This window comes from Triturus cristatus, chromosome 11 (genome assembly GCF_964204655.1).
Source record: "Triturus cristatus chromosome 11, aTriCri1.1, whole genome shotgun sequence".
Taxonomy (NCBI): domain Eukaryota; kingdom Metazoa; phylum Chordata; class Amphibia; order Caudata; family Salamandridae; genus Triturus; species Triturus cristatus.
The window spans coordinates 422,753,324-422,897,502 of record NC_140594.1 but is presented as its reverse complement, the minus strand read 5'-3'; positions in this window follow the sequence as shown (position 1 = coordinate 422,897,502).

The window sequence follows — 144,179 nt, the reverse complement described above, 5'->3', positions numbered from 1 at the left end:
GGTGGTGGTGGTATCGGTATTGGTGGTGGTGGTATTGGTGGTGGTGGTATTGGTAGTATTAGTGGTGGTGGTATTGGTGGTGGTGGTGGTATAGGCGGTGGCATTGGTATTGGTGTCGGTGGTGGTATTGGTGGTGGTGGTATTGGTGGTGGTGGTATTGGTGGTGATGGTGGTATTGGTGGTGATGGTACTAGTGGTGGTGATATTGGTGGTGGTGATATTGGTGGGATTGGTGGTGGTATTGGTTGTGCTGGTATTGGTGGTGGTATTGGTGGTGGTGGTATTGGTGGTGCTGGTGGTGGTGGTATTGGTGGTGGTGGTATTTGTGATGGTATTGGTGGTGGTGGTGGTACCGGTGGTTGTATTGGTGGTGTGTATTGGTGGTGGTATTGGAGGTGGTGGTATTGGTATTGGTGGTGGTGGAATTGCTATTGGTGGTATTGGTGGTGGTATTGGTGGTATTGGTATTGGTGTTGGTATTGGTGGTGGTGGTATTGGTGGTGGTATATGTATTGGTGGTGGTGGTAGTATTGGTGGTATTGGTGCTGATTGTGGTGGTATTGGTGGTGGTGATGTTGGTGGTGGTGATTTTGGTGGTATTGGTGGTGGTGGTGGTGGTGGTGGTATTGGTGCTGCTATTGGTGGTGATATTGGTAGTGGTGTTGGTGGTGGTATTGGTGGTGGTGGTATTGGTATTGGTGGTATTGGTGGTGGTGGTATTGGTGGTGGTGGTATTGATGGTATTGGTGGTGGTGGTATTGGTATTGTGGTGGTGGTGATGGTATTGGCATTGGCAGTGATTGTATTGGTGGTATTGGTGGTGGTATTGGTGGTGGTGGTATTGGTGGTGGTGGTATCGGTATTGGTGGTGGTGGTATTGGTGGTGGTGGTGGTATTGGTAGTATTAGTGGTGGTGGTATTGGTGGTGGTGGTATTGGTGGTGATGGTATTGGTGGTGGTGGTGGTATTGGTGGTGGTGGTATTGGTATTGTGGTGGTGGTGGTGGTATTGGCGGTGGTTGTATTGGTGGTATTGGTGGTGGTGGTATTGGTGGTGGTGGTATCGGTATTGGTGGTGGTGGTATTGGTGGTCGTGGTATTGGTAGTATTAGTGGTGGTGGTATTGGGTGGTGGTGGTATTGGTGGTGATGGTATTGGTGGTGGTGGTGGTATTGGTGGTGGTGGTATTGGTAGTGGTGTTTTGAAAACAACCAGTCAGGTGGCTTTAGTGCAGATGACATGTTACACAGATGTGCTGTTGTCAGCTTCAGCCCATTAGCACACAATTATGTGCTACCTGTAATTCACATGACTTAATTTGCTAATCATTTCTAAATCCATTTTACTTGGGGGGTTGAAACAGACACAAGATAATGCTGGGTTAAAGTGATTGAAAGTGGACACCTGTGTTACGGGGGCGGCTGTGCTGCTTAAAAAAACATAAGCAGTTTCAGCTGAAGCAGTGCATGTCTGGCCTGCAGTAAAAGAAACTCAATAAAGTAAATAGTGCTTACAGACTAAATAACAGGTCCTGTGTAACAACCGAAGTAAAGGGGCCAGTCGCCATGGGAGGTTACTAATGAAGACAAGGCCGTACTAAGGAGGGACTAACAAGCTGATTAATGAATCCGAAGGCAGCATTTACGAAAGACAATGACACAAGCCAATGAAAAATATGGCTGGGGGAGTGGACGCCGCTTGTTTCCCATACCATACTACAGCAGTCTAGCAGAGCGAGTAGCGTACGCGTGCTGCCGCTATGCTCGACCTAAAAAGGGAGATCAATCAAACCCAGCTTGTTATAGGCCAATTTCTTTACTTGATTCCCTGGTGAAGATTGTAGGTCATATTATTTTAAATAGATTGCAAGATTGGGCAGATACACATAACATCCTTTCAGATCTACAGTATGGATTTCGTTCTTGGGTTGGAACAATAGAGCAGAGTCTCAACTTAAGAACGCTACTTGGGAAGTATGTCGAAATTAAAGAGGGGAACATGTTCTTAGCCTTTGTTGACCTCTCTTCATCTTTTGACTGTGTTATACATGCCAATCTGTGGACAATTATGAAAGATCTGGGGGTAGAGACACTGATTATTCGTTTTCTGAAAGATCTATACTCTGGATGTAAAGTAAGGGTCATATAGGGCACTGGAGGGGAATGTACTGAAGCCTTTAGGGTGGAGAGGGCGGTGAGACAGGGCGGTGTCCTGGCCCCCTTACCGGTATCCCTATATATAAATAGTGTGGGCGTGGTACTTAGTGCATCTTCTAAAGATCTCCCGCAAGTAGGAACTCGCCCTATACTGTCCCTCCTCTATACCGACGATGCTGTCCCTATGGCACGTACTCCACTTGCCTTTCAGAACCTGCTTAAAAACTTTGTTGAATATATACAGGACCTTGGTCTTTTAGTAAATCAATCAAAAAACATTGTTATGAAATGCGGAAGGAACACCGTTAATTGTCGAGATCTAAACATACATGGCACAACTATAGGTTTAACAATACTTTTTCCTATTTGGGGATTTTATTTGATAAAGAGTGCTTATGGAATGAAACCATTTCCAACAGGAACCTACAATTTGGTAAAGCCTGTATGGCACTCAGAGGGTTTGCCAGACAACTAGGTTCTAATCCACCAGAGTTGATGATGTCAATTTATAAAGTCAAATGTCTTAGTGTTGTACTCTATGGGGCGGGTGTGTGGGGACACAAGGAATGTAGTTTCATACAATTGACAGAGAACAAGTTTTTCAGGTATCTTCTTGCTATCCCTAAAATTGCTCCAGTACATGTATGCCATGCTGAACTTGGAGCCTCAATCATTATAGACCTGATCATGCTACAGCCCATCCTACTTTGGCATAAAGTATGGACTTCTGAACATACCGACTTAAATCCAGTTGTAAACAGGGATTGCCTCAAATCAAGTTTATACCAGTGTATACCGTGGCTTGTTTACATTCAACATTTTTGTAATGATTTGGGCCACCTGAGTATTTTGAGAAGCCTGAATCATTAGACCTCACCAGTAGGGATTCTTTAAAAAATTAATCCATGACACATCTGGAGAATCTTAGACTTACATCTGAAAATGTTAAACCCAGTGTTTTGAAAAATCAAATGGTTCTAACCACTTTTGATATGCAACCCTATCTTAAAGCAGTTTTAAACGCAAGACATAGGTTTGTCTTGACTCATCTAAGATTGGGCACCTTACACAGATTGGTCAGCTTTCCAAATATGAATGACTGGTCTACAATTTTAACTAACTGCCCTTGTAATGATACGATGACCCAAAACACCATGCATGTGGTGTTTTTCTGTAAATGTTATAATTATCAAAGGAAGCGCTTTATTGTACCAATTATAAGACATGTACACTTTACGCAATGTCGATCTGTATATTTATACCTACAATCTCTGCCTGCCTTGGAGATTTGCTGCAGTATGGTTTCCTTCTTGATGGCTGTTCTTTACGCAAGAAAGAACATTTCTTTAGCTCTTCCAGATTAATGAGACACAGTGTGAAATTTTGTATGGTGTTATGCTGGGTGATAATATACGTTTTAAGTGCACATTATCTATTGTATTCTTATGCTCCTATAATTCAAGAGATGTAAGCATGCTTGCTAGGGTAGGTGGGGAGCACATGTCGGACCCAATATGAGGTTTGTGTCCTCCTCCTTTGCTCTAGTTCCCCTGTATTTCAGCCAATTATGCTTCAGGAGGTATGCGCGAATGCAGCGAAATAATTCTCCTACATATGATTGTACTTTTTTTCCCTATTTTTAACTATTAACTGTTGCACACCTGTCCTTTTATTATTGATATACTGTAGTATTGTGATTTGATTTTAAACTTCCTTTTACTACTGTGTTTTTATTGTATAATTAGGCATATACTCTGAACCGGTCCTATGAATTGTATTTTTTAAGGGAAATCAACAGAAAGAGTGCCCCACCAGACCATAAAATAGGCCCACAAACTGCCCAAATAGGACTACGCAATGACTTGTGAGACCAGTGACTGTCAGATTGCCCCATAGGCCAGTCCGCCCATTGTAGAAGATGATATCACAAATTTCAAAACAGAGCACAGACCCACAGTCAAACTAACTGTGCCCCTACTCTCCCCACCTTCGCAACACGCTACCGCAACTCTCTCTGAACTATATCATCCAAAATGTTCTACTGTCTATCGTATACTTCTTGTTTATACTGTTACTATGCATTTGTATTTACTCCATGTATTTGTGTTAACTCCATATGTAACTCATGTAACTGCTGCTTTTCCAACTCTGTAAAGCGCTCTGATACCTTCGGGTCAGGTTTGCGCTAAATAAATAAATAAATAATGGGGCATATTATCAAGGACGGAGTTAAAATTATTGCCGGTTTAGCGGCAGAAAACTGCCGCCAAAGCGGCGATAATGGGCTTGATAATATGCCGCAGAGAATTCCAATAGAAGCCCATGTTCACACCAGAACATGGACTTCTATTGGAATTCTCAAGGGCATATTATCAAGCCCATTATTGCCGCTTTAGCGGCAGTTTTCTGCCACTAAACCGGCGATAATTTTTAATGCCGTCCTTGATAATATGCCCCAATGTTGTTTTCTATAGTATTCAAACTAGACCCGAGTTCTTAACTGTTATATCAGCCGCAACCATTACTCAAAATATAACTCATTTTTTCAGCCCAAGAATTATGAGAAGTTGAGTGGGCTCTGCTAGGTTTACCACTTTTGACCTGACCTGCGGGTTATGCACTGACCTTTGCACCAGGCAGGTAATGCCACTGAGCTATCTTGCCTTCCATATCAGTAAGCGGTAAGAGTAAAGTCAGTGGTCATGCTACAACTAGGACAGAAAAGCGCTGGATTTTTATCTCTACTAAAAAAGGATGATTATCAGTAGCTACAAAAAAAAACGGCGAGACCAGTGATCTGTAGTGGAGAGAAATAACAGAACAGAATGTAGGGCAAAAAAAAAGTGATGATATAAGACATATTTAGTAAATTCCTCACCAGACAGCCATATGTTCTCAACACTCGTACAATATCCTGTGCTGTTTATCCACCTTGAATTCCAGGGAAAATCAAACATGAATACAGTATGTGAACACAGACGCTGAGTATAATAATATAAACACAAGCGCAGATAAAAGTGTGAAAACAAATATAACTGAAATATACCAAAAACAAAAAGAAACACAAAAGTGTATGCAAATTATCCTTACGTAGATTGCAGAAAACAAAGCTTTTAATGACTATGGGCCATATTATCAAGGAACGGCGATACCTGGGCTTCTATGGGAATTCACAAGGGTGTATTATCAACCCCATGTTAACGCCGTTCCTTGATAATATGGCCCTACGGGGCATATTATCAAGCACGGCGTTAAAATTATCGCCACTTTAGCGGCAGAAAACTGCCGCTAAAGCGGCGATAATGGGCTTGATAATATGCCCGTGAGAATTCCAATAGAAGCCCATGTTGACACCAGAACATGGGCTTCTATTGGAATTCTCAAGGGCATATTATCAAGCCCATTATCGCCGCTTTAGCGGCAGTTTTCTGCCACTAAACCGGCGATCATTTTAACGCCGTTTCTTGATAATATGCCCCAAAGATCTTTAAGATATCACATTAACACGTTTCATCGGTCCAAGATGTAAAAGGTCTTCTTCAGCATAAACTAACTTACTTCTCATTTATTTCCGTGCAATAATTTTTGCTTAAAGAAGCCTGTATATCCACCATCCATTTTATTGCATCCCTTTACACAAACTTGGAAACCTTTGGTTTTGAGAGGGCACCTCCATAAATATTCTATTACGAGAAGGGGTTGTAACAAGGTCTTTGCTTTTGAAAACACCACTCGCAGCTTCTCATACCCATACACGCTGTTTTGGCTTCAAGAATATCCCGTTTCTGTCCTGTGAGAAGCGACGTGGGAACAGTGGGCTTCAACCCACGCAGAAAAGATGTGTTCTGACTCATCAACAGATGGCCAGGCTAGAGAGGGCAGCTCGGCCATCGCTGTTCCATGAAAGCTCTCTCTGAAGGTTTCCCGCTCACTTTCTCAAAGTGGCCATTAAGGTATCGGGTGAATGGCGCTACAGGTGTTCAGTTTTTAAACTCCATTGTTACTCGTTATATATGGGTTGCCTTTCATGGCAGGCTCAAAGAGCCCCAGCCTTTTGCAACCGCACTGGCATTTGATGTCCCCCGTTACACTGATGCTCCCTGACACACCTGCGCGGCTCTTTTCAAGGCCCGGAATGACTCAGCTTTGCATTTCAGAGTCTGTAATTAGAATGAGAGCCTCCAGCCATGTGTTCTTCCACACTCGGTCACAATCGAGGGCTCTACTGAAGCAGACCTTTCCTCTGAGTGAGGAAAGCAGTCGAACACCACACAGTGCAGAGAAAACTAATGACAGTACTTTGATCCCACTGTGCTGCAGATTACTGATGTGATGTAATGCCCCGGTTACTTACCGGTAATCTTCATTACTCCGAGTCCTTGTCTTCCTCGCCACAGTAATCACTAATGAGCCTTCGGCTCCCACAGAAACTCCAAGTATAATTTTACAGTCTAGTCTCCCTCTCCCTCCAATATGGCCCCCGACTACACAGCCAATCCCATAAAGGGACACATAAACCACCAGTACGACCTGAGAACCAAGCCGCAGACATGAAGTCAAGAAGAAGGCCGGGAGGGAAAGGGAAACTATACTGTGGCGAGGAAGACAAGGACTCGGAGTAATGAAGATTACCGGTAAGTAACCGGGGCATTACCTCCTCGCCCGTCTTCCTCGCCACAGTAATCACTAATGAGCCGATACCAAAGCATATCAGCTTCATGGAAAAACAGAGTCCACCAGTAAAGTCAGCAGCAAATGCAAAATTTATTACAAACACAGGAAGAGACACATAGAACCTCCCACCTATGGGACCCCGGAACTCAGCACAGAAGAGGCAAAGGCAACCGACGCACCCCCTCCAATTTGAAGACGGTAGTGCGACATGAAGGTATGAGGGGACGACCAAGTGGCAGCATGGCAAATATCCTCCATGGACACCCCCTTGAAAGCGGCCCAGGAGACAGCAACCGAAGAAGTGGAACGCCCCTGAACAGGAAGAGAAGGAGCCAAGGAAGAAGAACCGTAAGCCAACAAAATAACGTCCTTAATCCAACGACTGAGAGTGGACAGGGAAGGACGTAAACCCCTACGGGACAATCCAAAATTCACAAATAAATTGTCCACTTTGCAAAAAGAAGAAGTCCTATCCAGATAAATTAACAAGGCGCGCCGAACATCCAGAAGATGTAGCAAAGACTCATCCACAGATGAAGGATCAGGACAAAGAACCGGAAGAATAACCTCCGCGGAACGATGAAAAAACGAATTCACCTTAGGAACAAAAGTGGGGTGAGGACGCAACACAACACGATCCACCAGAACACATAAAAAAGGAGCAGACCGCAGGAAAGCTCCCAACTCCCCAATTCTCCTGGCAGAAGCAATAGCCACAAGAAAGACGACCTTAAGAGTCAAGAACTTGAGATCAACCGACTCCAAAGGCTCAAAAGGACCCAACTGCAGCGCACGCAGAACCAGGGGAAGATCCCTAGGAGGAGAAGACAGAACAGGACGGGGACGCTGAAAGGCCAGAGACTTCAACAGCCTGGACACCAACGGTACCACAGAAAGCAAGGGAAGAGCATGAAATGCCCGAATAGCAGCCCACTGCGCACGAAGAGTAGATATGGCCAACCCTAAATCGAAACCCTCATGCAGAAAGCCCAGAACGCGGGCGGGATCCAAATCAGACAGAGGTAGATCGTGCCGCACACACCAGGCAGCAAAGTTGTCCCAGTGTTTGGCGTAGGAACGCAAAGTAGACGGACGCCTGGAACGCTGAATAACATCAGCAATCACTGCCGAACACCCACCTAGAATCAGGGAGTCCCTCTCAAGAGCCAGGCCCGCAGACCCAAGGACCGGAACACCGGAAGAGGAAGAGAAGGCCCCAACAGGGGAAAGGGATCGAAAGGTAACAGCCACCCCGAGCCCACCGCCAACTCCAACAAGAGAGGAAACCATGGGCGGCGACGCCAACCCGGCACAATCAGAAGAACAAGGGACCCCTCCCTCTTGATCTTCTGCAACACAACAGGTATCAGGGGAACAGGAGGGAACGCATACAAAAGGCCCTTCAGCCACGGGAAGGACAGAGAATCCACCCTCCACGCCTCCGGACACGGCATAATTGTGCAAAAGCAACGGATCTTCGCATTGAACTTGGAAGCAAACAGGTCCACAATCGGAGACCCAAACCTCCTCCGCAAAACCCTGAACATCTGGGGCGTCAGGGACAAGGAACCCATGGATGGAAAGACCCTGCTCAGGCAGTCCGCAACCACGTTCTCCTGACCCGGAAGGTAAACAGCTGACAGGGAGGCCAGGTGCAACTCCCCCCAAGAACAAATCTGGAAACAGAGTGAACTGAGGGAAGGAACCCGGCAGCCTACTTGATGGTTGATATACGCCATGACCACCTGATTGTCTGTCCGGACCTGAACATGATGACCCAAGAGAAGGTCCGAAAAGGCCAACAGACCCAACTGGACAGCCTTCAGCTCTTGGTAATTCGAAGAACAAGACCTCACAATCGGATCCCAAAGACCCTGAGCCGAAGAGTCCCCCAGAGTAGCACCCCATCCCAAAAGGCTGGCATCTGTAGTGAGGACCCGAGAAGGAATCACAAGAAATGGACAACCCCGGGAGAGATGAACCACGTCCAACCACCATCCCAGGGCCTTCTGTACCCCCAGAGACACAGGAATCAGGAGATCGAGATCTAGAGAACAGGGGTCCCAATGCCGCAAAATGTGGGAAACCACTGGGTACATGTGAAGGCGAGCCGAAAGAACCACAGACAGGGAAGCGGACATGAGACCCTGAACCCTCAACCAAAGTCTTGCAGGCTGGGAAGGACGTGACAGCAGGGACTGAACAGCATACAGAACGGAATCCATCCGAGCAGGAGGCAGGAACACAGAGCCCAACAGAGTCATGAAACGAGCCCCTATGAAAGTCAGATCCTGTGCAGGAACCAGGGATGACTTCCCCACATTCACCAGGAAGCCGTGCTGTTCCAGGACCAGGCAAACCCTCTGGACATGGACCACCGCCTTAGAAAGAGAAGAAGCAGAAATCAACAAATCGTCCAGGTAGGGAAACACCTGAATCCCTTCCCCATGTAAATGACCAATGACAGGGGCCAAAACTTTCGTAAACACCCGCGGAGCAGAGCAGAGACCAAAAGGCAATACCTGAAATCGGAAGAGTCGACCCAGGACACAGAACCTCAGGAAACACTGACTGGCTGGGTGCACCGGCACATGGAGATAGGCGTCCTGGAGATCGATTGACGCGAGAAAGTCCCCCCGAGAAATCAGAGGGAGGATCAACTTCAGAGACACCATTTTGAAAGTCAGAGGAGGAACAAACCCATTCAGCCATTTTAAGTCCAGGACAGGCCGCAGATCCCCCGTGCGCTTGGACACAAGGAACAGGATGGAGTACACCCCCAACCCCCGCTGATCCTCCGGAACCGGGACCACAGCACCTTTTGCCAGAAGAGAATCTATACCGGCCAAAAGCGCCGCCTTTTTGAGAGCCAACCTGGGGCAAGGAGTGGATCTGAAATAGTCTGGAGGAACCTGGTTGAACCCAAGGCGAAAACCCTCGGAAACCACCCGAAGGACCCACTGATCTGCCACAGTCACCTTCCAGGATGCCAGGAAGAAACTAAGCCGAACCCCAACCGGACCCTTCCCCAGGGACACAGAGTCATGATTTGGAGGGAGCAGAAGCGGAGGACTGGACATTGGAGAACCGGGACTTATCAGTGGAAGGGGCACCCCAGCCACGCCCCCTACCACGAAAGGACTGGTGAACACGGCCCCTACGAGAAGGCCCAAAGTCACGGGTAGCACCAAAAGAACGGAAACGACCAGCCCGATCCGGAGCCAGCAGCTTCCAATCCTCCGCCGTCTTCTTCACCATATCCTCCAAAGGAGGACCAAAAAGCTTGACACCAGTAAACGGAATCTTCATAAGCAAAGATTTTTGTGCAGCATCAGCCTTCCAAGAGCGCAGCCACAACTGGCGCCGAGCCGCCACAGAAGAACCAGCAGCAGAAGCCGCCGCACCCAAGGCATCAAAAGAGAAGTCCGAAAGGAGACGAACCTGTTGTTCCATCATGGCCAACGTAGAGGAGACATCCTCGCCCTGGTCCAACAGTTCAGCCAAGGACTGAAAATCCTTCAGCAAGGACTGAATGGTATAAGACGAATAAGTGGCAGCCCGGATGGAAAAATTTGCAGCAGAAAAGGCGCGCTTCACCGCCCCATCCACCTTCCGATCCACGGGATCTGCCGGGGAAGAATCCTCAGAGACCACAGACCCTTGAGAGGACATAGCCGCCATCAACGAATCAACCTTCACCGAGGAAGGATACTTGGAAGAAAAATCCTGTAAAGGGTAACGTTTCGCCAAGTATCAAGGAAAAGCCCCTTTATCAACATCCTTCCACTCAGTCTCCAACACCTTCACCACAGAAGAATGCAGCGGAAGATTATCAGGATCTGGACGCTGATACTGCGCAAAAAAATCATCCTCCATCGGAGCCACCGATTCAGGAAACAGCAAGTTGGTGCGAATGTGCCCCAGGACGTCTTTAAGATCAGCACCCTGCACAAAGCGACCACGAACCTCCACATCCTCCTCAGCGTCAGAACCAACTTGGGATTCAGGATCCGACCTGGGCTTTTTAGAAGGAGGCGCAGTCAACTTGCCACGCAATGCAGCAGCCACAGCAGAATCAATCATCTGCTGGAGTACAGATAAGGAAGGCAAAGCCTCCTGAGACCCAGAAGCGACAGCCCCAAGGCCAGGAGCAACAGAATCATCAGCAACTTCCATCACAAAACCAAACGCAATGCAGCAAGGCGAGAATCAACCAGCAGCAAAAATCAGCAAGTCAACAGCCCTTTAAATGGCCACCAGGTGTAACTAATCAAAAATGCAACACAGGACACGCCCCCAGCACTTAAAGAAAAGAGAGCCGGAACCCCGCGCCCTGCAATGCAGAAAAAAACGCCACCGAGAAATCCCCAGAAACGCCGAGGACATCCACAAACCAGCACCACAGCAAGTAAGCATGCGAAGGAAGCAGGAAGTGCGATCCCGAAGAGAGTGCCGACCGCAGAAGTCCGCTAAAGCAGGACATAGAGGCACATTAACATAAGGAGGCGGGACACAAAACGACCCGACCGCCACCAATCCGGGTTCGCTAAAGCTGAAACCGGAGAGGCACGCTGCACAGGGGGACAACACACAAACTTAATGCATAAAAAAACGCCATTACATTTCACAAAAGAAACAAAAGTCCCCCCAGCCAAGCGAACACGGGGCCCCAGAGTCCGCTAAAGCAGGACCGCCGCCCCACACATACCTGACCAGCAGGAACACAGCACTCGGAGTAGTGCAGAAACAAAAAAACAGGTTGTACTGGTGGTTTATGTGTCCCTTTATGGGATTGGCTGTGTAGTCGGGGGCCATATTGGAGGGAGAGGGAGACTAGACTGTAAAATTATACTTGGATTTCTGTGGGAGCCGAAGGCTCATTAGTGATTACTGTGGCGAGGAAGACGGACGAGGAGGTAATGCGAAAGAGGCACCTCGTTGTCTGGTGCTTCTGACATTCCTCCAAGGAAGACTTACATGCCGCCATTTTAGGTAGGGGTGCTTTTAGGCAGCAAGGTGCTGACTTAGGCAAACTCAAACATGAAATGATTTTTGGAGGAGGCAAGCTTAGAACTCTTAGTAAAAGTGTAACAACGATACAGGCTAGGAGGGAACTCGCTCCGTTAAAGAGCCGTGAGGTGCAGACATTTTGGGTGGGAGAGATGTGTACCACCGGGCCCGGCTCCAGGAATTTTTATTTGGGTGGGCCAAGGGTGCATTTGGGTGGGCCACTGCAGGCCCGATTTGTCGCTTATATGTCTGGGCAGGCCTGCTTCAGGGCCCTCCTTTATCTCTTCTTAGTCTTACAAGGCCCAGTAAAACACACTCCTTTCCAAATTTCTTTCTAAATATTATCACTCTCAAAAAGTGTTTTTTCCATGTAATGTTCCTTTGATGGGATGAGGAGGTTTCTGAGGTGGGAGTATCAGGCAAGTGACACTACTCAGGCTCCCTCTCTGCGAGCCTTCAGGGAGAATCCCTCTTCATTACTATCTCCACCTGACCCCAGACTCTGCAACGCACTCCCTTGCAGGCTTGATTATCCACTACTCCTCTCCAGTGCACCTTATCTCACAGCTGACCTTGGGCCCCAGCCCCTCATCACCCTCACTACCACCCTCCACCAGTGCCCCTCATCTCTCCCTAGCTTCCCCCTCCACCCCATGACCTTCTCCTCGGATTCACTCACTGCCACCCTCCAACAGTGCCCCTCATCGCTCCATAGCCCCTCCCACTACCTCCTCCTCGGATTCCCTCACTGCCATCCTCCAACAGTGCCCCTCATCGCTCCGTAGCCCCTCTCTCATATGCATTTCATTTGTTGTATAGCGCTACTCATATCAGTGTAGTGTGTGTCAGTACTTTACACCACGCACACATTATACAGAGACAATGAATCATACAAGTATGTAAATCAGTCTGCAGGGAATGTCACATAAACCAATGAGGATTACATGGTGTATGAATCACTTGTCATCCATACTGGTGGGCAGTATATTTTAAGAGGGTTTGGTCTGTGGAAACACAACCTTAGGATTTAAAGAGTATTCCGTGGGGGTCAGCTTTACTGACAAAAATGTATATCTGCCCAAACATACTCATTTTAGCAACATTAGAATAATGAAAGACTGAGGAAGTTCTAACTATATCACAAAACAAACAAGCATTGGCATAGCCAATAGGTCTCGCTGTTGGGATCTTATAAGTATTTAGTTATGCAGCACCATATCCTTGGTGCAACAACATCAACTGTTGCCGGGCTAAACAATTATAAGGTCCCAAAGGCGAGACCTATTGCCTATGCCAATGCTTATCTCCTTTTTAACCCTGACCAAGGCAAGCATGAATAAAGTTGTACGCCTGCCCTGGAGTCACTTTTAATCACTTTATTCTTCTTTTTTGCAAGCTAAGAGTACCTCACAACCCTTTAGCTTGGAAAAAGGTTTCAACTTACTATCCCGAAACATCCAAAGACCTCCTCCCTCTCAGTGAGGGATTTGTAGCCCGCAGAGATGAGCTCCCATGGTGCGAGGAGAATCCCAACGATGAAGCATGCTACCTCTGGTGGGTGAGGGAATGTGTTCAAAAAAAGGATCATCCCTGTTCAGCTAGGTTTTTTCTCACCTCTTTTCAGACCCAGATGTTTCTTTTTGTATGATAGTTATATGAATTGGGAATAAACTCCTGCAGGTGTATAAATCACCCCTGACCCTCCTTAGTGTAGACGGGCACCCTGACAACGCCAGTTTGTTTACCTTCTGATAACTACACTACATGATATTGTGTCTAACATGCGTATGGTATTGTGGTTAGCAGGAAAACGGCTCACTAGAGGTGTGAACTGTTCGGATGGTGTCATTATAGGTATTTCCACCTATTGCGATGTAGGTTCCTAAACGAATATGTAACATTGAGTAGTGTGCTTGTTATAAACTTTTTTTTTTGTTATAAACTATTTTACATTTAATATGTAAAAGTATTGAGAAACAACAAATTATTGGGTGTTTGGTATGCACCATCAGATTGGGGTGCAACTCCACACCACCTCCACTGAGTAGGCTTTGGACTACTCAGCCTCACTACGCTGTTAAGAGTAGAGTACTAAAATGGGGTAGTTGGTTCCCAGCAGATAGAAGGATGCAGGCTTATTACTTGTGAAGGACCCACATCCTTAGCAACTAATAGCCCACTTTCTTAAAAACATCTCTAGCATTTCCGCAAAAAGAATTGTGACCATTTCAATTTACGTTAGATGAAATTATGTTGCAGGTTTATTAAAGAAGGTAGATGGGTTACTTACATCAGATACAAGGGCAGACAGCGACAATGTGTTCCGAATGGTCTGGCCACCTGAATGGCTAACAACCGGCAGGAGGAGTAATTTGGTATTGTGCTTTTTGGATTTCACATCAGGCCCCCATGCAGCCCCATGGAGGCCGTGCAGATGGCTCACGCTTCCAATTGTTCAACACAATATTTTCATGCCATCCCTTTCCTCCTGGTGCCCCACCATAGGAACTGCCAGGGTTTTGTTTTCTAGTTCCCATTTTGCTCTTCTTGGCGTTATCTGCTGCACCAAACAAACCCCTTCAGATTGCCTTGCAATTACCAATAATGTCTCTGAAAGTGGTCTAGTGCAGAACAAGAAGGCACATACGCTATGGTAAGCATAGTTGGTATGGTTGGCAACTGCTGCCTGCCACAAAAATCACCCATTGCATGAAATGCATAAAACCAATTACCCTTGGGCCTGACACCAAAAGCATTCTAGGCCACCAACAGGAGTTTGTTATGCAACAAAAGATCATCCTGCAGAAAGATTAAAAGCAGTCAGACTTCAATCCAAATCACAGAAAAAGCCACAAAGAGGACACACAGGTTTTTATATTCCTCTCAAGACATCACCCCACCTTAGAAGTGACAAAGCAGGAGAGAGAAGGGGGAGGTGACCAGAATGATTGATGCAGCCCGTTCCAGATTAGTCAGCAAAAAACACTACATGGGAAGAAGGGAAGTTTAACGTGGAATGAGGAAGCAACAGTCTGACACTCGACTCTCAACCTGCTTGGAATGCAGTCAGCTTCAGAACCACTGCAGTGACCGAATAAAGGCATTCCACACCGAGCTAATCTGTATCTGAAGTGATAAAAACATAGGATAACATGGTATATCAGTTGAATGTTCTGTACTTTACTAGCTTCTCTTATACCATCAGTGGTATTGTATTGGTATTCTGCACAACAGGTATTTCGACGACAAAAGCTACAGTAGTCTATAACTAAGAACTAAAAATATCTAGCCGATCAGGTTATTAAGGTCACAAATTCGAATCTTATACTGCAGATATCGATATATTAAGCAGCAGGAAGCTGGGGGATAGTAACAACACAAGTTTAGAGCACCAGTAAACAGTATAACTGCAAGTAAGAGACCATACTGATCAGAGGAGGGAACCTTTAATGTTAAAATTATAATATACAGGGGGAGCGCGCGGCGCGGCGATTCAAGATGGCCGCCGGGTGAGGAGCTCCGCTCGGAATATGCCGATTCGAGCGTGAAGGTGCCTCACTAAGGCAACGGAGCTTCGCTCCAAGGATGGATTCGAGCGTCGGAAACAGTGGAGACTATTTTGGCAGGTTTTCCTGATCAAATTGCTGTTTTTTATCGCTTTAATTGTGCAATTTCTGCTCTCCTCAGATGGCGGCCGCCATTTTGTTTTTTCTTCAACGTTTTTTTTCCTATTTTTGATGCCACTGTGTTTATCTGGTTGGTCCTATGCTGTTTTCCTATGATATCACAGAAGTGGCTGCTTTGATATACCTTATGCCATCCTTTTGTGCCAGCAATCGCTAGTGGTTGGTCTCTTCTGCTGCTTTTGTGGCCCCTGCGCACTGCATCTCTTGGTAACCACGTCAGAGGGAGCCAGCTGTGTCTCCGGAGACTCTGTACCTGTTGCTGTTTTGTTTCCGGTCATTTTCAATTTTTTGCTACGCTTCCTCTTGCTCTTGCTACGTTTTATCATCGCTGTCCTGCCTGCATTCTGCCACTGTGTTTTTCTGTCATACCTGCTTGCGACACCGTCAGCATGGAGGGCGCACATCCAACCAAACCCCATGGGGGCTCCGCTGGGGGAAGGAAGGACTCAAGTACTCCTTCTGTCAAACGCACCAAAAAAGATCCGCCTTCCCCAGTTAAGTCCCCGTCGCCTCTCACCCTTGAGGATATTATGGAGGAGTTGCGCCTCATTCGTCCTTTTATGACAGACACTGCTGCCACGCTTCAGAGATTGGACGACAAGTGGTCTAGTCTGGATACGAGACTGTCGGATGTGGAGCAGAGGATTAGCGATGCGCAGGATGTTGTTACTAAAGTTGACACTCTCACCAAGGAAGTCGATCAGCTTAAGAAGGTGGCGGAGGATTTGGAAAATCGCAATAGGCGCAACAACCTGCGCATTTATGGTATTCCGGAGGGTTCGGAGGGGTCTGACATGATTCAATTCCTTAAATCTCAAGTCCTTCAAATTGTTGGCCTCCCGAAATCCTCAGACTTTAATATACAGCGCGCTCATCGTCTGGGGCCTCGGAATGCATCTTCTGCGTCTAAACCTCGTGGAATCATAGCATATTTCCTCCTCTACTCAGATCTTATGTCAATTCTTCAGGCCTCCAAGCAGCATAAGCAAATGATTTGGTCAGGGCACAAGATATTTTTCTCTCAGGATGTTTCCAAGCCTACGGCCTCCCGGCGAAAGGAATTTTTGGACCTTAGACCGGCCTTGCGATCTATGAATGCACGCCATGGTTTAATCCACCCTTGTTTCTTCAAAGTGACCTATAAGGAGAGAACTTTTAGCTTTGATGACCCTGCTGACCTGCGGAAGTTCATCCATACTCATAAGGGAGAGCTTATGGAATTGAGCAAACCCTAGCGGACTTTTTTTTTTCTCTCTCTTAAAGCCTAGGACGATTTTGTTCTTCGAGATTATTCTGTTCATTACTGTATAACTCTTATATCATTTTGGTTTTTTTCTTAGCTCATCCCTTGTTTTTTCCCTTGTTTTGCAGGATTCCCTTGTGTGACGTTCTTGTTAAGGTCACCCTATGTCCTATCCTGCTGTTTCTTGGTGTTTACCCTATTCTGTTGCTGTTTCCTTCCCTAGATGTTTGGTAAGTTCCTTCACTTGTTATAATTGATTGCTATATTGTTCTAGTTTTTCAGTTTATAGTCTTTTTGTCTTCTAGTTCTTTTGATCTCTGTGGTAGTTTGTTATCCTACATGCTCCTTTTAGTGCGGCTGTTTTGTTTCACGTCGCCCCCCTCTCACAGTAATGTTTTTCGTTTACCTGCCTTCTGTGGCTAAAGCTTGTTGGCTTTTTGTCACCCTCTTTTGGATACCTTTCGGGGGTCTCTGTACCCCTGCATCCTCTCCTCTATTTTCCCTGTTCTCCTCTTCGCTTTTCCCCCCTTTTTGCTATGTGTCTTCCCTTCCTTCTTTCCTTTTCATCCCTGTCATTTCTATGTTTTTGGCAACCTCTTTACTATTTGTCACAAGTCATATTCCCTTTCCTCTTTTTCCTGATTATGGTACCCCTCTTTTTTTATACTCTTTTCCACCTTTACCACTGTATTTTCGGTGGTGGCCTACTTTATTCTCTCTGCCTTCTGTTACTTACTCTGCTTTTTACTTGGGTGTCTTCTATTTTCAGCCTATTTCTCCTTTTCTACGCTGTCTTAAACTTCATATCCCTTTTTGCTTATCTTTACCTCATTCTCGGGAATGAATGGTCTTCGTATTATCTCATGGAATGTTAAGGGTGTTCGCAATCCTGTTAAAAAACAACGTGTTTTATCTCACTTAGCAAGATTGAAATGTCATGTTGCACTGTTACAGGAAACTCACCTTAAATCTCAAGACTTGTCCTCGTTGCGTAGACAATGGGTGGGAGAGGCATTCTGCTCTCCAGCAGTAAATGGCAAAAATGGTGTTCTTATTTTGTTTCATAAGTCATTATCTGTTCAACTGCACAACGAACTCCATGATACTTGTGGTAGGTGGCTATTTCTAGAGGTAACTGTTAACAATTCACAATTTTCTTTCTGCAGTGTTTATGGCCCGAATGGTGTTGATTTATCCTTTTGGGGGGACTTCTCTAAGCTCCTTTCTTCTCATGCAAGTGATAATCTGGTGGTGGGTGGTGACTGCAACCAACTCATGGATCCATTTTTAGATCGTAAATCACATACCAGATATGTACCCAATAGAATGCAAAAGTCCTTTGTTAACGCCATTTCCTCTAGAGGTCTTATTGACTCATGGAGACTTTCTCATCCCGATACTTTAGAATTCTCCTTTTTCTCCCCAGTGCACTCTTCACATTCCCGTATAGATTATATTTTTCTCACACAACACTCTTTCCAATTTATGACCAACTCAGAAATAGGCTCAATTCTTATATCTGACCATGCTCCGGTTATTACTGATCTAGACTTTCCCTCACCTACCCCCACCTCCAGGCGTTGGCGCTTTAATAATTCGCTCCTCCTTGACTCACAGTTTGTTGAGCAGTTTAAATCTTTTGCGCAGGAATTTTTTACAAATAATCTCCATTCCACCCCTCACTTTCACTCTATTTGGGACTCCTTCAAGGCGGCTGCCAGAGGCTTCATTATTGCTTTCGTCTCACGGAAAAGGAGAACTGCTCTGTCAAAGTCGGCCCAAATTCTTAAGCAAATCAAGGATTTAGAGCACCTCTACTATACCACTAATTCTTCAGAAGTGCTCTCTTCCCTTATTAAGGCAAAGTTACAATACAATAAACACTCTTGGGACTCTGCGAGTAATATTCTTCTCAATTTTCATTCTAAGATGTATGGGGGACGAAATAAGGCCGGTAAGTCTCTTGCTAATTATCTAAAAATTAAGAAACAAAAATCTAAAATAACAACTATTACTGATTCACACGGAAATCCTCAACATTCTGACGATAAAATTCTCGATTGTTTTGTCCAGTATTACTCCACGCTTTATACACCGGAATCTGTTCCCTCACCTGCTCAAATTGAGTCCTTCTTTCAATCTCTCCCTAAGTCCTCGGATAGTCCTTTGGACCTCGCATTACTTGACGCCCCTCTCTCTGAAAAAGAATTACTCAGTGCTATTACTCTTCTTCCCAAAGACAAAACCCCGGGCCCTGATGGCTTCACGGTTCGGTTCTATCTCCACTTTAAAGATATTTTGTTACAACATTTATTTTCTTTGATTAACTCATTTGTTATTCTAGGGAAGTCCCAAGGTTCTTTTACTCAGGCTATGCTATGCTTAATCCCTAAAAAAGATAAAGATCCCTCCCTCTGCAAAAATTATCGACCCATTTCTTTAATCAACACAGATTGTAAAATTTACGCTAAAGTCTTGGCATCTCGTATTAATAAGGTTATCCCAGATCTCACCAACATTTATCAATCTGGCTTTGTTAAAGGCAGATCCATTACTGACAACTCGAGAACCTTTCTTAATATTATTCATTTGGCCTCAAAGATGGACTCCCCTATCGCTGCTATTACCTTAGATGCCGAAAAGGCATTCGACAGGGTTTGTTGGGACTTCATGTTTGGTGCTATGCGGTGGCATGGATTTAGTCCCCCCTTCATCCATCTTGTTAAACTGTTATACTCTGCTCCCTCCACTTCTATTTGGGTTAATGGTTCTCAATCCTCTTATTTTTCTTTGCATAGAGGCACAAGACAAGGTTGCCCTCTCTCCCCTCTTCTTTTCATTCTTGCGTTAGAACCCTTTTTGGAAAAAATTCGTCGTTCATCATCCTATACTGGCTTCGTATTTCGTAACATTAATATCAAATTCACAGCATATGCTGATGATATTCTGCTTTACATCTCTAACCCTTCCACCTCTCTGCCCACGCTCTTTTCTCTACTACAAGAGTATTCTCGGGTTTCCGGGTACAAACTTAATATTGATAAATCTGAGGTTCTGCCACTTAACAAATTCTGCCTTCCTCATATGTTTCAGGGCTCGGGCTTTGAATGGAATTCAGGGAATATTAAATGTCTGGGTATCCTATACGCTAGCTCTATTAGAGAGACTGTTAGGCTCAATCAACAAGATATAGTTAAAAAGCTCTCTTCCCTTATAGAGCGTTGGTCCCCCCTTTTTCTATCCTGGTGGGGAAGGCTCGCCACTATTAAAATGATGCTTCTTCCGATTGTTAATTTTTATCTCTCTATCCTTCCAATTTCCCTTCCTCTCCATTTCTTCAAAACCATAAACCGCATTTTCACTACATTTTTATGGAATAAACGTAAGGCGAGGATTTCTCTTTCCCGTCTTCAACAACCTAAAGATCTAGGTGGTGTTAACTTTCCCAACATTGTTCGATTTCACTCGGCTTTCACACTAAAACAGATCTGGCCTTTTCTTTCTGATCTGTTTGATCCCCCTTTGACAGCCTGGAGCGCTATAGAGCTTGCGCAGCTTTCTCCTTTCACATTTGCTACGGCTTCCCGATTGTCTCATCCTCCACAACGCCTCCTTACCCCTATCTTTAAACACTCTAAGGCACTTGCTCTTTCCGTCTTTCGCTCTTCCCTCTCACCGTTGAAGTTTCATTCCTCAATCCCAATTTGGTATAATAAATCCATTAGGATTAATCACAGAGCTCTTTTTTGGAAAGAATGGATAGATAAAGGTATTATCACCTTTGACTCCTTAATTAGCAATGATTCCTTGCGCGATTTCTCTGATATACGTACCTCTTTCCAACTTTCAAATACACACTCCTCCCAATTTCCCTTGCTCAAAAACTCTTTAGATCTCTTTATCTCTCAGGGCGCCTCACTTTCCAACACTGACCCAACCACTTTCCCGCTACCGGACTTCTCTATTCCCCTTAAAGCTGCTGCCATTTACAAGTTACTCTCCTGTTCCCCTGTAGAGAGAACAAAGTCCAAACTTGAATTGTCCTGGGAAACGGATTTAGCCCAAGAGTTCTCCCTTCAAGTTTGGAATTCCTTGTGGTCAAAGCTACATACTGCCTCACGTTCTGCTGGCACCACACAGACCTTGTATTTTTTTTATAATAAACTTTTTTTCACTCCCTCTGATCTTTATAGGTTCAAGTTAACTGACTCTAAGAAATGTTGGTCTTGCCCCTCTGACAATAGTGACCTTTTTCATATGTTTTTCCACTGCCCGTTGGTTAAGTCCCTCTGGTCCCGTGTTTGGGCTAAACTGAACAATATCTTAGCTACCAACCACACATTTGAGATCGTCCATATCTTTTTGGGTGGTATGGCTTCTATTTGGGATGTTTCTATTAACGTACGTAAGTTTATAGACTTGTATATAGCTATTTCTTTACAGATAATTACGTCCAACTGGAAAGATACCTCGAAGATTTCATACAATGCATGGTGGAATTTATTGTGTCACCACCATCGGCTGGATCGTGCTTTTGCTACCACTGTTCCCCTTTTGATCAAAAAGGATTTGTTATGGTCGCCACTAACTAATTTTCTTTCTCAACATGTCCCTTAATTTGCTGTTTTTATTTACCATTGTTCATGTTCTACATATAGTTCTATCTTATGCATTTGTTCAGTTGCTAGCTTACGGTACTTATTTGATGCTTATCTTGTACATTGGTTGCATTTTCCCTTCCCTTCCTCCCCTTCTCCTCTTTTCCGCCCTCCCCACCCATGAATCAAAACCTTAAAATGCTTTTTCCCTAAGTATATGCCCTACCCTTTCACTGGCATCTTTTTAGAGTATAATGATTTTCCTCTTTATACTGTTTTGCTGTATTGCCTGTGTCTTCTCTACTTATATTTTTTGTACTGATGTTTTACTTTGAATATCCTATCTAATAAAGCTTTATAAACTCAAAAAAAAAATTATAATATACATGCTCCTCAACGATTTTCGGGGACAGGCTACTTTTGGTAAAACTGAGCATGGTGTAATTTCACTGTCAACAGTGCAGCTTCTGCCCCACTTAAGAATGTCACTTAGGATATGTGTCCTATTCAAATGCAAAACACCCATTTACGCATTTAAAGGGTAATTTTGCCAGTGCTAGCCATAATATAGGTCCTCATTTCGACTGTAACGCAAGCCTATGTGCGAAGCTTCGAAGGCCCATCTAACAATTCATGAAGCAGAAGAAAAGGACATAGGGTCAGGACATGAAAAGCCGGACATATTTTTTGTATTCAAAAGGGAGAAAAGGTCCGGTTTCTAGGATTAAAACTGCGTAGTTACAGGACGAGTCAGGTTTCACCCATTTTCTGTGAATAACTTTATTCAGTATTGTTTACGAACAACAGTTCATAAAACCAATAATACATCACAACAGCAATACCCAAACTCAATGCATTTAAAGAAAAGTGAGCATGCAGATAGATGCGCTTTGAGATTTCTGCTTGTACAGCCAGAGAGCAAGGAATGCAGATAATATGATTTAGACTAGGGTCCCTTAATCTAGACAGCTTCAACTAGCACCACACTTCTCTAGTACACCGCACTTGGACCCAGTGCTGAAAGGTAAACTTAAAGGCCCTCAGTATCCATGATAACTGCACAAACGCAATACTATGGGGTAAAACAGAGAAGATTCATTAGGACATAGCTTGCGAACGGTTACTGCCTTCCGGCTGTGTGCAAATACCTCACCTGCAGAGGCATGTCTTCCTTAAGCCATCTGCCCCTTCGCTGTTGGTGTTTGCACTCGATACGATAGAGTCAACGACAGAAAGAAAATAAGCGCGCGGCAGCAGAGGGAGGGGGAGGGAGTCTGCACCGGATTCACTTTCGGGAGCGAGCAGCGCCAGGAGCGATAATTGCTACCATATGGCGCCACTCGCTCCCGCAAGTTAATCTCCACACGTGCACGTGTTGCCATTAAAGGCAATGGAACGCATGCACGTTTTTGGCTGAAAAGCCGAATCCATTGCTAAATGTCTTTTTGCCTATGCAGCACATGCGCGCAGCGTAGGCGAGACCTAAAAAAGCGAAGTTCTAACTATACCATTCATGTTTGTCTGCAGCTCTTTGGTGCCAGTTCATTGGTCACTGTCCTATGTTAGGATTGTAACTTCTGAACTGCAAGTAACACAAGGATCTCTGTGACAAGGGAAGTAACCCACTGAGCTATCCACATAAAATACAGTTAATCTGCATTTAAAAACTACTAACAGACAAATGATTGCTCTCCAGCAGGATCCTTTATCACCAGTGTTATCTGGGCATTTTGTATTGTCTTATTGTTGTCCTGCATCGGCCATGATAATGATAAAAACTGTTTAAATGAAGCACTCATGAAGTATGTGCCCTGCTGGGCCTGCACAGATTTTAAAAAGAAAAACAACTAGTAACACATTCTCTTACCCACTCCATTAGTCAAACTTTGTGTCACAGCCTGATGTGATAAGCTGCTACAGGGGTCAGGAAAGGTGAATAGCAATAAACAAACTTTTTTTCTCCAGCACTGCATAGAAAAAGAAATATCCATGCAGCAGGACAGTAGGCAAAGGTTACCGGTGCCAAACAAAGGATTTGTCGCCTTTCGCCATGTAGAGATGAAGGGGTGGAAAAATAAACAAAGCCTCGTTAACATGTAAATGGTCTTTTAAAGACCTGTGAAGTACCCGGGTGCGGCTGCGATAATCTCAAAAACGGTCTGTGTGTGTGTGCGCCCGGGAAGCTGTCTCAGCCCGGGCGCACACACACAGAGACAGCCCTTTGAGCCCAATGCCGTTGCGCGCCTGCCTTCAAGCCCTCACTGCGAGGGCCAAGGCTCCCGTCTGGGTGGACAAGGCTCATGTTTGGGGGGGCCTGGCCCACCCGGCCCACCCTGCTAGAACCGGGCCTGTGTACCACTAGAGGAAGGTGACATAGAAGTTGTACTGGCCATGTCTTTTGGAGGGTACAGTAAGTGGAGCAGATGGTGCAGGTAGCAGGCAGCTATTCAGTGGCATGGCTAGGAAACCACTGGCCCTAACGCAAGCAAGGAAAATGAACTCCCCATCCCCATGTTGGCCAATAAAAGACAGAAATAATTGTGCTTCGCCTCAGGTCCGTTTCCCCTGCCCTGGGTAAGGCTTTGGATTTGGGGTAGTCCCATTTAGCAGCTAAGGCTCAAACACTACCGCCCACGAGCATGGAAGCCAAGTGGTCTCATGGCTCGTGTGAGCCTTTCAGCCAAGCTATGAACTGTATTCTGTGCAGCCTCAATAATCCTAGAACGCAATGCGCTATTGGCTGACATGAGTGCGATGGGGGCATTTGGCGGACGCCTGTAGAAGGTGGCAAGTGCTGCTTTGTATGGAGTAGTGAGCAGCTCACTTGCTTGATCCTCATTTGCACAGATGCACTCTTACATCACTGCAGCTGTGTTAGTGAAATGTCCTCTGTGCAGAGCTACCACGTACAAAAAGTGGAGAGGTGCAGAAGTTGTATGTCCAGTTTGGGTGTAGACAGGACACAAACAGGTTGCAGTCGAAGCTCTCTTAAATCCTTGACCTGTTAGATCAGCTCTTATTCAGTGCGATTTGACTTATTCTGGGAAAGATTATACAGGACGTGTGGGTTTATGTAAAAGGGACTCTGCCAGGGTATGTGTAATGTCTGCTTGTGGTTCGCCTTACGTCTTCAATAAACAGGGGTGGGACGCTCAATCTCATGTTTACATGGAAGTGGGTATCCGTAGTGCTTTGAAGAAATAATCATGATCCAACAGTATGTCCAGACTCCGATTATTCTTCATGGGCAACTAAAGAGTTTGGAAAAGCAGGTGGGGTGCTTTCGACTGGTTGGACACAGAGAGACCTTCATCTTACCACCATTATGTCTGTGCTACGGAAGTTGTCACGCACACAGGCCAGTACCATGGCGATGCGCTCCACAGATGTCACAGCTCTACCAGGCACCTGAAGTGGATTCAGGAGCATCCTAGTGCCATCAGAAAAGTCTGTGGATGGTGATCTACTTGGGCTAGGAGCTGCTCCCTGTTGGGCTGAAAGAAATTGATCAGGTTCAATAAAATTCCTTTTGGACCTATCTGCTCTCCTGGTCATTGGCTGCCATTACATGGTCTACCACGGGAAATACTGCAAGCAGATAAGCCAGCCCTGCAGCGTGTCCATCATTAGGCAACAGCTCTTCCTGAACATTTAACCCCTTCAGCGCGGCGCGGATAACCGCGCTGTGCTGAAGGGTTCTTGCGCGGGCGGGGCCGTGACGGAGCGGTTCCGTCATGTGCACAGCACGACCGACGCGCATGACGGAACCGCTCCGTCACAAGCATCGAAATGGTTAAGTGTACGGGGGACCCCCTGTTATTTTAAACGTTGCTCTCTCCACCATGGTGGCACTATTAATAGTTAGTCCTTTGCAAGGAAGAAAAGACCTTCATAGAGTAATTGCAATGTTTCAGGAAGATAATTGGAGCACCTTGTAATCCAGTAAAGCCTGGTCTGCTCGCCAGTCTTGCCATGGCATACAAGGGGAGGGCCACATTTTGTCAAGCCCCCATGCTCTGCTGGAAAAGAATTGTGTATGTTAAAAGCAAGACTGCTTTTGCATTAATGAACAGGCAGCTAAACTAAGCCAGACCACTATATTGCGCCAGATGCAGGAGCTGCTGTGTTTTCTCAAAAATATGATTTGGGGAGGACATGAACGGGAATACTGCAACTTGCTTTGACAGTTTTTTGACAGGCCTGTGTGTTGCAACCTCCTAAGAACACTCAATCCTACTTATAAGATTGCTACTAGCAAGTCTTGTGAAAACAGGGTCCCCATTTCTGGCTTCTATGCATAATAGAGTGTTTAATTTGTAAAAGAAAAACATAAGTGCCGCAGCCTGAGTCAGGAGGCCACTGCAGCTTGCACCACCCATTGCCCCTGCCAGCGCTGCCAATGACAGTACCAACCAGCTACTAACCACGACACTCCTATAAGAGGGACAATTTAGACTATTCCAGCCCCCAAAGGCATAAGAATGGTTTGATTGACAGGTATTAGTCATTTTTAATGTATATTGAATAATTAAACAACTGTTGTGCTCATTTCAAAATTAGACAGACAGCGCCATCATATGGTGGATTGTTATAAGAGGCAGTTTAGACAATTAAGTACCGGTGCTGAGCACCAGAAGCCACTGTTCAAGTTAAGCACTATAATAGGTGTGCAAGGTTGTCTACTTTCTGAGATTCCCCTGCAGTCCAAAAGTATCTTGGTACGGTTATTGTATAGGTATTTATATCGTGCTTTCTACACCACTTGAGAGGCTTCAATAGCGTGCTAATGGTGTTATGTTCTATTTAGAACCCTTTTCTACTTTTATGTCAGCAGTAGTGCTTTAAATTGTCTGGTGCTGTCTCAGTGCTTGAAATGGGCGGGCACTGTCAGGTCCTGAGTACCTGTCCTTCTTTATTTTGAGAGGGAGAGTACCAGCACTTCTCAGTCTCAGCAGAGGAACAATACCTTACATTGGACACTACTGGCACTTCTCAGAAGCAAGTAGATTCTCTGGTATAGGGTACCTGTACTTCTGTCTTCCCATCTGAAGCACTGGTCAGCAGAAGGCTGTACAGTGGCTTGGCTTCTGCATCCATTAACTAGATTGGTCTAATTAAAACATACCAACAATAGCGCCACATCAAAATAAATAAAGATTGTGGTACCTCAAAGTGGGTGTAGGAGCTCATTGAAGACTATCTGGGAGAAAGTATAACGTTACAACGCATGCAATTACACAACGCATGCTTTTACAATGCAGTCCTTACATCGCAACTACCATTACATTGCATGATTTTACAATGCATGCCATTACAACGTATTTTTTTTAACTACCATTAAAACGCATTCCATTACAACGCATACCATTACAACGCATACCATTACAACGCATAATACTTTTAGGGCAACAGTAGGGTAAGTGTTGGATAGTGTAGGGGTAAAAATTTCTATTCCCACTCAATGAGTGCAACAGTAGGGTAAGTGTTGGATAGTGTATGGGTAAAAATTACTATTCCCATGTACCCCAAAACCCATACCCACCCTATTACTAAACAATCTCCATTACATACCTTATAATGCGTTGTAATAGCATGCGTTGTAATGGCATGCGTTACAGTGACATGCGTTGTAATGGCAATGCAATGTAAAGGCAGTTGCGTTGTAAAGGTAGGTCGTTGTAATGACTGCGTTGTAATGGATGTTTCCCATCTGGGAGAGTACAGATGTGCAATAGAGAGTCACCAAGACGTGTCCTTGGCTCCCAGAGCCATACCTGCATCTCCTGCCACATGCACATCTTTGTAAACGCGTGGTCTCTTTTGCACGGAAAGGAGGGGTGGCAATGCCAAAGCGTTACACAGATGAAACCAAAGCCTCGGCAAAGTTGTTCTAAAGCCATTTTACAGTTCTTGAGTTTCGATTTACTTCTGAGGGAGACGATGTTGTGACTGTCACATGGCTGGATATCATATCAGTCTTTATAGGCCAGGGTCCGGACTACCGTTTTAGGTAATACATATTGTTCTCTACCCCCGACTTCCCACCCCTTGCACTGGGTTCTCTCATCTTCACCAAGTTTCCTCAAAGTTTAATTCTGTAGCTGCCGCCCATCGTCAACCAAAAAACACTGCCACTCCCAGTACACAGGGGTATGTTGTGTTTGGGAACCCGTGCGGTCAGCACCCGTCCCCTCCCCCGCTGCCTGGCACCGGCGTGCCATACATGTGCTGTTCAGCGTCCCCATGGGAATGACATCTCTGGGCACGCCTGAAAAGAATGCCCAGCGTCTGACGAGGAAGGTGCACGAGTCGAAAGTCCCTGCTGAGGAATGCTTGGCATTCGAGTGCCGGCATGTGCCTGGCACGTCGAGGTTAGCCATTGATTTTGGGCTCCAGCCTGGGCGTTCCTTTCTAGGTGAGGTCACGCGGGGGAGGGAGTGAGCGCGGCATTAACGTAATATATTAATGTCATCAGGGCTCTCAAGTTCCAAACCTGACACTCCTGGGAAGGCAAGTTCTGGGCTCTGGCAGTCAACAGGTAGCAAGTGCAGATCAGAACTGGGCCTGCCTCCTATGCTGGTACCCCATGAGCCCCTTCTGGGTATTCATGTTAAGAGATATGTAGAGGCCCTCAAGGACCCTGCTGTTTTCTTTGACTCAGGGGCCACTGTGGAGTTTGATGCTTATACAGAAGTGGAACACCGAAAGGTGTGTCATTGTCAACTACTGGGCAGTCAGTTCATAACACAGGTATCAGCTGACCACGCTGTGCAATATTAAACTTCTTTCTCTTATGTAAACAGTGACACCTTGCGGCCACTTAGAGCATGGCATCAGCTGACGAGCTCTTCCATCACTTCCTGGTAATCATGGGGAGAAGAGAGCAGGTTTATTCCTGCTGACCTGGATACTTAATGATGTTTTTCCAAGGATTACCTAAGACTCCTTCAATTTGTTTTACAGCTGGTTATATTTAGATGATTGGAACAGTTAAAGGCAACACCAGTGGAACCCGATGTACCTTGCACTAATAGTCCCAGACATATGATGCCAATTAGTTTTTACAATGCTTCGTGTAACACAAAACAAGATGGTGTCTTTCTCCCATACTTTATTTTATTTTATTTAATGCGATTTTATATAGCGTGAACATTACCGGAAGGTGTCAGAGTGCCTTACAAAAGAGCCAGTTGCGTTACATAAGGACTTTGGATTACATGAGTTACATAAGAGATATAAACAGGAAAAAAAGTGCAAATGTACAAGTGGAGCGAAAGGAGGGAAACATTGCAAATGTACGAGTTGTAAAGTCACTCAAGGAAGAGATACAAACAGATAAACTCCATAATCACATAGGAATGGTAGTAAGTACAAAGGACTACTACATATACTAGTGGTTAGAGATAAATATATATACAAATTGCAAATTCACTCAGGATTACATTTTAACAGCGATTAGGCTTGGACAATTATAAATTACATATTTACAGAGCAGGAAATTCTTGCCATCGTTCAGCCAGGTGTTCAGGTGGTGTTGCACTCAAGGGTGGTGGTCTTGGGTGACCGAAAGTCTTGAGTCCAGAAACGCCTATGATTCAATTAAAACATGAATTTGCCACCGAACGCCAGTGGGCGACTACGGGCATGATAATAGCTAAACGAAACATAGCGCAACAATGGGGAGTGGGGACTGTCCCGACGCTGCGGAACTGGTGTAATGACATGGACATGATCATGGTAACGGAGAAGGCCACATTTACCAATAGGAAATGTCCCAAAAAATGGGAAAGAGTGTGGGGTAAATGGAACATATATCGGGGAAACATCTTCACCCCTCCAGTGGAGGACAGCGACTCGGACGAAGGCGTGTGATACTAGTGGAGGCTTGTGTGCACAAAAGTGAAAACTTGTACGAATTGACTGTAACGCTGTAACATCAAGCAGTGAAAATGTAAATCCAGATCAATGTTATTCAACAAAATGTTTAATAAAAATAAAAAAATAAAAAACATGAATTTGCCCCACAGGCTAACCTCTGGTGGGCTCACGACTTCCCTATTGACAGTATGCCATGGTAGAAGCAGAGGCAGCTTGCCGAAAACGGGACCTCGGGCAGGGGGCTCCCCTATAAGGCTGTGAGATGGTGCCTGACCGTCGCCATCTTAAGGTCAGGCACCAGTCTGCTAATGGGTGCTTCTAATAACTGTGGCAAGCTTGGGGAGCCCCCCGCCCCTCTTCGTAACTCGAGCTTCACTCACCGCCAGGCGCTGGGGGCCGTCATGTCCCTGAAGGTGCTCTCCAGCTGGTGGGGGTCCATCATGCCCCTGAAGGTCCTCTCCAGCTGGTGGGGGTCCCGGCTCAGAGCATCACCCCCCCCCCGTCGTGGGCATCACCACGAGTCGTGCTCCAGCAGTGGAGCTGCAAGGGCGGCCTGGGGAGGGTAGTTCCGCAACGCAGTGCCACGGCGTCCGCTGCCTCGGTGGTTGACGCGGGGCCCCTTGTGACTTGGGGCCGGAGCGGAAAGCGGAATCTGTGTCAGCCGCCGTTATAGGCGGCGCCGCGGGCTCCATTCTCCGGGATGCTCCCCTTGCAGATCACGACCCCCGGGGTTGCAGGTCACCTCCGGGGACACCCCTCACCGCCAGTCGCCCTCAAACTTCAGGTGAGGCGGCTTTGGGAGCCAAGGGTGCCATATATTGCGTAGTTAATGCAGGGCCTGGAGAGGAGCTGATCGGAGTCACGTCCAATCGGCTCCTCTCCTCTCCTCTTCATCCTTTACACAGGATATTGTCTGTGTATTAGGATTTACAATCACTCTGGTATCCAGGAATCACTGTAGTGTCTGCACATATCAGGGGGCCACACATTTGTAGCATATAAGTTTCTTGATGTCTGACAAAGAGTCTCAGGACAGCTAAATGTTTTTTGCTGTTCTTGTGATGTTTTGTCCCAAAAATCTATTAAAGTAAAAATAAATTGGACAAAAAGTAGTATGTTTGATAACAGAGAACTTTGGATTTCTGCACTTAATCCCTTTAAAAGGTGCAGATGGGCTCCCCAAAAGATCACAGATTACTTTTTTTTACTTGTGGGTAACCCCCACTCAGTCATGAGGCAAGGTATCTGGAGATAATGATTAGGAATCGTTTTCGAAAAACCTGTAATTTTTTTATCGTAGGTTTCTAGAGGGATAATAAAAACAATGGCAATTGTTAGGGATGACTATTGATCCCACTGGTTGTCGTGTTTCAGTCTGAAATTGCGGCTCCATGGATGTCCACAGCTAGTGTGCCGGACCAGGCATAAGCTTTCCTTTACACAATGTATTGACATAAGGCCCTAATATTCAGAAGCAAGGCCTGTTTGCCCATACCAGGCATCGGGCATTTCCCTGGGAGGCTGGACGGGTGGCGGGGGTGCTTTTGTTACAGGGGGCCGATGTTGTAGCAGTGCAGCAGTTTTAAAAGCACTGCAGAGCTTCTTGTATATCCAACAGTTTTCAGAAACAATAAAAGTGCAAACATAACTCTGGTGATTAATGTACCTGCTGGAAAGAGATCAGAGTTTTGTCTAGTTGCAGTTTTGACTCATCTATGGTAGCGCAGAGGGTTATCCTGCTGCAAAGAGCGTGCCCTATGCAGATTATAGAACAGTATTTTATCTGTATAGCTAAATGGGTTACTGCTTTTGTCACAGAGAATATTTTGTTACTGTGCACTTCATGAGTTACAATCGTAATCTAAGTTTGAAAGTTATTTTTTTCGTTCCAGTTTTACATTAATCAAATTTTGCTAAAAAGGTTTTTTTTGTGTAGAAATACATTCTTATTAGTAAAGTCAATCCTAACCACTGTGTTACGTTCTTAATCCTGAGTTTGTGCTTCCCCAGACCAAGCATACCAGTATGAATGACATGTGAATCCTACACCATGTAGTTCCTTTTGTCTTGTGTAACATTTTCTATACGCTGATTTACACACTTATGATTCATTGTCTTTGTATGTGTGTGCAATATAAAATTCTCCAACACTCTACACTGGTATGAGAGGTACTATTAAACAAATGAAATACATGTGAGAGAGGCTATGGAGAGAAAAGAGGCACTGTTGGAGGGTGATAGCGAGAGAGTCTTTGAAGAACCCCAATAAAAATTGCAGTACCCTGGTGCATTGTAAGTTCATCATTTACTATCCTTTACAAATGAATATAATTGAATATATAATGAAATATGTGATGTAGAATGCACCTTTTTTGCCTTCTTTCCCAAATTTTCTTGGAGGGAGAACACCCCCAACACACCTTGTAGTGGTCAGGCTCGCTCGCTATGTACCATAGGGGTGGTGGTATGACAAAATTTGCCAGGGCGGCTTTGGGTTCCCAGTCCCAGAAGAGACACAGCAAGAAGGTTAACTGCGGACTGTTCCCCTTGATGACGTGAGTATGATTTCTCCCTTTATCTAACTCTTTTACTCACCAGCATTCGAGCAATTCTAATGCTATTTTACCTCTTCCATCCAAAAACAGGGTGTGACTACAGAGGAGACTCAGTGGAGCCCTAGAATTATAATTAAAGGGTGAGACTAAGAATGGTTCACAGGTGTAAACAATGACAGTGCAGGGTGCTTGTGAGCTTGCAGTGACCATCACCAACACAAATTGTGTTTTTATAATGAACAACTATTTCATCTTGTTTTCATCTGAGCACGTTTTCCTTTGAATCGTGGGCACAGTGAATCAGCATGGAGTGAAGTGAACTCCTCTGCGTGCAATGGATTTAATTAAGTTTGTGTGTCTTATTCCATTTATAGCTTCACCGGAGCTCCTCAAGGAATCGCAAACTCAACAGCGAGCATCTCATGCATTACGCATGAGTATGCGTGAGTGCGTGGTGTGCATGAGATAATGTTATTAGTAGGAATCTTGGACCGATGAAAGCCTTGGATCCCCCAGGAGGCAGCCACTTCCGGCTGAAACATGTCAACTGGTGGGATTCCGGAGCAATAGTCATATGCAGTATGCCCACTTGTCATTTGTTTTTAATGTCCCTCTAAGCTCAGTCTTAGCAGTTTAAATTTTAAAGAGTTGCTACCTACCCATCCCATGGTATCCTGCATTCACCTATGAAAGGCCTCAAATGGAGGAGAGATAGATTGGCCAACAGATAGGATTAGCCGGATGTTGTCAGCATAATTCATGAAGTTGACTCCATGAGATCAAAGTGGTTGTATCAAAGGTCTTAGGTCGATAGTGAACAAAGGCAGACTCAATCCGGACCCTTAAGGACCTTCGAAGGGGCAACTTCACAGACAGTTTTAAATGAGACTGAAAGGGTGGAAGATGGATGGCTTGAGACCTGTTTTCCAAATAGGATTGGCACCATCTCAGGGGTGTACTTCTAATAGCAGTCTCTGACAGCCTGGTAATGAGAGTGTTATGGTTGACCACGGCAAAGTTGGCAGAAAGTTCTAATGGTGCTGAGTCCACAAAGTAGCCGTGACCTCCTTCAAAGCTAAGGTCATCCACGACCAGGAGACAAGCTTGGATTCAGTTTCATGTGCAGGACGAAATGCAGATTGTGTAGCGTTCAGCATACAATGATGTTCCAGAAAGTTACATACATGTGTATTTACATATTTCTCTATTATATTTACAGGAATAGGCAAGAGAAAGATACGTTGGAAATGACTTAAGATAGAAGGGTCAGGCATAGTTTTCTTTAAATAAAAGAATCACCACAGCTTTCTTTCCATTCTGTAGAGAAAAAGCATGCAGATAAAGAGTGATTATAGATATCCTGTGATGAGTTAGCCAGAGATGACGATGTTATCCTCTAGGCTATAGAGGGAAAATGGTCCAAAGGGGAACCAGAGCAGACAGAGTTGGAAATTTCAGGAATGTTTCAGAATCCATCTGGCCAAAATCATCCAGGGTTGGTAGTATGTTGTCTGCGTCAGTACTGGCATTCATCTGTCATGTGACTGATTTAGTCCCTACTAGAGATTTGGTGCTGTTTGAACCGGAAACTAACCACATCCCAGATGTTCTCACCCCCATTGTGCTTAGCCGTCTACTTTCCTGACTCTCCATTGGCCAGTCTTTCAAACTTTCCATTCTCTTCCCTGTGGGACTTTGATGATTTGTGAATTCACACCAGAGGCGACACAATTAGCACTTAACCCTGCTTGTTGGCTCCCTGGGGCTGATATCCTGACAGACATCTTGTAAACAGTCCCGTTTTTGGATAATTTACTGTTGGCCAGAGCTCAAGTGATGCAAGTAAACATCTGTACATAGGTGGGCCCTCTAGTGGTGCAATTGCTATATCACAGGTATCTACCCATCACATAGGAATAACAGGCCATACCTACCAAGCACACTCAGTTGAAACTAATCTTCTGATAATGCTTATCATTTGTACACCCTTCATGTTCAGAGGGATACAAAGGAACTTTTGTAAGTACCTGGTGAGCAGGCTGCCTTGCCAGGGAATCAAAATGAAATGACACACATGGAGTAACAGGGCGAGAGCGGTCTCCCAAGAAGCAAACTCTTCTTGATTTTTATTTTTTTGTAAATCTTTTTTTATTGTTTTTTGGTTTTTAATACAACAATAACAATAATAAAGCATTACTGCATAGTTAACATCTTATGTCCCTAGGACACTTACATCAGTTCTCATGGCGACAAAAAGCTTTACAGGTAGTTATTCGTTAGACGTGCATGTGTGACAGCACCGATAGAGGTGTACCAGAACGGTAATCAGCATTCAGAAGCTAATCTTGTAGGGAGGCCTGTAAACCTCTGTGTGCAGACAGTAACAGTGAGTCACGAGAGTGGTACCGATGATTGTGGTAGACTGTGCTGTTAACCGTACTGAGGGGAGCGACTTGAAACTTGGAGCTGGGTTGGAGCACCTCTGCTTGCCTGTGCTTGTGTGGGGATATGTTGCCTGTTATGCCTGTGCCCCGTGCTGTCGCCATATGCCCCCGTAAGAGTGACAACACCTATCGTAGCTGTGGGAGCAGTGTGTTTGGGCGCTTCAGGGATTTGAGTCGCATGAGCAGCTTTGTCTATCCGGGTTGCGTGCCAATGCTGGTTGGGCTGGTGGTTCTGCATGTTGTTGCAGCGCTATAAGGATCGCCTCCCAGTGTGTAGCTATTGGTACTTTCCTAAGGCCTATTGTTTCTTTGCGACATATCGGTACGCCCTCTGCCCTGGCCCATGCGAGTGTGGAGTGTCTCCAAGTTTGAAAGTGTGGGGGTCAGGAGCCTTCCATTGCTTTGTAATTAGCCGTTTGGCAGCTATTATGCCTAAATCCAAAAATCTGGACGTGACTTTAGTGTTGCGTGTTCTGCGGAATCGGTGCAACAAATATACTGGTCATTCAAAGGGTATCTCTCTCTCCGTGCAGGCATGCAACGCGTCTGCCACCTCCCTCCAATAGGTGTCAAGACTGGTGCAGCTCCACAGCATGTGTATCAAGTCTGCATCTACAACAGTACATCTTGGACAAGCGGCGTCCGTACGATGAAAATATCTGTTGATTTTGGCCGGCGTATAATACGCTCTTTGCGTGATGTAATATTGAATCAGTCTGAACCTCGCGTTCCTGGGTATCCGAACTGGGCTGGCCAGTACCTGCCCCCACTCTTTGTCCAAAAATTGTCTGCCCAGGTATTGTTCCCATTTATGCCTAAGGGGGTCTAACCGGATCGCCGCGTGTTGGCGCAGCAGAGCTGCGAACCAGCGTATCAGCCGTCTACCTCGTCCCATTACATGTAAGTATTGCATGGTTAGGTGTGTGGGGAGCTCGGTCGCTATGTCTCTCCAAAGTGTCATAAGCGTGGCCAACAGAGTTCGATGCATGAAGAACTGCCCCGCAGGGAGCCCATCCTCTTCTATCATGGTCGCTTATGGAAGCAGGGCACCATTACGGTAGAGATCCCCCATAGACTGAATCCCCACCTTGTGCCATCATTGCAATTCTGCGGCGGTAAACGTCCCATGTCTTTTAGGAGTGCCCCCTAGGGGAAGGCCAGGGGCATACGGCGTTATGCTTAGAGTTATGCAGAGGCTCCGTTAGTAACACCTGTGTGCTATGGTCACCCATAGTGACTCCGGAGGCCGTATATGCACACCTGGATGAAAAAGCTGGAGAATCTGAGACTGCATGAGCGGTGGAAGCGTAGTTGCAGTGTCTTCACATTGGCGACCTGCCATCAATCTGGCTACCCATTGTAGCTGCGCTGCCAGGAAGTAGTGTTCTAGACATGGTGCAGCCAGACCCCCTTGGTCAGTGGGCAGATATAATTTTTGAATGGCCACTCTGTGTCTGCTGGAGCCCCAGATGAAGTCCCTAACCAATTTTTCCAGCATGACAAAAAAGGAGACCGGTGCGTGAATGGGTAAATTAGCAAAATAGTACAGAAATCTCAGTAAGGCGACCATTTTCACTAATGCACCCTGCCTGTCACCGCAAGAGGAAGCGTGCTCCAGAACTGCATCTGGGATTTGATGGCCGTGAGCGTCCTACCTAGGTTGCCGTCCAAAAGGTCTCTTGCTTTACGATATATTCTGATTCCAAGGTATCGGAAACGTATCTGAGATCCATTGCACCGTCACCCCTTTAAGTACGAGGCCCGGGTCAGGGACACCTGCGTTAAAGGCGTAAAGCTTGGACTTGCCAATGTTTACCTTTAACCCGGAGATAGCCGCGAACTTCCGCAAAATTTGGGCCAGATTGTCCGGTACATCCGCAATGTCTTGGAGGTAGACTAGCAGGTCATCTGCATATGGTGATACTTTGTGGATGCCGTCCCCTAACTGTATGCCCATTTGCGAACGTATCGACTCTGCTAGTGACTCCATCGCAAGTGCGAAGAGAAGGGGGACAGCGGACAGCCCTGCCTCATCCCTCTCTGCACTGGGATTGCCTCCAAGATGTATGGGCCTGTCTTCACCCTTCCCACTGGTTTTGTGTAGAGCAGGCGGACTAATTGTAAGAAAGCGGGGCCTAGCTTGTATCTCTCAAGAACGGCAAATATGTAGTTCCATTCCAGTGAGTCGAAGGCTTTCTCGGGATCAAGCACAAGGCAGCCTGCCCTCGGGCATGTGCATGTGGAGTATGCGGCTATGCGGAAGAAACGGTGCAGGTTAAGAGAGGTATTGCAGGCTGGCACAAACCCATTTTGATCCGTGTGCACCAGCGAGGGAACCACCTGTGCCAGCCTTTCAGCCAACAGCTTATAATCGGTGTTGAGGAGGGTGAGGGGCCTATATCATGTCAGTTGGGTCCCTGTCAGGTTTGGGCAGCAAAATCAGGTACGCCTCGCAGAGTGATGGGGGAAGCCGGCCCGCATCTACGGCGGCTGTGTAGAGAGCGTGCAGTCTTGGGCCCATTGTTACTCAGTTTGCCTTGTAGTATCCCGCTGGGAGCCCGTCCGGTCCTGGGGTCTTCCCCCTAGCCAGTGACGAAATCGCCTCCTCAATCTCCTCAAGTGATATTGCATCATCCAGCATACCGCTGAGCACCGTCTCTATCGCCTGCAGTTGAATGCGATCTAAAAACTCTGTCAAGGCACGTGGCTCATAGTCACAGCGGGAGTGGTACAATTGGCTGTAGTGTCGTGTTAGGGCCTCATGGATGTCCCGTTGCATGTATATCAGTGTACCCTTGCTAGTTTGTAGCTCTTCAATGGGTTTGCGGGTGTGTTCTTGGCAAATTAACCAGGCTAGAAGCCGACCCGCCCTGTAGGCGGTGGCGTGTGTTCGGGTTGTATGCGCTGTGTAATTGTGGCAGCGGAGGCGTTCTAGTAGCTCCGCATGTTGCATGCGCAGTGATTCTAAGCGCTGTTTAGCCCTACCTTCGCACTCCCCACCCACCTCATACTGTAGCAGCTGTTTTTCTATTGTGTTTAGTTCGGATGAGAGTTGCCTACGTATGTTCAAGGCTACGCCCATGCAATGCCCTCTCATCGTGAATTGAAGGCCTCCCACTCCACTAGCGCATCCTCTGCTGTGTTTTCGTTTAGCTCAAAATATGCAAGTATGGCCGTGCCCAGCAAGGAGCGGAACGCTGGGTCTTCCAGTGCGGCAGTTTGGAGCCTCCATGTGGGGGCTGAGGGGCGCCCGCTGTCCCAGTGCAGTTGTAGTATTTGCAGGTTGTGGTCAGAATGTGTCCGGCCTAAATAGTCTGCGCCCTGTACCTGGGGAAGGAGTGCTGGGGATCCCACTATCCTATCCAGCCTTACATGCAGGTCATGTACTGCCGAGTAGTATGAGTAGACCCGAGTGTGGGGGTTGATAGTGCGCCATATGTCTATAAGTGACCAGTGAGCTAGCCAGTGTGTGAGGGCCTGCGCATTGGACCTTGCTGTGGTTTTGGACAGGGGCAGGAATGATCTATCTAGATCTATGTTGAGCACAGAATTGAAATCACCCCCCAGGAGCCAAGGCATTCCACTCCACCCTGCAAGTATCTGCGTGAGGTTATCTAAAAAGGCCGACTGGCCAACATTCGGGGCATAGATGGAGCCAAGGAGTACCGGTTGGCTATTAAGCCTGCCACTGACTAATGTGTATCTGCCGTCAGGATCGATTAGTACCCGGTCGCTCGTAAATGGAATCCCTGCCCGGACCCAGATGAAGACACCCCACATGTGAGCCGAGTAGTTTGTACCGTAGACTTGGCCCCTCCATTTACGGCGTAAACGCCCCAACTCTACCTGGGACATGTGTGTCTCTTGTAGCATAGCTATCCCGGCTGTTCTGCGCTGCAAATAGGAATAGATGGAATATCTACGCAACGGTGTGTGTATGCCGCGCACGTTCCATGACACTACGTTGACTTGCACCATGATTCTTTCTGTGGTTTCTCAGGTGGGCAGCAGGGGGTGCAGGCGCCACAATGGCTGGCTTGTGTGAACGTGCTCCAACTCAGTGTCGTTACTAACAGTGTATAGCTATTAACTGAACAATACATAACTGTCAGGGGTGAATTCCAACTGGGTTTTCGTCCAAACTGAATTGCCTAACGTTAGGCTGAAACTATGTCTCTAGGGTTGTGCGGGGTGAACCTTAGTAGTATGTACTTGGCATGAATTGTGTCAGCCCTCGATGTTATACAATGGTCTGGGTGCTCTCCCAGCCCCTCCGGCCGGGGGAGCCTGTACGCCGCGCATACCCTATTCTGCACCCCATGGCAAACGTTAACTGTGGTAGCGTGTGAGGGAACTCCAATCCTCGTGACGAGCTAGGACTGGTAAATACCCAGGGGGGGAAGAGCTGCATTGTGTGTCACTACGTACGTGTTGAATAGACAGATATTTGCATGCATTTAGACTTGTCCCAGTGGTAGTGTCGACTTAAAGTCAAATGATGTCTCCTGCCGTCTGCGGTGTGACGTCAGGTAGTGGATTTTCTTCTAGCCTGGAGGACGCGGAGGAACTGGTCCCGGAGGATCTGATCGGGCTCTGTTGACTGGCAGCATTCTGTGGTGCCGTCCCCAGTGCAGCGGCCACGTGGAGCGCCTCCTGTCTCTCTGCTCTTTTCTGCTCTAGGTTGGGGGCTGTGGTGGTCACAGTGGTGTTTGGCCAGGATCCGCCATGCCCACCACGAGTCCGTCGCCTTCTGTTGGGTCTCCGCAGGCTTGTCTCTTCGGGGGGTCTGGGTCCTGTCCATTTTCCCATCTCTTCCAGCCAGTCCCAGAGATTCAAAGAAGCGCGTCATTCGGTTCGCAACTACCCACAGCCGCGCAGGGAATAGCAAGGTGTAGTTTCGAGTTCTTTCAGCTGCCGCTTCACCGTTGCGTATGCGCCCCTGCGCTGTTGGACTTGTGCAGTGTAATCTGGGAAAAACATGATCCGACTGTTTCCTAGTTGCACATTTGGCATCTTGCGGGTTTCGCGTAATATCAAGTCTCTGTCCCTGTAGTTGAAGACCTTGAACAGGAAAGGGTGCGGACGGGCTCCCAGCAGCGGGTTCTGCGCAGATACTCGATGTGCTCTTTCAACCACAAACTGGGAAGACAGGGCGTCGGCGGGGAGCAGGTCTCTAATCCAACACTCAGTGAAGTCCTCTGGCCTGTGCCCTTCCTCTCCTTCCAGTAGGCCCACTACGCGGATGTTGTTTCGCCGTGAGCGTCCCTCGGCATCTTCCACCCTGTCCTCCAGTTCATGCACTCGATCAATTAGATTCTGCAGGGCTGCGGTATGACTTTGTGTGACAGGCTTCAGTTCTGTGAGCACTTGTTCTTGCTGACGCACCGCATCCCCCAGCTTGTGATGGTCCGCTTGCAGAAGAGTGAAGTCCGGGGTGACTTTATCAATTTTGGACTCCAGCGACGAGCACGTAGGATGTATGACGTTACAACGCACACTTTTACAACGCATGCACTTACAACGCATTTTTTACAACGCATAATCCATTACAACGCATGACATTACAACGCATGACACTACAACGCATTTTTAAAAAATACCTTTACAACGCATTTCCATTACAACGCATACTACCTTTACAACGCATACCATTACAACGCATAATATTAAATTACATTTAAGGTAAGTATTAGATAGTATAGGGGTAAAAGTTACTTTTCTAACTCCAGGGGGTGCAACAGTAGGGTAAGTGTTGGATAGTATAGGGGTAAAAATTACTATTCTAACTCCAGGGGGTGCAACAGTAGGGTAAGTGTTGGATAGTATAGGGGTAAAAATTACTATTCTAACTCCAGGGGGTGCAACAGTAGGGTAAGTGTTGGATAGTATAGGGGTAAAAATTACTATTCTAACTCCAGGGGGTGCATCAGTAGGGTAAGTGTTGGATAGTATAGGGGTAAAAATTACTATTCTAACTCCAGGGAGTGCATCAGTAGGGTAAGTGTTGGATAGTATAGGGGTAAAAATTACTATTCCAACTCCAGGGGGTGCATCAGTAGGGTAAGTGTTGGATAGTATAGGGGTAAAAATTACTATTCTAACTCCAGGGGGTGCATCAGTAGGGTAAGTGTTGGATAGTATAGGGGTAAAAATTACTATTCTAACTCCAGGGGGTGCAACAGTAGGGTTAGTGTTGGATAGTGTAGTGTAATATTATGCGTTGTAATGGTATGCGTTGTAATGGTAGTATGCGTTGAAATGGAATGCGTTGTAAAGGTAGTTTTTAAAAATGCGTTGTAGTGTCATGCTTTGTAATGTCATGCGTTGTAATGGATTATGCGTTGTAAAAAATGCGTTGTAAAGGTAGTGCGTTGTAAAAGTTGCGTTGTAAAGGTTGTTCCCCGTGTGGGACGTGTCCAGGGGTGTGTCTCCATCCGTAGACATCACTCCTGGGGTACCTGTGTGCTGGTTTTTGTTGCGTAGGCGGCCCATGACCAATTGTTGAGCTGTCGGCATTCGGTTGGCGTTGTGTGAGCAGGGGCAGCCGTCTGCGTCGCAGTTTCTCCAATTTATCCAGCCTCGTCCACGAGGTGACCACCAGCTGGGCCGGTGTCGCTCTCAGGATTTACTACCGCCCTTACATCTCCTTCGTCGCATCCTCAAGCTCCCAGTCGATGCAGTGTTCTGTGCGGTAGGCCTGAGTAAACCTCAACCTCGGTGCCTGTGAGACCTGGTACAGTCGCCTGCGGTAACTCCTATCTTGTTCCCAAATCAGGGGGTTGGTCTCATTTCTCACTTGCCACTATGACCTGCGCCCAGTCCGTCGCACTCCCTCATAGGTAGGGCAGTTCTGTGCTTCACTTCCCAGGTGTGTTTCCCCGGCTGGGCTTTGTCTTAATTGCTGACGAGCCTCGCTTGTGAATCAAAGATTCACCCAACGGAAGTATGGTTGTGGATCACTGTTGTCTTGCAGCTTAATGGGGTGCACTGTGGCGCCGAGGCACTGGGATGGTGGGGCTCACCCACCACTTCACCACAACGGCTCCGCCCACACGAGACTGAGTGCGTGCCTGGCCTGGGCCCAATCCGACCCCCGGACCTGTTGCAGATTTGGTGTGGGCCGCTACCGTTCCTGCCAGTGCACAGCAACGGTGTAGTTCCACTGAGGGGATGTTAGCAGGAGGCGTGCTGGGCCCTGGTGTCACCCATTCCAGCATCTGCGCACATATATCCTGGGCCCGGTCTGACCCCCCGGGCCCCGCACACTGTCAGACTGCCCCGGTGGTGTAAACTGTCTCCTTGGCAGCCCCACCCGGGTGAGCGCTCGTCTTTACACTTCACTGAGGCGGCGGTGTCCTGCTGGGTTCTGTTGCCACCCAGTCACCAGTCTCACCCAGTCACCCCACCAGGCCGCACGTATCTCAATCAGGGACAGGCAGCACTGAGCAGGAGGACCCCACAGCTCTACTAGTTGTGTCCACGGATTGGGCCCGATCCAACCCCTATTCCCCATGGCTCCCCAGCGGCGCCCCTGACACCACAGCCCAGGTCGACCGCACCCAGCAGCGAGCAGAGGGGGGTGGCCCCAAGAGGGGGAGCCGCACCAGTGTTCCACCACTTCAGTCCCCGTGTCTACAGCCTGGCTGAGGTCTCCGCAGGGCGCCAAGCCGGGGGGGGCAAGTCTTTGCCCAGTACTACTCACGCCCACCTCTGCTGCCGTGTCTTCTGCATCTGGGCCCGAGCCGACCCTCGATCCATACGTGGGACAGGCCACTTCACCACCAACGGGGCCCAGTCCAGCACCAAAGAGCTGCGCCAAGGGAAGCCAGGAGGGGTCCGGATCCAGCCGCTGCCCCCCGTGGCACGTTTCACCTCCACGGCAGGCGGTCCCGTCAGTGAGCGGGTCTAGCACGCTGCATGTAGATGGTGTGACGGGCGGGCCGTGGCGGGTTCCGCTGTGTTTACTAGGCCTTCCGGCTGCGCGCCTGCAAACTGGGTCCGGCCCGACCCCCAGGCCCGCACAGTGCCACACCGCCCCGGCGGTGTAGATTGCCTCCGTGGCAGCCCCACTCGGGTGAGCGTCTGTTTGTACGCTCCACTGGGGTGGCAGTGTCCTGCTGGGTCCAGTGACCACTCAGGGTAGGCTGCGGCGGGTTCCACTGTTTTTACTGGGCCCTCCGGCCACGCACCAGGCCCCCGGTTTCACAACGTTAGAGGGCCGATGCCCCCTCCCAGCGATGGCAGCACCAAAGTGGGCGTCCCCAGGCCCCCCGATGCCCCCAGGCCTCCCGTGTAGCGTTGGGGGGTCCTTCGTACCTCTTCAGAGCGGGTGGCGCGAACTGGCGCCCAGCCGGTGCGCTCGCTGCAAATGGCGGCAGGCCCCGGGGGAATCAGTCAGGGGGCTCCCACTACACGTATCAGCTTCAGCTTCCCACCAGCGTGTCTTCCAGTGGCGCAGGCATGCAGCTATATCTCCCCCGCACCTGGATGGCTGGGGATGTCGACGTTTAACAGAATAAGTGAGGGCTGTGATGCTGAGCTCTAACTGCTCGCGTCCGCCATGTTCGGCTGGTTATCCACGCCCCGAAGCAAACTCTTCTTGATGCAACACACTAGAGGGTATCTTCCAAAGGTTATGGAATTCCAAAGAGCAAGCAGATCAGGTAATTAATATATGTAAAACACTGATACAGAAAGCAGTATACTTGTTTTTGTTACATAGACTTTTAATACAAGGTGAACAGACAGTGACAATACAGCCCCTCCGAAGTTTGGAAATGTTTTCCACAACATAATCGTAAACCATAAACTGTGAGCATTTCTCCCACACTTCTTTATCCATTGCACTGCTAAGACACAGCGTCCCATAACACGATAACAGCGCCTCGGTGGTCATCATGCACAAGATGGAAACAATTCCCACATAGGATCAAAGCGAAGACAACAGTCCATCCACACACCCTAAAGGCTGCAGCGTGCTTCTCATGAGAGCAAGATCTTCAGTCCCCCTTAAAGAGGTGGTAGGCAACATATAAATGTTGCAATACAAAGCAGTGCATGGAGTCATGAAGTCCGGAGGCTTGTTTATTGGCGGTAGGGGTCACAGCCATTAGTGCCTGTGTCAGAAATAAAGGAGCATACACTTAATATAAGGCTCTATGTTTCAGTCATGCCGAAAAATGTTGCAGCTGGATTATCATTCCTTAAACATTCCTTTCCAAATGTTCCCATTAAAGCTGACATCACAAGCTCTTCCTGGTCCAGACCTATAATTTGCCTTTGTTCCTCTTGCTATAAACATTCAGAGTTCCAGGGTGCCGCCCCAGAAGACACCTGTGCACTGAGTCTCAGTTCCCATGCCTCCTAAAATGGAAGGAGGGGCTACTAAAGTTATTATTAGCAGCATTTCCCGAAAGATATTTTAAGGTGTGGACTGATAGAAAAATTGGTGAGATCATACAGAGAAACAATGTTTTCAGTATAACTCCAGCATGCCCCTAATTCAAAGAGTGCTGCTGGGGAGAGTGAGCTGCTGTGTTAGTGGGAATTGGGGGATCTGTAAAAATAGGGAAAAATAGAAGGGTGCAGATTGAAAACTGATAGAGAGAAGAGAGAGAGAGAAAGAGTGAGCTCAGGCAGAACAGCAGATGAATGGATCGGTAGGGTCCAGATGGATGGGTGTGTATGTGGACTGATGGATGGATGATTGATTTTTGGGTTCATTGGTGGATTGGCGGGAGGATGGATACCTGCTAAAGACTGATACAAGAAAAGATGTGACAGGTAGGAATAAGTTAACAGATTCAATATAAACTATGTCACATTAAAGTTAAAGTTTCAAATGGGTCAAAGTAGACACAAATTTGAGACAATATGTTACATATTGGCTAACCCATCAGTACTGTCCCGAAAAGTCAACCGTGACACCAAACAGGTCTGATGGCGTATTGTGGTAAGAACCTCTGCTCAAATATCTCACAATAAAGGTCTCAACCTAAATGTCACTTTAAAATCATCATTCGCAGGATGCCCTACGCATGGAGGAGGAGTTAATCTACAAAGGGTGTCAGAAGTGGGATGAAATATTTTTCACACATTCAGACAACTGTTCAATTTACAATAATAGTTCTCGTAGTTAATTAGCACTTGTATAGCGCACATTCTGTCATTAGTCTGTCATCACCGCGGAGGGCCACTACAAGGTAACATGCGTAACACCTTTAATGCCTGGCCGAGAAGGGTGTTTGAAGCTGTTTTGTTTACTAATTATGGAAATGGTGCACTACATGTTGTTACCATGTGGCAGAGTAGATGGATACAACCTATGAAGAGGGCATAGATAATCATCATGGGAGTGGGTGAAAAACATTAGTGGGTGGTTAATGCACACTAAATTGATTTTATCAGATTTTACAGCACGTCAGGCAGTCATTAATTATAGGCCGGTAATCCCATTGGAGCCGGGTTCAGGAAGTAGCGGCCCCATTGGGATTATGAGCCCCACTGTAACATTTCACCTGTTAAAATCAGGCAAAGTGTCCTGATGAAATAAGGTGCACAAGCATTCTGGAATAAGTGCAAAACAACTGATTCCTGCATGTTGTTCCCCATAAACTTGCAATAATTCTGACACCTCCTCACTCCTGAGGCACCGGTTATTTGGGATTAGCGGGGGCAGGCAAATACAAGGCTATTCTTCGACCCACTCATAATGGGCCTCATAATGAAATGCAGTTTACACCTGCTCATTTGTTGAGAGTCTCTTTTCATCACCAGGAGGAAGTGGAAGGTGCTCTGTGCAGTGATTTTGTACTACTGAGCAGCTTATGTGCAATGTATAAAGAGCAGTAGTATATGGGTCTGAAGTACAGGTGAAGTATGCCATGTTATATCATAGTTGAAAACTGCAGAAAAACTTCCCTTTCATATAATAATAAGTGACAAATACACCTGAAGTATAAGTGATCATTAAAACCCTAGTATTTTCCCTAAAGAGGCAGACATCGCTCATAGGGCCAGATGTACAAAGCCATTTTGCGTTTCCAAACCCTGTCATTTGCTAAATCACAGGTTTTGCGACTGCAAAATGGCAATTTCCTTGGTACTAAACCCATTTTGTGAGTCGGAAAAGCATTCCTGACACACCAAATAGCAATTAGGAAGGGGAGTAAAAAAGGGCCTCCCTTTCTACCTGCAAGTCGGAATGGTATGGATCAATGGTTTGCAACTGCACTGATCAGTTGCTGAAAACTCAAAAGAGGTGTTAGATATTAACAAAGAGACCCCATCCCCGATGACAATCCTGTTTCCCTGATGTCTTCACCTGTCCCTTTAATGGAAACTGGCTGTTTTAAAAAAAAAACACAGACAAATGTCTATTTTAGATGGAGTCTATTTTTCATTAATATATTGACATGGTATGCCCAAAGAATAGGATGCATTTAGCTTTGCATTTTATTAAAAATTATATGGTTGTTTGGAGAGGTATAGAGCCACAAAACACTGAACGGGACTTGTAACCAAACTTATTTATATAGCAAAATGTCAGGCTTTAATGGTTCCCCTAATGTACGCATCAAAGAGGAAATGTATTGATAAATCACAGGGTGACACACACAAAAAACATTTAGAAAACATTTGTACTCACACTCATATGCATTAATTCATTTGAACTATATACTTAATATGTACTACTTTACTGGCTTAAATTATTCCTTATCACTGTTAATGTTTTGTCCTCATTTGTGGAGCAAAAGGTTTTGTTCAAACATGTCGGCATCTTCATTAAAAATAGATTCCATCTCAAATAGACTTTCATCTGTACTTTTATATTAATTGTGCAATTATGTTTGACGTTCTTAACATCAGCGCAGTGATGTAAGTTATTGTGATGTCATCGGACTCAAGGTCATGTAACATCGCTTTCTTAGAAGATTCAGAGCCAAAGGTCATATTCTGTCACTTAGAGTGATGTCACTGAAGTCAAAGAATGGGAGATATCACTTCCACGTTAGGAGTTCAATGTCCATGCATTGCAGCTGATATGCACTTGAAGTGGTGAGTGGTGTGCATGGGGAGAAAGAGAGAAAGGGAGAGAGAGAGAGAGGGAGAGAGAGAGATCTTGTCAGTGTGGCCATTTAAAATCCAGGGTGAAATCCGACAGACACCTCGCCATACCCGACTTGAAGCACCTGTACTCAACAAAAGAATAAAAATGTTAGGGGGGGGTTGTAACACCCCCCACCCCAAACAGCCCCACCGCTCAAAGAGCTATGCCCTTGAAGGGCCACGTACAGCTTGTCTGGCCTCTGTTATGTTTTTTTTTGTTTATTGCCCTTCTTGCCCCCTCGTCACACTCGTTCTGCCTAATCACATAGTAAGGAGCCTTCATCTTGGTGTCCTGGGAGTAGGTCTGAAGTCAGCAGGGACCCCCAGCCATATATTTAGCAGGGGAACTGAAAGAAACATGAGAGGAGTTTTGCCTTCCAAGAAAAAAGAGAACTCTAAGTGACATTTAAACATGAATCTTGGTTGTGCCAAGTGCTTTTACTTCAGTGACAAGAGGCTATTAATAAAATGCACATTATTTAAATAGAAAATGCACAAAAGAAATGTTGGATTTTGACAAAGTTCTATCGATTATTTTACTTACTGCACAAATTTTGCATATTTGTTCAAGCATTCTGACTTCTGCAGTAATCTCCGTGTACTTTGCAGGGCACACGTTAGAATACCAACAGGAGAATCTCAGCATTTCACCCTTCGAAGATAGATAAAATGAGTGTCACTAAGTTAACTACTGAACACTTGTTATTTACTGGGCTGAAACACATTAAAATCCTCTGCAGCAAGCACTTCCTAAAAGAGTAATTATCCAGTATATGTAGGGAATGGGCTTTAATACTCAAAAAAGGTATAGAAAGCAGGTTATGAACATCAAAACAATACATATCGAGATACAAAGGGTTTCATGTAAATCAAGGTTACAAAAGTCACAAATAACACATTAAAAAGAATTAGTTTCAGAAATACTGTGACATATCAGTTAAGGTGCTTAAAAAAATCATAGCGCTATAAAATGCCTGACCCCTTCCTGAAAAAGGTATGGAGTCATGTCATGTTTTCTAGAGCACTTGAGGAACTTCGATTTCTGATCGCGATCGAATCGACCCGCCACTTTGTGCTCCGCCGCCATTTTATGTTGCCTTCACTCAGGCAGCACGGCGAGCAAAGTCTATTCTGCTTTTTCTGCAACCTGGTGTCGAAATACGCTTTCTGCCTCTATTTACAAAGCTGGTGTTAGGACTGGCCGAGTACACTAATCCCTGTCTGGCTTTCCTAATCCCTGTCTCAACTATCTATTGATTCACACCATGCTTTTCTGACTTTATCTTGTCCCCTGGCCTTCACTGCCTTCTGCTAGCATTCTCTCGTTTCACAACTGTCCTCCAACATACACAAACGTATCTCGCCACCTGCAAGTTAGTTATGAATCTGTTAATGAATTAGCTTGAGGGAGGGGTGACAAACATGATTGGAGGAGAGGTTTCTTCGAGTCATCTGACACTTTTGTTTTCCAATCTCTCCTATTGGTTCTATCCTGTTTTCCAACTTTCCTTATTGGTTCTTTCTTGTGTGTTCTGGGAGTGCTTTTGGTAAATGTTTCTGAACCTTGTATAGTATAAAACCCTGTGCGCCACAGAGTGAAGTGGCAGTCTCCTGAGAACCTACTTTGTGTACTTCTAGGATAACTGTACTAGCTGCAGCTAAATAAATCTGATCTTCTAACGCCGACAGAGTTTCCCGTGTCTCTGTGTAGCTGAGCAGGAGAACTCCGGAGACTTGGGCGTACCCGGCGCCGCCAGACCCAAAGAGTTCTGGTTCTTCACACTGGGAAACCTTCAGAATTAGGTAGGAGTTTTCGATAGCTCCATTTCATGAGTTACATTTCCAAGCGCCTTCTTCGATCTTTGCGATGACTTGGGTTATACAAAGGGTTAAAAGACCCTGACTGCGATGCCCCCTTCAGAAGCACTCTAAACCTACCAACTCCACACATGTTTGGAAGGTGGGTGACAGGTTTACCCGACCCCCTCTCCGTAGCGCCCAGTGTGCTTGATGATAGCACCCTGGAGTGCCCCAGCAGGGCCACCACAGGGTCAGGAGCTAAATCTAATTCTGCTACTTTAGATATCTGCTTAAAAATCGCCTCCCAAAAATTGCGTATACCCGGACAGTGCCACGCTAGATGCATGAAGTCAGCCACAGGGTGGCTGCATCTCTCACATTCAGACCCTTCCCGTAGGCCATACCGATGCAGCCTCTCCGGTGTGTAATATACTCTATTCATGAATTTGAAATGGATCAACCTGTGTCTGCCATGCAAAGATATTCGTCGAATCCCCGAACAGCAGTATACCCACATAGCATTGTCTATTGCAATGTCAAGGTCTCTCTGCCAGGCTAACCTAGCTTTCGTGTATTCCTGCGATCTCTGCGACATCGCAGTATTGTATAACTTAGAGATTAGCTTGTGGGGACTTTTGTGCTTAATAATGAAGGTCAACTCCTGGACCTCTGGAGGTTCAGCCATATCATCCCCCAGGAGCTGCCTCCATGCATGTCGCACCCTATGGAATTGGTAACGCTGCAATTGTGTGGCGGTATCCGCCGAAACCTCCTCCCATGTCCTAGCAACACCATCTGCAAACAGATCCCCCATCATGCGTATACCCAGAGCACTGAGGGATCGTACCACCCCCTCATCTCTGCAGGGGGACAGCCAGACCGCCCAGTCAAGCGGCATTGCTGGTGAGTATAATAATGCCCCTGCCCTTTGCTGTAATATATTATGCCATGCGTGCCGGGTCGAGTTCAGTGAATCTAAGAACCCAGTCCGACGGTCCGGCGCCTCAAATATAACAGCGGGGAGCGGGAGCGGTGCCGCAAACAATTTCTCAAGCTTTAAGTATGGGACGGCGGCATCACCGTGTATCCAGCTGTGAACCTGAGCTCCCTGCGCAACCCTGTAGTACAATTCCAGGTCAGGTGCCCCCAGGCCGCCCAAGTGGCAGAGCAACGTCAAGACGCGCCAGCTGACGCGCGCCTGCCTACCCGCCCATGCCAGTCGCAGCAAGGACCCAGTCAGTCTAGCAAAGAAGGCACGCGACAGCACCATTGGGATGTTGGCAAACAAGAATAGGAATCTGGGCAGTACTACCATTTTGATAATGGACACTCGACCCAACAACGAGAGAGGTAGCTTGATCCAGGTTTCTACATCATCTTCAAGTTTGCTGATGGCTTTCCCGTAGTTTTCAGAGAGCACTACCTCCGAGTCCATATGCAGTTGGATTCCCAGGTATCGGACCGAATCGTTCGACCACTGGAGCGGGTACTCCATCTCAAATGGGGTAGTAATCAGAGTCAGCGGGAAAGCTATGGACTTATTCCAGTTAACTCTCAAGCCTGAAAGCGCCCCAAAGTGAACCACCTCTCGTAGTACCGGGGCTAAGTTATTCTCCGGGTCCCTGACGTATAACAGGGTATCGTCTGCATACGTGGAGACCACTATCTTATAAGTAGAGAAGTTAATTCCTCTGAGACTGTGGTATTCTCGGAGGGCGCAAGCCAGGGGCTCCGCTACCAGGGCTTATAATATAGGCGACAGGGGACAATCCTGTCGTGTCCCCCTCGAAATGGGTATAGCCTCCGTAACCTGGTCGCCCAGACGTATCCTCGCAGTAGGTCCCCTATACAGCACCCCTATCAGTTGTAAAAAGACCGGGCCCAACCCCATCCTTTCCAAAACCTGTCGCATGAACGGCCATTCTACCGAATCAAAAGCTTTCTCCATGTCCAGGAAGACTGCCAGAGCACGCGTGTCCCGGCGGACATGCTGCATAGTACCAAACACCGTCCTCAGATTGTACGTGAGGTCTCTGCCGGGCACGAACCCCGCCTGCTCCGGGGCGACTAGCTCCGATGTGAGCAGAGCCAGGCGTGTGGCCAAGACCTTCGCATACAGCTTGGTATTCACATTTAGCAGGGACAATGGCCTATAAGAGCTGCATTCCTCTGGTGACTTACCCGGTTTGGGAATCGCCACCAAGATAGCCTCTCTCATGGATGGCGGCATGTGTCCCGTTACGCACATATCATCAAATAGAGTCGATATGTGTGGGAGTAGTTGATCAATGAATGCTCTGTAAAAAGCCACTGTGAGACCATCCGCCCCTGGGGCGCTATTCGCCTTCATGCCCGCCAGCGCCTCCAGTATCTCATCCTTCTCGATGGGAAGGGCCAGAAATTCCCTATGTTCATTTGTGAGGAATGGCAGCTTAATATAATCCAAATAATCCCGGATGCTCTCTTCCATATCGGTCTGTTGGGAGGCATAAAGGTTAGTATAATACGACTGAAAGCGCGCGGCGATATCCTCCTCTTCCGTTAATAGCACACCCTCCTCCGATCTAATCTTGGTGATAACAGTTCTGCTCCTGCGGGCTTTTAGTATATTAGCTAGCACCGAACCGGGCCTATCGCCTTCCCCATATACTCTGGCTGTGGCATACTTCCCCAAATGCAGCACCTCCGCATCCGCTGCCTCATGGTATTCAGCCAGGAGAACCTTCATCTCCTCTGCAACGTCTGCCGACGTCCCCAAGCGCTGCCTAGTTTCCAGGTCCCCCAGCCTGCACTCCAATGTCGCAAGTCTTTGCCGGATATCCTGCAGCACCCCCGAGTGTTTGGCCATTGCCACCCCCCTGATATAAAACTTGAATGTTTCCCAGATCGTCTGAAAACTGTCCACGGAACCCACATTAGTGTCAAAGAACAACTCGATAGTTTCAGCCAGCTCTTCTTTAAAAAGGGGGTCCAGCAGCGAATATGGGGGGAACCGCCACAAAAACGGCGGAGCGGATTTTCTGGGCGCCGCCAAGAGCAGCAATACCGGTGAGTGGTCTGACAGGGTGCGCGGCAACACCTGGCAGTCCCGCACCCGCACCAGGAGAGACGTTGACGCCAACCAATAATCTATACGCGTATGCAAGTTGTGATACGCCGAGTAGTGAGTAAAACCCCCCCGCTCCGGGTTAAGAGTTCTCCACACATCCGCCAGACCCAAACAAAGCATTTTCCGCTCTAGAACTTGAGCTGCAGCCGACTGCGTCCTAGCTGGGCCTCCAGATCTATCTAGTTCTGGGTTCATGACCACATTAAAGTCACCTCCCCACATCACGTGCTGCACCCCGCTTCCTCTCACTGTGTTCGCCAGCGCTGTGTAAAATTCTGGACAGTCATAGTTCGGGCCATAGGTATTGACCAATAATAAGTCCAGCCCTCTACTCTGGATACGCGAGAGCACAAACCTGCCCGCGCCATCCGCAGCCAGTAAATGCGATCTGAAGTTCGTCCTTGGATTGACCCAGGTCAGCACCCCGCTAGAGTGAGTGCTGAAACCGCCTGCGTGTACATTACCCAACAACCCTCTTGTGCGCAGCATGGGGCTATTATCAGGGAGATGTGTTTCCTGTAAGAGAGCCACATCTATATCGTGCCGCTTAAGGTAGTGAAGGACTTTGCGCAGCTTTCGATGGTCATTCAGGCCCCTGACATTCCATGTCAGAACTCTAAGAGCGCCGAGCCGTCCTGTTGCATCTATGTTGTTAGGTAACGCCATTCTCTCTGAAGCGCACATCGTATGCTACTGTGCGCCGCAATAGGCTAACGCGCCGAAGTGCGCCATGCAAAGCACCCTGACAGTATAACCTCCTAACTCGACCTATGTGACCCGAACCCCCCCTCCCACAACAGACCCCCCCAACTTGGCCCTGCAGCATCCCGTATAGGGACAACCTACTCCTCCCACCACCCTACCCCCAACAAGTTGCCCCCCCCCTAGGTTGTGGAATTCACTCGCGGGCAGAGGTCGCTCAGTTCTTAAAGTATAGCGGGTTGATACCTGCCACCCATTGACCACCCCCCGGTGCGGCAAGCGAATATGTACCCCCACGCCTTTCCTTGGTTGCGCCAGGTTATACCACTCCAGCCATCCCTAATTCCCAGAGAGCCAGGGAGGCTCCCGCGCCCTGTCCAGTATACAGAACTGGATGGCCCACCCGTCAGTTCTTGACCGCTATGCAAGGGTTAACCTCGCCAAACCCCGCTTGTGGACACTCAGCAGTCACTTAGTACCACAGGCTATAAATATGCGGCAGTCCATTTTCCCAAACTCAGCTAACCATAGCCATTCCCTCCCTCCCTCCACCTCCCACTCAGAGCTACTCAGTAATCATACAATGCGTCCCTGTCTTGCCTGCCATTCAGGGTCAGTCTTGATCGTCCATACCGCCGTCTGTAGCTCCCCCCTGCAGTTGCTGCTCTGGACTCCCTCTGTGCTCCTTACTCCAGTCTTTCAGCACTTTCTGCAGTGCCTTAGGGTCAATGAAGATGTGCGATTTGCCCTGTCTATTGACTCGCAGCTTGGCCGGGTACAACATCGCGTAGTCCAGGCCCAACTCACGCAGTTGTTTTTTGGCTGGAGCGAACTGACGCCTCGCCTCCTGAACTCTGGCAGTGAAGTCCGGGTAGAGTGAGATGGTCGACCCTTCGTATACCAAAGTTTTCTTCTCCCGAGCCACTCGCAGGGCCGCGTCCCTGTCCCGATAGTTCAATAGTTTTGCTATAATCGGTCGAGGCGGCACTCCCGGTGGAGGCCTGGAGCCAAGGGTTCTGTGCGCCCTCTCCACTACAAACATCCCTGAAAACACCTCTTTACCGAGCAGTTCCACAAGTAGCGTTTCTATAAAGCACTCCATTCTGCCCGTTGGCGTCGTCTCTGGCAGGCCGGTTATGCGCAAGTTGCACCAACGGGTACGGGCCTCAAGGTCTTCTGTTTTGTCCTGTAGTGCCTGCATCAGACGTCCAAGTTTCTTTTGGTCCGAGTCCAGCGATGTCTGAGCCCCTTCTACCTCCGATATGCGTTGTTCTGACTGGTCCAGGCGCTCCGCGTGCTTATCAATGCGCTCTCCCATACGATCCATCCTGTACGATAGAGCGTCTATCTTAGCGCCGAGGGAGGTGATACCCCTCTGCAATCCTCTCTCCATGGACAGCAGCAGGCCCCGAAGATCCTGTTCTTCCTCCGGGGGCACAGAAGCACCCCCGGCCGCCCCCTCCGTCAGGGTCTGGGTTCTGGGGCGCCGTTGTTCAAATGTTAATTTCGGCTGGGACTTGTCGGTTTTACCCATCGCGGGTCTTGCCACCGCGTGGCTACGCTCTTCACTCCTCGTTATGCAGCCAGTTATTCCACCTCGAGCAGCTCCTCACACACATGAGCGTGCTTGCTCCCTCTCCGGCCGAGCTCGCCACACGGGGCACGGCTCCGATCTGCGCGGTCGCAGCGCCCTCAATAGTCCCCTCCGCCGACGTGGAGGCCCAGCTGCCACGATCAGGCCCACCGCCCCTCCCCGCGGCTCTCTGCACTGTCCCACCACCGTTCCACCATACGAGGAGCCGAGGTGGTAGTTAATCACGAGTCCCGCGTGGGAAGGTCGCCTCTCAGCTTCACCCCCGCTCCGTTGCGAACCACCATGTCTTGGCCTTCACACTGTACACTGCCCCAAGGCGCAAGCCGCTGTTCACGCTCCAGGCCTCCACTTGGCTGTCTCACCACACTGCTGTCAGATGCCCAGCTGCGCCCCCTCACGAGGCCACTGTACCCCTCTTCAGCGGCAGGGCCGGACTCCCCTCAGCAACCCCTCCTGGCCAGTACACTCCGCCTGAGGGTCGCAGCTCCCGCCAATCCTGTCATCACGGGGCCGCGCAGCCGGCGGACGGGTGTCCCATGCCCCAAGTTCGCCGCACCTCGTAGTATCGCCCCCTAACTCTGCTCAGCTTTGGTCCGCCGCTCCGGCAATCCCGATCACTCGCCTACGTATGGCGATCGCAGGAGCATCCAGCCATCCTTTCGCGGCGCAGGCCGCTGCGTGGGGCGTGGGATCACGGCACAAAGTTCCGGTCCTCCGCTGGTGCCCCCAACCAGGGGCCGCACTCCAGGCCGCTCCTCTGCGTTTCCCTCTCTGGCGCAGTCAGCAATAGCGAAGGCCAACCCGGGCCCAAACCACACGCACAGCGACGCTAGGCGGCCCGAGCACGTACCCGAGGCCGGGGATCTGCGGCCCAGCTCCTCCTCCAAAGTCGTCAATCTCCGCTTTGCGCCCTCGGCCAAGCCCCGCGCCCAAACCACATCTGGAGGTTGCACACCAGGTTCGTCGGTCCGCAGCGCAATTTGGTCTCCGTTGTAAGGCGCGTGGGGCCGGATAATTAAAGGATTGTTTTGCCGCTCGCCGGAGCTCCGGGCTCAAGCAGCCATCGTCGCTGCGAGCTAAGCTCCGCCCCCTACCACTCCCATCATTGCCTGTCACTCCCAGGTCCCGCCTCCAAGACTCGGCAGTCGGCAGGAAAGGAAAAGTAAAACGAGTGTGAATTATCATTTTATTTTTCCTTTCCTGATATTTTGAGGGTGGGGGAGTGAAACTCATCTGTCATAGTGGAGAAGCTGCTGCTGCCCCTTCTTCAAAGAATCTATCTTACTTTTAGATGGGAGAGCTTGTCTTCTGACTTTCTCCATTGGAGTCGCCACTCCCTCCGCCAACCACGGGCAAACCGACTGTCCTAGACAAACTCTTCATCAAAGCACTAAGGAGACAAGTAGTTGACAAACATGCGCTACATAAAAACATAACATATATATTTGTGAGTGTTGTAGACAGCTCCTATGGCTGGCACCTGCAAAAGCTACGGTAAGACGCCATACTGCCATCAGCAGTTGCATATGCACCCTCATGAGGTGGCTGGGTGCTTTTCCATTCCTCATGAGGCACACGCTGCATGAGGAATGGAAAAGCACCACTGACAGAAATGCACTTTTGCATGCGTCACTGATAATCCTTGCACCCTACCTCACTGCGCCCACTGTGCACTGAGATTGAAAACTGTAATAACTGAATAAAAGTGAGTAAGCAGTTTTATGTACTGCATAGTGTGAGTTTTCGGTCTGCATAGCTATACTTTTTTATCTGTGAATTTAAATCGATTGGTCTAAATGTATATTCTGTCAAGTGATTTACATGTATAGGTTAAAATGTACTTTGTTGGTTTATTTGTACATTGGTTAAAATCAAGCAACATTTGTTCTTCTGAAAGTACAGATTAGAGCAAATGTCCATCCGATTAAGCTCAGTCCTGTGTTCCAGATAATTAAATTAAAGGGAGTTTGCTTCATCCTCATTATGTGTTGCCTATTTCTTATTAAACAGAGAGTAGCCACACTTTGGGTACTTGCATTGGCAATGGCTTTGGAAGTACGGCTGAAGTACTGCAAAGGTATATGCATAGCACAGGAAATAGAGAACATAGAAGGAAAAGAGTTCGAGGGACAGGAATTTGAGGAGAAAGGGAAAAGAGAGGAAGGGATAGGCAGAGGAGTGGGTGAAGAAAAAATATATTCGTAGAGTAAAGTGTGACGGAGAGAAAAACTGAAAGAGAATGAGGAGCCTGACAAATAACTAGGGGACAGTGGGCAACATTGTTGTGTGCCCCTTTCAATGGGTAACGTCTCGGACGCTGCTGTGCCCACATCACCTTGTCTTTTGATGCCTAAAATGTGACGGGTATTCCCAGATGTGGGAGCCATGATTACTGTGCCACTCGAACAATGCTATACCTGGCTGATGAGCCCTAATAAGAGCAAAAAACGGTCCTGGAGTGATTGTGTTCCAGTTCAGGGAGGACCTGGCCTGGCAGTTCGGGCTGGACTATTCCCATTGGAGCAGGATCAAGACTGATTTGCAAATGGCTGTGTCCAAACTGCGGTGGCATGGTGGGTGAAAAACTATGGATTGGTATGCTATCCCAACTGATTGCCAGTGACTGAGAGAAATTCAAGCATTCCATCCAACACTTTGGGCCTGATTATGATGTCAGTTGGATTGCAATCGATGGCCTATCGGTTACAATCCGACTGACGTTGGTTGCAATCCAACTGATATCTGCCCCTGAATTCTACCCCCCGCATTAGGATGCGGCGCTCGGAGGCAACATGCGGAGGGAGCAACTGCTGCTGTTCCGACGGGCTCTAGGAGCCTGTCGGCCCAGCGGTGGGAATGTAATCCCTACAATAAGGCTGATGCCTTCTCAGGCCCGCCATAGGGATTACGGTGTCCCTTTTGGTCTGCCTTTCTATGGTGGTCCGACTGCCATAGAAAGGCAGACAGAAACAAACTTTGGGAGCCCCTAACAGGGCCCCCATCCCTCCATAGCCTCCACTAAGAGGCCTGGGGGAACCTTTGGTGCCCGCCCAAACATCCATGCCCTTTGTGGCAAGCACCATGTGGTGCCTGCCACACAGTGCATGGATGTTTGCGAAGATTCATTTTCCTAATGCTGGTTGTGCAGCGACCCTTTTAGGCCCGCTGCACAAGCCGCATTAGGAAAATGGATGTTTACGACTGCCTCATGGGCGGTCGCATTCAAATTCGTCAGATGGAACTGTCGACTGCTTGTCGGTCGGTTTCCATGCTGAGACGATACCGGTCAGACGCTCGTCCGACCGGCATCATAATTAGAGCCGTCTTTTGAAGCCATAAGTGTGACAGATATGCTCAGATGTGGGTCCTGTGCTCACTGTGCCACTGGAATCAAGCTATACCTAGCTGATGACCCCTTAAAAGGGCAAAACCGGTCCTGGGTTGCTTGTGTTCTGGTTTAGTGAGGACCTGGCCTGGAAGTTTGTGATGGGCTGTTCCCAATAGAGCAGAGTCAAGACTGATTTGCAAATGGCTGGGTTCAAACTGAGGTTGTATGGTTGGCAAAGCAAAAAATGATTGACTGAGATGCAGTGCTGAGCGATTGACAGTAGCTGCGATTAATTCAAGCATTCCATCCATCCCCTTATGTTTTTATGCTCTCAGATAACGCTTCAGCATGGAGACTGCCACCTTACATCGTAAAATATGCCTTCCTCACCACAGATGAATGTGATACTGTTTCCTGATATTGCTGGACCTCTCCACTGACTTTGACACAGTCGGCCATACAAACCTTATATACACCTTGCAGTCTTAAATAGGATTCTGCTGCAATGTCCTTCACTGACTTTCCTTTTATCTTTCCAACCAGCTCCACTTTGTTCACATAGACACTTCTAGGTCCAAATGATCCCTTTCATTGGCGGAGTCCCCTAGGCTTCCATACTTTCCCCTGTCTCCTTCAACCTCTACATGGAGTCACTTGGTGTTCTCCTCACATATAACAGCATCAAGATTCACAAACTTGCTGATGATACACAGCTCTACTTGAAAATTTCCTCTGGTTAAGACATCCAACTCCTCAAACACTGCTTGCACATTATCCAGATCTAGATGTCTGACACCTACCTGAAGCTCAACCCAACCAAAACAGATTTCCTGTCATCTGCCAGCAACAACAAACAAGAAACAGTACAAACCTGGCTCAATGACATGCAACTTTACTGCTTTGAACCCAACTTTTATCACCTGGCAAGTCACTTGGATTCACCCTGGATAGAAGCCAGGTTTTCAGTTGTCGTATGTGTGACATTTCTGTGCTTTAGTGTGCTTATGTGTTACATTTTACTGCCTTATATGTGAAACTTGGAGTGACAATTTATTGTAAGTCGATTAAAGCATATATGTCCATGTAATGAGAAACATTTCAGAAATGCCCATATTCATCATCCAGAGCTCCGACTGCTTATGCTAGATCTCTAAGATGACAGTCTTATAAACATTATTCGGGCCAGAATGAACAATATATAAGACATTTGGTGGCAGTACTTCAGTGTTTTATGGTTTTAGGTTGTGCCAACATTGATGGGTGGGTGGGTGCTACTTGCATTGCATTAACAAGGACAGAATAAATTCACTCAACTTCAGATGGAAGTAATTTCAAATGAACCTACTCTGCTTTTTGGCAAACTACGGGGCCTAGAAATATCAGCGTATTGTATTACTCCTGTCAAACTTGTTTTTTCCCTGTGGCACCGATGCAAATATGACCAGCGATGACGCGCTTGAGCTGCATTAATTTCAAATCTCTAATGTTGGCTGTCTGTGTAGTAGTGTTATGTCACAGTAACACAAGCCAGGTTCTGTACTGCATAGCTGCCAAGTGGCCTTAAGTCATACCTAACACTTTCAGACAGTGACACCTTTTTAAGAAGCAGCATATTGCAACCAGGGACTTTGAAGTATGCTTTTCAGGCTGCAAGTATGGTTTCATAAATGCCAGGAAAGTGTTGTATATATTGTTTTAAAACAACTGGGTAATGGAAGGTGTCACTGAGCTTCCAAGTAGATGCCCAAATAAAAACCATACAGCACAAAGGAGAACTTATATTATATATTTCATTTTAGGCAAGAATAAGAATGCAGGTGTAAATCATCATATTTCTGAAGAGCGATAACACCTACTTCTATAAACGGTAAATAGTATGGTGTTCAAGTGGTACAGATGTCTATGTGCATGGCAAACTGTGACAACAAGGTGAAATCTAGCAAATACTATGTTAAGCTAGAGAACTCTTTACTTATTTATGGTCCATTCATAGGTCAAGGCCAGGTTCATCCAACGCCACTGTGACCGTTTACAAAGCCAAGTCCCTGCAAGGGAGGGATTTGAACTTTTCCAAAAACATGGTCAAAACTCTGGGCAGTCTAGTCAGAGCAATTAGAATATTTATTTTACCCATGTTGATCTACCTCCAAAGCAGCTACATGCAGTAACACAAGATATCATGGGCAGAAGGGTAGAAAGCTTTCTCTTGGACACTCCACAGATCTGAACACTGCCACTGAATCAATCAGTTAACTGCTCATTATGTGCATCAGGATTGAAAGTAAAAAGTGTCTGATTTTTTTAGACAGCAGGCCTTGCTGTAGCTGAGAAAGTTAGAGCCTGGGAGCCCGTAACCATGACAATGCCTCTCCTGGCAGCAGCTAAATGCTAACAGAGAGTTTGCTGCAGACACTATTTAAGTCCAAAGGAACCTGTGCTGGCCCGCAGCATGACTAATGTCAACTGAATGGAAGTGTCGACAACCAGGTGAGCATGTACAGAGCAGCATTGACTTGTGTGATATTTTGAGAATGTGTGGTGATGGAGGGGAATGATAATTTATGTGTTAGTCTAACCCCCTGCCACCCCACCCTATGTGTGACACTTGGCAGGACTGTCCCTGGACACTAACCTCCCCCTCAAGGAACATATTGCCAACAATTAAATATGGCCTGCTCCCGGGTCTTTCCTCTAAAGAAAGTTAAACTGTTTCTTCCAGAAAGTGACTTCAGAACTGCAGTTTAAACCCTCATAGTCTAGCATCCAGATAGTAGTAATGACCTGCTCCATGGCCTCCCAAATTCCGCAATGTCCTCCCGTAAAGGCATCCTACAGGATGCAGGAGGTCTACTCCAGGGTCTGAAGAAATATGATCACATCACTCCCATCCTGATGGAACTCCCCTTGCTAGCTCACATCATATTAAAGACCAGCTGTATTCATTACAAAGCGATCATCACCAGCACCTCTATTTATCATGCAGACAAGCTCACCATGTCTGGTGGCTCTCTGCACACCAGCAGGCAGGATGCTGTCGGATTGGAGACGAAGTAACAAACAAGGCAGCAGGCCCTTTCAATTAATGAACCCAGGATCTGGAACAACATCCCTGTATCCATCAGGATAGTCCCACAGCTGCTCAAAATAAGTAAAGCATTGAAGACACAACTCTTTAAAGAGAATCACATCACAATGCATTAACCATCTACAAACTAGCTACCTCTTTTAGCACATGTTGACTTTATGCTTGGCTTTCACCTTGTACAATACTCCGCTGCCTGTCAGCTAGGTCTGTACTTTAGAAATGCCATATGCATACATACAAGAAGGGGAAAAGGAAAAAAACTGAAAGGAAGGAAGAGAAAGCAAACAAAACAGGGGAGTATAAGTGATACAAAGAAAGGAACAATGGATACAGGAACAGGAGGAGCAGAAGATGCAGAGCATATAGAAAAGGTAAGGATGGGAGAAAAAGTCAGAGAGGAACGAGAAAAGAAAACAGATATACCTATAGGCAAGAAAGACTGTAAGAGAAAAATAGGGGAGGGATGAGAATGAAAGGGAAGAAACATTACAGTTACAAAACAGCCTTAAGAGAATAGAGCAAACAAAGGAGAGGGGTGGAGGAGAAAAGTGAGAATAAAAACAGGAGGGCAAGAAAGATATGGGCGGGAGAGAATGAAAGAACAATTGATGCAAAAAGGGAGCAAAATATAGTCTACTTATTTATTTAAAATAGGACCTGAGCACACCTGTAAATTATACACTAATGTGTTATCAACAAATACACAATAATTTCTTGATATTTCATATCATATGTCTTCTCATATTTTCTTTGCTCCAGCTAACACGTGTTTCGTCGCCCGGGAGTGCCCGCGACTTCCTCAGGGCTGGAAAACTAAATGAATACAAAATTCCCTTGTGATATATATAAACTCTCCACAAATTATGATCAAGTGAGATACTGGTGGAGCCCATAAAGATAAAATTAAATAAGTGAACAGCATTCAGAACAATGGGTAACAGATTGAAATACAGGATTTAACGACAGAATACCCACGTTGCTGAAAAAGAGTGATGTCAGTAAGTGTACGCCTCCATAAAATGAGAAACCTAAGTTGAAATTGAGTTGCACCACAAAAATTGGTGAGTAAATAAAATCAACAACAAATGTGAAAAGGGAATATGCGTCACCAACATGACCGAGTGTGGAACAGTCCCAATTACCGAGGTAACTAGTATAAACACATATCTACCTGGTGATCAGTTAAAATCCGTCCTGGCCACTTGGAGAAGAAAGGTGATGAATCAATGCCACAAAATATAATATCTGAAAAGAAATGTTTTGTATAAACTATATGTTGTCCGACAACTCTAAGTTACGGCAACCAATGAGCTGTAATGTATCTGAATTAGCCTATATCCTGGCTGAGTGTAATCACTAATCAATGGGTTAAGGCTTGTTGACACATTCGATACCGCAATATATTGACGGTGATGAATAAAGTTTCTCTAGCTCAAGTAACAAGCAAATCCCCGAATAGTTATCCGTTCCTCATCAGTAATGGAATTATAAATGTAGTAAGCTACAATCATATACTTGTAATTGTGTGCGTAATATCAAAGCACCACTGAAATGGTACGTCGCGTTTAGCCTATTAATGAATAGCGACGTAAGTAATTCCGTAATAACTATCTAGATTATAATTATATATAACTACAATCACGTGCTTGTGATCAGCAATACCTAATCACTCCCAATTCGGTAATATTAATGGGCAAACAATGGACGAAATAAAGATAAAATATAAATAAAACAACCCACATGAAGTAAGTGCTAGGCGACTTCCGTATCAGGTATGCTGCTCTAATAGAAATAAAGATGTGTATAAGTATAGCAATGTAAAAGGGACCTAACTGGTATCAGAAATGAATGGACAAAGTCCGTTTGCACGAACGCCTACCTTGGTATTGATATCGAATGGACAGAATATCGAATTGCAAAAATATAGTGGTGCAGAATATCGAAATGCAGGTAAGAAATATCGAGTTCCACAATATCGAAGTTAGTAATATCGACTTTTTTTTAGTGTTTTGAGTGTTAGTATATGTGTTAAAAGTATGTATTATTTTTGTAATGTATGTTTGAATTTTGTAAAAGTAATGAATTGTAAGTTAATACATTTTTGTGTAATTTAATTCGGGAGCGGGTTGTGGGTTTATAGGGTAATGGGGTGGGAAGTAATTTAATTATAATATATATTTTAGCATTATTTAGAATTAATTATTTATATGTTACATTTTTTTGCGTAATTTAATTCTGTAGCGGGTTGTGGGTTTATAGGGGAATAGGGTGGGAAGTAGTTTAATTGAAAGAAATTAATTTATTATTTTATTACTTAATAATGTAATATTAAATCATTTATATTGTTAATTAAGTTAATTAATTAATTATTAATTCATTATAAATTGATTAATAATAATGAATTGGTAATTATATTAATTGAGTATTGTTTTTATTATCCAACGCTTTCCCTACTGTTGCACTCACTGGAGTGGGAATAGTAATTTTTACCCTCCCGCTATCCAACGCTTTCCCTACTGTTGCACTCACTGGAGTGGGAATAGTAATTTTTACACACCCGCTATCCAACGCTTTCCTTACTGTTGCACTCTCTGGAGTGGGAATAGTAATTTTTACCCTCCCGCTATCCAACGCTTTCCCTACTGTTGCACCCACTGGAGTGGGAATAGTAACTTTTACCCTCCCGCTATCCAACGCTTTCCCTACTGTTGCACTCACTGGAGTGGGAATTGTAATTTGTACCCTCCCGCTATCCAATGCTTTCCCTACTGTTGCACTCACTGGAGTGGGAATAGTAATTTTATCTTTTACGCTATGCAATTTTTTCAGTATTGTTATATTTAATGTATTGTCAAATATAATTTTATTTTTTAATTAATTTTAATGTTTTAACTTAATATATATAATGTATTTTTATATTTATATTATAGGTTTATTTATATATATATATATATATATATATATATATATATGTAACTCAAACCAAAAAGTTGCCGTTTTGGGAAGCCACACTCGGGAGAGTTAAAACACAAATGCTGCTCGTGGCGCTGTGACAGCCTGCTGCACGCCAGCCCTGTCAGCTTGCCAGACGCGTTTCGGGCGTGACTACCGCCCTTTCTCAATGGCTGCACAAATGGAGAACAAGACTTGTATTTGCACACCTGCATTTATTCAAACATGATGAGTCCCGCCCATGTGGGCTGTTGCAAGGCATCTTGGTTGATGAAGTCCCTGCCCACAGACCAATGCAGGTTTAGCCCCAGTGGGCGTCTTGAAAAACCAAATGTAGAAATGTTTACCCCAGTGGGTGGAATGGCACGAAGCAGCACTGGCACAGGTCCAATATGTACAGGCAGCTCAGGCCCCTCTCGTTCGTTTCGCCGCTCTAGTTGCTGAGCAGCGACGATCCGCCTAACCAGCAGCGGGGCTTCCCAGCGACCGGACAAGCCGCTCATTAATTCAAACCAAAAAGTTGCCGTTTTGGGAAGCCACACTCGAGAGAGTTAAAACACAAATGCTGCTCGTGGCGCTGTGACAGCCTGCTGCACGCCAACCCTGTCAGCTTGCCAGACGCGTTTCGGGCGTGACTACCGCCCTTTCTCAATGGCTGCACAAATGGAGAACAAGACTTGTATTTGCACACCTGCATTTATTCAAACATGATGAGTCCCGCCCATGTGGGCTGTTGCAAGGCATCTTGGTTGATGAAGTCCCTGCCCACAGACCAATGCAGGTTTAGCCCCAGTGGGCGTCTTGAAAAACCAAATGTAGAAATGTTTACCCCAGTGGGTGGAATGGCACGAAGCAGCACTGGCACAGGTCCAATATGTACAGGCAGCTCAGGCCCCTCTCGTTCGTTTCGCCGCTCTAGTTGCTGAGCAGCGACGATCCGCCTAACCAGCAGCGGGGCTTCCCAGCGACCGGACAAGCCGCTCATTAATTCAAACCAAAAAGTTGCCGTTTTGGGAAGCCACACTCGAGAGAGTTAAAACACAAATGCTGCTCGTGGCGCTGTGACAGCCTGCTGCACGCCAACCCTGTCAGCTTGCCAGACGCGTTTCGGGCGTGACTACCGCCCTTTCTCAATGGCTGCACAAATGGAGAACAAGACTTGTATTTGCACACCTGCATTTATTCAAACATGATGAGTCCCGCCCATGTGGGCTGTTGCAAGGCATCTTGGTTGATGAAGTCCCTGCCCACAGACCAATTCAGGTTTAGCCCCAGTGGGCGTCTTGAAAAACCAAATGTAGAAATGTTTACCCCAGTGGGTGGAATGGCACGAAGCAGCACTGGCACAGGTCCAATATGTACAGGCAGCTCAGGCCCCTCTCGTTCGTTTCGCCGCTCTAGTTGCTGAGCAGCGACGATCCGCCTAACCAGCAGCGGGGCTTCCCAGCGACCGGACAAGCCGCTCATTAATTCAAACCAAAAAGTTGCCGTTTTGGGAAGCCACACTCGGGAGAGTTAAAACACAAATGCTGCTCGTGGCGCTGTGACAGCCTGCTGCACGCCAGCCCTGTCAGCTTGCCAGACGCGTTTCGGGCGTGACTACCGCCCTTTCTCAATGGCTGCACAAATGGAGAACAAGACTTGTATTTGCACACCTGCATTTATTCAAACATGATGAGTCCCGCCCATGTGGGCTGTTGCAAGGCATCTTGGTTGATGAAGTCCCTGCCCACAGACCAATGCAGGTTTAGCCCCAGTGGGCGTCTTGAAAAACCAAATGTAGAAATGTTTACCCCAGTGGGTGGAATGGCACGAAGCAGCACTGGCACAGGTCCAATATGTACAGGCAGCTCAGGCCCCTCTCGTTCGTTTCGCCGCTCTAGTTGCTGAGCAGCGACGATCCGCCTAACCAGCAGCGGGGCTTCCCAGCGACCGGACAAGCCGCTCATTAATTCAAACCAAAAAGTTGCCGTTTTGGGAAGCCACACTCGAGAGAGTTAAAACACAAATGCTGCTCGTGGCGCTGTGACAGCCTGCTGCACGCCAACCCTGTCAGCTTGCCAGACGCGTTTCGGGCGTGACTACCGCCCTTTCTCAATGGCTGCACAAATGGAGAACAAGACTTGTATTTGCACACCTGCATTTATTCAAACATGATGAGTCCCGCCCATGTGGGCTGTTGCAAGGCATCTTGGTTGATGAAGTCCCTGCCCACAGACCAATGCAGGTTTAGCCCCAGTGGGCGTCTTGAAAAACCAAATGTAGAAATGTTTACCCCAGTGGGTGGAATGGCACGAAGCAGCACTGGCACAGGTCCAATATGTACAGGCAGCTCAGGCCCCTCTCGTTCGTTTCGCCGCTCTAGTTGCTGAGCAGCGACGATCCGCCTAACCAGCAGCGGGGCTTCCCAGCGACCGGACAAGCCGCTCATTAATTCAAACCAAAAAGTTGCCGTTTTGGGAAGCCACACTCGAGAGAGTTAAAACACAAATGCTGCTCGTGGCGCTGTGACAGCCTGCTGCACGCCAACTCTGTCAGCTTGCCAGACGCGTTTCGGGCGTGACTACCGCCCTTTCTCAATGGCTGCACAAATGGAGAACAAGACTTGTATTTGCACACCTGCATTTATTCAAACATGATGAGTCCCGCCCATGTGGGCTGTTGCAAGGCATCTTGGTTGATGAAGTCCCTGCCCACAGACCAATGCAGGTTTAGCCCCAGTGGGCGTCTTGAAAAACCAAATGTAGAAATGTTTACCCCAGTGGGTGGAATGGCACGAAGCAGCACTGGCACAGGTCCAATATGTACAGGCAGCTCAGGCCCCTCTCGTTCGTTTCGCCGCTCTAGTTGCTGAGCAGCGACGATCCGCCTAACCAGCAGCGGGGCTTCCCAGCGACCGGACAAGCCGCTCATTAATTCAAACCAAAAAGTTGCCGTTTTGGGAAGCCACACTCGAGAGAGTTAAAACACAAATGCTGCTCGTGGCGCTGTGACAGCCTGCTGCACGCCAACCCTGTCAGCTTGCCAGACGCGTTTCGGGCGTGACTACCGCCCTTTCTCAATGGCTGCACAAATGGAGAACAAGACTTGTATTTGCACACCTGCATTTATTCAAACATGATGAGTCCCGCCCATGTGGGCTGTTGCAAGGCATCTTGGTTGATGAAGTCCCTGCCCACAGACCAATTCAGGTTTAGCCCCAGTGGGCGTCTTGAAAAACCAAATGTAGAAATGTTTACCCCAGTGGGTGGAATGGCACGAAGCAGCACTGGCACAGGTCCAATATGTACAGGCAGCTCAGGCCCCTCTCGTTCGTTTCGCCGCTCTAGTTGCTGAGCAGCGACGATCCGCCTAACCAGCAGCGGGGCTTCCCAGCGACCGGACAAGCCGCTCATTAATTCAAACCAAAAAGTTGCCGTTTTGGGAAGCCACACTCGAGAGAGTTAAAACACAAATGCTGCTCGTGGCGCTGTGACAGCCTGCTGCACGCCAACCCTGTCAGCTTGCCAGACGCGTTTCGGGCGTGACTACCGCCCTTTCTCAATGGCTGCACAAATGGAGAACAAGACTTGTATTTGCACACCTGCATTTATTCAAACATGATGAGTCCCGCCCATGTGGGCTGTTGCAAGGCATCTTGGTTGATGAAGTCCCTGCCCACAGACCAATGCAGGTTTAGCCCCAGTGGGCGTCTTGAAAAACCAAATGTAGAAATGTTTACCCCAGTGGGTGGAATGGCACGAAGCAGCACTGGCACAGGTCCAATATGTACAGGCAGCTCAGGCCCCTCTCGTTCGTTTCGCCGCTCTAGTTGCTGAGCAGCGACGATCCGCCTAACCAGCAGCGGGGCTTCCCAGCGACCGGACAAGCCGCTCATTAATTCAAACCAAAAAGTTGCCGTTTTGGGAAGCCACACTCGAGAGAGTTAAAACACAATTGCTGCTCGTGGCGCTGTGACATTCCACCCACTGGGGTAAACATTTCTACATTTGGTTTTTCAAGACGCCCACTGGGGCTAAACCTGCATTGGTCTGTGGGCAGGGACTTCATCAACCAGGATGCCTTGCAACAGCCCACATGGGCGGGACTCATCATGTTTGAATAAATGCAGGTGTGCAAATACAAGTCTTGTTCTCCATTTGTGCAGCCATTGAGAAAGGGCGGTAGTCACGCCCGAAACGCGTCTGGCAAGCTGACAGGGTTGGCGTGCAGCAGGCTGTCACAGCGCCACGAGCAGCATTTGTGTTTTAACTCTCTCGAGTGTGGCTTCCCAAAACGGCAACTTTTTGGTTTGAATTAATGAGCGGCTTGTCCGGTCGCTGGGAAGCCCCGCTGCTGGTTAGGCGGATCGTCGCTGCTCAGCAACTAGAGCGGCGAAACGAACGAGAGGGGCCTGAGCTGCCTGTACATATTGGACCTGTGCCAGTGCTGCTTCGCGCCATTCCACCCACTGGGGTAAACATTTCTACATTTGGTTTTTCAAGACGCCCACTGGGGCTAAACCTGCATTGGTCTGTGGGCAGGGACTTCATCAACCAGGATGCCTTGCAACAGCCCACATGGGCGGGACTCATCATGTTTGAATAAATACAGGTGTGCAAATACAAGTCTTGTTCTCCATTTGTGCAGCCATTGAGAAAGGGCGGTAGTCACGCCCGAAACGCGTCTGGCAAGCTGACAGGGTTGGCGTGCAGCAGGCTGTCACAGCGCCACGAGCAGCATTTGTGTTTTAACTCTCTCGAGTGTGGCTTCCCAAAACGGCAACTTTTTGGTTTGAATTAATGAGCGGCTTGTCCGGTCGCTGGGAAGCCCCGCTGCTGGTTAGGCGGATCGTCGCTGCTCAGCAACTAGAGCGGCGAAACGAACGAGAGGGGCCTGAGCTGCCTGTACATATTGGACCTGTGCCAGTGCTGCTTCGTGCCATTCCACCCACTGGGGTAAACATTTCTACATTTGGTTTTTCAAGACGCCCACTGGGGCTAAACCTGCATTGGTCTGTGGGCAGGGACTTCATCAACCAGGATGCCTTGCAACAGCCCACATGGGCGGGACTCATCATGTTTGAATAAATGCAGGTGTGCAAATACAAGTCTTGTTCTCCATTTGTGCAGCCATTGAGAAAGGGCGGTAGTCACGCCCGAAACGCGTCTGGCAAGCTGACAGGGTTGGCGTGCAGCAGGCTGTCACAGCGCCACGAGCAGCATTTGTGTTTTAACTCTCTCGAGTGTGGCTTCCCAAAACGGCAACTTTTTGGTTTGAATATATATATATGTAATTATATTTAAAACTATGTTTTTAACATTTAATTATTAAAATTATTGATTATTTTTTAATATTATTAAGTTAATATATATGTAATAAAAATAAAAATGAATGTTTATTTATTTTTTATCTTACATTTATTATTTATTAATTTTAAGGTTATTTAAGTATTTGTAAGTATGTTTTACTTAATTACAGTTATTATTTCATTAATTTTACATTACTTTTAAGAGATTTTAAAAAGTCGATATTTTAGCAAATTATATTATTTACAACGATATTTAGGATTCGATACCTGTTTGTAAATAGGAATTCGATATTCTGGTAGTCGATATTTTGTCAGCGATATTCTGGCAGCTCGATATTTTGATCGTCGATATTCTGTCAGTGATTCATGGTTTAGGGGGATGGTTTAGGTATTTATTGAGCAGAAGAAGTTTACGTTTCTTCCTGAAGTGTGAGCAAAAGTGAGAAAAAGGAAGCAGAATGAAGAGGAAGAGAAAAGACTTAAGGGACAGAAAGACAGAAAAAGGAGTTGATGAAGACAAAAGGAAGAGGAAAAATGAAGGACAACTAGATAAGAGAGAAAGAAAGCACATAAAAGGTTAAAGAGGTATTGGCTGTAGACACTACAAGACTGCAATCTGCCTCCCATGTAAACAAGCATTTGCAATGCAATAGGTCTCGTATTGACAGTAGTTTGAGCTATTGCCATTGTAAATGACATTGTCTTTTATTTGTCTTTTCAATATGCATACCGCCAGACACCGGCTTAAATTAACGCCTGTTATCTTGAAAGCTGGAGGAGGAGTTGTCAACAGCACACCGTCCACGGCTCAGCGGTAGAGAGAGCCCCAGGCAGCAGCCCAACACCATAGTAAACAATTCACAAAAAACTGTGGTATACGATGCAGGTCAAAAAATTCTACTAACACAATACCACATACGTCCTCTACTAAAAGTAATTCACACCCAACAGTATTTAGGTTCTCTCCTGCACACACACACGCTGCACCAACATTAGAACTTACCCCTTGACTCGGTAGGTCGCACTGAGATGGGCTATTTGGCAGCCACCTCCTGCTGGTCGCAGACAGAGGCACGCGAGCTGTTCCCAAATGTTGACTATTTATTACAATTTGTCAATGAGCATACCGGCAAACATCGGCTTAAATTAAGGCCTGTTATCTTCAAGCCAGGCGGAGGGGTAATCAACAGCACACCGGCCAGAGCTCAGCAGTGGAGATAGAGTCCCGGGCAGCAGCCTAACGTTATTGTAAATAAGCTGGAAATAAATGCTTGGACTGTGCTGCTGCTGAGCGCGGTGTCCCTGAACTGTGCGCCGTGCTTGGTATTACAGTATAATAAAAAATAAAAAATAAACGAGCACTGTCCAGCGGTTGAGGAAGAGTGCCGGGCAGCAGCCTAACGTTATTGTAAACAAGCTGGAAAGAAATGCTTTGATTGTGCTGCTGCTGAGCATGGTGTCCCTAAACTGTATGCCATGCAGAGCGCCAGGCAGCAGCCTAACACTATTGTAAACACAGCATTTAGGTTCTGTCCTGCACACGCGCACACATGCTGCCCGGCTACCCCAACATTAGAACTAACCCCTTCCCTCAGTTGGTCGCACTCACACGGCCTTTCTGGCAGCCTCCTCCTGCTAGTTGCAGAGGCGCGCGAGCTATGCCCAAATTTTGGATATTTATTACAATGTGTCAATGTGCATACCGGAAAACACCGGCTTAAATTAAGGTCTGTTATCTTCAAGGCTGGGGGAGGGGTAATCAACAACACACTGACCAGAGCTCAGCGGTCGAGGTAGAGCGCCGGGCAGCAGCCTAATGTTATTGTAAACAAACTGGAAAGAAATGCTTCGATTGTGCTGCTGCTGAGCACGGTGTCCCTGAACTGTACGCCGTGCTCGGTATTACATTATCATTAAAAAAAAAAAAAACTGAGCGCTGTCCATGGGCCTGCTAAAAATAAGAGGCTCTGTTGAGGGGAGACATGTTAACAACAGAACGTAATTAAATCTTTTGTTAAACTTGTGTTTTCAGAAAAGTTACATCCTGAGGGAGATACGGGCATATTGAAAGGACAAGGGTGAGCATATTGAAAGGACAGGGGTGAGGAGAAAATGAAGGAAGATAACGTTTATTGCAGAGCTGTTGTTTTGGAGTGGGGGAGGTGTGCTGTGTCTGCCTGCTATTACTGTGGCAGCACTGGTCTACTTCCTGTGAACAGTTGTCACAACAACATTGTAATTTAAGTACGGTGTAGCACACGAGGATGTGATTACATCTATGTTAAAGACACCTGCCTTAAATTAAGGCCTGTTATCTTCAAGGCTTGGAGAGGGGTAGTCAACAGCACACCGACCACAGCTCAACGGTAGAGAGAGAGCGCCGGCCAGCAGCCCAACACCATTGTAAACAAGCTAGAAAAACAATTCAGTGCTCCCTTCGATATGTAACACAAAAAACGGTGGCATACGATGCTGGTCAAAAAATACTACTAACACAATACCATATATGGCCTCTACTAAAAGTAATTCACACCCAACAGTATTTAGGTTCTCTCCTGCACACGCGCACACATGCTTACCTCGGTGGGTCGCACTGAGATGGGCTATTTGGCAGCCTCCTCCTGCTAGGCGCACGAGCTGTGCCCACATTTTTTATATTTATTACAATTTGTCAATGTGCATACCAGCAAACACCGGTTTAAATTAAGGCCTGTTATCTTCAAGGCTGGTGGAGGGGTAATCAACAGCACACCGACCAGAGCTCAGCAGTGGAGACAGAGCGCCGGGCAGCAGCCTGACGTTATTTTAAATAAGCTAGAAAGAAATGGTTGAACTGTGCTGCTGCTGAGTGCGGTGTCCCTAAACTGTGCGCCGTGCTTGGTATTACATTATAATAAAAAATAATAAATAAACGAGCACTGTCCATGGGCCTGCTAAAAATAAGGGGCTCTGTTGAGGGGAGGCATGCTAACAACAGAATGTAATTAAATCTTTTTTTTAAACTTGTGTTTTCAGAAAAGTTACATGTGGCAGATGATGCAGGTCCAAAAATACTACTAGCACAATACTTTAGAACTGACCCCTTGCCTCAGTGGGTCGCACCCATACAGGCTCTCTGCAAGTCTCCTCCTGTAGGTTGAAGACACAGGCGCACAAGCTGTGCCCTGCTTCCGACGCTCCCAGGAACCACCGCCGCTCGACCCACAATAGAAAGAAACTCCAGTAGAACTGAATCCTTGCCTCGGTGGATCGCGCTCAAACGGGCTCTCTGGCAGCCTCCTCCTACTGGTTGCAGACACAGGCGCGCCAGCTGTGCCCTGCTCCGGACGCTCCTAGGAATGCCTCTATGTGCACAAAACAATAAGCTGCTAAGGCTGCCACAATGTTTACCAAGCTTATTTCCCATAAATAAAAATAAAAGTTCGTACCCTGTACTTAAAGGAGAGCTTCTAACGCGGCCAAATGTCGTTCGGGTCCGGATGGGCGGAGCCAAAAAGGAGACAGGGTGGTAAAAAAAAGCCTAATTGCAAATCACAATACAGCGTTTACCATAAACGATGAAGCAAGCCAATCAGAAAGATGGGCAGGGCTTCATCTCCACTTCCAAGATCTCCTCTACCACAATATGTCTCGCAGAGCGTGCAGCGCTTGTGTCCTGCAACGCTAGGCGAGACCTAAAAAGGATTCCAAACCCCACTTCTCTCTGGGTCAATAATTATTGCTTGCAAAAAGTACAAATCTTTACATCTTATTTGGATGTTTTCCGTTCTCCATGTTCTCTAAAATGTTATGTTATGAAAATTAAGTCCCCCCCTTTTCTCATCTCACTTATAGGAACAGCTCTGTTATCATTGATGAAAATTAAGTCTGCATCACGGTCCAAAATGGTCTAAAGGCACATTTTTTAACTCTTTCTTGGATAATTTTCTTGGAAAGAAGCCCATAACTTCCCTCTGAGTCATCCGGTCTGCAGCTGTTTTTGGAAAGCACATTCCATCACTCACACAACACAGCACCAAAGTCATACAGTTGCCTAAGCAATATCTCCTGAACATCTATCCACATCGAGAAACATTTAGACCTTGTCATTAAACTCACTCTATTGTATCATCATTCAGAACAAGGCGCCAACACCATATCGTTGGCTGACAGTTGCCAACTCAACAGCATCTTCCCTCTTAAATGTTCATACCTGATTCAACGAGAACAATATTATTTATCTACAGCTCATTCACATGAGCACAACATTGCATTAATTCACAATAATGTGCTATTGGTGCTTCCTAACGTAACTGTCTCTCCAGGCCACACAATGTACAAATAGATACCCTAGCTGAAGGAAACATACAACAAGTTTTTTTGACATAGACATCTGTATTCATAGGAGATGGGCTAATGGGACGATTCACGAGAGAAGACTACGGGCTATAATGGTTGTAGAATAAAAGGGTAAGAAGCACCTTGTCATCCTACAACCACAGAGATCTCCTCTTCCCTCGCCCATCTCTTTTTATACCTTCGCCCTCTGCGACCTCCTTCTTTCCAACATTCCCCTTATACTCCAACACAAAGCTTTTCCACTCCCCCTCCACTCAGACCTTCCTTTACCCCAATCAGTCTCCCCTCATTGCTTCCCATATTCTTCCCTCTCCTGTCACCACTTCCCGAAAGAAACATAAAAAGAGAGATCAAGAAAGAAAGTGAGTGGGAAAAGTCCAGTAGAGGTTTAAAGAGAAAAAAACATAAGCAATTTAACATAGAATGTCATTTCAAAGGGATTTTAGTTGTTGGGCTTGCAATATGCTATGTTGCTTATTTGTATAACACTTTAAGCCACTAAAATGTCATCACTGAGTGCTGAAGCCGTGGGGAAGAAATAAGGGAAGCAGAAAATGGGGACTAAGAAAAAAAACAAGCATTTGCATAGCCAATAGGTCTCGCTTTTGGGACCTTATAAGTATTTAGTTATGCAGCATAATATCCTTGGTGCAACAACATAAACTGTTGCATGGCTAAACACTTATAAGGTCCCAAAGGCGAGACCTATTGGCTATGCCAATGCTTGTTACTGTGTGCATTTAGTACATGTCAATATGCTACTCCACTTTTCCACTATCTTTCTTACCTGATTTCACTCTGCTCTTGGATATTATTTTACACTTTCCTGCTAAATTGGGCTAATAATTATGCTGAAAAAAACACCTATAAAAATCATCAATTGGTTTTTCTTTGTATTTTCGACAGGCAACATTTCCTTTTCTCCATCTTCACTAAGCAACAATTTCTGACTGATGAAAAGTGAAGAAATGAACCCGCCACCGTGATTGACTGTATATCCAAGACGGAAATTGTAGAAAAAGATCCTATAAACCTTGGTAATGCCAAGCAGATAAGGAAATGGAAAAATAAAAGAAAGGTCAATCCAGGGTGAGAGATCGAGATCATGAGTGAGGAAAAAAGCTGAAGCATTGTCCCGAGTTCCACTTGTGTAGTAATGACTGAAGGATATGCTTGAGAGTGAACAGATGAAAATGTCTGCCACCACGTGTATGAATCAAGCATAATAGCAAACTGTGCAGCAATGAAAGTAAGAAATTGAAGTGCTTAGAGGGCTGGAGCTCCAAAGTTAAAATACAGTTCCCAATATATCAAAACAGTGAACACTGATAAGAAAAAATATGTGAAACATAAACAGGTTTGGCGTACATTATTAAGTAAGATCACATGCACGTGTTTTGTAATAGCTAAATGGATAGCGTCAATTAACCAAAGGTACAAGTGCGATAAACCTGTAAAAATAAATGAAGGTGCAAAATCTAAAACAAGCAAATACATCCTTTGACAAAGTATTACTAACCAAGTCTGTGCACTCGTGTACAGATACAAAAAATGAATAAACGCGGTTAGTTGAAGGAAAGCAGAAATGCCAAACAAAGTCTGCTTGTGTTTAGAAAACTATCCATAGATAAAGCTATGTGTATGATAGAGGGTTACAGGCCAAGTGTTAGAGAGGAGCGTGCTACATGCGGTGGTTATGGTCGCGGTGGTTTAAAGTACGGGGTAAACATGAGCAGTGCAATTACACAAATGTGAAGCGTATCGGTGCATTGGAAAAGACTCAGAGGTCCTCAGCGGTAATCATAGATGCCAAATGAGTGACGGACATTAGTAGGGCATACTTACTTATTACGGCATGTGCGAGTGTCTGCGAACGCTGTAAACCCGAGTGCAAAACTTGGAGTTCAGCACTGATTAAAATCAAGTGGTGGTGCGCATAGAAATAGGACAGTGTGACGTGGTGAATATGCTACACGCTACGCCTGGCCATGTTGTTATGGTGAAATCTACTGTATGAGGGACTGTGATAATGTAAAGAATGGGTAACGTCATCATGAGATGATGGAAACAAGCCTCGAAAAAGGGTCAATTTAAATTATAACACCACACTCAAATGAGGAGAGATTCATAAAAAGACATTGTGAGAAAGCACGGCAGATCCTCTGTGTACAAGATATGCAGACATGGAGTACTTTGTTTGCAAATTTCAAAGGATAAATAGCCTAGTGCAACAGGTAGGGAAGAAAATAAAAGTGACGCGGCCACAGGAAGAAAATGAAAGTGAGCGGCAGCGAGCGGTCGCGCGGCCGCAAAAGTGATCGCGTGCTGTAAGGGTGCCGTGAGCTATGCGATGTGCGCGCACCATGACGAGAGAGGAAAGCCAGATGGCACCTCTGCTCGCCATTGTGAGCGTAACCGAACGCTCTATGTCACCCAAAAAGCAGTGGTAGGCTTTTTAAAGCCCACTCACTAAATGTCTCGCCAGAGCAGCGCATGCACTGGCTCAGGCGTGACCTAAAAAGGAGTAGACAAATAGAGGAAATTAGGAAGGAACGTTGTAAATGGATTGTTCTTCTGCAAGACACTGATTTCTCAGCCGCCAGTGCAACTGTGCTTTATGGAGACTCAACTGTCATGGCTTGTCACATGTTGTTGCACTCCCATCCACCTCTGCTCCTGTACGATCGGAGTAGCAGGCTACAGCAGGATTTGTTGAGTATCTGGTGCAGGATTCAAGGATCCTGTGGTTCGAGGCCCTATGGCAGATTATAGGTAGCAGGGACTTGAGGATCAATTGCAGGATTCGAGGTTCCACAGTCTACAAAAGACACATCCAGGGTGTGACCATGTGTTTGGCCTTTCTCCCTATTAATAAAATGTAGTCTCTGTTTAGACTATGGTCTTCATGTGTGTTCCTCTACTTGGGCTCAGATCTTCACCTGTGTTCCTGGCTCTCCAGTCAATATTATCTTCAAGTCAGATATGGAGGTATGGTAACATTTTTCTGATTTTTTTAGACCTGAGATAGACGTAGCGGGTTACAGTGAGACGAATCAAGGGTTGAATAAGAGTGAGAAGGCTTGGTGCCATATTCAAGAGATACTAGGACAGACCAGAGAAAGACCAGCAGAGGCAGTCGGCTGCCCACCTTTTCCATTGAGTCTACAGTTAGACCTCTCATGCATGTCTTCAAATACATCCATTTTTATAAAGGAGGAAAACTGGGTTTCTGGGAGGGAAAAGACCATCAAGAATAGAGGAGTCAGACTTTTAACCATGGTATGCAGGGTGAGAAGGAAAGAGTTAGGTTAGCACAAACACAGAGCTTGGCGAAGACAGAACTGAGAACAGTGTGTTCTCCCTGCGCATGCTCATTCATCAGAAGCAGGAGATGATGATGCCAGGGAACAGAGGCAGCTACTTTACTTCCCAGTCACAGCTCAGATGATCAACACTGCGCTATACCATGTAAAGACAGGACAAGATATTTCACCAGGGTTTAGTTAAGGTGAGTAATAACCCATGAAGGCTTTTGGAGTCTTCATACAGTGGTACTGAGAGCTGGGGCGAGTGGGTAACTGACTGTTCCCTGTTACAGACACCCAGTCAGAGCCTTTTAGCTGCTCCTCCTCCTCACTGAGCTACAGGCAATGCTGGCCAAAGAGATGACACCAGGGACTGGGTGAAGCTGCCCAACAAGTGCAAAGGTGTGTTGGGTGGGGTGATGTGGTGGCATCTTTACTCAATTCAACAGCAGCCACACATGGGAGGGCCCCACAACAACCCCTCCAAAAAGTGTGCCCTCTCACCCTCAGAAAATCTGCTTGCACCCCTGGAGAAAATTAGACCCTACAAATACTCTAATCCACTGGGGAAACATGCCTCATTAAAAATTAAGAGCACCAAAAAATCTACCCCTGTCCCAACCAGGGCATACTGTCAGGAAATACAAGCTTCTTGGCAACAGCAACACATGCAAAAAGTATATGAGCTTCAGGGCTCTAACTCTCCCCACTGAAATATGACCCACCCCCCCAGGAAATAATCTGAAGAACTCAAGAAACATGAGTATCTCAGCTAAAGCATCTCTCCCACCGAGAACCTGCCCCAGCACAAAAACCATGAGATCAGGGGCATATGGACCACCCAGAAATATCGCACAGCATCCTCCTTAGGCGGCTCGAGGAGATTGGTATCGGCGGCCTGGCGCTGCAATGGTTCCGCTCCTTCCTAGACAACCGCTCCTTCTGTGTTGCCATCCCTCCCTTCAAGTCCAGGTTCCAGCCTCTGGCCATGGGGGTTCCGCAGGGATCCTCGCTGAGTCCCACGCTGTTCAATCTCTACGTGAGACCGCTGGCTGATGTCGCAAGGCAGTGGGGCCTAACTATGGTCTCATATGCCGACGACACACAGCTGGCGGTTACTCTCAGCGGGGATGCCGAACAGGATGCCCCCAGGTTTCAGTCCGGACTGAAGGCGGTGGCCAGCTGGTTGACAGGTAACTGTCTCCAGCTTAATGCCACAAAAACAGAGGTTATGGTTGTCGGGAAGGGAGTGGAGCTCTGGGGCGATCAGTGGTGGCCTTCGGAGTTGGGCCCCACTCTGACCTTAGTGTCGGAGGTGAAGAACCTTGGGGTCTGGTTAGACGCTGGTCTTACATTTATAGGGCACACCAAAAAAATCGCAGCCTGTTGCTTCGGTCTCCTAAGAGGGTTAAGGCCGGTGCTTAAGTTCTTCGACGCCCCTACCAGACAGCTTGTGGTCCAGGCAACCATCATCTCCCGTCTGGACTACGCCAGCTCTTTGCTGGCGGGGGCTAATCAGGCTGAGTTAACCCGTCTGCAGCGGGTGCAGAACGCCGCGGCGAGAGCCATTGTTGGACTTCCTAAGTTCTGCCCGGTGTCTCATGTCATCCGCTCCCTGCACTGGCTCCCGGTGAGGAAGCGTATTCTCTTCAAGGTCTTGTGTCTGACCTTCAAAATCCTTAGAGGCATAGGCCCTGAGATCCTGGCCAACTCCATTTCTTTCTATGTCCCTACCCGCAATCTTCGATCTCAAGGTCAGGCCCTTGCTGTTGTCCCCAGATTTAGGCTCAGCAGGATGGGGGGCCGGTCCTTCAGGGTGAGAGCCGCGTCAATATGGAACACCCTCCCAGTTGAAATTCGGCTGATAGAGGACTTGCTGTCGTTTCGTAGAGCCATAAAAACCTTCCTATTTTAGCTTCCCTGTTTTAGTACTTTTCTGTAGCATTATCTCCATGTTGTGTTATGACTGCTCCGTGTCTCTGCGCCGGGATGCTCCTTCGCTGGAGTCGCTGTGCGCATAATAAATTGTTATAACATAACATAACATAACTCTAATCAATAGGATTCCCCAAGACTGTGACGATTCCCCTCTATCCCTAAACAAACCTTGACCTCAAAGATATGTGGACCCCAGAAATCCCTCCCCACCTCTGAGAAATGCCCTCCTCAATATGAACACCAATGCCCTATTATGATAAAAGGATGTTTATAACACGGTTGTATCTTGGCAAAGCTTGGGAATTATTCGGATGATCTCTAAATCCAATTCACTCCTTCCCCACACCTGTTACCTCCCTCACATCCATAAGATCACAGAGTAGACAACCTCCTGCCACAAACAGAATAGAAAATGTGATTTGCAATATAAAGAAAAGTTACGAACACAATAAAGGGACTTGAAGAGTGGTATGCTGTCAGCATATCACAAACTATATAAATGGGCTGTGTCTCACACTTCCTCATCCATAACACCACCAAGTGTCGTTTTCCATACCAAGATAGCCATGCCTCTGTGGTCATCATGTATAACATGAAACAATTCCTGTATAAGCTTAAAAAAGACAAAATACTTCCAACCACACATCCACATGGTGTACTGTGCTATCCATGTGGATAAGTGATTCAGTGCCCCACATTCAGGTAGTGAGAGCTCTACAAATGCTGCAATACAATACTCTATCTCCCATGCACATAATATTGTTATTTTCTACAGTTTTACATCCTTAGATTGCATGCTATCTCAAAAACCTCCCCCCACTATATGAAAAGGTATTTCCTTCCATCCGCTGCATACCTCCTCTCTGAGTATAGCCTGCTTTAAGTCGCATGCCCATTTGCCTTATTTTCTATAATTTTGTTCTGAATAATGCCACCAACTCATGTCATAGATCACAACTTCTATTTTGAAAGCTTATCCCTGAAAGCTAACAATACTTAACCTCACCTAGCCACTTATTTACTTCACCAACCATCTGCATGACCTCACATACTACCTCAGTAACAATCACACCTAACCTCTGTTAATTTAGTCTACCACAACCAACTGGATTAAATGCAGGAAATGGCTTCTGTGAGTGCACAAGACTAATATCAATAATCATCTACAATTACATTTGGTTTTTGATTGCATAGTTCATTTACAATGCCCATTTCGTCTTTCTGCATTACAGTAAACCCTAGTGGGTCTGTAATTCTTTACCCAACACTGATTACTCCTGTTTGCCCCAAATTTCCTTTTGCTTGTGATTTAGCCCCACCACTCCTCTTGCAAGACTACTGCTTGTTACAGCTTATCCCTCAGATGTCTTATTTCCTGTTCCCTTCACATTACAGAAAAATTCTACTGATATACAATGACAATGCCATCTATTCGACATATCTTAAAAACCACAGGCAAAATTAGCTCCGTTATTCTTCAAGCGTTTGGGACTGCTAGCTTTTTAAAGGGTATTACTATTTAATGTTCTACTGTGGACTGTCGTCATAGGTATGTTGTAAGTTTGGGTATAGGTCCTGTGCCATACTTGCACCATATAGACTCCCCCTTTTTACTTGCATTGTGGGCTTCATATGGGTTTCTACAATTCAGTTTCCCAATATTTAGGTCCTTTTCCAGGCAGTGATGTCCCTCCACAGGTCAAGCATGTGCATGGATGGAGATATGTTTGCAACTCGTTAAGATTTGATTTAACAGATAAAAGGTTAACGGTGGGCTTTTAACACATCTTCTGGCTGTTCTTGTTATTGGCCAAATGGCAAAGATCTGCTGAATTAAGATTTTCTGCTTAAGACATGAACTTGTGGGGTGCTCGGGTATTGCAAGCCAGTGTCACACTGTCCCGTTCTTTGCCTCGAGACACCATAAAAGAAAAGGGCTAACAAATGCATTAATACTGTCTGACTTGGGCCTATTCCAGTTCACATATTCATGGGGCAAAGGTCTGCTAAGGAATTATTATGCATATTGTTAGTAACAGGGTATTGGGTGATAGAAGACTATGCTGCTTCATGAAGAAGCAGCTGAGGTGGTAATGAAGCTTCATGTCCTGCAGGATGCCTTGGCCGAGTTGCTTGTTCAGTGTACAGTGTGAATGGTGTGTATTTAACATTGTTCTGCTGTGTCTATGGGGTTTTGTATTTATTTGATAGGTAGTACAATGCTCTGTAGGTGTTGATTTTTACTAAGTATGTGGGTAGACCTCTCTTTATCTGAAAGCAGTGTGGGGGCTGTATTCCTGCAGGAAATGTGTGATAGTTGCAGAAGACACTTTACCTTTGTGTTCTGTTCAGTGAGCACTGATCTTGTGAATTTTCCATCATAGAGGAAAGAACAGTTACCGTTCAATATATTTCCATTAAATCTGGTCACAGTGGTTTGTACAGGTGACTTTGCTAAGGGTCCAGCCTTGTCTTGCCACCATAAGTTCCAAGCTTCATTTTGACATGGGGGAATAGAGATAAAAGCTCTCTCACTCTCTCAGTGAGTTAGGATGATGTCATCGAGCCGCCGCTTGCCTTGGGCTGAGACACTGCTCAGAATTCAGCTGTGAGCCTGCTTCCCACTATACAGCAACAAGCAGTGATGAGCCATGATCAGCCATGCTCATCTGCTCCAAGAAGAGAAGTGGAAATAGGTCCTGGTGGCCTTGAGATCTTATGAACCATTGCAAGCGGATATTAATGGCGTGCCATGGTCTCAGTCTGTTATAGAGGGATCATATATCACAGAAAAATGCCTAGCAGTAAGGGGCTACCAACGGCATGACACCAGAGGGCTCCAAAGCAGTAAAAGTGAGGCAAAATCCAGTGTTTTGCAATTCTAATGAAAAGCAAATATTTCCTTGTGTGCTGTTTTATCAGTTATAATCTGTTACACCTGAAAACCAGAAACCCTATAACTTAAAAAACTGTGCTTAAACTGCACCATGTGCCACTTTTAGAAAACTATGTGTGTGGGTTTACCGGAAGTGCCTCAATATCTTGAAAAACGTTTTAAAGTCGTATTAAACTGAGCCCAATGAACCTGGCCCAAAAAGTTTTAGAATACACCATTTATCACTGATACCCTTCAAGAAAACAACGACCCACCACCACCAGCAACAGGCCGCCCGCAGAAGCTGGAACAAGATCACAGCAGACCAGCTCGCCACCTCCCTGAGCCAGCACCCTCCTGCCAGCTCAGCGAACCCCAGCCAGGCCGCCGACAACCTCACGAAGTGGATCAGCAACTGCGCGGACGAACTCGCCCCACTGAGGACCCCGCCCAGCAGACCCGGCAGCAAGAAAGCCCCATGGTTCACCGACGAACTCAAGAGCTCCAAGAAGAACTGCCGAGCCCTCGAGAAAGTCTGGAGAAGGGAACCGACACCGGACAACAGGACCTCCTTCAAACTTGCCACCCGGAAACACCACCAGCTGATCCGCGCCGCCAAGAAAACAGCATTCAAGGACCGGTTGGACAACAACGCACACAACTGCAAGGAACTCTTCAACATCGTCAAAGAGCTTTCCAACCCCAGCGCAGGAAACAACGACATCACCCCATCGCAAGACCTCTGCAACTCCCTGGCTTCATACTTCCACAACAAGATCGCGGACATACACAACAGCTTCAACAACCAACCAACGCACACCATGACCGAACAACCACCCCCCACCACCACCCTCCACGCCTGGACCCCGATCAGCACCGAAGACACCATCCGCACGATGAACTCCATCCACTCCGGATCACCGACCGACCCCTGCCCTCACCACGTCTTCAACAAGGCCGACGCTGTCATCGCACCCCACCTGCGTGACATCATCAACACATCCTTCGACACCACCATCTTCCCCGAGAGCTGGAAACACGCCGAACTCAGCGCTCTACTCAAGAAACCAACAGCGGACCCCACCGACCTCAAGAATTACCGCCCCATCTCGCTCCTCCCGTTTCCAGCCAAAGTCATCGAGAAGACCGTCAACAAGCAGATGGCCGCTTTCCTCGAGACGAACGGATCCCTCGACCCCTCACAGTCCGGCTTCCGAGCCAACCACAGCACCGAGACCGCCCTCATCGCCGCCACCGATGACATCCGAGCCCTGATGGACAACGGAGAAACAGCGGCCCTCATCCTCCTGGACCTCTCCGCGGCATTCGACACGGTCTGCCACCGCACCCTAGTACGGCGCCTCAGCAACGTCGGAATCCAGGACAAGGCGCTGGAATGGATCATCTCCTTCCTCGACGGGAGAACACAGAGAGTCCGCCTACCACCGTACAAGTCAGAGGCCACCGAAGTCATCTGCGGCGTCCCCCAAGGATCATCTCTGAGCCCCACCCTCTTCAACGTCTACATGAGCCCCCTCGCGGCCATCGTACGCAAACACAACCTCAGCATAATCTCCTACGCCGACGACACCCAGCTGATCCTCTCCCTGACCAACGACCCCGCCGCCGCCAGAGCCAACCTGCACGAAGGGATGAAAGAGGTAGCCGAGTGGATGACGACCAGCCGCCTGAAACTGAACTCGGACAAGACGGAGGTCCTCATCCTGGGCTCCTCTCCCTCCGCCTGGGACGACTCCTGGTGGCCTCCCGCCCTGGGCACCGCACCCAAACCGACAGACCATGCACGCAACCTGGGCTTCATCCTGGACTCCTCCCTCTCCATGACCAGGCAAGTCAACAACGTCTCCTCGGCATGCTTCAACATCCTACGCATGCTACGGAAGATCTTCTGGTGGATCCCCACCGAGACTAGGAAGACCGTCACCCAGGCCCTCGTCACCAGCCGACTGGACTACGGCAACGCCCTCTACGCCGGTACCACCGCCAAACTCCAGAAGAGACTCCAGCGGATCCAGAACGCCTCAGCCAGACTCATCCTCGACATCCCACGAACCAGCCACATCTCCGGACATCTGAGAGACCTTCACTGGCTCCCCGTCAACAAAAGAATCACCTTCCGCCTCCTCACCCACGCACACAAAGCCCTACACGACCAAGGCCCGAGCTACCTCAACAGCCGGATCAACTTCTACGCTCCCAAACGCCACCTCCGATCAGCCAACCACGCCCTCGCCGCCGTCCCCCGCATCCGAAGAGCGACTACAGGAGGAAGGTCCTTCTCCTACCTGGCCGCCAAGACCTGGAACTCCCTCCCGACCGACCTGCGCCTGACCCAAGACCACCTCTCCTTCAGGAAGAAGCTGAAGACCTGGCTGTTCGAGCAGTAGCGGCTCCCCCCCCCCAGCGCCTTGAGACCCTACGGGTATGTAGCGCGCTTTATAAGTGTCACTGATTGATTGATTGACCCCAGGCACTAGAACGCAAATGTCAACATCCAAGTCTACTGGCCCATCGTGTATTAAAACACAACATTTATCATTCACCTTTTTAATGTTGTTAGGTTCTGTTAGGCTATGGCCATGGTTTCTGCCTCCATTTGCTTTAAAATACTCAATTTGGTCAATATCATCCAGATAAATGGCCTACCCCTGGTACACATCGGGCTGTAACAGTGAAGGGGGGACCCCTAAGTAACTTTGACTCAAGACTTCGCCTCCATTGTTTGATATTTTAGCCTGCCCCTGAAGTTCTAGGCGTGCTCCCGCTTTTAACTGAAAGTGTGCTTGCAAAAATGTCAACTCGCACATAGCGGGACATTGTGTAAACCACACTGTATCAAAAAAAGGCTGAATTTCCCTTTGGCACCTTCCTGCTGACCACGTTTGGGGCAAATAAGTAACACATATTTTAGGGCCACGCCAGTAAACCCCGAACCTCGCTCTGTGGAAAATCCCACAGGCAACTTTCCCCTTCCCAGCACTGGCACAATGAACACCCTCAGCCTGCTCACGGAGATTGACAGAAATGTGTGGGCTTGCCAAATTTAATGACAGCTGGTTATATTGTGCCTATATTTTTGGCAAAAGGTCAATTCAGCATGCTCCCTTTTGTGTATCAGTAGCAGAGAAAGTGATTCATGAAATGCCTGAATTAATCTCAGTCACTAGAAGTGCTTAATTTGTGAAAGGCAGCGGGCCGGTGCCCGAAGCCACCCTCATAATCCGTGCAATTAAACGCCTGTGTGCCAAATACAAAGGCCTCTTCAATACACTGTTAGACACTCCTTGACCCTTTAAGACACTCTTACAGGTTCCTGTTTTCTCTCTTTGGGGCTTTTTTCGTCTCTCTCTTCTTTTGTTTTTCTGAATTGTATGCTTTTCCCTCTCTTCCATTCGGTATATATCTTTTGCAGAAAATAAGCGCCGGTCCCCAAAAATAACTGCCGGTGCACCCCTCCAGCAATCACTGTCTCAAATTAAGCACCGGTAACTGGTCGCTTTCTTATACCTCCTATTTTTCCCAACTATGGGGTATATTATCAAGACAGGCAATAAAATTATCGCCGCTTTAGTGGCAGAAAACTGCCGCTAAAACGGCGATAATGGGCTCGATAATATGATCTATGGAATTCCAATTGAAGCCCATGTTAGATGTGAAGGACATCTAACCTGAACTTCAATTGGAATTCCATAGAGCATATTATCAAGCCCATTATCGCCGTTTTAGCGGCAGTTTTCTGGCGCTAAAGCGGCGATAATTTTATCGCCTTTCTTGATAGTATGCCCCCATGTTATTCAAGAGCAAGGTCAGCCAAACTGAACTGCTCAAGTACAGACAGCCTGGGTCAAACTGCCAGGCCATGGCCCTGCTGAACAGGAACACAAGTAACCCCAGACCAGGTGCAGCCTAGTTGGGCCTCATCACTGAAGTGCAGCTTGAGTCCAATGGCACCTGAAGAAGCACAGGGTGTCATTTGGAGCATGGCAGCGTGGCTACAAGCAGGACTGAAGCACCCCCTGGGCCAGTCACCTGCAGCTTGCCAGATATCTCTTTATTTCGCTGCCAGGCCATCACTTTGTTTCCACGAAGCAGCTTCTACCTTCATAGCGGGGAGCTTCATTGAGAAAAAGATTATTCGATGCACTGTCAGCACTGCGGAACTGTCAGCATTTTCTCATTTTCCAATGAGGGAAACCAAAAATATAAACGCAATTGCACGCATGAACGACGCGAGGGACGTTGCTGTCTGAATAGCCAATAGCAAACATCTATCCTAGAGAGAGAATTTAGCGTGGCTTGATTGGACCAAATATAGGCCCATCATTTCAGCATCTTCTGCTTCTGTAAAGTGAGGTGATTAGTTCCCTTTCCTGGAGTATGCCGGCTGGTTTCTAAACCCCGCCCTTTGCGCGTCTGTTCTCTTCTTTCGTTCGCCTGGTTCTCATTGGCTGGGCCGCTGGGGAAGTCTGGCTTCTCAGGCACCGGCCTGCGAGGGCGGCCTGCCAACCTGCAGCCTTGGTTTCAGGCACGCTCCATTGTCCGTGTCGGTACCGTGGGAAACCACGCGGTCACACAGAGCCACATACCTTCCCCAGAGGCTTAATTGATACGTGTCCTCGTTAATTGTTCGCTGGCTCGGCGTGATTCACACAGACAGCACTCCGCGATGCGCTGCGTGGCCCACTTCCCGGTGCAACTGGGCGCGGAGTTGGCCGACTGCTTGACTGGGATATCTAGTTGCTTTGGTTGGGCTGCCTTGTCGAGGCCGCCCTCTGCTGGCACCTGCCGCGTCAGTAGAGGTAGAAAAGCCACAAAATTCAGAGGGAGAGCAGAGCCGAGTCGTGAGCCTTTATAAGTGCGTCATTTCTGCTAGAGACGTTTTAGAGGCGGGAAAGCCCCTGAAAGCTCTGGCATGGTTACTGAAGAAAGGAAAGCCACACCCCCTTAAGACCCCTCGAACTTGTGTAGTAGCCCTTGGAGACATTCAGGAACAACTTAATAAACATGCAGTTGGGCATTAATAGAGTGCTTTATGCCTACTTACAGGACTTGCCCGCTCGTGCCAATATGTATGACATGCTGCCATCGTGTTAGCTATCTGAATGTCCATCAAATAGAGGTCTCAGGTAGCTATTTTATCAAGTATATGGGAATGACTGAGAACCATAAAAGGCTTGAACAGTAGAAAACACGTTCGGAGACTGACAGCCACTTGAAACTTATAACACATATGAAGATCTACTCTAGGATGAAATGCATGTGATGAAGCACCTATAAGGCGACAAGGCCTGAGTCCATGTGGGAAGCTAGAATACATATGGCGCCAAAGACCCACAGAGACACCATGAACTGTAGGTCATATTGACTCCTGTCCATGATGAGCATGGATCTAAATATTTTTGGGATTCCTTGGCTAACTGACTGAGAGGGGCGATAGCCGGCTTAACACCCAGACCAGTGTGGCTTCCTCCTAAATAGGAGTGGGAGGCAACATATGCAAAGACTAGCCCAAGCTATGGAGGAGGTGTTTGGCATGGAAGAAGAATAAACTCCAGTACCAATTGTGCTGAAAATACAGTCAGCCTCAAAAGAAGGAAAGCCTCTTCCAAGAATTACAAGGCATGTGTCTTGCGTAAAGAGGTATAACCTGCGCTGAAATCTTTTAAATCAGATACACACCTTGGTTGAAATTCTGTTCTACAGTTTGACAGTGTCAAATTACGTCAATTCTGATCACATTCCCGCAGGAACGCCATGTAATGAAGAAAGATCCTCAAACTCTCCTGGTCACCTATTGTACCCAACAGAGTCAAAGTACCAACAGTAACCCGGGGAAGAAGGGAAAAGAAACAACAAAGGTCCCACGTCACACCCCAGTCTGAGACAGGATTAGTCGACCAAAAGAAATGTCTGTCAATAGAAAGTACAGAAGAAGAGGTAAGTATGTATGGTCTTTCTGATCCTACAAAATATACTTTGTGAGGAGACGGAGCATTCCAGAACAACAGCCAGCTGAGCCACTAAGAAGACAGGGAAGGAACGCACGGGCGGGCACCCCATAATTTATTTCTAGTACCGAGACTGTCCATCCGTCATCGACTCGTCGCCCGCCGCACACAGAGTCCCCGGGGTGTGCTGGTGCGTTGTGCTCCCTGCCCTGCTGTTGCCGTCCTGGCCTGTGTGGAGCCCAGCGCGGAGCCGTACTACATTACCCAGCAGCCCTAGCGGCGGACCCGGAAGCCGCCGACCGCCGTTTCGCGCCTGGAGGCGCTTTAAAAACGGACACTGACACTAACAGAGCGGGTGATCTTTCCTTCGAGCTGCACTGCTGTGCTTACCGCAGTTTGTGTCCTTGTGTCTTTTGCAGTCCCCGGGGTGTGCTGGTGCGTTGTGCTCCCTGCCCTGCTGTTGCCGTCCTGGCCTGTGTGGAGCCCAGCGCGGAGCCGTACTACATTACCCAGCAGCCCTAGCGGCGGACCCGGAAGCCGCCGACCGCCGTTTCGCGCCTGGAGGCGCTTTAAAAACGGACACTGACACTAACAGAGCGGGTGATCTTTCCTTCGAGCTGCACTGCTGTGCTTACCGCAGTTTGTGTCCTTGTGTCTTTTGCAGTCCCCGGGGTGTGCTGGTGCGTTGTGCTCCCTGCCCTGCTGTTGCCGTCCTGGCCTGTGTGGAGCCCAGCGCGGAGCCGTACTACATTACCCAGCAGCCCTAGCGGCGGACCCGGAAGCCGCCGACCGCCGTTTCGCGCCTGGAGGCGCTTTAAAAACGGACACTGACACTAACAGAGCGGGTGATCTTTCCTTCGAGCTGCACTGCTGTGCTTACCGCAGTTTGTGTCCTTGTGTCTTTTGCAGTCCCCGGGGTGTGCTGGTGCGTTGTGCTCCCTGCCCTGCTGTTGCCGTCCTGGCCTGTGTGGAGCCCAGCGCGGAGCCGTACTACATTACCCAGCAGCCCTAGCGGCGGACCCGGAAGCCGCCGACCGCCGTTTCGCGCCTGGAGGCGCTTTAAAAACGGACACTGACACTAACAGAGCGGGTGATCTTTCCTTCGAGCTGCACTGCTGTGCTTACCGCAGTTTGTGTCTGTTAGACCTGTCAGCCCTTTGGGTGGTCCCTCCTCATCATTATTTATTTTGTCCCACTTTTGCCTCAAACCCTGTTTGAATTTTTCCTTTTTGGGAACCACCAGACTTTTTCGTGTTGCTGCAGATTCAGGGAGCCATTTTAGCTACCCCTGAAACTTCTGTCTGAGGGCCTGGAGCACAAAATGGTGGCCACCTGTGACATCACCAGCATCCACTGGAACCTACCAGCACCTTCCAGAACATTCCAGGAGATTCCAGAACTCTGTGACAGTTGGAGACCGTTTAGAATGTTGGGAGGTTAAGACAGAGTGTTGGCAGTTGGAGCTGGCAGTTGGCACCTGACTGGTGAAGAGAGAGGAGCACAACAGTGAAGGAGGAAGGAGTGAAGCAGCAGGGGTGGAAACTTGTGCCTGGAGTGGGGTCCATAAACCCACCCTTGATACTTGTCCCTACTGATGGATCCCAGCCTATAGCCCTGTGTGGGAAGAAGACAGAAGAAACTTATCCTAAGGACCTGGACAGCAGGAACAGGCCTTAGAACCAAGAAAACAGCAAGATTCTGACCTGAGAACTGGTTTCCCTGGAGTCCGGCGTCGAGTAGCCTGAAGACCTGGAGCCCGAGGTGGAGAAGCGGCGCTGACTGAAGTAGCAGACGTCGTACCCGGAGCCGCCTGAGGTCGTGAGAGGGCGCCGACGGAGGTCGTGAGGAATACCAGAGGTCGAGGAGGAAGTGAACCGAGGTCGAGCGAGCGGCGTCATCGGAGGAGTGAAGTCCGCCCTCCGGAGTCGTCGGAGACCGAGGTAGAGGAGCACCGGAGGTCGGGAGTGAGGATCGCACTCCGGAGTCGCCCGGAGCCTGTGAGGAGGAGCACCGGAGGTCGGGGGTGAGGATCGCACCCCGGAGTCGCCGGAAGTCGACATCGAGGCCAGGCCGGCCGACGTCATCGGAGCCGAGAGCGCCATCGGACCGGAGCCGCCCGAAGTCGACATCGTGAAGAGACTGCCCGACGCCGTCGAATCGGAGGTCGAGATCGAACCGAGGCCACCGACATCGGGCCGGAACCGCCTGCCGGCGTCGTCAAAGAACTGACATTGTGCCGAGGCCGCCGAGACCGAACCGGAACCGCCTCACGGCGTCGACACGACTCCAGCGGCGTCGGAACATCAGAAAAAGGGCAGTAAGTGGAGTAGAGGGCGCCTAAGGCCCTGTGGAGACCTGAGAGACTGCTCTAAGGGGCTAGGGAGGTGCTGAAACCCACCTGACTGTGCCTGGGGTGAACTGGGACTAACCTAGAGAGGTTGTGTGGAGAGAGAAAGCCAGGGCACTGGTATACCCCCCTTGGATCTACCTCAGATTAGGCCTCAGCCTTGTCCCAGCCAGGGAGTAGCCCCCCTCAAGCCTTCCACAACCCTACAAGCTGTGCCTGGGCCATATCAGCCCTTAAGAATTGAAGTGTCATCTGATTATATGAGGGTTGCGGTATACTCTTAATTATTTATTGGGGATACTGTATTTATTGAGTTTTTACCTATTTATTGCTGCACTATATTTATAGGTCCTCAGGACTTGTTGGTGTACAATATTTATTGGTACAGTATTTATTGCCTCAAAGTATTTAATTGTCTGTATATATTGCACTTGTATTTATGCCCTGTTATTTATGATCACCCCTATTTATTTCATCAAACAGCCAATATTTATTTGACCTGCACTAATTGAAACTTGTATATTGTGATTGACCTATTTATTTTTTTCCAATCAGCAACTAAGAGAAAAAGATAAAGAAAGAATATTTTCATAATTTTTACGGTGTAGAGTCGTTTTTGGAACGGATGCACGCATGGTTATTGTATGGGTATATTGTATGCTTAGCACTGCGCCTGTTTCCTGACCACTCGAGCCAAGCTACCACAGTGTGTTCGGGGAGTCCACCACCACCCTGCGGAGTGGGAGTGGGCTGTTTCCAACATAAATTGGTGTTCAGCGGTGGGATAGAGCTGTGCCTACATATACTCAACAATAACTGTGGGTAGTCCATAGGCCTACACCGGGAGTTTTCTCAAGAGCGGCCTTCCTAATTGTGGGTTTTTGTTTTTTCCAAATTTACTCTGGTGGTGGGAGGAGGTATTACTAAAGGTACCCCCCTACATTGCTACTGCACAAAACCTGTCCTCTAACCTGAGTGGGCAAGATGGAGTTTGTACTAGAGAATCTAGAAACGTACACTGTGGCCCAACTCAGGGAGTTTTGCCAGCGGGAGGGGGTGTACTGTCCCCCAGGAGCAAAGAAGGGTGCACTCCAAACCAGCTTAAGGGCTTGGGGGGAGGCACGCCGAGAAAGCAAGGCTGAGGAGGAAGACAGGGATGGAGAGCCTGACCCCGAGGGGGCTGAGATGTACCAACCTGAGGTGGGGAACCTGTCAGCAGGGCCCAGGACACTTTCTAGGAAGGGCAGCACTGTCTCTAGCGGGGGCTTATCCAGCGTGGAGTTAGCAGATCGGAGAGAGAAAAGACAGCTCACATGGGATTTAGCAAAGCTGGAGAAGGAGAAGGAGGAACAGAGGTTGGCTCATGAGACGGAGAAAGAGAGGATGGCTCATGAGATAAGACTGAAAGAGATAGAGCTTCAGATCTTAAGAATTGGGGCACCAACTGTTCCTAATGGTGGCAGCAAAGACCAAGAAATCACCAGGGAATCCAAACCTTACCTGCCAAAGGACATAGTAGCTAGCTATGGGGCGGGTGACGACATCGCCAAGTGGCTAGCAGCCTATGAGGTCTCGTTGAGGGCCCATGGGGTTCCAGTGAAGTATTGGGGAGGAGGATTGTATAGGTACATGCCTCCAGCTGGTAGGGATGCTTTATTGGCCCTCGAAGAGGATGAGCAGACCCACTACCCCACCATGAAACTGGCGCTCATCAGAAAGTTTGGACTAACACCTGAAAAGTACAGACAGAAGTTCAGGGGTAGTCACAAACTGGGCACACAGAATTGGGTGGACTTCCTGGACTATGCAAAGAAGGCACTGGAAGGTTGGATTCAGGGCAGTGAAGTAAGGAACTACGAGGAGCTGTTTGACCTAGTACTGAAGGAACACCTACTCGAGAAATGTTTCCCTGAACTGCGGCAACACCTGGTGGATAGCAAGCTGACCAGTCCCCGGAAGCTTGCTGAGGAGGCGGACATTTGGGCTAGTACCCGGGTGTCCACAAGGGGGACTGGAGGGGATACTCAAAAGGCCGGACAGGGCGCCCCCCAGAAGAAAGAGGGAGGGGAAAAGAAAAAGGAGTTCTCCAAAGGCCCCCAAAATAACTTCCCAGGGAAGGGAACAGGATTCACCTCTAAGGCTAACCCACCCAGGAACCCTAATCCTGGCCAGAGTCAGCAGCCAAGGGTTGTCCATTGCTATGAGTGCGGTGGCGTTGGACACTATAAAGGAGATCCGAAGTGTCAGAAACGATCACCCCCTCCCACTGGAGGAAAGCCCCCCGGAGTAGCTAGTGTAGTGCTCGGGGAGGAGATGCCCTTAACTAAGGGAAGGGAGTGGGCGGGTGTCACTCTAGTGTCCCTGGGAGAACGGGAGATGGTTCCTAAGATCCAGGTGCCCGCAAATACCGCAAAGTATGGGCAGTGGATCACCATCAACGGCCAAAGAGGGGAGGCTCTGAGAGACACAGGAGCCAGTATGACTATGGTGCGTAGCCAACTGGTGTCTCCAGAGCAGGTAATTCCCGATGTACTCCACCCAGCCGCGATGGCTGACGGCAGAACAGGTCACTATCCAGTGGCCGAGGTTCCCTTTGAATGGGGGGGGGTTGCAGGTTCACTTCGAGTTGCCATAAGCCCTGCCGTGCCAGTCGATTGTCTGCTGGGCAATGACATGGAGCACAACGCTTGGAAGGAGGTGGAATACCGGACTCACACCGAGATGCTGGGTACACCTGACTGGGCCTGTGTTAGCACAAGGTCCGCGACTACCCGAAGAGGGAGTTCATTCCGGCTGGAGCCTGGAACAAAGGCCCAGCCAGCTGCCAGTCAAGGGAAGAACCGAGGACAGGAGGAGCCTGCCTCGGCGTCTCCACCCCGTAGGACGGATAGGCCACCGGAGGTGGTGGACCAGGAGTCTGCGGAGGGGGACGTTACCAACCTGGAGGACCTACCCATCCCGGCCGAGTGGCACGTGGAGGGAGGCCCGTCCAGGGAGGAATTCTGCCAGGGCCAGAGGGAGTGCCCTACCCTTGAGGGGCTAAGGCAACAGGCCGAAGCCCAGGCAGCAGGGAACGTTGAAGGGAACTACAGTGTTTACTGGGAGGATGGCCTCCTCTACAGTGAACCCAAGGCACCCCTACATGGATCGTCACGAGCCTTGGTAGTTCCTCAACGTTATCGAGCCTTCCTTTTAGAGTTGGCTCACGAGATACCATTGGCAGGACACCTGGGGCAAGACAAGACCTTCGCCCGTCTTGTCCCACACTTTTATTGGCCTCAGATGAAAGTGTCGTCCGATACCTACTGCCGGACATGTGTGTCTTGCCAAGCCAGTGGGAAAACAGGGGTGAAGCTGAAAGCTCCCCTGGAACCACTCCCTGTCGTTAGCACCCCCTTTGAAAGGGTGGGCATCGACATTGTGGGTCCATTAGATCCACCAACTACAGCTGGTCACAGGTTTATCCTGGTTCTGGTGGATCATGCCACACGGTACCCAGAGGCAATACCTCTGAGGACCATAACAGCACCTGTTGTGGCTAGGGCCCTGATGGGAATCTTTACCCGAGTGGGTTTTCCCAAGGAAGTTGTGTCCGACAGGGGGACCAACTTCATGTCAGCATATATGCGGGCAATGTGGAAGGAGTGTGGAGTGACCTACCGGTTCACGACTCCTTACCACCCCCAGACCAATGGTCTGGTGGAGAGGTTTAATAAAACCTTGAAAGGCATGATCAGAAGTCTGCCTGAAAGCCTGCGGAGGAAATGGGACGTCCTCCTACCCTGTTTACTTTTTTCCTACAGGGAAGTGCCACAGAAGGGAGTGGGCTTCAGCCCCTTCGAGCTTCTGTATGGGCACCCTGTACGTGGACCTCTCAACCTGGTGAGAGACGGATGGGAAAGAACTCCCAGAAAGCTTCCCCAGGATGTGGTGAGCTACATGCTGGCCTTCCGGAGCCAAATGGCTAAGTTGTGGAAGCAAGCTTCTGACAACTTGGAAGCCAGCCAAGCAGTGATGAAGGCGTGGTATGACCACAATGCTCACCCGGTGGAGTTGGAGCCTGGCCAGAAGGTGTGGGTGATCGAACCAGGAGAGCTTAGTGCCCTCCAGGATCGCTGGTCAGGACCCTTTGAGGTGTTGGAGAAAAAGGGTAAGGCTACCTACTTGGTGGACCTGAAGACCCCTCGTCAGCCCCTGCGGGTGCTGCATGCCAACCGCCTCAAACCCCACCATGAGAGGCCCGAAGTCATCTTGATGATGGTGACTGACGGAGGAGAGGACGTGGAAAGCGAGCCTCTCCCTGATCTGTTTGCGTCTCAAGAGAAGGATGGGTCGGTGGAGGGAGTGATTCTCTCCCCATCTCTAACTCCTGAACAGCAGGAGGACTGTCGCCAGGTCCTGGGGCAGTACTCTTCGTTGTTCTCCCTTGTCCCGGGTAGGACTCACCTGTGCGTCCATGACGTGGACACAGGAGACAGCCCACCTGTGAAGTCCAAGATCTACCGGATGTCAGACAAGGTGAAGGCCAGCATTCATAGTGAAGTCACTAAGATGCTGGAGCTAGGAGTGATTGAACCTTCTAGCAGCCCCTGGTCCAGTCCGGTGGTGTTAGTACCAAAAGCTGCACCACCGGGTGCCCAACCAGAACTGAGGTTCTGTGTGGACTACCGGGGACTGAATTCAGTGACAAAAACTGATGCTCATCCGATCCCTAGGGCGGATGAATTGATTGACCGGCTGGGAGCTGCCCAATATCTAAGTACCTTTGACCTTACTTCGGGGTACTGGCAGATCTCTTTGACTGATGGAGCAAGGGAAAGGTCAGCCTTCTCCACGCCCAATGGCCACTACCAGTTCTGTGTGATGCCCTTTGGGCTCAAGAACACACCTGCCACGTTTCAGCGTCTGGTAAACCAGATCCTCACCGGAATGGAGAGTTTCTCTGCTGCTTATCTGGATGACATAGCCGTCTTCAGTAACAGCTGGGAGGATCACTTGCGTCACCTGCAAGCTGTTCTCCAGGCCCTGAGACAAGCTGGATTGACGATCAAGGCCAGCAAGTGCCAGATCGGGCAGGGGTCGGTAGTGTACCTTGGACACTTGGTGGGTAGGGGAACGGTGCAACCCCTCCAGGCGAAGATCGAGGCCATCATGGCCTGGGAACCCCCCAAGACACAGACTGAGGTCCGAGCATTTTTGGGCCTCACGGGATACTATCGCCGCTTCGTGAAGGGGTACGGTACCATCGTAGCCCCTCTCACGGAGCTCACGTCCAAGAAACAACCTCGACGGGTAGTCTGGACGGAGGCTTGTCAGCAAGCCTTTGAGAAATTGAAGAAAGCCATGTGCGAGGCCCCGGTCTTACGGGCCCCAGACTTTTCCAAGGAGTTCATTGTCCAGACAGATGCATCAGAACATGGCATTGGGGCAGTGTTATCGCAACTCAACGAAGAGGGTCTGGATCAACCCGTGGTCTTCCTATCCAGGAGACTACTTCCCAGGGAACAGAAGTGGAGTGCAATAGAGCGTGAAGCCTTTGCAGTGGTATGGGCTCTGAAGAAGTTGCGGCCATACCTGTTTGGCTCGCACTTCCTAGTTCAGACCGACCACAGACCCCTTCGTTGGCTGATGCAAATGAAGGGGGAGAATCCCAAGTTGTTGAGGTGGTCTATTTCCCTACAGGGGATGGACTTTCAGGTGGAACATCGGCCTGGAGTGGACCACGCCAATGCAGACGGTCTCTCAAGGTATTTCCGCCTTAGTGATGAGAACTCCCAAGGGGTTGGGTAGCTCTCCCCACTTTCAGCTGGGGGGGACGCGTGTTAGACCTGTCAGCCCTTTGGGTGGTCCCTCCTCATCATTATTTATTTTGTCCCACTTTTGCCTCAAACCCTGTTTGAATTTTTCCTTTTTGGGAACCACCAGACTTTTTCGTGTTGCTGCAGATTCAGGGAGCCATTTTAGCTACCCCTGAAACTTCTGTCTGAGGGCCTGGAGCACAAAATGGTGGCCACCTGTGACATCACCAGCATCCACTGGAACCTACCAGCACCTTCCAGAACATTCCAGGAGATTCCAGAACTCTGTGACAGTTGGAGACCGTTTAGAATGTTGGGAGGTTAAGACAGAGTGTTGGCAGTTGGAGCTGGCAGTTGGCACCTGACTGGTGAAGAGAGAGGAGCACAACAGTGAAGGAGGAAGGAGTGAAGCAGCAGGGGTGGAAACTTGTGCCTGGAGTGGGGTCCATAAACCCACCCTTGATACTTGTCCCTACTGATGGATCCCAGCCTATAGCCCTGTGTGGGAAGAAGACAGAAGAAACTTATCCTAAGGACCTGGACAGCAGGAACAGGCCTTAGAACCAAGAAAACAGCAAGATTCTGACCTGAGAACTGGCTTCCCTGGAGTCCGGCGTCGAGTAGCCTGAAGACCTGGAGCCCGAGGTGGAGAAGCGGCGCTGACTGAAGTAGCAGACGTCGTACCCGGAGCCGCCTGAGGTCGTGAGAGGGCGCCGACGGAGGTCGTGAGGAATACCAGAGGTCGAGGAGGAAGTGAACCGAGGTCGAGCGAGCGGCGTCATCGGAGGAGTGAAGTCCGCCCTCCGGAGTCGTCGGAGACCGAGGTAGAGGAGCACCGGAGGTCGGGAGTGAGGATCGCACTCCGGAGTCGCCCGGAGCCTGTGAGGAGGAGCACCGGAGGTCGGGGTGAGGATCGCACCCCGGAGTCGCCGGAAGTCGACATCGAGGCCAGGCCGGCCGACGTCATCGGAGCCGAGAGCGCCATCGGACCGGAGCCGCCCGAAGTCGACATCGTGAAGAGACTGCCCGACGCCGTCGAATCGGAGGTCGAGATCGAACCGAGGCCACCGACATCGGGCCGGAACCACCTGCCGGCGTCGTCAAAGAACTGACATTGTGCCGAGGCCGCCGAGACCGAACCGGAACCACCTCACGGCGTCGACACGACTCCAGCGGCGTCGGAACATCAGAAAAAGGGCAGTAAGTGGAGTAGAGGGCGCCTAAGGCCCTGTGGAGACCTGAGAGACTGCTCTAAGGGGCTAGGGAGGTGCTGAAACCCACCTGACTGTGCCTGGGGTGAACTGGGACTAACCTAGAGAGGTTGTGTGGAGAGAGAAAGCCAGGGCACTGGTATACCCCCCTTGGATCTACCTCAGATTAGGCCTCAGCCTTGTCCCAGCCAGGGAGTAGCCCCCCTCAAGCCTTCCACAACCCTACAAGCTGTGCCTGGGCCATATCAGCCCTTAAGAATTGAAGTGTCATCTGATTATATGAGGGTTGCGGTATACTCTTAATTATTTATTGGGGATACTGTATTTATTGAGTTTTTACCTATTTATTGCTGCACTATATTTATAGGTCCTCAGGACTTGTTGGTGTACAATATTTATTGGTACAGTATTTATTGCCTCAAAGTATTTAATTGTCTGTATATATTGCACTTGTATTTATGCCCTGTTATTTATGATCACCCCTATTTATTTCATCAAACAGCCAATATTTATTTGACCTGCACTAATTGAAACTTGTATATTGTGATTGACCTATTTATTTTTTTCCAATCAGCAACTAAGAGAAAAAGATAAAGAAAGAATATTTTCATAATTTTTACGGTGTAGAGTCGTTTTTGGAACGGATGCACGCATGGTTATTGTATGGGTATATTGTATGCTTAGCACTGCGCCTGTTTCCTGACCACTCGAGCCAAGCTACCACAGTGTGTTCGGGGAGTCCACCACCACCCTGCGGAGTGGGAGTGGGCTGTTTCCAACAGTGTCCTTGTGTCTTTTGCAGTCCCCGGGGTGTGCTGGTGCGTTGTGCTCCCTGCCCTGCTGTTGCCGTCCTGGCCTGTGTGGAGCCCAGCGCGGAGCCGTACTACATTACCCAGCAGCCCTAGCGGCGGACCCGGAAGCCGCCGACCGCCGTTTCGCGCCTGGAGGCGCTTTAAAAACGGACACTGACACTAACAGAGCGGGTGATCTTTCCTTCGAGCTGCACTGCTGTGCTTACCGCAGTTTGTGTCCTTGTGTCTTTTGCAGTCCCCGGGGTGTGCTGGTGCTTTGTGCTCCCTGCCCTGCTGTTGCCGTCCTGGCCTGTGTGGAGCCCAGCGCGGAGCCGTACTACATTACCCAGCAGCCCTAGCGGCGGACCCGGAAGCCGCCGACCGCCGTTTCGCGCCTGGAGGCGCTTTAAAAACGGACACTGACACTAACAGAGCGGGTGATCTTTCCTTCGAGCTGCACTGCTGTGCTTACCGCAGTTTGTGTCCTTGTGTCTTTTGCAGTCCCCGGGGTGTGCTGGTGCGTTGTGCTCCCTGCCCTGCTGTTGCCGTCCTGGCCTGTGTGGAGCCCAGCGCGGAGCCGTACTACATTACCCAGCAGCCCTAGCGGCGGACCCGGAAGCCGCCGACCGCCGTTTCGCGCCTGGAGGCGCTTTAAAAACGGACACTGACACTAACAGAGCGGGTGATCTTTCCTTCGAGCTGCACTGCTGTGCTTACCGCAGTTTGTGTCCTTGTGTCTTTTGCAGTCCCCGGGGTGTGCTGGTGCGTTGTGCTCCCTGCCCTGCTGTTGCCGTCCTGGCCTGTGTGGAGCCCAGCGCGGAGCCGTACTACATTACCCAGCAGCCCTAGCGGCGGACCCGGAAGCCGCCGACCGCCGTTTCGCGCCTGGAGGCGCTTTAAAAACGGACACTGACACTAACAGAGCGGGTGATCTTTCCTTCGAGCTGCACTGCTGTGCTTACCGCAGTTTGTGTCCTTGTGTCTTTTGCAGTCCCCGGGGTGTGCTGGTGCGTTGTGCTCCCTGCCCTGCTGTTGCCGTCCTGGCCTGTGTGGAGCCCAGCGCGGAGCCGTACTACATTACCCAGCAGCCCTAGCGGCGGACCCGGAAGCCGCCGACCGCCGTTTCGCGCCTGGAGGCGCTTTAAAAACGGACACTGACACTAACAGAGCGGGTGATCTTTCCTTCGAGCTGCACTGCTGTGCTTACCGCAGTTTGTGTCTGTTAGACCTGTCAGCCCTTTGGGTGGTCCCTCCTCATCATTATTTATTTTGTCCCACTTTTGCCTCAAACCCTGTTTGAATTTTTCCTTTTTGGGAACCACCAGACTTTTTCGTGTTGCTGCAGATTCAGGGAGCCATTTTAGCTACCCCTGAAACTTCTGTCTGAGGGCCTGGAGCACAAAATGGTGGCCACCTGTGACATCACCAGCATCCACTGGAACCTACCAGCACCTTCCAGAACATTCCAGGAGATTCCAGAACTCTGTGACAGTTGGAGACCGTTTAGAATGTTGGGAGGTTAAGACAGAGTGTTGGCAGTTGGAGCTGGCAGTTGGCACCTGACTGGTGAAGAGAGAGGAGCACAACAGTGAAGGAGGAAGGAGTGAAGCAGCAGGGGTGGAAACTTGTGCCTGGAGTGGGGTCCATAAACCCACCCTTGATACTTGTCCCTACTGATGGATCCCAGCCTATAGCCCTGTGTGGGAAGAAGACAGAAGAAACTTATCCTAAGGACCTGGACAGCAGGAACAGGCCTTAGAACCAAGAAAACAGCAAGATTCTGACCTGAGAACTGGTTTCCCTGGAGTCCGGCGTCGAGTAGCCTGAAGACCTGGAGCCCGAGGTGGAGAAGCGGCGCTGACTGAAGTAGCAGACGTCGTACCCGGAGCCGCCTGAGGTCGTGAGAGGGCGCCGACGGAGGTCGTGAGGAATACCAGAGGTCGAGGAGGAAGTGAACCGAGGTCGAGCGAGCGGCGTCATCGGAGGAGTGAAGTCCGCCCTCCGGAGTCGTCGGAGACCGAGGTAGAGGAGCACCGGAGGTCGGGAGTGAGGATCGCACTCCGGAGTCGCCCGGAGCCTGTGAGGAGGAGCACCGGAGGTCGGGGGTGAGGATCGCACCCCGGAGTCGCCGGAAGTCGACATCGAGGCCAGGCCGGCCGACGTCATCGGAGCCGAGAGCGCCATCGGACCGGAGCCGCCCGAAGTCGACATCGTGAAGAGACTGCCCGACGCCGTCGAATCGGAGGTCGAGATCGAACCGAGGCCACCGACATCGGGCCGGAACCGCCTGCCGGCGTCGTCAAAGAACTGACATTGTGCCGAGGCCGCCGAGACCGAACCGGAACCGCCTCACGGCGTCGACACGACTCCAGCGGCGTCGGAACATCAGAAAAAGGGCAGTAAGTGGAGTAGAGGGCGCCTAAGGCCCTGTGGAGACCTGAGAGACTGCTCTAAGGGGCTAGGGAGGTGCTGAAACCCACCTGACTGTGCCTGGGGTGAACTGGGACTAACCTAGAGAGGTTGTGTGGAGAGAGAAAGCCAGGGCACTGGTATACCCCCCTTGGATCTACCTCAGATTAGGCCTCAGCCTTGTCCCAGCCAGGGAGTAGCCCCCCTCAAGCCTTCCACAACCCTACAAGCTGTGCCTGGGCCATATCAGCCCTTAAGAATTGAAGTGTCATCTGATTATATGAGGGTTGCGGTATACTCTTAATTATTTATTGGGGATACTGTATTTATTGAGTTTTTACCTATTTATTGCTGCACTATATTTATAGGTCCTCAGGACTTGTTGGTGTACAATATTTATTGGTACAGTATTTATTGCCTCAAAGTATTTAATTGTCTGTATATATTGCACTTGTATTTATGCCCTGTTATTTATGATCACCCCTATTTATTTCATCAAACAGCCAATATTTATTTGACCTGCACTAATTGAAACTTGTATATTGTGATTGACCTATTTATTTTTTTCCAATCAGCAACTAAGAGAAAAAGATAAAGAAAGAATATTTTCATAATTTTTACGGTGTAGAGTCGTTTTTGGAACGGATGCACGCATGGTTATTGTATGGGTATATTGTATGCTTAGCACTGCGCCTGTTTCCTGACCACTCGAGCCAAGCTACCACAGTGTGTTCGGGGAGTCCACCACCACCCTGCGGAGTGGGAGTGGGCTGTTTCCAACATAAATTGGTGTTCAGCGGTGGGATAGAGCTGTGCCTACATATACTCAACAATAACTGTGGGTAGTCCATAGGCCTACACCGGGAGTTTTCTCAAGAGCGGCCTTCCTAATTGTGGGTTTTTGTTTTTTCCAAATTTACTCTGGTGGTGGGAGGAGGTATTACTAAAGGTACCCCCCTACATTGCTACTGCACAAAACCTGTCCTCTAACCTGAGTGGGCAAGATGGAGTTTGTACTAGAGAATCTAGAAACGTACACTGTGGCCCAACTCAGGGAGTTTTGCCAGCGGGAGGGGGTGTACTGTCCCCCAGGAGCAAAGAAGGGTGCACTCCAAACCAGCTTAAGGGCTTGGGGGGAGGCACGCCGAGAAAGCAAGGCTGAGGAGGAAGACAGGGATGGAGAGCCTGACCCCGAGGGGGCTGAGATGTACCAACCTGAGGTGGGGAACCTGTCAGCAGGGCCCAGGACACTTTCTAGGAAGGGCAGCACTGTCTCTAGCGGGGGCTTATCCAGCGTGGAGTTAGCAGATCGGAGAGAGAAAAGACAGCTCACATGGGATTTAGCAAAGCTGGAGAAGGAGAAGGAGGAACAGAGGTTGGCTCATGAGACGGAGAAAGAGAGGATGGCTCATGAGATAAGACTGAAAGAGATAGAGCTTCAGATCTTAAGAATTGGGGCACCAACTGTTCCTAATGGTGGCAGCAAAGACCAAGAAATCACCAGGGAATCCAAACCTTACCTGCCAAAGGACATAGTAGCTAGCTATGGGGCGGGTGACGACATCGCCAAGTGGCTAGCAGCCTATGAGGTCTCGTTGAGGGCCCATGGGGTTCCAGTGAAGTATTGGGGAGGAGGATTGTATAGGTACATGCCTCCAGCTGGTAGGGATGCTTTATTGGCCCTCGAAGAGGATGAGCAGACCCACTACCCCACCATGAAACTGGCGCTCATCAGAAAGTTTGGACTAACACCTGAAAAGTACAGACAGAAGTTCAGGGGTAGTCACAAACTGGGCACACAGAATTGGGTGGACTTCCTGGACTATGCAAAGAAGGCACTGGAAGGTTGGATTCAGGGCAGTGAAGTAAGGAACTACGAGGAGCTGTTTGACCTAGTACTGAAGGAACACCTACTCGAGAAATGTTTCCCTGAACTGCGGCAACACCTGGTGGATAGCAAGCTGACCAGTCCCCGGAAGCTTGCTGAGGAGGCGGACATTTGGGCTAGTACCCGGGTGTCCACAAGGGGGACTGGAGGGGATACTCAAAAGGCCGGACAGGGCGCCCCCCAGAAGAAAGAGGGAGGGGAAAAGAAAAAGGAGTTCTCCAAAGGCCCCCAAAATAACTTCCCAGGGAAGGGAACAGGATTCACCTCTAAGGCTAACCCACCCAGGAACCCTAATCCTGGCCAGAGTCAGCAGCCAAGGGTTGTCCATTGCTATGAGTGCGGTGGCGTTGGACACTATAAAGGAGATCCGAAGTGTCAGAAACGATCACCCCCTCCCACTGGAGGAAAGCCCCCCGGAGTAGCTAGTGTAGTGCTCGGGGAGGAGATGCCCTTAACTAAGGGAAGGGAGTGGGCGGGTGTCACTCTAGTGTCCCTGGGAGAACGGGAGATGGTTCCTAAGATCCAGGTGCCCGCAAATACCGCAAAGTATGGGCAGTGGATCACCATCAACGGCCAAAGAGGGGAGGCTCTGAGAGACACAGGAGCCAGTATGACTATGGTGCGTAGCCAACTGGTGTCTCCAGAGCAGGTAATTCCCGATGTACTCCACCCAGCCGCGATGGCTGACGGCAGAACAGGTCACTATCCAGTGGCCGAGGTTCCCTTTGAATGGGGGGGGGTTGCAGGTTCACTTCGAGTTGCCATAAGCCCTGCCGTGCCAGTCGATTGTCTGCTGGGCAATGACATGGAGCACAACGCTTGGAAGGAGGTGGAATACCGGACTCACACCGAGATGCTGGGTACACCTGACTGGGCCTGTGTTAGCACAAGGTCCGCGACTACCCGAAGAGGGAGTTCATTCCGGCTGGAGCCTGGAACAAAGGCCCAGCCAGCTGCCAGTCAAGGGAAGAACCGAGGACAGGAGGAGCCTGCCTCGGCGTCTCCACCCCGTAGGACGGATAGGCCACCGGAGGTGGTGGACCAGGAGTCTGCGGAGGGGGACGTTACCAACCTGGAGGACCTACCCATCCCGGCCGAGTGGCACGTGGAGGGAGGCCCGTCCAGGGAGGAATTCTGCCAGGGCCAGAGGGAGTGCCCTACCCTTGAGGGGCTAAGGCAACAGGCCGAAGCCCAGGCAGCAGGGAACGTTGAAGGGAACTACAGTGTTTACTGGGAGGATGGCCTCCTCTACAGTGAACCCAAGGCACCCCTACATGGATCGTCACGAGCCTTGGTAGTTCCTCAACGTTATCGAGCCTTCCTTTTAGAGTTGGCTCACGAGATACCATTGGCAGGACACCTGGGGCAAGACAAGACCTTCGCCCGTCTTGTCCCACACTTTTATTGGCCTCAGATGAAAGTGTCGTCCGATACCTACTGCCGGACATGTGTGTCTTGCCAAGCCAGTGGGAAAACAGGGGTGAAGCTGAAAGCTCCCCTGGAACCACTCCCTGTCGTTAGCACCCCCTTTGAAAGGGTGGGCATCGACATTGTGGGTCCATTAGATCCACCAACTACAGCTGGTCACAGGTTTATCCTGGTTCTGGTGGATCATGCCACACGGTACCCAGAGGCAATACCTCTGAGGACCATAACAGCACCTGTTGTGGCTAGGGCCCTGATGGGAATCTTTACCCGAGTGGGTTTTCCCAAGGAAGTTGTGTCCGACAGGGGGACCAACTTCATGTCAGCATATATGCGGGCAATGTGGAAGGAGTGTGGAGTGACCTACCGGTTCACGACTCCTTACCACCCCCAGACCAATGGTCTGGTGGAGAGGTTTAATAAAACCTTGAAAGGCATGATCAGAAGTCTGCCTGAAAGCCTGCGGAGGAAATGGGACGTCCTCCTACCCTGTTTACTTTTTTCCTACAGGGAAGTGCCACAGAAGGGAGTGGGCTTCAGCCCCTTCGAGCTTCTGTATGGGCACCCTGTACGTGGACCTCTCAACCTGGTGAGAGACGGATGGGAAAGAACTCCCAGAAAGCTTCCCCAGGATGTGGTGAGCTACATGCTGGCCTTCCGGAGCCAAATGGCTAAGTTGTGGAAGCAAGCTTCTGACAACTTGGAAGCCAGCCAAGCAGTGATGAAGGCGTGGTATGACCACAATGCTCACCCGGTGGAGTTGGAGCCTGGCCAGAAGGTGTGGGTGATCGAACCAGGAGAGCTTAGTGCCCTCCAGGATCGCTGGTCAGGACCCTTTGAGGTGTTGGAGAAAAAGGGTAAGGCTACCTACTTGGTGGACCTGAAGACCCCTCGTCAGCCCCTGCGGGTGCTGCATGCCAACCGCCTCAAACCCCACCATGAGAGGCCCGAAGTCATCTTGATGATGGTGACTGACGGAGGAGAGGACGTGGAAAGCGAGCCTCTCCCTGATCTGTTTGCGTCTCAAGAGAAGGATGGGTCGGTGGAGGGAGTGATTCTCTCCCCATCTCTAACTCCTGAACAGCAGGAGGACTGTCGCCAGGTCCTGGGGCAGTACTCTTCGTTGTTCTCCCTTGTCCCGGGTAGGACTCACCTGTGCGTCCATGACGTGGACACAGGAGACAGCCCACCTGTGAAGTCCAAGATCTACCGGATGTCAGACAAGGTGAAGGCCAGCATTCATAGTGAAGTCACTAAGATGCTGGAGCTAGGAGTGATTGAACCTTCTAGCAGCCCCTGGTCCAGTCCGGTGGTGTTAGTACCAAAAGCTGCACCACCGGGTGCCCAACCAGAACTGAGGTTCTGTGTGGACTACCGGGGACTGAATTCAGTGACAAAAACTGATGCTCATCCGATCCCTAGGGCGGATGAATTGATTGACCGGCTGGGAGCTGCCCAATATCTAAGTACCTTTGACCTTACTTCGGGGTACTGGCAGATCTCTTTGACTGATGGAGCAAGGGAAAGGTCAGCCTTCTCCACGCCCAATGGCCACTACCAGTTCTGTGTGATGCCCTTTGGGCTCAAGAACACACCTGCCACGTTTCAGCGTCTGGTAAACCAGATCCTCACCGGAATGGAGAGTTTCTCTGCTGCTTATCTGGATGACATAGCCGTCTTCAGTAACAGCTGGGAGGATCACTTGCGTCACCTGCAAGCTGTTCTCCAGGCCCTGAGACAAGCTGGATTGACGATCAAGGCCAGCAAGTGCCAGATCGGGCAGGGGTCGGTAGTGTACCTTGGACACTTGGTGGGTAGGGGAACGGTGCAACCCCTCCAGGCGAAGATCGAGGCCATCATGGCCTGGGAACCCCCCAAGACACAGACTGAGGTCCGAGCATTTTTGGGCCTCACGGGATACTATCGCCGCTTCGTGAAGGGGTACGGTACCATCGTAGCCCCTCTCACGGAGCTCACGTCCAAGAAACAACCTCGACGGGTAGTCTGGACGGAGGCTTGTCAGCAAGCCTTTGAGAAATTGAAGAAAGCCATGTGCGAGGCCCCGGTCTTACGGGCCCCAGACTTTTCCAAGGAGTTCATTGTCCAGACAGATGCATCAGAACATGGCATTGGGGCAGTGTTATCGCAACTCAACGAAGAGGGTCTGGATCAACCCGTGGTCTTCCTATCCAGGAGACTACTTCCCAGGGAACAGAAGTGGAGTGCAATAGAGCGTGAAGCCTTTGCAGTGGTATGGGCTCTGAAGAAGTTGCGGCCATACCTGTTTGGCTCGCACTTCCTAGTTCAGACCGACCACAGACCCCTTCGTTGGCTGATGCAAATGAAGGGGGAGAATCCCAAGTTGTTGAGGTGGTCTATTTCCCTACAGGGGATGGACTTTCAGGTGGAACATCGGCCTGGAGTGGACCACGCCAATGCAGACGGTCTCTCAAGGTATTTCCGCCTTAGTGATGAGAACTCCCAAGGGGTTGGGTAGCTCTCCCCACTTTCAGCTGGGGGGGACGCGTGTTAGACCTGTCAGCCCTTTGGGTGGTCCCTCCTCATCATTATTTATTTTGTCCCACTTTTGCCTCAAACCCTGTTTGAATTTTTCCTTTTTGGGAACCACCAGACTTTTTCGTGTTGCTGCAGATTCAGGGAGCCATTTTAGCTACCCCTGAAACTTCTGTCTGAGGGCCTGGAGCACAAAATGGTGGCCACCTGTGACATCACCAGCATCCACTGGAACCTACCAGCACCTTCCAGAACATTCCAGGAGATTCCAGAACTCTGTGACAGTTGGAGACCGTTTAGAATGTTGGGAGGTTAAGACAGAGTGTTGGCAGTTGGAGCTGGCAGTTGGCACCTGACTGGTGAAGAGAGAGGAGCACAACAGTGAAGGAGGAAGGAGTGAAGCAGCAGGGGTGGAAACTTGTGCCTGGAGTGGGGTCCATAAACCCACCCTTGATACTTGTCCCTACTGATGGATCCCAGCCTATAGCCCTGTGTGGGAAGAAGACAGAAGAAACTTATCCTAAGGACCTGGACAGCAGGAACAGGCCTTAGAACCAAGAAAACAGCAAGATTCTGACCTGAGAACTGGCTTCCCTGGAGTCCGGCGTCGAGTAGCCTGAAGACCTGGAGCCCGAGGTGGAGAAGCGGCGCTGACTGAAGTAGCAGACGTCGTACCCGGAGCCGCCTGAGGTCGTGAGAGGGCGCCGACGGAGGTCGTGAGGAATACCAGAGGTCGAGGAGGAAGTGAACCGAGGTCGAGCGAGCGGCGTCATCGGAGGAGTGAAGTCCGCCCTCCGGAGTCGTCGGAGACCGAGGTAGAGGAGCACCGGAGGTCGGGAGTGAGGATCGCACTCCGGAGTCGCCCGGAGCCTGTGAGGAGGAGCACCGGAGGTCGGGGGTGAGGATCGCACCCCGGAGTCGCCGGAAGTCGACATCGAGGCCAGGCCGGCCGACGTCATCGGAGCCGAGAGCGCCATCGGACCGGAGCCGCCCGAAGTCGACATCGTGAAGAGACTGCCCGACGCCGTCGAATCGGAGGTCGAGATCGAACCGAGGCCACCGACATCGGGCCGGAACCACCTGCCGGCGTCGTCAAAGAACTGACATTGTGCCGAGGCCGCCGAGACCGAACCGGAACCACCTCACGGCGTCGACACGACTCCAGCGGCGTCGGAACATCAGAAAAAGGGCAGTAAGTGGAGTAGAGGGCGCCTAAGGCCCTGTGGAGACCTGAGAGACTGCTCTAAGGGGCTAGGGAGGTGCTGAAACCCACCTGACTGTGCCTGGGGTGAACTGGGACTAACCTAGAGAGGTTGTGTGGAGAGAGAAAGCCAGGGCACTGGTATACCCCCCTTGGATCTACCTCAGATTAGGCCTCAGCCTTGTCCCAGCCAGGGAGTAGCCCCCCTCAAGCCTTCCACAACCCTACAAGCTGTGCCTGGGCCATATCAGCCCTTAAGAATTGAAGTGTCATCTGATTATATGAGGGTTGCGGTATACTCTTAATTATTTATTGGGGATACTGTATTTATTGAGTTTTTACCTATTTATTGCTGCACTATATTTATAGGTCCTCAGGACTTGTTGGTGTACAATATTTATTGGTACAGTATTTATTGCCTCAAAGTATTTAATTGTCTGTATATATTGCACTTGTATTTATGCCCTGTTATTTATGATCACCCCTATTTATTTCATCAAACAGCCAATATTTATTTGACCTGCACTAATTGAAACTTGTATATTGTGATTGACCTATTTATTTTTTTCCAATCAGCAACTAAGAGAAAAAGATAAAGAAAGAATATTTTCATAATTTTTACGGTGTAGAGTCGTTTTTGGAACGGATGCACGCATGGTTATTGTATGGGTATATTGTATGCTTAGCACTGCGCCTGTTTCCTGACCACTCGAGCCAAGCTACCACAGTGTGTTCGGGGAGTCCACCACCACCCTGCGGAGTGGGAGTGGGCTGTTTCCAACAGTGTCCTTGTGTCTTTTGCAGTCCCCGGGGTGTGCTGGTGCGTTGTGCTCCCTGCCCTGCTGTTGCCGTCCTGGCCTGTGTGGAGCCCAGCGCGGAGCCGTACTACATTACCCAGCAGCCCTAGCGGCGGACCCGGAAGCCGCCGACCGCCGTTTCGCGCCTGGAGGCGCTTTAAAAACGGACACTGACACTAACAGAGCGGGTGATCTTTCCTTCGAGCTGCACTGCTGTGCTTACCGCAGTTTGTGTCCTTGTGTCTTTTGCAGTCCCCGGGGTGTGCTGGTGCTTTGTGCTCCCTGCCCTGCTGTTGCCGTCCTGGCCTGTGTGGAGCCCAGCGCGGAGCCGTACTACATTACCCAGCAGCCCTAGCGGCGGACCCGGAAGCCGCCGACCGCCGTTTCGCGCCTGGAGGCGCTTTAAAAACGGACACTGACACCGCATCGCGGGACCGCGCGCGGGCGGCGCCGGGCTAAGCCCGGGCAAAGGGCGGGCCCTCTGTGGCCCTCAGAGGCCAGAAGAGACTGGACTGGGCCAGGTTTCTGTGCATCTTGTCGAATGGTGGTGACCGCGCATTGACTATTGTTGCCATTTGATATATCCATTTGTGTTTTTAATCTGATTGTCCTGTTTGTGAGTGCGTAGGCAGACACCAGGGTTTCTGGGCAGAAGCTTAACCAATAAGCGAACGGCATGGTTAAATCAAAAACTGATAAAGCGATGGCGGCTCCAGCTACCCTAGATAATTTCCTGGTCAGGAAAGTAACACAGATTAATAATGATAGACGTGTATCCTTGGGGAAAGGCATCGTGATTGAAGATACATTATTAGAAAATGATTCTCTAAGCCAGCCCCAAGACCCTGAGATCAACCCGAGTGGTGTTATTTCTACGGCCCTCCCAGTTTTCATTCCTGTAGAGGTGGAGGTCCATTCTGCTTCTCGGGTGTCGTCAAGTTCTGATGCTGATGTACTAAATGAGACCCAACCTGAGACTAGGCATACGAGATCATGTAGAACACGGTCTCAAAGGGAGAACGGGAAACATAATAATTGTAAACCAAAAAAGAAGGTCGGCAAGCCAAATACTGTTACTGTTATACCAAACCCTTTTGTATTCGCGGCCACTAATGGTGCTGGTAATGGAGCTAATCTAAACTCGGATATGATTGCCTCACTCTTAAAAAACTTAGAAGCTTCTTTTACTGTCAAAATGGAGGAGCTTATTAAACCATTAACCACTAAGATTGATGATTTAGCTAAGGAAGTGATAAGGCTGGGTGACCTGTTATTGTCTCGGGAGATAGTTCAGCCTAGTGGAATTGATTACTCTGGGGGGAAAAGGAGAGATACTGCTGTTCCTAATGATATACAGAATAAGGGGAGGGGAGAATCTGCTGATACAGTTATCCCAGGACCCGTAACTTTTACCCAGCCGGATATTCCTGTGGAAACTGTTTTGCAGCAACAATTATCCATAACTCCCCACAGCATTAGAGCCTCTAGTGTGGCGAGACACAATGGTCATCTTAATCTACCACCAGATTGTGCTCCTTTTGTAGTAGTACTGACCAATGTGCCCTCTTGTGGCACCCACCCTGCATCTCCCCATGATGAATCCTTTATCTCTCTGAAAAATAAGACAGTGTCCTGGCTCAACAAAAATTGTGGATTTCCGATTTCCTATTTTGACGAAATATTAACAGTAAGGCGTGTAAATTGGGTAGGGCCGTCCAAAAAGTCTGGTTCAGGGGACTGTATAGTCGTAAATTTTAAACACCCCCAGCATGTAGCAACCGTACTTTTGAGAGCTGCTGCACTGGTTTATAACACAAATAGTATCTGTGTACGCCCCTTGGGTTATTTTTATGCACATTTGTGCAAACCACGACTGCAACAGAATTTAACCAGGCGGGGACGTGAACCTTTTACTCCCGTGCAAGAGACCCATCTTCTGCATAATATTACTAATTCCTGTGGTGTAGGTGGACCGATTGGCGTGTCTAATAGGAGTGTTAGTGCTGGACACTATCAACATGGGCCGAATCTTCACACACAGAATAGGTTCGAAGTATTATCTGGTCTTGAACTGTGCGATTGACGGGGGGCACCTGCAGCTCAGGACATCGGGGCTTCAGGTGAACCTACTAATCCAGATAATTTGGTAGGTAAATTGTCAGGATGTCTTGCTGTCTCTTGGAACATTGCGGGTCTTGCTGCCAAAATGTCTGATGTAAACTGGGTGATCTATATCAAACAATTCTCGATTATTTGTTAAAAAGAAACCTGGGAATTGGGATGTGAACTCTTTTTGGAAGGGTATAGGGCCTTCTTCGTGCCAGCCTTGCCATCTGTGCGGGGTAGGCCCAAGGGGGGCCTTGTAATTTTTGTATCTATATTAATTCCCTGTGAAGTACAAAGAATTGTTGCACAGCATACAGGTGTAATGGGTGTAACCTTAAGTGGAGGTAATGTCCGTGTCGGGCTGGTGAACTTTTACAATGCTGTTCATGATAGTGGTGGCAGGAATCATATTTATTTTTTAAATTCCTTTGTTTCAAATTTTATGGAAAATGTGGGCCATAACCTCCTGATTATGGGGGATTTTAATTTGCATCCTTGTATAGACCCATTGCACAAATGTTTACCAGAAATGGTATGTGATCGGGCAGACTGTCTCCACATGGAGCACACAAAGGAGGGTGAACTGTGTAATGACTTTCTGAATGACCATGACCTCTGTTTGGCCATGTCTTTAAAAGACCCGCTATTTCGCTTTGATACCCCTACTTTTAAAGGGCATGGAAGGGGTACCTTTATAGACCATATATTGGTCTCTCAGACGATGCAAACTTTTGTGGATTCTTTTACCATCGACTTTAGTGAATTCAGTGACCATAATCCTCTTATAATCGGTCTAAACTGCCCATGGTTCAAAAAAGGTATTACGAGTATCAGGCAAGGTAGTTTGGCTACAACTGATGGTAAGAGGCGCTTAAAATGGTCTATGGTCTCTGAGGATGTCCTCTATAAGAATATCACTGCAGGTTGTGCCGAGGACATCAAAGTTTGTATGAATGGGGGAGGTGAACCCAAGCTGGTTCTAGAAGCGTACCAAAACATTATGGAAAGGGTATCAGCATTTCTATCGGTCCCATATAAACCCCGACTTAACTTAGGCCCGAGATGGTTCAGTCATGACTGTATTCTAGCTGCCCGTAATTTGAGGGTAGCCTTGGCAGCAACCCCGAGGAACAGGGAGGCCGTAAAACTCTGTAGAAAGGAATATAAGGCTACTATTGCTGCCCGTAAAGAGTTTTTGAGGAAAGAGGCCTGGGAGGAATTGCTTGATCCCGCTACTTTGAATAACAGCACTAAATTTTGGGGTCTGGTAAAGAAACCTTTTTTGACTGGGGACTCGGGAGATGGACTGGTTTGTTGTATAACAAAGGAGGAATGGGAGAGTCATTTTAAAAGTTTATATTATTCAGAGGCAGATGCAACTATGGTTGCTGTCCCCTCTGATAGGGAAAGTACTGCCATCATTTTTGATATAAATGAGGTTCTGGTTGCTATAAAGGGTCTTACTGCTAACAAAGCCCCTGGCCCTGATGGAATACCACCTGATCTTTATAAATCTGATCCGGACTTTTGGGCTCCCATTCTGACTGCTGTTTTTAATGCAGCAGCCACATTGGGTTGCCCGGAGACTTGGGGTCTCTCAACAATAGTTCCGGTCTTTAAGAAAGGAGACAGGGGTAGTGCTTTGTGTTATCGCCCAATCTCGTTAATTGATTCAATGGTGAAGATAATGGGGAGAGTTATACTCCAACGCCTAACAAGCTGGACGAACGAAAACAATATTTTGTCGACCTCTCAATATGGTTTTTGTGAAGGGCGTTCAACTATAACTCAATGTCTTAATTTGTTTCTTATATTGAATAAATATACTGTTGTGTATAAAGGAACAATTCACCTTGCCTTCATGGATCTGTCCTCTGCCTTCGACTGTATCAACAGGGGGAGGCTGTGGCAGACCATGAAGGATAAGGGTATTGATAAGGGGATTGTGGAGTTCCTTGCGGACCTGCACAACGACACAAGAGCTAACGTGAGGTTTTCATCGACCGGGGAAACTACAGGAAGTTTTAGTATCAATAAAGGAGTACGTCAGGGGTGTATTTTGGCCCCTTTTCTTTTTAACTTTTATATAAATGACCTTGAGGCTGTCTTACAAGAGGTAAAATCAGACTGCCCTAGAGTTGGTCTGAGGGGTATCCCTCTACTTTTATATACTGACGATGCGGTCTTAATTTCCAGAACAGAAGTTGGTCTCCAGGCACTATTGAATGTTTTTAATAATTTCATGTGTGATAGGGACCTTAAGGTCAACAACTCAAAATCCTATATTATGCATGTTGGCCGACAACCGAAGAAGAAGTTCAATTTTAAATTGAATGATGTCTCGATCCCTACCACTCAAACATTCACCTATTTAGGTATCTTATTTGATACCAAACTTAATTGGGCTCCTCACTTGGCCAAGAAAAAGGGGGAAATGACTAGAGTCAATGCCTCCATCTTCAATACTGCGTCTAAACTGGGGAATAAACCAAATGTGGCTATGATGAAATTATACAACTCTAAATCCATAGCCACTGCTGTATACGGTAGTGAGATATGGGGCTACATAAATGGCGAACAATTACAAATAGTTGAAAATACATTTCTAAAACGCCTGTTATGTGTCCCATGTAGTACCTCGAACTTAATTGCACATGAAGAACTTGGCTGCCAGTATTTATCCGACATTGTCAGTTTAAAACCTCTGTTATGCTGGGTAAAACTATGGTTAAGTGATGAAATCCCTTTAACACATTTGATAGTGGAAGACCTTATATCACTTGATCATGCCATGTGTGTACCTTGGCTTAAATACCTGAAGTCCCAATTTTTGAAACTTGGTTGCCTGAACTTGTTTGATAAACCGAGGGATATAGTCAAGGGTGATGTAGCAGCAATTAAAAAAGTTTTCTCTATGAAATGTATTGCCCTAAGAGATGAAGTTGAGCTCTTAAAACCTAATGTTAGAAAGTATATTATGCTGAGTACTTGCAATTCTATGGAAAAGTATCTAACATGCCCCTTCACCTCACATGAGAAATTTTTGCTGACCCGATTCAGGTTTAACATTTTCCATCTTCTCTTATTTAGACCCACGGCAGATATTTTTAAGAAACCTGTAGCTCCCTGTGGCTGCGACGGGAAGTCTCCACAGGATATGCTACATTTTATGTTTTTATGTACATTTTATGAATATCCCCGTAGGAGATACCTTGTTACCCTTTTAAAGAAATTAAATTTTAAACAAATTAGACCTGCCTTTATGTACTTACAGCTGCTGCACCCGGATAGTGTCCTCCAGGTGTTAGAATTTTTAAAATTGACACTAAGATTTAGAAAATGTTTAGATGAGTAAATGTAACTTCCTCTGAACTATTAGTCGCCCATTGCACTTATGCACTTTTTTTCCTGTACTGTTTTGCCTTTGCACTCTTTTATGGAATTTATGTATTGTATGTCTGTGTGATCGATTTTGTCATTATTGTGATGTTTTTTAATATGAACTGTTTATTGATGTGTACTTTTATGGATTGAAAAATATCCGGGATAAAGTCATTATCTATCTATCTACTTTCTATTTGTGCTTCTGTCTACCTGGGTGATTCCCTTCTTCAGTATGTTCTGGTAACTGGGGTTAATGAAAGGGTTTATATATCTCGAAAGGTAAAAATTAGGGTAAGTAAAGTATCCCAAGAGGAGGAGCTAATGTAAGGGTGTTGCAGAGAATGTTCTGTAACAAAACCCACCTATACATGTAACAATTGCCCAAAGATTATCTCTTATACTTATGATGCTCTTTAAAGTACTGAAAGTTATCCACCTTTGCTTCAAGCAGAATAACCTTATTCCTTATCTTTCAGGATTTAACAGGAAATTAAACAATAATCAGAAAGAGCAGATCCCCACGACTCGGAGCTCAAATCAGATAAGTATATAATAATAAATAAACAATACTTGATGGATCCAGCGCAAAAAAACGCTGTTACAGTGCTAGCCTTTATGCAGCTTTTATTTTTGTGTTTGTCTCATGTACCGGAATTGAACCTCCGGAAACAGGAGCCTATAGAAGTCGCCACCGGCGACCAAGAGCAGGAACAGGAATTCTGATGAAGAAGACACCGCCTCGATGAAGGACACCGACGAGGAGAACGTCGACCCAGAAGTGAAGGTGAGTGCCACGTAAATGGACTATTCTCTCCCGAAGCAGGAACGCAAAGAATCTCTGCTCGGGATCAGCAAGCTTTTGTGCTTTCCGTCCGGCTCCCGCACATGTGCAAAAGCCGGCCATATTTGTAGTTTGCTGGCAAACCCGACAGACAGCTAGGATATGACACTAGACTGGGCTACCCACTTAACCTGGCAGTGAAAGTGCTTGCCTGTCTGTTAATAAATGTGCTCAGAATTCCTGAGAGGGAAACAGGAGAATAGTATGCCGATACAAGATTATATGTTGGCATATCCGCGTAGCCCCTCAGTTTGTAGATAATTTGTTTTAGTATGTTGACCCATTCGGTAGACTATCCTTTCTTACATGATATTTGGAGCATCGCAAGAATACTTCTGTGGGCCTGTTACAACACAGAACTAAGGACGCTCTCCTGTTTTCAATAGCATAGAAAACTGATTTATTGCACTATTTGAAGGTAAATACTGTGAATAATAATGCCCAAAAACTGAAACTCGATAAAGTGATTAATAACCTAAAGAGTTCAGTAGATGTCTGGGTTAGTCTACCATTATGACTGATGAGACTAGTGTCATTGTAAGGATTTTTAAGGGCCCTGGACAAAACATATTTTGGGGCCCCCATTCAGAAAAACCTTGAATTTAATTGCATATATTCTGCTAATTCAAGCATGCATGAAAGAAGCAATATAGAAAATTACCAAAGGTGAGATCAAGTGATAGAAAAATCACATTGCCAGGGGGCCCCGTGGAAGGTGGGGGCCCCAGACAATTGTCCACTTTGCCCATGCCCTAAAACCAGGCCCGTAGCTAGAAGCATATCTTTAGGGGGTCATGACCCTCAGCTATGACCAAACATTAAAGTTATGCACTCTTGGTACATTTATTGCCAACTACTGATTGTACTACTAAATATCACCACCAGGATATTGTGGTTAAAGAATATCAGGGATGGAATATCGAAAGGCAAGTGCATTTAGGGAAGCATAGATAGATATACTATTCTTAACTTCACATTTATGTACTTTAAAAATGTATATATATATTGTATAGGCATATATATGTAGACTAAGGTACAGAAAATCTATACTTACTTACCTGTCGATATTTGGATTTGATTTTCTGTCCTCAATATTCTGTGCCATCGATATTCTGTTTTCGATATTCAGGATGCACACTCTGGTGCCGATTAGGATCCTGGAAAATATTTCCCCGTACGACTCGTATCCGGTCTTTTTACCGTACGAATCGTACAAGTGCCGTACAAACTGCCAAGTACTATTCGCATGGGAAAAAGTCCATACGAATCGCATTGGGAATAATTCCCCACACGTCCTCGGGTCGGAAAATGTGTCCGACACGTCCCCGGACGATTTACCATACAAATGTGGAATGGAATGGAAAAGCATTTGTAGAGCGCATGGCTACCTGGAAGCATCCCATTTCACAAATGTGAAAAGTGAAGTCCGACCGCGCAAGTACGATCCATCCCGTGCGTCCGATGTTACAACCGTATGGAAAAAACACCGTCCGCACCGAACTCCCATAGCAACCATGGAGACATGTGCCCGCATACGCGCCGAACACCCCCCCAGCCCCCGTATGTACGCGCCCAACCACCCCCCCAGCCCTTGTATGTACGTGCCGAACCCCCACCCGTGCATGTACACCCGTGTACGTACGGCCCGTACCCCCACCCGTGTATGTATGGAGCGTACCCCCACCCCGACAGTGAATGTACGGACCGTACCCCCACCCGCGTATGTATGGAGCGTACTCCCACCCCAACAGTGGATGTAAGGACCGTACCCCCACCCGCGTATGTATGGAGCGTACCCCCACCCCAACCGTGTATGTACGGACCGTACCCTCACCCGCGTATGTATGGAGCGTACCCCCACCCCAACAGTGTATGTACGGACCGTACCCTCACCCGCGTATGCATGGAGCGTACCCCCACCCCAACAGTGTATGTACGGACCGTACCCTCACCTGCGTATGTATGGAGCGTACCCCCACCCCAACAGTGAATGTACGGCCCGTACCCCCACCCGCGTATGTATGGAGCGTACCCCCACCCCAACCGTGTATGTACGGACCGTACCCTCACCCGCGTATGTATGGAGCGTACCCCTACCCCAACAGTGTATGTACGGACCGTACCCTCACCCGTGTATGCATGGAGCGTACCCCCACCCCAACAGTGGATGTACGGACCGTACCCTCACCCGCGTATGTATGGAGCGTACCCCCACCCCAACAGTGAATGTACGGCCCGTACCCTCACCCGCGTATGCATGGAGCGTACCCCCACCCCAACAGTGTATGTACGGACCGTACCCTCACCCGCATATGTATGGAGCGTACCCCCACCCCAACAGTGTATGTACGGACCGTACCCTCACCCGCGTATGTATGGAGCGTACCCCCACCCCAACAGTGTATGTACGGACCGTACCCCCACCCGTGTATGTACGGAGCGAACACACACCCCACCAGCCTAAGTACGGAGCGCACCCCAGGCCCCAACACCAGCACCCTCACCCAACATCGCGCATGTACGAGTCGTACCAAGCCAGAGACAAGGACAGCACTGTATAACAAAATGGCCGATGTACGCACCGTACAGACGCTAAAAACACACGTACACAACCAGGACAAAGCAAAACAACACAAGAAGACTCCATTCGAATCGCACAAAGCCACAAAACATGTCCAACAAGCACAAATACAACCTATTCGCTGACCTGCAACTGCCAAACTCCCAAACAGAGGGCCAAAACACAACCACTCCTTATAACACACCCACCCAAAGTTCAAACACAGCCACACCCACCAATGGACCAATAAAAAGGCCCAACACACACAAACCATGATCCTTTGCAACAGACCCACTGCTGCCAGACCACACAGAGAAACAACTGCACCATACTACAACCTCCACTACACCTTACACCTGCACACCTTCACACAACCACCTTCACAAACACCCCCTCATCACATTCACACACACACCTGCACAACCACACCCACAACCATCCACACCCACACCCCCCACAACCATCCACACCCACACCCCCACAACCATCCACCCCCACACCCCTCACCATGCCCACTAACAAGAATCCAAAGTTCACTAGCCAAGAGTTGGAGGTCCTTGTCGACGAAATCCTCAGAGTCGAGCCACACCTCTTTGGAACATTGGTCAGACAGACCAGCATTTCCAAAAAAACAGCCATGTGGCAGACGATTGTCGATGCTGTGAATGCTGTTGCGTCCACCAGAAGGACCAGGCATGAATCCCAAGCCAGGTGGTACGATCTGCGGAGGACGGTCCGCCGCAAAATGACCGACGACCACAACCAGGCCAACATCACTGGAGGAGGGCCGGCCCGCAAATGCGTACAATACCATCCCTGGGAGGAGAAGGTGATGGCCATACTGCCGGTGGTGGCAGTGGAGGGAGTAGAAGGACTCCGAGAGCCTGGTGAGTACACAAACAACTCACCTCACATGGGGGGAACGTCATCCACAACCAAACTCACAATCATGCACGCAACCACCCCAAAGCTATCGCATGACTCAACCACACTCCATAAACACGCACATGCCACTAGCGCCACCATGCCCCATGCACCCAGCTAGACAAAGCCAAGTCACAGGCCACAGAAAACACCAACACAAGACACGGTAACCCGGATGGCGGGAGTGTGGGCCTCAAAAATCACATAGTGCAACTCAGAAGCAGACAACAATGCCCTCTGCCCATATGGCCTAGGTCACAGCCAGACAAACAGTGTGTCCCCACACAGGAAAGACTTGCCTGCAAATGGCGGACGCCTTGCATGAAGACATGGGGGTGAAGGCACTTTTTGCACATGACAGCAGCCAATGAACAGCCAACACTGTGAAAGAGTGGCAGCACACACCACCACAGCAGCAGCGCAGACACAGACACTACACCCAATGGGTGCCTGGAGATCAGAAACAAACTCACATGAACAAGCCAAGGGCCATTCAAAGATCTGCAAAAAGTGTGTGCCTAGGAAGCTGGGCTGAGGTGACAGAGGGTAACACACAGAGGGAGGGAGAGGGGAGAGAGAGGGAGGGAGACACAGGGAGACGGACAGAGGGAGGAGGCTGACACAGGGAGGGAGAGGGGGACAGAGAGGGAGTGAGAAAGGGATACACAGGGAGACCAATTCAGCCTTGGGTGGTGTGGGTATGTCTGCTCGTCAGCAGGTGGACTGCGTGCATGTAGACAAGGGTGGCCAGTGCCTGAATCCCCCTCTCTTCTCCATGGCAAAACACTGGGCCATGTCTCAACCTGTGCACGAGCACAACGCCAGCTACCTGCATCATATAAGTGTGTGGAACAACTCCATGTGCCCACGTACAGTGCAACACGGAAGGCGCCAATGCATGGCTCGCCACACCTGCTCACTCTACTGCTGACTGCAGTCACAATTGACGCAGCAAGTAAGACTGTGTCACACATAGGTAAAGTCTCAAAAGCTGTGGCCAAGGGACATACCCATGCACAAGTGCACTGTGAGTGGAATGCAAGACATATCCAAATACCCAGAGGAAATGTGCCAACTTTGAAACGAATGAAACATGGAAGTTGCATGGAACAAAAATAACATTGTCTCTCTCACACACAGGTCAACGTCGTGGATCACCCCCCAACACTGGGGGGGAAGACTCACAGGACCTGGCTCTGCGGGATGACGATCCCACCGGCAGCGACGACTCTCACCACTCTGTGGACGACCCCGACCAACCTGGCCCCTCTGGTGTCCAACCACCTGCAGCACCTGCGTCAGGTACAACTGGGCCAACCACCACCCCCACTCCTGCCACATCCCAGGAGACACCCATGATCCCTGCCCCACCACCACAACGCAGCCAGGCTGACCAGGAGGAACACGGTGTACGGGTCACCCAGGAGGAGGCAGGCGACAACGCAAATGCCACCCCTCAGGGGTCCCGGAGACCCGATGTGCCCACAAGGGCCAGCCAGGTGCAAGTGGGCAGGGGTGGTGGGAGTGGAGGACGGCGGAGGCGCGAGCCTGACCAGTTGGCTGCGTAACCGGTATATTCCCATGTAAGAAACATCCTGGACACATACCGGCAGGACACTACGGGCATGAGCCAGGTTGTGTCCACCCTCCACGAGATGAAGGGGACCCTCAAGGAGATCAAGACCCAGCAGGCCCAGCAACAAGGGGAGCAACATGCCTGTCAACAGCGACACCAAGGACGGATGGAGGACAGACAGGCTGAGCTTGTGACGGTGCTCACGGGAGTTAACCGTTCACTCCGTCGGATAGCCGACAACATGGGCAACCCTCCCTGTGTCACCAGGCGAAGAACATCACCACCCACAGGGAGGGATCAGGAGGAGGAGGATACATCAGACGGAGCATCCCAAACATCGTCACGGCCTGCTTCTGAGGGTTGCCGCAGGAGGGCGGGTCGTCCACGGAAAAGACCGTGAGGGTCGGCGCAACAGCACCATCTCCCAGGACACCTGGCCTGGCACCTGGCCCACTGGCCCAACAGCAGCACGTCAGCAAATGACATTCTCTGCCACATGGACTTGCTGGTCACTGTCTGACCAATGTTGACAAAGACTGTGGCATGGACTCTGATGATTTCCAATGGCAAGGATACCAACTCCCCCAGTGAACTTTGGATTCCACACACCCGGAAAGCCCCTCTTGTCATACCCCCCCCCCAACACGTACCCACCACAAATAAAAACTTACACGATCAAGAGATGATGCCTACATTTTGCATTATTACCTTACATGTGTCTTGTAAAGTCTAACCATGCCTGAGTTCTCATATGACTTCAACCATCCATACCCTGGGGCCTGAGTCTGGCACAGGACACACATGGGTCACAATGTATTAGGCAAGACAGACATGGAGCACCATACACACCCGTGATGGGCCCAACCAGCTGAGGGGGTGGCGCACAACCGTGCCGACAGACATATTGAGTACAGCAGCAGTCATGCGCAGAGGTCAGGGATCATGTTGAGTGTCCTGGGGGGCACCCAGGTATGTGTAGACAGGTGGCAAAACCATGTCCTGCAAGCTTGAGTCAGGTGGATGCAGAGAATGGTGGCCTGGCCAACGTTGGATGCATGGGGATGGCACATGTCACAATACCCACACAGTCATGGACATCATGCACAATACAGAGTCTAATCCCAGACAAACAGCTTGCATCTTGCTACTCTACACATAGACACATAGCCACTATCACTGAAAACCATGCCAGACATGCCGTATGCACCGTGGCAACACACCAGCATTGACTGAGAAGAGGCACCTTGGAGGCATAGGGACACCTTTATTAGTCATGTATTCCGGAATGCAGAGGAAACTCGGAGTACACATACACAGGTCATGTGGAGTAACATGTGGGTCCAACACTGGCACCCCCCTTCTGCACCACAAATGCTTGAAATCCATGGAACTGGCACACAAGTGTCGGGTAACAGCTAAACACCCCCTGCTGCTCACGGAGAGGCTGCCATACAACATTGATCCTCTGATGTGGAAGTCCCACACCATGTCAAGCCAATGCAAACCGTATGTGTCCGAGGGCAGTGTTACACACATTGATGCCATCATCACAATCCACTATCCCATTACAGATGACTGTCAACAAGTCTGACCATCTATTCAGGTGTATCCAGCTACATGTCATGTGTCCCATGGTGATGCGACATGTCTGCAGAGGAACCAAACATCGACAGGGGCAGTGTGCACACATCGTAAACAACTGCCACACCCAATACACCCCTGATGCATCCCTTACCCTAAGGAGACTTCCAAACTTGTCCGTGCGTGTAACGCTGAGTCAGCACACGATGACGTGTCCATGAGGAATAGCAGTGCCACAACAATGCAACCAGCAGACGGCATGCGCAAGTACCTGGGGATGAGAGACACACAAGAAGTCAGCCACAAAAAGCACATCCACTTGCATGTGCATGTACTCGACACATGTAAGGATGACAACATGCTAGGTCACAATTATGACTGTGGAAATACACTCATCACTGGCACCATCACTCGAGTGACACATCCACACACACCTCTGACTCACGTGGCATACAGGCAGATGGACACACACATTGCAACACATGCCACACAAGGACCAATGCGTGCACACTCAGACACTGGTACTCACCACTAAGCAAAGAAGTCGCGTATGAGCCGACTCCGGATGTCCTCTTGCGGAACCACATCCTCCACATCACTAGCCCCATTGCCAAGCCCTTCGTCCTCCACTGGTGGATGGTCCTGATCATCTTGATCCAGGATGAGTGGCACAGCTTTCTCAACTGCCATGTTGTGCAGCATGCAGCAGACCATGAAGATTTTGCAGACCTTCGCCGGGGCATATGTGAGGGCGCCGCCGGTCTTGTGTAGGCACCTGAATCGGCTTTTCAGGAGGCTAAATGTCCTCTCTATCACTCGCCTTGTCCGGCCATAGACGGTGTTGTAGCGGAGCTGGGCTGGCGTGCTGTGGTTGCGGAGAGGTGTGATCAGCCATGGCATGTTGGGATAGCCAGCGTCCCCTACATGGAAACCACATGGACATAAGTAGGACAGGAGAAGCAGTCGGGCTGGAAGTCTACGCAAAATACAGGACAGACAGAGTGTACCCACCAACAACACATGCTCGTTCGTTGCGCAGCTGCGTCATCATTTCAGGCACCCTGCTACGCCTCATGATGTAGGCATCGTGTGCTGATCCTGGAAAACGAGCACAGACATGTGAAATCACCATGTTGGACAGACACACCACAAGGGCATTGATGGAGTGGTAGTGCTTGCAATTCCTGTACGCTACCTCCTGTGCCTGTGGTGGTACCAAAGCCACATGTGTCCCATCTATGGACCCAATGACATGGGGCATCCCTCCCAGGGCATAGAATCCCCGCTTGACACCAGTCAACAGTTCAGGAGTTGGGAAATGGATGAACTCATCCAGGTGAAGCAACATGGCCTCTAAAAAATCATGCAGCACACGGCTGAACATGCTCTGGGACATGCCACCAACATGAGCTATGGTATATTGAAAGGTACCCGTGGGAAGAAAATGTAGGGCTGCCATTACCTTCAGCTTGGGTGTCAGTGCCGTAGGATACCTGTGCAGCGGTTGCAGGTGTGGTGCCAGCCTTGCCGTCAACTCCTCAATCAACGGTTGGGGGAAGCGGTAGCAGCGTATACAGTCATTCTCCCGCATGTCAGCTAAGTCCGGAATTGGTCGGGGAAGAGGCGGCGCTCTGCAGTAATTTGGAAGTGACAAGGAAGAGTGAGTGCACTACAACAACAATTTATATGTACTGAGCACATGTTAATCTGTCAATACACATATGCTACATACGGAGTCAGGTATGTGCTACATGCCCTGGACACTTATGGCTGCCAGGTGACACTCCTACCAAGACCCAGCTACACACGGGGATTGTGAACCTCCACATCCCATGCATGGGACTAGCTGTGTCCCAGTGTAAGTGAACAGCCAGACGCAATACAGGAGTGACATACATCAACATATCAGCAGAAGTAGGATGTTGATTGCAGAGACAGGTAGCGGAACACTAGAGCCACAGGTCACATGACATTACACTAGGACAGCCCACACACCTTGCCATGAAGGTGTACATGTCATGACTGACCACACATACATTGAGAGGATGCAGACAGGTCCTTGTTACGCTACTCCGTGTCCCATGCATACATACACATCTTACATCCGATACCACATGTGGCCTGGTGTGCGTAACAGTGTGCCATGGCCATCTACACACAGACACATGTTGGTTGCAGCAACTGCAGATGCATTTGAGGGAACACCAACATCAAGCTAATGGGAACACACCACACATACATGACATAGTCACATCGTGCAACGTGGGTAATCACATGTCAGGTGTGGTAACCCCTGTAGCGGGCATCAGGGGACACTTGCGTGTGTTGTTGACTGTGCCATGCCAGTGACGCTCATCTCAAGTGTTCTGTACGACATGCACACATGTCAAAGGAGTGACGGGCATGTCTGGCACATAGTGCACCATCACACATAACATCTGTACACATCCCATCATACATCTATTGCCTTCACAACTCAGGAGTAATGTGCCACATCACAGCCTTTCACACCTGTGCACCACACATGTATTACTGCCCAGACAATGCCTTGATGTCCATCCATGGACAAGTATGTCAGCTCTATTCCTTTCTGTGTGCTGCCTGTCACCACTGTTATGTCTGAAAGGCACCGTACATTCGCTCTGAGGGCGTGTGTACATTCCCTATCACTATGGGAGTGCTGCCGTAGGCCTACCCATAGTGATAGTGAGCGTACAGGTGTGTGTACGGTCCGTATCACTATGGGTACGCATACGCGAGCACACCCATAGTGATAGTGAGCGTACACGCGTGTGTACGGTCCATATCACTATGGGTACGCACATGCGAGCACACCCATAGTGATAGTGAGCATACACGCGTGTGTACGGTCCGTATCACTATGGGTACGCATACGCGAGCACACCCATAGTGAAAGTTCTGCGTACACGCGTGTGTACGGTCCGTATCACTATGGGTTTGCTCGCGTATGCGTACCCATAGTGATACGGACCGTACACACGCCTGTACGCTCACTATCACTATGGGTGTGCTCGCGTATGCGTACCCATAGTGATACGGACCGTACACACGCCTGTACGGCCCGTTGCTATGCATTTAGGGTGCCCTAGGGCCCCGGAACGCACCGTACCTGTGTGTGAATCTACAAATTACATAGGGGACACATGAGGGACAAGTATAAAGCCCTACATGCATGCTGGTTGTCATGGAGACCAAGTTTAAAGTTTGAATTTTTTTCATCAGGTGCCCAGCAAAAGTCGGTTTGAAAAAATCTACTTTGTTGCAAAGTGGTTGTGGAGTTGACATCATGCTCAAGAAAAAAAAATGCAAAGCCACTGACTGTGCTAGGTTTAAAGGGATTGGAGGAAACATAGGATGCAAATGTGAGTGACCAATCACTCTGTACTCCTGTGCATGAAACAGGCCAGCAAGGCAGATATAAGGCAGCCAGGTCCCATGAGAGAGCACTTGCCTGCACATCTTTTGATTCTACAACACTGCTGCTGCTCGTGATTCCCTGGCACCATGTCAAGGTCTGTGGAGAGGGCCCAGCCTTTCACCCTGGAGGAGAATCTGGCATTGCTGGATGTGATCCTCCCACAGTACCCCATGCTGTATGGGCGACCAGGGTTTCAGGTGAGTGCAGAGTCCACTAGCACAGACTTTGTCCCTTTTTTTGTGACTGGGACTTCTGGCATTGTGTCCAGGAGTGACACACATGCATTGTACTGTAGAGTGGGTCCCAGGGGGGGGAATGCCTGATGTCTCCCAGCAAAAGCATGCTGTGGTGCATGTCTGCCGTCCTCACTTGCATTGTGTTTACTGTGACAATCACTGCATGGTGCATGCCACATTCTGCCTGTCTAATCCTCTTGGGAATGTTGCTTCTACAGTCCTCATGTGATTCTGTGGTCACCCCAGTGTGACAGGTGACTGTACCCACAGATGTGTGTTTGTTCAGTGTACCTGTGCTGAGAGTGTCCACATGATGTGGGCGTACCCTGGACATCGGTGTGTGTGTAAGTCCCCTGTCATGTGGGTGGGTGCATATGTGGAGTGTAGCACCCCAGCTGCATGAGGGATAGATATACCCTGCCCATCTGATGCGAGCAGGGAGCAGTGCTGTGTGTCTGACGTGCAGAGCCAGCCCCACACCTGTGAGCCCCCCCAGTCTAGTGGCACATGTACAGAGTGAGGTTTGTAGCTGCATTTGGCAGTGGCAGGTGTATGTCCTGTGCCTGTGTGTGTCTGTGTACTCTGCTGAGGTAGCGTCAGTGGCCTGTGGCATGTGACTGCTTTGAGGTGCTGCACATAATCCTGGTGTACCTTATGATGCACAGTGTGAGTCTGGATCATTTATTGTGTCGTACCCCTCATGCCACCTGTGTACTTTCTATGGTACGTGGTGCATTTGCCCTTACACAGAGAAAAAAGTCCCTATGACAAAGGTGCAATGCTTTGGCTGCATACTATGCCTTGTTGAAACCAGATAAATCGTTCTAATGTGTGTCTCTGTGACATGTGGCAGGTGTATTGATGTAGTCTCACTTTTTCAACCCCACAGGTAGGCGCCTCTGCCAAGGAGCAGATCTGGAGGGACGCCGTCAGTGCCGTGAGGAGGACGGAGGGTCGCAAGCGGCGCCTGGCCCAGGTGAGAAAACGCTGGCAGGATATCCGGTGCTGGACGCGGAGGATCGCACGGGTCCTGCTGGGGGACTCACCTGTGGGCCCTAAGAACCATGGGCGTCGCCGTCTGACCCACATCCACAAGCGTGTGTTGGCGGTGGTCTTTCCAGACATGGACAGGCGCTTACGGGAGAAGCAGCAGCAGGAAGGGGGTAGGTACATGTGTGTTTGTTGTGTGTCACCAGCATTTGTAAGTGCGCAGTTGCATGGATACACTGCCAGTGTTTAAATGTGCGGTGCAGGTCCTGTCACCCACAGTATAGCGGTGCTGTCCTTCCTCCCTTCCCCTCCTTGCCATGTGTTCCCTGGTCTGTGTGTAGTCACTCTTTCACAAGGTCATCTGGGCTGGCAGTTTATCCACGTGACCACTGCTTGCAGCATCATGTGTGGGGGTGGTGTGTAACAGGTTTTGGGACCTTGCCTGTGCCCTGTCCAGTTCAGTACTTGTGAGGTCCATGTCAATTGGCACTGATGCTGAGTCCAGACATAGGAGTATGTCTCTGAAGTGTAATGCCTTACAGCAAGCATGTCTTATGTTGTGGCCTGTGACATGATGTGCATGAGTGTGCGATACGCAGAGTGCAGGGATTGTGGCCTGTGTTGCAGTCATTACCATTCCGGACCATGTAATATTGTGGCCACTACTGTCCCCTGGGGCATATTTTGCTAGGTATCATGTGTGTCATCACAATATGTGGACACTCTCAGTGTCTACAGCATAGGATGTGCTCTGTGCCATTGTCCCCTGGCACCATGTATATTTACGTAACGTGTTCTACAAGTGTCCACTGTACAGCCTGACCTAATTTTCCTCGTTCATACTCACGGTGACCAGTGCCTGTGTGTCTTGTTACAATTATCTGATGATGGCCATTTGTAAATGAGATCGTTGTACAGGCGCACATGGGGTATTTTGGGTCCAATATGGGTTTCTGGCAGCCCATGTGTATTTCTCCCAGACTAACAGATGCAAGTGCTTCCTGTGTCTCATCAAATTGTCGCATGTAGGGGGTGGTTGGTGCGGGCAAGGCCTACATGTCGACACCTGAAATCTCATTGCTCGGTCTGGCCAGTGTGTGATGTTTGTCTGGACATACACTTAAGGTGCAGTGTCCCATTCATGTTGGGCATGTTTTTAAGTATTACCTTTGCAGCATGTGCCTCAAGTTCATGGAGATGGTCCCTGCTCATCCCCAGTTACGGCAACGCTGTGTGGTGCAGATGCAGTGCTGGATTGGCCCCAGAGCCTGGCTCCTCTGTCCAAATCCATATCATGTCATTTGCAAATGTGTCATGCTCTCCATAGTTTCTTAGTGGCATGGTGGGTGAACCAACTGTGTGTTGCAGGGCCTATATATGTACCTTGTATTGTAGATGTTACTCATCTTTCATTTCAGGCTATGCACTGTAACCTATGTAGATTGGACTCATGTGACATATGTATACAGGTGTCTGATTAATTCCTGTTTCTTCACCTTGCCCACAGCATCGTCGGGGGACACGGATGGAGACACCGGCACGGACCGTGCGGAGGGACCGGGCACCAGTGCCTGCAGTGACATCTTAGCTGGCACATCGAGTGGAACTGAGGCCGAGGGGAGTGAGCCGGAGGACCTGTCCACTGCCACCACAGAATATGAAGCTGACGGGTCCGAGGCTGAGCTCTCCGAGGGGGCGGAGGCTGCTCCAACAGCTGACAGCAGCAGAACATCTCTCCCCGCCCCCTCCATTGCCATCACCGGCCTCCCACTTGCTCGTGTCCCTTCCTGGCGTGCTAGGTCACCACGTGTCTCCTTCCTGCCAGGCACCGCACCCCCTGCCCCTGTCTCCACTGCTGCCGCCAATGCCGAGTCTGTGGACATCCTGCGGCAGTTGCAGGTTGGTCAGGCTGCGATGCTTAATGTCCTCCATGGCCACAGCCGAGTGCTCAACAACATGGAGGCATACTTGGAGGGCATTTCAGCATCGCAGGCTGACCAACGCAACTTGCTGCGATCTATTGACTCGACACTGACTGCAGCAGTGGATCTCCTGCAGCACTTCGTCCCACCCCCTACCCATGCCCCATCCACACTTCCCACTCCCATGCCTGTCCCACGTACACCCAGACGTCAGCATGCACACACCCCACCAGACACAGGCACCACACCAGCAGGGAAGGCAAGGCGCACACCTCCTGGCACACACACACAGGGTGAAGTAGGCACACCCACTGGGTCAGGGGGGAAACGGAAGACACACAGCCAGAGTGGGAGTCCACATTCCTCACGACCACCACCCTCCAAATCCACTCCCCTCAGCTCTCCTGGCCAAGAGTCGGACACAGGGTCAGTCCTGCCCAGTCTGTCCATCAGCCCCAGTGTGGCACCACCCCGCAAGCGGTGGAGGCAGGACACCGGCAGGGGAGTTGAGTCCCCCCCCCTGTCCACACCCCCCCCAGTAGCGCTGCGACCCATCCCTCCAACCCCCCCCTCCTTGGGGCCTGTGGTTCCTTCGGGTGCAGGGGAGACGCTGGGCGACCTGGCAGTAGTGTGCAGCGCCGTGCTCGAATCCACCTTTGGCGCTGCCCCACCCCCTGTGTTGGAGTCGTCCGTCCCTGCACCCACAACACCTCCCCTTGCCCCTCCTGTCCCTGCGGTGCCTGGTCCTTCCCCCCAACATGATGCCCCCCCCCTGTGGAAGACAAAGGAGTCTGACTGTGCAGGCAAGCTAGGGGACACACGTACCACTGTGTCCCCCATCCGGATTAGAGTCATGGACTGCCCTATGGGCTTTGTATATATTGACATTTATGATGATTATTACTTACATCCTGCTGAATAAAGCAATTTGTTTTTTCCTTGGAACACTACTGTTCATCTGGTATTGCTGTTGGTGGACCAGCTCCATGATTTTGGGTGGTGATAATGTGTTGGGTGTGTGAGAAATGTAGTCTTGTGCTGGTCATAGGGTGGACCCTGGTATCTGTGTGCCATCACAAGCTGTTGGCTACATTACTTTGTTCATGTAAGCAGTTACTGCATGGTGACATCGTCCCAAGGTGTGTTCCTTCCTCTGTGTAACCTGACATCTTCCCTGCAGGGTGTTTCCACTATGTGGTGTTGAGCTGTGTCTACATCAGCTGGGTGTGTGACAGACTCCTTCAACTTTGCACATGCATGCTGAGCGATGTCTCCACCTGCATCATTCGTGGCATCCTTGGTGGTCACTGTACTTGTGTATGTAGACTGTTGACATGACTTCATGTGGACATGTTCTCTTTTAGGCGCTATGCATGTGTGTACTCCCAGCCTCGCACACATGTGGTACATGTACTGCAGGGTCTTTGTGCACCTGACTGACATTTGTGGGCATTGTATCTGTGGCTACTCCACCCTTTGTGTTCCATGGGCACTGCTGGGAGGGCTCTGCACCCACCCCTCCTGTGTCTGGGCACTGCTGGGAGGACTCTGCACCCACCCCTCCTGCGTCTGGGCACTGCTGGGAGGACTCTGCACCCACCCCTCCTGTGTCTGGGAACTGCTGGGAGGACTCTGCACCCACCCCTCCTGTGTCTGGGCACTGCTGGGAGGACTCTGCACCCACCCCTCCTGTGTCTGGGCACTGCTGGGAGGACTCTGCACCCACCCCTCCTGCGTCTGGGCACTGCTGGGAGGACTCTGCACCCACCCCTCCTGTGTCTGGGCACTGCTGGGAGTGATAGGCACCCACCCCTCCTGCGTCTGGGCACTGCTGGGAGGACTCTGCACCCACCCCTCCTGTGTCTGGGCACTGCTGGGAGTGATAGGCACCCACCCCTCCTGTGTCTGGGCACTGCTGGGAGGACTCTGCACCCACCCCTCCTGCGTCTGGGCACTGCTGGGAGGACTCTGCACCCACCCCTCCTGTGTCTGGGCACTGCTGGAAGTGATAGGCACCCACCCCTCCTGTGTCTGGGCACTGCTGGGAGTGACAGGCACCCACCCCTCCTGCGTCTGGGCACTGCTGGGAGGACTCTGCACCCACCCCTCCTGTGTCTGGGCACTGCTGGGAGTGATAAGCACCCACCCCTCCTGTGTCTGGGCACTGCTGGGAGGACTCTGCACCCACCCCTCCTGTGTGTGGGCACTGCTGGGAGGACTCTGCACCCACCCCTCCTGCGTCTGGCCACTGCTGGGAGGACTCTGCACCCACCCCTTCTGCGTCTGGCCACTGCTGGGAGGACTCTGCACCCACCCCTCCTGCGTCTGGGCACTGCTGGGAGGACTCTGCACCCACCCCTCCTGTGTCTGGGCACTGCTGGGAGGACTCTGCACCCACCCCTCCTGCGTCTGGGCACTGCTGGGAGTGATAGGCACCCACCCCTCCTGCATCTGGGCATTGCTGGGAGGACTCTGCACCCACCCCTCCTGTGTCTGGGCACTGCTGGGAGTGATAGGCACCCACCCCTCCTGTGTCTGGGCACTGCTGGGAGGACTTTGCACCCACCCCTCCTGCGTCTGGGCACTGCTGGGTGGACTCTGCACCCACCCCTCCTGTGTCTGGCCACTGCTGGGAGTGATAGGCACCCACCCCTCCTGTGTCTGGGCACTGCTGGGAGTGATAGGCACCCACCCCTCCTGCGTCTGGGCACTGCTGGGAGGACTCTGCACCCACCCCTCCTGTGTCTGGGCACTGCTGGGAGTGATAGGCACCCACCCCTCCTGTGTGTGGGCACTGCTGGGAGGAATCTGCACCCACCCCTCCTGTGTGTGGGCACTGCTGGGAGGACTCTGCACCCACCCCTCCTGTGTCTGGGCACTGCTGGGAGGACTCTGCACCCACCCCTCCTGTGTGTGGGCACTGCTGGGAGGACTCTGCACCCACCCCTCCTGTGTCTGGGCATGTACGCTCCATACATACACTGTTGGGGTGGGGGTACGCTCCATACATACGCGGGTGTGGGTACGGTCCGTACATACACTGGTGTACATACACGGGTGGGGGTACGGTCCGTACATGCACTGTTGGGGTGGGGGTACGCTCCATACATACGCGGGTGTGGGTACGGTCCGTACATACACTGGTGTACATACACGGGTGGGGGTACGGTCCGTACATACACTGTTGGGGTGGGGGTACGCTCCATACATACGCGGGTGTGGGTACGTTCCGTACATACACTGTTGGGGTGGGGGTATGCTCCATACATACGCGGGTGTGGGTACGGTCCGTACATACACTGTTGGGGTGGGGGTACGCTCCATACATACGCGGGTGGGGGTACGGTCCATACATACACTGTTGGGGTGGGGGTACGCTCCATACATACGCGGGTGTGGGTACGTTCCGTACATACACTGTTGGGGTGGGGGTACGCTCCATACATACGCGGGTGGGGGTACGCTCCATACATACGCCGGTGGGGTTACGCTCCATACATACGCGGGTGGGGGTATGGTCCGTACATACACTGTTGGGGTGGGGGTACGCTCCATACATACGCGGGTGTGGGTACGTTCCGTACATACACTGTTGGGGTGGGGGTACGCTCCATACATATGCGGGTGTGGGTACGGTCCGTACATACACTGGTGTACATACACGGGTGGGGGTACGGTCCGTACATACACTGTTGGGGTGGGGGTACGCTCCATACATACGCGGGTGTGGGTACGTTCCGTACATACACTGTTGGGGTGGGGGTATGCTCCATACATACGCGGGTGTGGGTACGGTCCGTACATACACTGTTGGGGTGGGGGTACGCTCCATACATACGCGGGTGGGGGTACGGTCCATACATACACTGTTGGGGTGGGGGTACGCTCCATACATACGCGGGTGTGGGTACGTTCCGTACATACACTGTTGGGGTGGGGGTACGCTCCATACATACGCGGGTGGGGGTACGCTCCATACATACGCCGGTGGGGTTACGCTCCATACATACGCGGGTGGGGGTATGGTCCGTACATACACTGTTGGGGTGGGGGTACGCTCCATACATACGCGGGTGTGGGTACGTTCCGTACATACACTGTTGGGGTGGGGGTACGCTCCATACATATGCGGGTGTGGGTACGGTCCGTACATACACTGGTGTACATACACGGGTGGGGGTACAGTCTGTACATACACTGTTGGGGTGGGGGTACGCTCCATACATACGCAGGTGGGGGTATGGTCCATACATACACTGTTGGGGTGGGGGTACGCTCCATACATACGCGGGTGGGGGTACGGTCCGTACATACACTGTTAGGGTGGGGGTACGCTCCATACATACGCGGGTGGGGGTACGCTCCATACATACGCGGGTGGGGGTATGCTCCATACATACGCGGGTGGGGGTACGGTCCGTACGTACCCGTGCCCACGCTGTGGAATGCTTGTGCAGCCCGTACCCAGGCCTTTGGCACATGGGTACGGGCCGTACCGCCATTGTTGGGGTGACGTGGGTGTGGGCGTGGTACGACTCGTACCCACGCTCTTAAGGCGTGGGTACGGTACGTACCTGTATTGTTGTGTTGCCGGTTCGCATCGTCGCCCACTTCCGTTGTGGCGGACGTTGGCGTTGCTGGACACGCCCCCACCCCCTCGAAGTGACCAGGGCCTGGAGGTCAGGTATGTCCAGGGCATGTGTGCTGTGTGACTTGGGTGGGGGTTTTGTGTCCTGCCCCTGCCCCCCCCCTTTGCCCCTGGGTGTTGTTCTGACCTTCTGCGGCGTCTGCGTCGGTACCTGTAGAGGAGGTCGACTGCTATGAGGGCCGGGATGACACGTAGGTTCGGGTCCATGTATGTCCGTCGCGTACAGGTGCTCCTTGTGCGCGTCGTCCTGTTTCCCGGCAGTTTTTGGCTGCCGGATAATATTCTCCGTGCGGGATGACGTCAGTGCGAATCCTACTTCCTGGTTCGTGGAAAGCAGGCTGCATGCTTCCCGACGTCACCTCGGCGCTTTTCCGGATGTCATTTGTATGTTTATTTTCCTCGGTTGGTGTTTTGTACGATTCGTACGGAAATGGTGTTTCCGTGCGAATCGTACTTCCATGTTTGTAAAGTTTTACAACCGGGTACGAGTCGGACGGAGAAAACCCTCCGACCGACGGTTCGTACCCGGTTTTTCCATGATCGGAATCGGCACCTCTGTGTTTCTATGTACAGGAATGTGTGTATTTTTTAAACAGTACCTAATAAAGCATACACAATCAACTTTCCACTATCCAACTGTAAATCCTATCATATGGCATTTAAAGTGGAGGGGTGTGAGATTGTAAATTCAGCTGACTCTCAACTTTGCATATTTTCTCAGCTGGTTAAGCTTTGTGAAATGCAAACCATATGAAGTTCTCAGAACCCTCCATTCTACACGTCTTACCTGAGGTAGTAGATGTCTTGCCTCCACACTCAACATTTCTGTTGCTGGAGGTTGTCCTACCTGGGACATTCTGCATCAGTAAATCATCACACCTTGAAGGTCCAAAGGGATAAAACTTACCTCATGTGAAGTTAAGAAACCTTTTCTGCTTCGTTAAGAGTGGAGTTTCCAAATTCTGCCCAACATCATAAGTGAAGTTTTATTTCGTCATCAAGAACATTTCAGAAAGTTAGTGCCAAACATTATGTTGTAAACCTTTTAGGGTTGCAACAAAGGTGAAAACTAAATAGAATTTAAATGCCATTTTACAGGGGAAGTTAGTAAGGTCCCACAATGCCTTTTACTATAAGGTTGTGACGAAAGATGGATATCTAAAATACATTTGATCCACAGGAACAGACAAAACTGCATGGACTTGATGCAGGCTCCGACATTGGCCTTTACCCCTCGTAGGTACAAGCAGGTTGTGCGAAAGGTGCTGTACAAAATGAGACCTTCGTCAGACATCGACCAGCAAGATCAAGATAGGTAGGTGGGGTATATGATAGGGGATTGTTTGAGCCTGGGATGGTTCCATTTGAGGCCTTCGGCCTGACTGAGGACACTAATTCCATCTCCAGTTAGAGAAGCCGTACATGGGCAGGCAGCATCGCTGTCTCTAAGGTTCTGAGTGATGGTTTCAGGGTTTGCATCTAGGATCCTGCTCTATAATAACCTCTCATTGATGATGCTTGCAGGGTACCTCCCATTTGGATGCTACAGACAACCATGTACGAAATTATGGATTTTCTCCTCTCTTTCATATGTAGTAGACCCCTTGCATAGAACCCTCTGTGTGCCTAACATTGCTTAGGCGAGCATACACTTTTCTGAGTGGTGAAAATAGGTAGCATGGAAGACTGCCATGTGTACTTTAAAAGGAAAATATTTTTGTAGAGGGATTGTTCAGCATTATGCAGGTGCAGATAAAAGGCAAACTTCGTGTTATGAAACAGTAAAGAGACTGCCATACTTAAATGCACACTAGAAAGCCAAATCGCCTCCATAATAGAACTTTGGCTTCTAAGTAATTTATTTATACTTCCCAGCAACTATACCAGCAAATGTAGACATGGTAGATATGCATTAAAAGAGAAGGCTGTCAAACAACACAGGGTCTGTCTCTAATCAGCAAGGCTGAGCCTCTAATCAGAATACAACAAAACACCTTGCCTGTACTGATCCTTATTCCAAGAAGCAAATCATCCAGGTGACAGCAAACTAATTATTGTCAACCTCATAAAAATTATTCAAAAAAATATATTTTATTTTTCATTTTCAAAGATCATTTTGTTTTTCACATAGTATCATGAATCAACATTTTTTTACATTATACCACAATACCAAAAAACAATTAAATGACTATAAGTCAATACACAAATAATGGACAACATAAAAAGACAACTTACTCACATACAAAACATGAAACACAAAACATATACACTGAATCATCTTTTCTCGCGAATTCTTTAAATTGGTTAATCAATCATAGAGAAACCAACAAAAACAGTGTGAATTATTCAACAGAAAAATGTCTGCACTGTGCCAATATATGGACGTTTGTTTCATCATTCATTTAACCAGGCAGAAAACATCTTATTATTGATCACACTTGTTTAACATCTAAAAAGGTCGACACGTTTCGAACCCCGTAAGTTGTTGGCTGGGGGTTCTCCTCAGGATCATTCACTGCAAGACAATAATGAATAAAAAAAGATTAAGATCCTTCTGTGTGTGAGCTAAAACAAACAAAACACTTTTAATGCCCTTGAGCAAACAGTTTGCGGGCGGCTAGCTCACCTATTTGGCGAAATCAGCCGATTTCGCTTATAGACTCAATCAATTGTTGGCTAACGGGTTTCTGCAACAATTTTTTGAAGAATAAATAACTCAGTCAGCTATGTGTTGTAGATATTGTTACACCTATAATCTAGCTGTTGGAACCCAACGCTGTGAGGCTTCAGATAAGTGTGGTATATAGTAATCTACTCCAAATCTAACTGAGTACATCATGTAGTGGTGCTTGAAGTAGGAATGCAGGGGGTGCTGCAGCACCCTAGATAACTTTTAGGCAGTTTATTTGTAAAATAGGCAATAAAAAAGGCCTCCAATATGTTTTTCTTCTGAGTATTTAATGTTTGTTAAAAGTCAAACTGTCTGGCAATCGCTTGAGATGTACAAGGAGAATACTTTGTAACATGGACATTTCTGTTTACATTTCCTTTCCTAACTACAATTTTGTAGCTGAAAATACTAATGCATGGCAGGTTCAGGAGCGTGTGAAAGGAGGTAGCAACAGTATGTGCAAGACCGTGCATTAATTTCCCAGTGTGTACTGGACAAATGCTGCAGGATGAGCAGACATCAAAGGCAGTTTGCACTTTAAAGCTATAAGTGAAAGTGCACATTCCATCACTGTACATGTGCTATGCACAATTTTTCGCATGTTCAATATCACTAAGCTACTATGCCACTGCCATTGGCCACTCTTGCATTTATTACGAAGATGTGTTAGTTGGTTCAGGCATTTCTCTTAATGTGTTTGAAAATAACTGGTATTGCAATTCAAGGGTGGCTATTGTGTAAGTAGGTATTGTAAGTTAATAAATTTGCACCTGCAGAAAAGAAATATCAGTGCATCTTCTGACACCATAACTACAAAGGCACAAACACTGTCTTTAATCTGAGTTCATGTGGTTCTGCTCAATCCAAATTTTCAACATACGTGTGCAATCATTTTATGGTATGTGCTTCAATACAGCACATTGAAAGTACTTTTGTTCATCCACATCCTTACGTGTTAATTGCTGTGTGAGGTACAAAGCGAAATCAGGTGTGTGCACTTACAACACCCAAATTACTAAGAAACAGTATTGTAAAAGTTTTTGATAGCCAAGTTCAACCAAATTCACAAATGCAAAATCAAAAACATAAATGCCAAACCAACTGTCACGAGACCGTAAATCAGATCCAAATGCATGAACTAGAGGATGATACCCTCCCTGATCACGCCATGCCTTTTTTATCCTTACAGGACAACAGTCTTGTGACGACCACCTACAACGTAGTACCACAGGATTACGGGCCCTTTAAGAAGCACCAGGTATCTGTGGCTAGCCCCGCCCCGAGGGAGTGTGTCACGTATAGTGTCTTCCCTGAAAGGCCGGAAAAAAAGGACGTAGACGAAGAACCCGGAAGACGTGGTGTGTACGCGGGACTTCAGAAGACGCCGAGAGAAGACGCCGTCTACAAGTCCAGCCAACGGAAGTCCCTCCTGACACCGACGCCGGAGCCTGAAGGAAACAACGGAGCCGCGGGTGTCTCGTCCACCGTTCCTGACCGAGAACAAAGACTACAGCGACACCGCGCAGAGAGCTGCCACGCTCCTGGAGGAGCGTGGCTTGCAGAGGAACGTGCCCGTTTACGGGCATTAAAGGGGAGGCGGGTTACCAACACCAAGTGAACCTTGCACATCAGTGTGTACTCCTGCCTGCTTTCCCCCTTCCCTCACATTGGTGGCCGGCTGGTGCATATCACCTCACTCCCTATCCCCGTTGAGATAAGCACTTGAGAAAGAGACCTCTGACTCTGGTTACTTTGTGGGTTTTTTTTGTGTTTTTTTTTTTGTTCTCTTCCGAGCATCCTACAAGCAAGACGATCCAAGAACCGTGTGACACGAGTTAAAGACGTTTTGAGCCTGTTCCCCTGCACAAATTACGGAGAATGGTTGTCTGTCTAAGTGTCTAAATAAAGAGAGGTCAAAAGAATAGATAAGTCTCACTCCGTCCTTACTGCCTGAGCATTGTAACACCAACAAAGCATGATATGGATTTGTGCAAATGTAAGCATAAAAATAAGTTGGTGAACATTTGCTGGTGTACATTTTCGAGATCCAGGCGATTCTATCCTGCCAACAAGGCACAATCTGGCAAGTTTAGATAGCAAGCATAAAATGCAATCTGCCATAAACCACCACCTTTATCCCAGCATTTAGCACTAATTTCATGGCACGAACTTCACCCTCTCATCCATCATTCACTAAGTGCTAAATGCAATAGAACACAAACAGAAGCACTACTTAAGTGTGCTCTTGCTGTAGGATATTTGTTCTCCAAGTTACTTTAATTGTGTGAGAAGGCGTAATCGCATTATTATCGGTAATTACACATACTAGCGTAATGTGGAATTCCTGAAATTACTCCAATTACTCCAATGTAATTAAAATTTCTCTCAAGCCTTCTCCTACCTTTTGATTCCTGCCCTTCCCTAGCCCGCAGCACTGCCCTCCTTCCCCTCCTAGGACCTACTTAATGGCAGCGCCTCACGACTGCACCGAAGACACGTCAAAGGCAAGCCCATCTGCACATGGAACATGCCCAGTACCACAGACCCTGGTCCATCTGAATTCCATTGCTACAGTTCCTCTAACTTGCAAGCGGTCAACACCAGACACCGCCACGACCAATGACTCTGCTCCACACCTCACTCCACGGCAGTCATTGCAGCTTCTCGTGCAGCATCACTCCTATACCACCCCCACGCACACCTCACCTCATATTGCATGCATTCCCCTCAACACCAGATCTCTCTGCAAGCATGCCACCGTAGTCTGGGACCTCATTAGAACATTCTCCCCAGACATCCTTTTTCTCATTGAAACCTGGCTCAACCCCTCATCCGCTTCTGCCATAGCAGAGGCCATTCCCACTGGTTACAAGATTGCCCGTCAAGACAGGCACCACAAATCCGGAAGAGCTCTTGTGATCATCCACAGAGATACCATCACCTGCACCACTTCCATGGACAAACCCACCTCGTTCATGGAACACATGCATTTTCAACTACAATTCATGCCACAACCATCACAGACACCCTCACATGCCGAGCACCAAGGTCACACACCACCGTAAGCAACCTCACTGACTTCATCATACCCATTTCCATCAGATCCAATGACTTCTTAGTGCCCGGCGACCTCAATCCTTCTCGACCACATTGCACTCGCACAACTCGTCTGAGGCCCAACTCACACGCAGGATACGTCCTCTACCCTGTCTTCACAGTCAGCAACAAGATCACCTTCAGTTACCTAACGCCACTCACATGGACGGACCACTCCATTGTACTCTTCCACATCAATGCGCCCCTCTCCAGCAAGCCAAAGCCAGCCAGCAACTTCAAATGTAATTGGAACAAGATAGCAGATGCAGACTGGGCCCGCACCTTCAGATTCAACCAGTCTGTCAATTTCCGCGACATACAAAACAACTTAACCACATTCAACAAATGGATCTCAAACTGCGCCAACACACTGGCTCCCCTGATGAAAATTAGGCAAGCAAGAACAAGCACTCAAGCCTGCTGGTACACAGAAGATCTAAGAAACTCCAAACTTTACTGTAAGTAACTAGAGAGAAGATGGACGACCTGCAGGGATGGCTCTTCAAGAAAAACCTACAAATCCACACTCAGAAGGTATCACTCCCAGATCAGAAAAGCCAGGAAAGCAGCCTTTCTACTGAGACCGGAATCCTGCTCTAACTACGGCAAGCAGCTTATCAACATTTTCAGAGAATTCTCAAATCCAAATAAAACCACTAACGGCATCACTCCTTCACAGGACCACTTCAACAGCCTCTCCGACTTCTTCCATAACAAAATACTCAAGATCTACAGTAACTATGCACCTCAACCCACCACAGAAGACCTCATCAGGCAACTGCTCATCGCACCAAGAACGTCCTTCAACTAACGAACTGAAGCCCCTCACTACATTCACTTCTCCTCCAAAATCCTCAGGCAGGGAGATTGAAAAATAAACAATTGAAAAGGGTTCGGCCATGGAATAAGATGGTAACTGATACTTTTGAAAATTCCCTATCTCAAAATCCACCAAACCTTACAGAAGATCCGAATGTAGCAGCCATTGCGTTTGAGGAATGGCTTAGGAGGTCAATTGAAGAGGTGCTACCAGCCAAATCCATCACTAGCCATAGGTTAAGACACACTGAACCCTGGTATTCTGAACATCTTAGATTACAGAAACAAAAATGCCGCCGCCTGGAAAGGAAGTGGAAGTCTTCCTACGATTTGCAGGATAGAACCGTCTATAAACAAACTCTGCTTGAGCACAAAAAATCTGTGCATGCGGAGAAAACTTGTTATTTAACTGCAGCCATACTAACCCCAAAAAATTCCTCAAAGGAACTTTTTTCCGCTGTAAAAAAGTTGGCTAAATGCTCTGAGGTAATGGAGTCACCTAAAAATCACACTTTCTGTAACTCATTGGCTACATTTTTCCACGACACAGTCAAGGGGGTTTATAGTGGTTTCTCCAGGTTTCCTGCCCATGGGACCACACCCTCTTTTGGGACGTTAACTGCATCTAGCGTAGACAGTGAAATCTCCTCAGTCCTCCCAGATATCAGTGACCCCCCTGAATTATCTTTTTTTCCTTCATTGACTACTGAGAAGACCATTAATCTTCTTCTGTCCACTAAATCTGACTCCCCAATGGACCCATTCCCCCCTAAAATTTTCCATCTTTTACCATAGTTATTCACCTTGCATTTGTCTCCTATTTTTAACAAGATGTTCTCTTCTGGTATATTTCCCACCAGTTGGAAACTGGTGTCTGTTCTCCCCCTTCTGAAGAAGCCAAACTTAGATGGGGCAGATCCTAACAACTACCGTCCAATTTCCAGACTCCCTTTGCCTGAAAAGATGGTGGAAAAATCCATGAATGGTGTTTTATCTGACAATATTGAGAAGCATGTTTTCCTGGATGCTACTCAGTTTGGTTTTAGAAAGCACCATAGCACCGAACTGGCTTTAATCACAGTGTCCAAATTTATTAGGCAGAGAGTTGATGTGGGAGGCAATGCAACACTTGTGCTGCTTGACATCTCTGCTGCATTTGATACGGTGAACCATCAAAAACTATTGGAAGTCCTGAGGGGGATTGGTATTAAAGGGAAAGCGTTTGCTTTACTTAAATCATTCCTGTCTGGCTGGGAACAGTCTGTGGCTCTTGATGAGTTCAAGTCGACAAACTTTACATTGCCATGCGGAGTGCCACAGGGTTCTTCTTTGAGCCCGACTCTTTTTTAATATTTATGTTGCACCGCTGGCTAGGTTAATCAGGTCCTTGGGTTTCTCGTCTATTTCGTACGCCGATGACACCCAGATTGTAGTCTCAGTGACAGGTTCACCTGCTGACACTGTTGCACAGTTTCACACTTGTCTTCGTCAGGTCGGGGATTGTATGGCCACCAATTGTCTGAAATTAAACTCTAGCAAGACCAAGGTCTTACTTTTTGATAGCCATACTAATTTCGGGTCCCCTGCTTTGTAGACTTTGGAGTTGTACTCATTACCGACTCCTACGAATAAGGTGAAAAACTTGGGGGTCACGTTTGACTCTGTGCCAGGGGTCTTCAAACTGTGGGGCGCGACCCCCAGGGGGGCCGTGGAGCGATGCAAAGGTGGTCGCGCCCTCCCAGTCACACTTCTGCCCAGGCCCAAAGGCTTCAGCCCCCCTCTCCCCCCGTCCTGTGTCTCAGCCCGGGCTGCTGCAGTGCAACTCGAGCTGCTGTGGGCTCGGGGCAGTGTCTGGAGTCTTATCTCCGGCACGTCCGAGTTTTTCACAGGTCTTTAAAGACCATTTGCATTTTTACATGCCTTTGTAAACTGGTTACAGGGGCTTAGTTTTTTTCCTGGTTCCAGTACCCCTGGGTCCCCACTCGGCCTATTCCTTACATTTGTATTTTACATTTACTGTTGTAGTGTGAGAATGCATTTAATGAAAAGGAATATAAAGTAGGGTTGCCAAAAAAAAAATGCCTGCTGTGTTTTGTTTAACGTGCCTGTAAAGATCTGCTCTTGACCCTAAATAGACTTATAAATAACAAAGTATGTATGCATTCGTTATGTGACTTTTCTGTCTTTGTTCTCTTTAATTATCAGTAGCATTGAGGCAGCCCTAGAACACAATTAAAAGTGCTTTCTATTTATATTTGCAGTTCGAAGTATGCACAGATAAGCGCTGAAAATACAGCTTTAGGTGACTGCTTATTTTTGTACCGACTGGGCCATCAAAATCTGCTGGCAACACTAACCATAGGACTGTAAGTTTGTTGCAGGATCAGCACATTATTTATTTATTTCACCCTCGATCCCCGATTAATGCCGCAAAAGTTTAACTTAGATCTTAAACTCTATGCCGCCGTCAATAACATGCTGAGTTTCTTCATGGGTCTGGGAATGCACCCTGCATTCAGACAACTCATTCCTCATTCTCGCCCTTCACTTTCATGCTCACCCTGCACTCACAGCGATCACAATGCACTCACACTGATCACCATGCACTCACACCATTCACCCACTCACCCTGCACTCAGTGATCACTCTGCACTCACAATGCACTTGCGCTGTTCACCCTATACCTCACCCTGCAGTCACACGAGTACACTATTTATCCTGCACTCATGTGACACTTCACTCACCTGTCCCCCTCACTGCTCAATATGCAGCTCACTCAAACAAGCCCATCAGTAATCATACATTCATTCATCCCAATCTGAACTTGCATCCGCACGTAAATTCATACGCCACCTCACTCACCCTGCAGTCACTCCTCTTGCCCTTCTCTCACATTGTTGCATCGCTCACCGTGCACTCACATGGGCACTCTTGACACCCACACAGTGCAGAGGGTTAATGTGCCTGCTACAAAGAATATGTACCATGCAGATCACAGAAATTAGTGTGAGTAAACTATGAGTAGCGCTATAAAAAATGAAATGTTTGTCAGAAAGGTGCTATAGAGAGATGAGGTGCATTGATGGTGAGTGGCAGTGAAGGAATTCATGGAGAAGGAGGAAACGGGGGTGGGGCATCAAAAAAGACTGTTGTGCCGGGTGCGACCAGTGTAAGGACCAGCCCTGGCTGGGAGTGTTAGCCCCCCCCCTCCGAAGTTCTGGTCTAGTGACTCCCCTGCTTCTGCCTATTAATATTATTTACATTTGTAGTGCGCTACTGTTACCAAAAGATGTCCTGGGGCTAATAACCATCTGCTGCCTGAAGGCAAATGAGAAACACACAGAAGGGGTTAACCTACAGAGCATAGAGAAAGGTTTTTATATCATCCTAAATTATAATAGATTCTTGTTGGAGCGAAGCAAAGGAGGGTGCACGCTCCATAACTGTGCGGCCTGCATCAAAACAGAGAGACAGACAGCTCATGCCTTCTTGAATTGGGGAACAATAAACAGAGTGGCACATGCCGAGAGGAGCATACGGGTCTGACCCGTATGCTTGGTGAGGAGAGGTGAGAGGATGAGAAAGGACAGCAAGGGAGTGAGAGAATTAGATCGAAGAGGTCAGGGATGAGGAGAAATGTGAATTGCCGAAGAGAAGTGTGGACACGCAAGAAGTGAGTGTGAGCCAAAGGGGAGGGCTTCTGTTAAAATAAAGGGGAGATGTGAAAGATGAATGGGGGGATTGGAGAGGTGTAAGATACAAATAGACACAAATTTGAATGGAGAGACGAGGTGAATGAGAAGTGCTGAGGGGCACAAGAGGTGACAGGGCCAGAGAGGCCATGAGATAAATGCGAGAGACTGTTAGAGATGAGGGCATTGAAAAGACAGAATGGCAAGAGGTGATTAAAGGTGAAGTGAGAGGTTGAATGGGGAGAGTTCAGAAGTTGTAAAAAGGGGTGAAATAAAATGGCCTGCAAAGTGAGAGAGGGATCCGGGGTTAGGAGAGGAGAGAGGCATGGAAGGGAGGGGGTGAGAGGAAAGCTGCATGGGTAAACTGCTTAACCCTGCACAAAACCGCCAGGGTTTTAAGGGACCCCTGCTTCTCCCGGCCAGGGCCAGGTGAGCCTCTAGTGTGGCAGCATGTATTCCTGCAGAGTGGAAGGCCCTTCACAAAGGTTGACTATAAATCTTTCTGATGATAATTCCTGTATTTTGGTTATGAACGGGTACTGGTTGGGTGAAATCTTTCCTCAGTGTTACTGTGTGTATAAAATGTCAAAATAATGAAGCAATGCTATGCCAAAATAAGCGGCATCACATAACCTCATTTACATTTTCATCCCACACAATTTAGTCAAGCCTGTTGCGTAATTTGGTCCTCAGCTGCCTCATAATTCCAGTAGCCCTGCCTACAGGTTTAGAAATTTTTGTCAGGAGGGGGTCCTTACGCCTCAAAATGTTGACAGGGGGGTCTCGGCATCCAAAAGTTTGAGGACCTCTGCTCTATGCTTTCTTTCGAAGGCCACGTTAACCAGGTCACGTCTCTTTCCTTTTATACATTAAAGCTACTGAGAAGGATTCTCCCATTTATTCCGGCTGAATTGCGGAAGCTAGTGGTCTCGGCTCTTGTTCTATCGAGATCCGATTACTGTAATGGCTTATTCATTAACCTTCGGAAGAAGTGCCTGACCAAGCTGCAGATTGTGCAAAACGCTGCTGCACGTCTTTTTCTGAACATTCCAAGATATAAATCTTTTTCACCGGTGCTCAAAGAATTACACTGGCTGCCAGTGAAGAGACGGATCGAGTTTAAGACTCTTTGCATTGCTTTTAAGGCCACTCATGACATAGGGCCTGCATTTTTTAAACAGAATCTACAGCCTTACATTCCTGCTCGCCATCTTCGTTCATCTCATGCCCATAATCTGATAGTCCCCAGGTTCCAAAAATGTTCCTGGGGTGTCAGGAGTTTTTTGGTCGGTACGACCAGACTGTGGAACTCTCTTCCAACTGAGGTTGAAAGAAGAAACTCACCTGTTGGCCTTTAGGAAGGCGTTGAAGACTTGGCTGTTTAATCTCTAATGTGGTTCTGAAACCGTCCAGTTTGTCCTGTTTGATCAGCTAGTGCCTTGACACTCTCGGGTGAATGTTTCGCGCTTTACAAATTTCTTTTTCATTTCAGAAGACACCTTCAGAATTATGAAGAACATCCTTTCAAGCGCCCCCACTGACCCCTGCCTCGCCAGATCTACAGCTGGGGAAGAACACTGATCAGCGCCAACCTCACCACCATCATTAACACCTCCACCCTTAGCAGAACCTTCCCAGATAACTGGAAACATGCAGAGGTCCCAGCTCTCCTGAAGAAACCCTCTGCAGACCTGGATGAACTGAGTAACTACATTCCCACCTTGCTACTACCATTCCCATCGAAAATCCTGGAGAAAGAGAATAACATGCAACTGTCCTCTCACCTAGAACAGCTCCACCTCCTGGACATGGATTAGTTAGGGTTCCTCAGCAACCACAGCATTGAAAACTCCCTCTCGGCATCAACAAATGACATCTGGACCATCATGTACAGAAGGGAAACCACTGCTCTCATCCTCCTTGGCCTCTTAGCGGCCTTCAACACCATATCCCAAGGCACCCTCATCTCTATACTTCATGACTCAGGAATTCAAGGGCCCGTCCTGTGAAGACTCACCCCTTCCTCTCCTATAGAACACAATGAATCAGACTACCCCCATACACCTCTGAACCAAAGAAGCTCTTTTGCGGAGTCCCCCAAAGATCCTCACTCAGCCCCACCCTTTTTAATGTGTAAATGGCACACCTCGCCCGCATCATGAGAGCCCATGGCATCAACACTGTCTCCTACGCCGAAGAAACGCAGTTCATCCTCTTCCTCACTGACAAGAACAGCACCACCAGGGCTACCTTCACCTCCTGCATGACCAACGGGGCCAACTGGATGAGGGACAACGGCCTAAAACTCAACAAGGACAAAACGGAGATCCTGATCTTCAGAAACGAGAGCTCCTCATGAGACCCCTCTTGGTGGTCAGCCGAAATGGGACCCATACCCACCCCAACAGACCATGCCAGAAACCTCAATATCATCCTAGACGACAAACTCACTGTAAATAAACAGGTGAACCTAGTGACCTCAAACTGCTTCCTCATTCTCAGAATGCTCTGCAAGGTTTTCAAATAGCTTTGCGGGCACACGAGAGACACTGTCACCCAGGCCCTCACAACCAGTAGACGAGGCTACTGCAATGTGCTCCATGTCGGCATCTCCAACCAGCTCAACTCAAAGACTATAGACCATCCAAAACACCACAGCCAGACTCACCCTAGACTT